Genomic DNA, 144179 nt, shown 5'->3' with positions numbered 1-144179 from the left:
AAGGTTATTTAATGTATGTATGACTCATGGTGAGGTGCCTGAGGATTGGCGGAATGCGTGCATAGTGCCATTGTACAAAGGCAAAGGGGATAAGAGTGAGTGCTCAAATTACAGAGGTATAAGTTTGTTGAGTATTCCTGGTAAATTATATGGGAGGGTATTGATTGAGAGGGTGAAGGCAGGTACAGAGCATCAGACTGGGGAAGAGCAGTGTGGTTTCAGAAGTGGTAGAGGATGTGTGGATCAGGTGTTTGCTTTGAAGAATGTATGTGAGAAATACTTAGAAAAGCAAATGGATTTGTATGTAGCATTTATGGATCTGGAGAAGGCATATGATAGAGTTGATAGAGATGCTCTGTGGAAGGTATTAAGAATATATGGTGTGGGAGGCAAGTTGTTAGAAGCAGTGAAAAGTTTTTATCGAGGATGTAAGGCATGTGTACGTGTAGGAAGAGAGGAAAGTGATTGGTTCTCAGTGAATGTAGGTTTGCGGCAGGGGTGTGTGATGTCTCCATGGTTGTTTAATTTGTTTATGGATGGGGTTGTTAGGGAGGTGAATGCAAGAGTTTTGGAAAGAGGGGCAAGTATGAAGTCTGTTGGGGATGAGAGAGCTTGGGAAGTGAGTCAGTTGTTGTTCGCTGATGATACAGCGCTGGTGGCTGATTCATGTGAGAAACTGCAGAAGCTGGTGACTGAGTTTGGTAAAGTGTGTGAAAGAAGAAAGTTAAGAGTAAATGTGAATAAGAGCAAGGTTATTAGGTACAGTAGGGTTGAGGGTCAAGTCAATTGGGAGGTGAGTTTGAATGGAGAAAAACTGGAGGAAGTAAGTGTTTTAGATATCTGGGAGTGGATCTGGCAGCGGATGGAACCATGGAAGCGGAAGTGGATCATAGGGATGGGGGAGGGGGCGAAAATTTTGGGAGCCTTGAAGAATGTGTGGAAGTCGAGAACATTATCTCGGAAAGCAAAAATGGGTATGTTTGAAGGAATAGTGGTTCCAACAATGTTGTATGGTTGCGAGCGTGGGCTATGGATAGAGTGGTGCGCAGGAGGATGGATATGCTGGAAATGAGATGTTTGAGGACAATGTGTGGTGTGAGGTGGTTTGATCGAGTAAGTAACGTAAGGGTAAGAGAGATGTGTGGAAATAAAAAGAGCGTGGTTGAGAGAGCAGAAGAGGGTGTTTTGAAATGGTTTGGGCAGCATGGAGAGAATGAGTGAGGAAAGATTGACCAAGAGGATATATGTGTCGGAGGTGGAGGGAACGAGGAGAAGAGGGAGACCAAATTGGAGGTGGAAGGATGGAGTGAAAAAGATTTTGTGTGATCGGGGCCTGAACATGCAGGAGGGTGAAAGAGGGCAAGGAATAGAGTGAATTGGAGCGATGTGGTATACCGGGGTTGACGTGCTGTCAGTGGATTGAATCAGGGCATGTGAAGCGTCTGGGGTAAACCATGGAAAGGCGACTAGAGGGAGGGGAAAGGGGGGGGCCAAAATCCCCCTCCTTGTTTTTTTTAAAATTTTCAAAAATGGGAAACGAAGAAGGAGTCCCCGGGGGGATTGCTACCCTCCTCAAAGGGTTCAAAGGGGGTGTCAAAATGTTGGGGATGTAACCAAGATGGGGAAAAAAGGAGAGAAAGGAAATATGTTTGGGGAATGGAACCTGGATGTTTTGGGCTCTAAATAAAACGAAGCCAAGGTAAAGGGGAAAATTTTTTTGGGGGAAAATCCCCTTTGGGATAAAGCCCGGGTTTAGGGGAGGGGAAACAAGAGAAAGGGGAAGGGAAATAGCATACTCCTGAAACGGGGTTTTTGGGATTTGGGTAAATAAAAGTAAAAAAAGAAAATTTTCCTCGTTTAAAAGGGGAAAAAACTGAAAGTGGGGAGAAAGATGGGGATTATTGGTGAAAAGGCACCGGGGCATGAGAAAAAAGATCATAGGGGAAAAATTTTTTTGGGAGCAGTGAATGATGGGGTTAGTGGTTTTGATGCACGAGCCCGGGGTTATAGGGGATGGGGGGATTTGAATGCAAAGGGAAATGTGGCAGTTGAGGAAAAATTTGGGGAAACAAGGGGTTCGGGGTTTGAAAAAGGGAAAGGGGTTTAAGACTTGTAGTTTTAAATGTCCCTAAAAAAACGGGAGTTTGGGGAATACCTGTTTAAAAAGCGAAAAATACATAAGTTATACTTATTTAAGAAAGGAAAAATGGCCAGGGGCCGTTTTGGATTCGTGTTAATTGAAGCGCGCGAAAGAAATTTTTTTGGGTTTTTAAATGCGGATTTTCAACTAAGGGAGGGTCGATCATTATCTTGTGGGGGCACGGTTTAAATTTTGAAAGGGTTTTTCAAAAAAGAAGTTTAAATTTTTTGGGGGTGAAGGGGTGGTGAGAGAAAGTGAGTTTGGGGAAAGGGCCCTTAAAAGGGGGAAAGAAACCAGGAAAAGACTGAGTACAGAAGGGAAAAAGGTGGGGAACAAGGGAAGAAAGGGGAGTGGGGAGGAATAAAAATTATTTAGGGGAAAACAGTGATTGGGTTTTCGCAAAAGAGTTTGGGGGCATGAGAAAAAGGGGGTGGGTTGATTAGAAAGGGTAGTGAGTGGTGGGGGGAAGAAATAAGATATTATGAAAGAGAAGAGAGAGGCATTTGGAAAGATTTTTTTCAAAGGGGGAAAAACAATTGGGGTGGGAGATGTAAAAAGAAAAAAGACAGGGGGTCAAAAGAAAGGGTGCAAAAGTGAAAAAAAGGGAAATGAGAGTTGGGGTGGAGAGTAAACAAATTAAAATTTTTGGGAAAAAAAAAGATTTCCCCGGGGGGGGGTAAAAAAAGTGGTAAGACAAGGGAGAAATGGGGAAATTCAATCCAAAGGGGGAAAAAATTTTGGTGTTGGAAAGGAGATGGGGGTGAGTATTTTGAAGGTTTGTTGAAGTGTTTTTTATGATAGGGGTTGCAGATATAAGGGGGTTTTTTGGCCAGGGGGGTGTGCAAAAAGGGGGGGGGGGGGGGGGGGGGGGGGGGGGGGGGGGAAGGGTTAGGGAAAATGTTTTGGGTAAACAAGAAAGGAAAAAAGCTTGCGGAAGATAAAGCCGAAAGGCAGAGGTTTGGGATGGTTTTGCAGGGAATTTTTTAAAAAAAGGGGGTGACGTATTTGACTGGTTGGTAAGTATTTAATGATGATGACTCTGGGGGGGCCCTGGGGATTGGCGGAATGCTGCATAGTGCCTTTGTACAAAGGAAAAGGGGGATAAGAGTGAGTGCCAAATTACGGGGGGGTATAATTTGTTGAGTATTCCTGAAATTTATGGGAGGGATTGATGATGGTGAAGGCGTACAGAGCCAATGGGGAAAAGCATTTGGGGTTTAGAAGTGGTAGAGGTGTGGACGGGGTTTTTTGTTTGAAGAATTTAGGAGAAATCCTTAGAAAAGCAAATGGATTTGTATGTAGCATTATGGATCTGGAGAAGGCATATGATAGAGTTGATAGAGATGCTCTTTGGAAGGTATCAAGAATATATGGTGTGTGAGGTAGGTTGTTAGAAGCAGTGAAAAGTTTTTATCGAGGATGTAAGGCATGTGTACGTGTAGGAAGAGAGGAAAGTGATTGGTTGTCAGTGAATGTAGGTTTGCATCAGGGTGTGTGATGTCTCCATGGTTGTTTAATTTGTTTATGGATGGGGTTGTTAGGGAGGAGAATAAAAGAGTTTTGGAAAGAGGGGCAAGTATGAAGTCTGTTGTGGATGAGAGAGCTTGGGATGTGAGTCAGTTGTTGTTCGCTGATGATACAGCGCTGGTGGCTGATTCGTGTGTGAAACTGCAGAAGCTGGTGACTGAGTTTGGTAAAGTGTGTGAAAGAAGAAATCTTAGAGTAATGTGAATAAGGGCAAGGTTATTAGGTACAGTAAGGTTGAGGGATAAGTCAATTGGGAGTTAAGTTTGAATTGAGAAAAACTGGAGGATGTGAAGTGTTTTAGATATCTGGGAGTGGATTTGGCAGCAGATGGAACCATGGAAGCGGAAGTGAATCATAGGGTGAGGGAGGGGGCGAAAGTTCTGGAAGCGTTGAAGAATGCGTGGAAGTTGAGAACATTATCTCAGAAAGCAAAAATGGCTATGTTTGAAGGAATAGTGGTTCCAACTGTGTTATATGGTTGTGAGGCGTTGGCTGTGGATAGAGTTGTGCGAAGGAGGGTGGATGTGTTGGAAATGAGATGTGTTAGGACAATATGTGGTGTGAGGTGGTTTGATCGAGTAAGTAATGATAAGGTAAGAGAGATGTGCGGTAATAAAAGAGTGTGGTTGAGAGAGCAGAAGAGGGTGTTTTGAAATGGTTTGGTCACATGGAGAGAATGAGTGAGGAAAGATTAACCAAGAGGATATATGTGTCAGAGGTGGAGGGAACAAGGAGAAGTGGGAGATCAAATTGGAGGTGGAAAGATGGAAATGAAAAATGTTGAGCGATCGGGGCCTGAACATGCAGGAGGGTGAAATGCGTGCAAGGAAGAGAGTGAATTGGAATGATGTGGTATACTGGGGTCGATGTGCTGTCAGTGGATTGAACCAGGGCATGTGAAGCGTCTGGGGTAAACCATGGAAAGTTTTGAGGGGCCTGGATGTGGAAAGGGAGGTGTGGTTTCGGTGCATTATTACATGACAGCTAGAGACTAAGTGTGAACAAATGTGGCCTTTGTTGTCTTTTCCTAGCGCTACCTCACACACATGCGGGGGAGGGGGTTTTTATTTCATGTGTGGTGGGGTGGCGATGGGAATGAATAAAGGCAGACTATGAATTATGTAGTGTATATGTGTATATGTCTGTGTGTGTATATATATGTATACGTTGAGATATATAGGTATGTATAGGTGCGTGTGTGGATGTGTATGTATATACATGTGTTTGTGGGTGGGTTGGGCTATCCTTTCATCTGCTACCTCGCTAACTCGGGAGACAGCGATAGAATAAATAAATAAGAAAATAATATATATATATATATATATATATATATATATATATATATATATATATATATATATATATATATATATATATATATTTATTTATTTATTTTTATTTAGCTTTGTCGCTGTCTCCGCGTTTGCGAGGTAGAGCAAGGAAATGGACGAAAGAAATGGCACAACCCACCCCCATACACAATGTACACACACACATGCCCACACATGCAAATATACATACCTATACATCTCAATGTACACATATATATACACACACAGACACATACATATATACCAATGCACACAATTCACACTGCCTGCCCCTATTCATTCCCATCGCCACCTCGCCACACATGGAATACCATCCCCCTCCCCCCTCATGTGTGCGAGGTAGCACTAGGAAAAGACAACAAAGGCCCCATTCGTTCACACTCTGTCTCCAGCTGTCACGCAATAATGCCCGAAACCACAGCTCCCTTTCCACATCCAGGCCCCACACAACTTTCCATGGTTTACCACAGACGCTTCACATGCCCTGATTCAATCCACTGACAGCACGTCACCCCGGTATACCACATCGATCCAATTCACTCTATTCCTTGCCCTCCTTTCACCCTCCTGCATGTTCAGGCCCCGATCACTCAAAATCTTTTTCACTCCATCTTTCCACCTCCAATTTGGTCTCCCACTTCTCGTTCCCTCCACCTCCGACACATATATCCTCTTGGTCAATCTTTCCTCACTCATTCTCTCCATGTGCCCAAACCATTTCAAAACACCCTCTTCTGCTCTCTCAACCATGCTCTTTTTATTTCCACACATCTCTCTTACCCTTACATTACTTACTCGATCAACCCACCTCACACCACACATTGTCCTCAAACATCTCATTTCCAGCACATCCACCCTCCTGCGCACAACTCTATCCATAGCCCACGCCTCGCCACCATACAACATTGTTGGAACCACTATTCCTTCAAACATAGCCATTTTTGCTTTCCGAGATAATGTTCTCGACTTCCACACATTCTTCAAGGCTCCCAGGATTCTCGCCCCCTCCCCCACCCTATGACACTTCCGCTTCCATGGTTCCATCCGCTGCCAGATCCACTCCCAGATATCTAAAACACTTTACTTCCTCCAGTTTTTCTCCATTCAAACTTACCTCCCAATTGACTTGACCCTCAACCCTACTGTACCTAATAACCTTGCTCTTATTCACATTTACTCTTAACTTTCTTCTTTCACACACTTTACCTAACTCAGTCACCAGCTTCTGCAGTTTCTCACATGAATCAGCCACCAGCGCTGTATCATCAGCAAACAACAACTGACTCACTTCCCAAGCTCTCTCATCCACAACAGACTTCATACTTTCCAAAACTCTTGCATTCACCTCCCTAACAACCCCATCCATAAACAAATTAAACAACCATGGAGACATCACACACCCCTGCCGCAAACCTACATTCACTGAAAACCAATCACTTTCCTCTCTTCCTACACGTACACATGCCTTACACACACACACATATATATATATATATATATATATATATATATATATATATATATATATATATATATATATTCCTATGAGTCCATGGGGAAAATGAAACACGATAAGTTCCTAAGTGCACTTTCATGTAATAATCATATCATCAGGGGAGACACAACAGAGAAATATAAGTCAGGTGATATACATCGAAGAGACGAAGCTAGGACGCCATTTGGTAAACATGCATGTTTACCAAATGGCATCCTAGCTTCGTCTCTTCGATGTATATCAACTGACTGTTATATTTCTCTCGTGTCTTCCCTGATGATGTGATTATTACATGAAGGCGACTAGAGGGGACGGGAGCGGGGGGCCAGAAATCCTCCCCTCCTTGTATTTTTTAACTTTCTAAAATGGGAAACAGAAGAAGGAGTCACGCGGGGAGTGCTCATCCTCCTCGAAGGTTCAGAATGGGGTGTCTAAATGTGTGTGGATGTAACCAAGATGTGAAAAAAGGAGAGATAGGTAGTATGTTTGAGGAAAGGAACCTGGATGTTTTGGCTCTGAATGAAACGAAGCTCAAGGGTAAAGGGGAAGAGTGTTTTGGGAATGCCTTGGGAGTAAAGTCAGGTGTTAGTGAGAGGACAAGAGCAAGGGAAGGAATAGCAGTACTCCTGAAACAGAAGTTGTGGGAGTATGTGATAGAATGTAAGAAAGTAAATTCTCGATTAAAATGGTTAAAACTGAAAGTTGTTGGAGAGAGATGGGTGATTATTGGTGCATATGCACCTGGGCATGAGAAGAAAGATCATGAGAGGCAAGTGTTTTGGGAGCAGCTGAATGAGTGTGTTAGTGGTTTTGATGCACGAGACCGGGTTATAGTGATGGGTGATTTGAATGCAAAGGTGAGTAATGTGGCAGTTGAGGGAATAATTGGTATACATGGGGTGTTCAGTGTTGTAAATGGAAATGGTGAAGAGCTTGTAGATTTATGTGCAGAAAAAGGACTGATGATTGGGAATACCTGGTTTAAAAAGCGAGATATACATAAGTATACTTATGTAAGTAGGAGAGATGGCCAGAGAGCGTTATTGGATTACGTGTTAATTGACAGGCGCGCGAAAGAGAGACTTTTGGATGTTAATGTGCTGAGAGGTGCAACTAGAGGGATGTCTGATCATTATCTTGTGGAGGCTAAGGTGAAGATTTGTATGGGTTTTCAGAAAAGAAGATTGAATGTTGGGGTGAAGAGGGTGGTGAGAGTAAGTGAGCTTGGGAAGGAGACTTGTGTGAGGAAGTACCAGGAGAGACTGAGTACAGAATGGAAAAAGGTGAGAACAATGGAAGTAAGGGGAGTGGGGGAGGAATGGGATGTATTTAGGGAATCAGTGATGGATTGCGCAAAAGATGCTTGTGGCATGAGAAGAGTGGGAGATGGGTTGATTAGAAAGGGTAGTGAGTGGTGGGATGAAGAAGTAAGAGTATTAGTGAAAGAGAAGAGAGAGGCATTTGGACGATTTTTGCAGGGAAAAAATGCAATTGAGTGGGAGATGTATAAAAGAAAGAGACAGGAGGTCAAGAGAAAGGTGCAAGAGGTGAAAAAAAGGGCAAATGAGAGTTGGGGTGAGAGAGTATCATTAAATTTTAGGGAGAATAAAAAGATGCTCTGGAAGGAGGTAAATAAAGTGCGTAAGACAAGGGAGCAAATGGGAACTTCAGTGAAGGGCGCAAATGGGGAGGAGATAACAAGTAGTGGTGATGTGAGAAGGAGATGGAGTGAGTATTTTGAAGGTTTGTTGAACGTGTTTGATGATAGAGTGTCAGATATAGGGTGTTTTGGTCGAGGTGGTGTGCAAAGTGAGAGGGTTAGGGAAAATGATTTGGTAAACAGAGAAGAGGTAGTGAAAGCTTTGCGGAAGATGAAAGCCGGCAAGGCAGCAGGTTTGGATGGTATTGCAGTGGAATTTATTAAAAAAGGGGGTGACTGTACTGTTGACTGGTTGGTAAGGTTATTTAATGTATGTATGACTCATGGTGAGGTGCCTGAGGATTGGCGGAATGCGTGCATAGTGCCATTGTACAAAGGCAAAGGGGATAAGAGTGAGTGCTCAAATTACAGAGGTATAAGTTTGTTGAGTATTCCTGGTAAATTATATGGGAGGGTATTGATTGAGAGGGTGAAGGCAGGTACAGAGCATCAGACTGGGGAAGAGCAGTGTGGTTTCAGAAGTGGTAGAGGATGTCTGGATCAGGTGTTTGCTTTGAAGAATGTATGTGAGAAATACTTAGAAAAGCAAATGGATTTGTATGTAGCATTTATGGATCTGGAGAAGGCATATGATAGAGTTGATAGAGATGCTCTGTGGAAGGTATTAAGAATATATGGTGTGGGAGGCAAGTTGTTAGAAGCAGTGAAAAGTTTTTATCGAGGATGTAAGGCTTGTGTACGTGTAGGAAGAGAGGAAAGTGATTGGTTCTCAGTGAATGTAGGTTTGCGGAAGGGGTGTGTGATGTCTCCATGATTGTTTAATTTGTTTATGGATGGGGTTGTTAGGGAGGTGAATGCAAGAGTTTTGGAAAGAGGGGCAAGTATTAAGTCTGTTGGGGATGAGAGAGCTTGGGAAGTGAGTCAGTTGTTGTTCGCTGATGATACAGCGCTGGTGGCTGATTCATGTGAGAAACTGCAGAAGCTGGTGACTGAGTTTGGTAAAGTGTGTGAAAGAAAAAAGTTAAGAGTAAATGTGAATAAGAGCAAGGTTATTAGGTACAGTAGGGTTGAGGGTCAAGTCAATTGGGAGGTGAGTTTGAATGGAGAAAAACTGGAGGAAGTAAAGTGTTTTAGATATCTGGGAGTGGATCTGGCAGCGGATGGAACCATGGAAGCGGAAGTGGATCATAGGATGGGGGAGGGGGCGAAAATTTTGGGAGCCTTGAAGAATGTGTGGAAGTCGAGAACATTATCTCGGAAAGCAAAAATGGGTATGTTTGAAGGAATAGTGGTTCCAACAATGTTGTATGGTTGCGAAGCGTGGGCTATGGATAGAGTGGTGCGCAGGAGGATGGATATGCTGGAAATGAGATGTTTGAGGACAATGTGTGGTGTGAGGTGGTTTGATCGAGTAAGTAACGTAAGGGTAAGAGAGATGTGTGGAAATAAAAAGAGCGTGGTTGAGAGAGCAGAAGAGGGTGTTTTGAAATGGTTTGGGCGCATGGAGAGAATGAGTGAGGAAAGATTGACCAAGAGGATATATGTGTCGGAGGTGGAGGGAACGAGGAGAAGAGGGAAACCAAATTGGAGGTGGAAGGATGGAGTGAAAAAGATTTTGTGTGATCGGGGCCTGAACATGCAGGAGGGTGAAAGAAGGGCAAGGAATAGAGTGAATTGGAGCGATGTGGTATACCGGGGTTGACGTGCTGTCAGTGGATTGAATCAGGGCATGTGAAGCGTCTGGGGTAAACCATGGAAAGCTGTATAGGTATGTATATTTGCGTGTGTGGACGTATGTATATACATGTGTATGGGGGTGTGTTGGGCCATTTCTTTCGTCTGTTTCCTTGTGCTACCTCGCAAACGCGGGAGACAGGGACAAAGCAAAAAAAAAAAGAAAAAAAATATATATATATATTTTTTTTCTTTTAAACTATTCGCCATTTCCCACGTTAGCGAGGTAGCGTTAGGAACAGAGGACTGGGCCTTTTTTGGAATATCCTCACCTGGCCACCTCTGTTCCTTCTTTTGGAAAATTTAAAAAAAAAAGAGAGGGGAGGATATCATATATATATATATATATGTAAGTAAGATTATTAGTGAAAGAGAAGAGAGAGGCATTTGGACGATTTTTGCAGGGGAAAAATGCAATTGAGTGGGAGATGTATGAAAGAAAGAGATAGGAGGTCAAGAGAAAGGTGCAAGAGGTGAAAAAGAAGGCAAATGAGAGTTGGGGTGAGAGAGTATCATTAAATTTTAGGGAGAATAAAAAGATGTTCTGGAAGGAGGTAAATAAAGTTCGTAATTTGTGAACTTTGGGAACTTCAGTGAAGGGCGCAAATGGGGAGGTGATAACAAGTAGTGGTGATGTGAGAAGGAAATGGAGTGAGTATTTTGAAGGTTTGTTGAATGTGTTTGATGATAGAGTGGCAGATATAGGGTGTTTTGGTCGAGGTGGTGTGCAAAGTGAGAGGGTTAGGGAAAATGATTTGGTAAACTGAGAAGAGGTAGTGAAAGCTTTGCGGAAGATGAAAGCCGGCAAGGCAGCAGGTTTGGATGGTATTGCAGTGGAATTTATCAAAAAGGGGGTGACTGTATTATTGACTGGTTGGTAAGGTTATTTAATGTATGTATGACTCATGGTGAGGTGCCTGAGGATTGGCGGAATGCGTGCATAGTGCCATTGTAAAAGGCAAAAGGGATAAGAGTGAGTGCTCAAATTACAGAGGTATAAGTTTGTTGAGTATTCCTGGTAAATTATATGGGAGGGTATTGATTGAGAGGGTGAAGGCATGTACAGAGCATCAGATTGGGGAAGAGCAGTGTGGTTTCAGAAGTGGTAGAGGATGTGTGGATCAGGTGTTTGCTTTGAAGAATGTATGTGAGAAATACTTAGAAAAGCAAATGGATTTGTATGTAGCATTTATGGATCTGGAGAAGGCATATTATAGAGTTGATAGAGATGCTCTGTGGAAGGTATTAAGAATATATGGTGTGGGAGGCAAGTTGTTAGAAGCAGTGAAAAGTTTTTATCGAGGATGTAAGGCATGTGTACGTGTAGGAAGAGAGGAAAGTGATTGGTTCTCAGTGAATGTAGGTTTGCGGCAGGGGTGTGCGATGTCTCCATGGTTGTTTAATTTGTTTATGGATGGGGTTGTTAGGGAGGTGAATGCAAGAGTTTTGGAAAGAGGAGCAAGCATGAAGTCTGTTGTGGATGAGAGAGCTTGGGAAGTGAGTCAGTTGTTTTTCGCTGATGATACAGCGCTGGTGGCTGATTCATGTGAGAAACTGCAGAAGCTGGTGACTGAGTTTTGGTAAAGTGTGTGAAAGAAGAAAGTTAAGAGTAAATGTGAATAAGTGCAAGTAGTTAGGTACAGTAGGGTTGAGGGTCAAGTCAATTGGGAGGTAAGTTTGAATAGAGAAAAACTGGAGGAAGTAAAGTGTTTTAAATATCTGGGAGTGGATCTGGCAGCGGATGGAACCATGGAAGCGGAAGTGGATCATAGGGTGGGGGAGGGGGCGAAAATCCTGGGAGCCTTGAAGAATGTGTGGAAGTCGAGAACATTATCTCGGAAAGCCAAAATGGGTATGTTTGAAGGAATAGTGGTTCCAACAATGTTGTATGGTTGCGAGGCGTGGGCTATGGATAGAGTTGTGCGCAGGAGGGTGGATGTGCTGGAAATGAGATGTTTGAGGACCATGTGTGGTGTGAGGTGGTTTGATTAAGTAACGTAAGGGTAAGAGAGATGTGTGGAAATAAAAAAGAGCGTGGTTGAGAGAGCAGAAGAGGGTGTTTTGAAATGGTTTGGTCACATGGAGAGAATGAGTGAGGAAAGATTGGCCAAGAGGATATATGTGTCGGAGGTGGAGGGAACGAGGAGAAGTGGGAGACCAAATTGGAGGTGGAAAGATGGAGTGAAAAAGATTTTGTGTGATCGGGGCCTGAACATGCAGGAGGGTGAAAGGAGGGCAAGGAATAGAGTGAATTGGATCGATGTGGTATACCGGGTTGACGTGCTGTCAGTGGATTGAATCAGGGCATGTGAAGCGTCTGGGGTAAACCATGGAAAGTTGTGTGGGGCCTGGATGTGGAAAGGGAGCTGTGGTTTCGGGCATTATTTCATGACAGCTAGAGACTGAGTGTGAACAAATGGGGACTTTGTTGTCTTTTCCTAGTGCTACCTCGCACACATGAGGGGGGGAGGGGGATGGTATTCCATGTGTGGCGAGGTGGCGATGGGAATGAATAAAGGCAGACAATGTGAATTGTGTGCATGGGTATATATGTATGTGCCTGTGTGTGTATATATATGTGTACATTGAGATGTATAGGTATATATATTTGCGTGTGTGGACCTGTATGTATATACATTGTGTATGGGGGTGGGTTGGGACATTTCTTCCGTCTGTTTCCTTGCGCTACCTCGCAAACGCGAGAGACAGCGACAAAGCAAAATATATATAAATAAATAAATATTTACATATATATATATTTACATATATATATAGTTATATATATATATATATATATATATATATATATATATATATATATATATATATATATACATATATATATATATATATATATATATATATATTATTTTTTTTATTTTATTATACTTTGTCGCTGTCTCCCGCGTTTCCGAGGTAGCGCAAGGAAACAGACGAAAGAAATGGCCCAACCCCCCCCCCCCCCCATACACATGCATATACATACGTCCACACACGCAAATATACATACCTACACAGCTTTCCATGGTTTACCCCATACGCTTCACATGCCTTGATTCAATCCACTGACAGCACGTCAACCCCGGTATACCACATCGCTCCAATTCACTCTATTCCTTGCCCTCCTTTCACCCTCCTGCATGTTCAGGCCCCGATCACACAAAATCTTTTTCACTCCATCTTTCCACCTCCAATTTGGTCTCCCTCTTCTCCTTGTTCCCTCCACCTCCGACACATATATCCTCTTGGTCAATCTTTCCTCACTCATCCTCTCCATGTGCCCATACCACTTCAAAACACCCTCTTCTGCTCTCTCAACCACGCTCTTTTTATTTCTACACATCTCTCTTACCCTTACGTTACTCACTCGATCAAACCACCTCACACCACACATTGTCCTCAAACATCTCATTTCCAGCACATCCATCCTCCTGCACACAACTCTATCCATAGCCCACGCCTCGCAACCATACAACATTTTTGGAACCACTATTCCTTCAAACATACCCATTTTTGCTTTCCGAGATAATGTTCTCGACTTCCACACATTCTTCAAGGCCCCCAGGATTTTCGCCCCCTCCCCCACCCTATGATCCACTTCCGCTTCCATGGTTCCATCCGCTGCCAGATCCACTCCCAGATATCTAAAACACTTCACTTCCTCCAGTTTTTCTCCATTCAAACTCACCTCCCAATTGACTTGACCCTCAACCCTACTGTACCTAATAACCTTGCTCTTATTCACATTTACTCTTAACTTTCTTCTTCCACACACTTTTCCAAACTCAGTCACCAGCTTCTGCAGTTTCTCACATGAATCAGCCACCAGCGCTGTATCATCAGCGAACAACAACTGACTCACTTCCCAAGCTCTCTCATCCCCAACAGACTTCATACTTGCCCCTCTTTCCAAAACTCTTGCATTTACCTCCCTAACAACCCCATCCATAAACAAATTAAACAACCATGGAGACATCACACACCCCTGCCGCAAACCTACATTCACTGAGAACCAATCACTTTCCTCTCTTCCTACACGTACACATGCCTTACATCCTCGATAAAAACTTTTCACTGCTTCTAACAACTTTCCTCCCACACCATGTATTCTTAATACCTTCCACAGAGCATCTCTATCAACTCTATCATATGCCTTCTCCAGGTCCTTAAATGCTACATACAAATCCATTTGCTTTTCTAAGTATTTCTCACATACATTCTTCAAAGCAAACACCTGATCCACACATCCTCTACCACTTCTGAAACCACACTGCTCATCCCCAATCTGATGCTCTGTACATGCCTTCACCCTCTCAATCAATACCCTCCCATATAATTTACCAGGAATACTCAACAAACTTATACCTCTGTAATTTGAGCACTCACTCTTATCCCCTTTGCCTTTGTACAATGGCACTATGCACGCATTCCGCCAATCCTCAGGCACCTCACCATGAGTCATACATACATTAAATAACCTTACCAACCAGTCAACAATACAGTCACTCCCTTTTTTAATAAATTCCACTGCAATACTATCCAAACCTGCTGCCTTGCCGGCAGCGGGGGGCTGGAAATCCTCCCCTATCGTTTTTTTTTTTTAATTTTCCAAAAGAAGGAACAGAGAATTGGGCCAGGTGAGGGTATTCCCTCAAAGGCCCAGTCCTCTGATCTTAACGCTACCTCGCTAATGAGGGAAATGGCGAATAGTTTGAAAAAAAAAAAAGTTTGAATATATATATATATATATATATATATATATATATATATATATATATATATATATATATATATATATATGTACATACACACGTCCACACACGCAAATATACATACCTACACAGCTTTCCATGGTTTACCCCGGACGCTTCACATGCCTTGATTCAATCCACTGACAGCACGTCAACCCCTGTATACCACATCGCTCCAATTCACTCTATTCCTTGCCCTCCTTTCACCCTCCTGCATGTTCAGGCCCCGATCACACAAAATCCTTTTCACTCCATCTTTCCACCTCCAATTTGGTCTCCCTCTTCTCCTCGTTCCCTCCACCTCCGACACATATATCATCTTGGTCAATCTTTCCTCACTCATTCTCTCCATGTGCCCAAACCATTTCAAAACACCCTCTTCTGCTCTCTCAACCACGCTCTTTTTATTTCCACACATCTCTCTTACCCTTACGTTACTTACTCGATCAAACCACCTCACACCACACATTGTCCTCAAACATCTCATTTCCAGCACATCCATCCTCCTGCGAACAACTCTATCCATAGCCCACGCCTCGCAACCATACAACATTGTTGGAACCACTATTCCTTCAAACATACCCATTTTTGCTTTCCGGGATAATGTTCTCGACTTCCACACATTTTTCAAGGCTCCCAAAATTTTCGCCCCCTCCCCCACCCTATGATCCACTTCCGCTTCCATGGTTCCATCCGCTGACAGATCCACTCCCAGATATCTAAAACACTTCACTTCCTCCAGTTTTTCTCTATTCAAACTCACCTCCCAATTGACTTGACCCTCAACCCTACTGTACCTAATATATATATATATATATATATATATATATATATATATATATATATATATATATATATATATATATATATATATATAAAGGGGACGAGAGCGGGGGGCCAGAAACCCTCCCCTCCTTGTATTTTAACTTTCTAAAAGGGGAAACAGAAGGAGTCACGCGGGGAGTGCTCATCCTCCTTGAAGGCTCAGATTGGGGTGTCTAAATGTGTGTGGATGTAACCAAGATGAGAAAAAAGGAGAGATAGGTAGTATGTTTGAGGAAAGGAACCTGGATGTTTTGGCTCTGAGTGAAACGAAGCTCAAGGGCAAAGGGGAAGAGTGGTTTGGGAATGTCTTGGGAGTAAAGTCAGGGGTTAGTGAGAGGATAAGTGGAAGGGAAGGAGTAGCACTACTCCTGAAAAAGGAGTGGTGGGAGTATGTGATAGAGTGTAAGAAAGTAAATTCTAGATTGATATGGGTAAAACTGAAAGTTGATGGAGAGAGATGGGTGATTATTGGTGCTTATGCACCTGAGCATGAGAAGAAAGATCATGAGAGGCAAGTGTTTTGGGAGCAGCTAAATAAGTGTGTTAGTGGTTTTGATGCACAAGACCTGGTTATAGTGATGGGTGATTTGAATGCAAAGGTGAGTAATGTGGCAGTTGAGGGAATAATTGGTATACATGGGGTGTTCAGTGTTGTAGAAATGGTGAAGAGCTTGTGGATTTTTGTGCTGAGAAAGGACTGGTGATTGGGAATACCTGGTTTAAAAAGCGAGATATAAATAAGTATACGAATGTAAGTAGGAGAGATGGCCAGAGAACGTTATTGGATTATGTGTTAATTGATAGGCGCGCGAAAGAGAGACTTTTGGATGTTAAGGTGCTGAGAGATGCAACTGGAAGGATGTGTGATCATTATCTTGTGGAGACGAAAGTGAAGATTTGTAGGGGCTTTCAGAAAAGAAGAGAGAATGTTGGGGTGAAGAGAGTGGTCAGAGTAAGTGAGCTTGGGAAGGAGACTTGTGTGAGGAAGTACCAGGAGAGACTGAGTACAGAATGGGAAAAGGTGAGAACAAAGGAGGTAAGGGGAGTATTTAGGGAAGCAGTGATTTGCCTGCACAAAAGATGCTTGTGGCATGAGAAGCGTGGAAGGTGGGTTGATTAGAAAGGTTGATTATTAGTGAAAGAGAAGAGAGAGGCATTTGGACGATTTGTGCAGGGAAAAAATGCAAATGAGTTGGAGATGTATAAAAGAAAGAGGCAGGAGGTTAAGAGAAAGGTGCAAGAGGTGAAAAAGAGGGCAAATGAGAGTTGGGGTGAGAGAGTATCATTGAATTTTAGGGAGAATAAAAAGATGTTTTGGAAGGAGGTAAATAAAGTGTGTAAGACAAGGGAGCAAATGGGAACTTCAGTGAAGGGGGATAATGTGGAGGTGATAACAAGTAGTGGTGATGTGAGAAGGAGATGGAGTGAGTATTTTGAAGGTTTGTTGAATGTGTTTGATGATAGAGTGGCAGATATAGGGTGTTTTAGTCGAGGTGGTGTGCAAAGTGAGAGGGTTAGGGAAAATGATTTGGTAAACAGAGAAGAGGTACTAAAAGCTTTGCGGAAGATGAAAGCTGGCAAGGCAGCAGGTTTGGATGGTATTGCAGTGGAATTTATTAAAAAAGGGGGTGACTGTATTGTTGACTGGTACTGGTAAGGTTATTTAATGTATGTATGATTCATGGTGAGGTGCCTGAGGATTGGCGGAATGCGTGCATAGTGCCATTGTACAAAGGCAAAGGGGATAAGAGTGAGTGCTCAAATTACAAAGGTATAAGTTTGCTGAGTATTCCTGGTAAATTATATGGGAGGGTATTGATTGAGAGGGTGGAGGCATGTACAGAGCATCAGATTGGGGAAGAGCAGTGTGGTTTCAGAAGTGGTAGAGGATGTGTGGATCAGGTGTTTGCTTTGAAGAATGTATGTGAGAAATACTTAGAAAAGCAAATGAATTTGTATGTAGCATTTATGGATCTGGAGAAGGCATATGATAGAGTTGATAGAGATGCTCTGTGGAAGGTATTAAGAATATATGGTGTGTGAGGCAAGTTGTTAGAAGCAGTGAAATGTTTTTATCGAGGATGTAAGGCATGTGTACGTGTAGGAAGAGAGGAAAGTGATTGGTTTTCAGTGAATGTAGGTTTGCGGCAGGGGTGTGTGATGTCTCCATGGTTGTTTAATTTGTTTATGGATGGGGTTGTTAGGGAGGTGAATGCAAGAGTTTTGGAAAGAGGGGCAAGTATGAAGTCTGTTGTGGATGAGAGAGCTTGGGAAGTGAGTCAGTTGTTGTTCGCTGATGATACAGCGCTGGTGGCTGATTCATGTGAGAAACTGTAGAAGCTGGTGACTGAGTTTGGTAAAGTGTGTGAAAGAAGAAAGTTAAGAGTAAACGTAAACAAGAGCAAGGTTATTAGGTACAGTAGGGTTGAGGGTCAAGTTAATTGGGAGGTAAGTTTGAATGGAGAAAAACTGGAGGAAGTAAAGTGTTTTAGATATCTGGGAGTGGATTTGGCAGCGGATGGAACCATGGAAGTGGAATGGAATCATAGGGTGGGGGAGGGGGCGAAAATTCTGGGAGACTTGAAGAATGTTTGGAAGTCGAGAACATTATCTCGGAAAGCAAAAATGTGTATGTTTGAAGGAATAGTGGTTCCAACAATGTTGTATGGTTGCGAGGCTTGGGCTATGGATAGAGTTGTGCGCAGGCGGGTGGATATGCTGGAAATGAGATGTTTGAGGACAATATGTGGTGTGAGGTGGTTTGATCGAGTAAGTAATGTGTGGAAATAAAAAGATTATGGTTGTGAGAGCAGAAGAGGGTGTTTTGAAATGGTTTGGTCACATGGAGAGAATGAGTGAGGAAAGATTGACCAAGAGGATATATATGTCATTGGTGGAGGGAACGAGGAGGAGTGGGAGACCAAATTGGAGGTGGAAAGATGGAGTGAAAAAGATTTTGAGTGATCGGGGCCTGAACATGCAGGAGGGTGAAAGGAGGGCAAGGAATAGAGTGAATTAGAAGGATGTGGTATACCGGGGTCGACATGCTGTCAATGGATTGAACCAGGGTATGTGAAGCGTCTGGGGTAAACCAAGGAAAGTTGTGTGGGGCCTGGATGTGGAAAGGGAGCTGTGGTTTCGGTGCATTATTACGTGACAGCTAGAGACTGAGTGTGAACGAATGTGGCCTTTGTTGTCTTTTCCTAGCGCTACCCCGCACACTTGAGGGGGGAGGGAGTTGTTATTCCATGTATGGCGAGGTGGCGATGGGAATAAATAAAGGCAGACAGTATGAATTATGTACATGTGTATATATGTATATGTCTGTGTGTGTATATATATGTGTACATTGAGATGTATAGATATGTATATTTGCGTGTGTGGACGTGTATGTATATATATGTGTATGTGGGTGGGTTGGGCCATTTCTTGTATATATGTGTGGGTTGGGCCATTTCTTTCGTGTGTTTTCTTGCGCTACCTCGCTAACGCGGGAGACAGCGACAAAGCAAATTAAATATATATATATATATATATATATATATATATATATATATATATATATATATATATATATATATATGGGAAAATGAATATTTCCCACGCATTCCCTACGTGTCATACAAGGCGACTAAAGGGGACGGGAGCAGGGGCCTAGAAATCTTTCCCTACTTGTGTTTTAACTTTCTAAAAGGGGAAACAGAAGAAGGGGTTATGCGTTGAGTGCTCATCCTCCTCGAAGGCTTAGATTGGGGTGTCTAAATGTTTGTGGATGTAACCAAGATGAGAAAAAATGAGAGATAGCTCGTATATTTGAGGAAAGGAATCTGGATGTTTTGGCTCTGAGTGAAACGAAGTCCAAGGGTAAAGGGGAAGAGTGGTTTGGGAATGTCTTGGGAGTAGTCAGGGGTTGGTGAGAGGAGAAGAGCAAAGGAAGGAGTAACACTACTTCTGAAGCAGGAGTTTTAGGAGAATATGATGGAGTGTAAGAAAGTAAAATCTAGATTGATATGAGTAAAGCTGAAATGGATGGAGAGAGAGATGGATGATTATTGGTGCCTGTGCACCTGGTCATGAAAGATCATAAGAGGCAAGTGTTTTGGGAGCAGCCGAGTTAGTGTGTTAGCAGATTTGATGCAGGAGACAGGGTTATAGTGATGGGTGATTTGAATGCAAAGGTGAGTAATGTGGCAGTTGAGGGTATAATTGGTGTACATGGGATGTTCAGTGTTGTAAATGGAAGTGGTGAAGAGCTTGTAGATTTGTGTGCTGAAAAAGGACTGGTGATAAGGAATACCTGGTTTAAAAAGAGAGATATACATAAGTATATATATATATATATATATATATATATATATATATATATATATATATATATATATATATATATATATATATATAAGTAGGAGAGATGGCCAGAGAGCGTTATTGGATTACGTGTTAATTGATAGGTGTGCGAAAAAGAGACTTTTGGATGATGTGCTGAGAGGTGCAATTGGAGGAATGTCTGATCATTATCTTGTGGAGGCGAAGGTGAAGATATGTAGAGGTTTTCAGAAAAGAAGAGAGAATGTTGGGGTGAGGAGAGTGGTGAGAGTAAGTGAGCTTGGAAAGGAGAATTGTGTGAGAAAGTACCAGGAGGGATTGAGTGCAGAATGGAAAAAGGTGAGAGCAAATGACGTAAGGGGAGTGGGGGAGGAATGGGATGTATTTAGGGAAGCAGTGATGGCTTTCGCAAAATATACCTGTTGCATGAAAAAGGTGGGAGGTGGGCAGATTAGAAAGGGTGGTGAATAGTGGGATGAAGAAGTAAGATTTTTAGCAAAAGAGAAGAGAGAGGCTTTTGGACGATTTTACAGGGAAATAGTGGAAATGACTGGGAGATGTATAAAAGAAAGAGGCAGGAGGTCAAGAGAAAGGTGCAAGAGGTGAAAAAGAGGGCAAATGAGAGTTGGGGTGAGAGAGTATCATTAAATTTTAGGGAAAATGAAAATGATGTTTTGGAAGGAGGTAAATAAAATGCGTAAGACAAGATAACAAATGGGAACATAGTTGAAGGGCGTAAATGGGGAGGTAATAACAAGTAGTAGTGAAGTGAGAGGGAGATGGAGTGAGTTTTTTGAAGGTTTATTGAATGTATTGGATGATAGAGTGACAGATATAGGTTGTTTTGGCCGAGGTGGTGTGCGAAGTGAGAGGGTCAGGGAGAATGATTTGGTGAACAGGGAAGAGGTAGTGAAACCTTTGCAGAAGATGAAAGCCGGCAAGGCGGCGGGTTTGGATGGTATTGTCGTGGAATTTATGGAAAAAGGGGGTGATTGTGTTGTTGACTGGTTGTTGAGGATATTCACTGTATGTATGGTTCATGATGAGGTGTCTGAGGATTGGCAGAATGCATGTATAGTGCTATTGTACAAAGGAAAGGGATAAAGGTTAGTGTTCAAATTACAGAGGTATAATTTTCTTGAGTATTCTTGGGAAATGATGTGGGAGGGTACTGATCGAGAGGGTCAAGGCATATACAGAGCATCAGATTGGGGAAGAGCTGTGTGGTCTCAGAAATGTTAGAGTGTGTGCGGATCTAAGTGTTTGCTTTGAAGAAAGTGTGTGAGAAATACTTAGAAAAGCAGATAGATTTGTATGTAGCGTTTATGGTTCTGGAGAAGGCATGTGATAGAGTTGATAGAGATGCTCTGTGGAAGGTATTAAGAGTATATGGTGTGGGAGGTAAGTTGCTAGAAGCAGTGAAAAGTTTTTATCGAGGATATAAAGCATGCGTATGAGTAGGAAGAGAGGAAAGTGAGTGGTTCCCAGTGAATGTTGGTTTGCGGCAGGGGTGCGTGATGTCTCCAAGGTTGTTTAATTTGTGTATGGATAGTGTTGTTAGGGAGGTGAATGCAAGAGTTTTGGAAAGATCGGCAAGTATGCAGTCTGTTGGGGATGAGAGGACTTGGGAAGCGAGTCAGTTGTTGTTCGCTGATGATACATCGCTGGTGGCTGATTCGGGTGAGAAACTGCAGAAGTTGGTGACTGAGTTTGGTAAAGTGTGTGAAAGAAGAAAGCTGAGAGTAAATGTGAATATGAGCAAGGTTATTAGTTTTAGTAGGATTGTGGGACAAGTCAATTGAGAGGTAAGTTTGAATGGAGAAAAACTAGAGGAAGTGAAGTGTTTTAGATACCTGGGAGTGGATTTGGCAGCGCATTGGAACCATGGAAGCAGAAGTGAGTCACAAGGTGGTGGAGGGGCCAAAGGTTCTGGGAGCGTTGAAGAATGTGTGGAAGGCGAGAACGTTATCTCTGAGAGCAAAAATGGGTATGTTTGAGGGAATAGTGGTTAACAATGTTACATGGTTGTGAGGCATGGGCGATAGATAGGGTTGTGCGGAGGAGGGTAGATGTGTTGGAAATGAGATGTTTGAGGACAATATGTGTTGTGAGGTGGTTTGATCGAGTAAGTAATGAAAGGGTAAGAGAGGTGTTTGGGAATAAAAAGTGTGGTTGAAATTGCGGAAGAGGGTGTATTGAAATGGTTTGGTCATATGGAGAGAATGAGCGAGGAAAGATTGACAAAGAGGATATATGTGTCAGAGGTGGAGGGAACGAGGAGAAGTGGGAGACCAAATTGGAGGTAGAAGGATGGAGTGAGAAAGATTTTGAACGATCGGTGCCTGAACATACAGAAGGGTCAAAGGCGTGCAAGGAATAGAGTCAATTGGAACGATGTGGCATACCGGGGTCGACGTGCTGTCAATGGATTGAACTAGGGCTTGTGAAGCGTCTGGAAAGTTTTGTTGGGCATGGATGCGGGAAGGGAGCTGTGGTTTCAGTGCATTACACATGACAGCTAGAGACTGTGTGTTAACGAATACATGTACATCTGTACATATTCATACATGCTTGCCCTTATCCATTTCTGGCGCCACCCTGCCCCACAGGAAACAGCATCGCCACCCCCGTTTCAGCGAGGTAGCGGAAGGAAAACAGACAAAAAAAAAAAAGGCCACATTCGTTCACAGTCTCTCGCTGTCATGTGTAATGCACCGAAACGCAGCATCCGATCCACATCCAGGCCTCAATATTTTTCCATGGTTTACCCCAGATGGTTCACATGCCCTGGTTCAGTCCATTGACAACATGTCGACCCTGGTACACCACATCGTTCCAATTCACACTATTTCTTGCAAATCTCTCATCCTCCTGCATGTTCAGGCCCCAGTTGCTCAAAATCTTTTTCTCTCCATCCTTCCACCTCCAATTTAGTCTCCCACTTGTCCTGTGACACACATATCCTCTTTTTCAACATTTCCTTACATTCCCTCTATGTCCAAACCATATCAACACTTCCGCTTTTTTAACAACATTCTTTTTATTACCACACATCTTTCTTACCCTTTCATTACTTAATCGATCAAACCACCTCACACCACATATTGTCCTCAAACATTTCATTTCCAACACATCCACCCTCCTCCATACAACCCTGTCTGTAGCCCATGCCTCTCAATCATATAATATTGTTGGAACTACTATTCCTTCAAACATACCTGTTTTTGCTCTCCGAGATAACGTTCTCTCTTTCCACTCATTCATCATCGCTAGCAGAACCTTCGCCCCCTCCCCTACTCTATGACTGGTGTAGACCACGTTGCTCATGGATGTTAGACAAATGGTATTCGATTACTATTCAATTGCAAGTATTGGAAGTCATTTCCTTTTGAGGGATAATCATAACTTAGCTTTTAGGGTTCCCAACTACCACGCAAAAGGTCCTGGGTTGGAATCCTGGCTGTTGGAGAGCACTGTGTGTTCTAAGGAAGTGCGCGTTCATATGCACTATATTCGTGCATTAGGGACGATCACAGCCTAGCGGTTAGCGTTCCCAACTTTCACACAAAGGTCCCAGGTTCCATTCCTAGCTGTTGGATGGCATTACGTGACACACACACACACACACACACACACACACATATATATATGTATATATATATATATATATATATATATATATATATATATATATATATATATATATATATGTATATATATATATATATATATATATATTATCCCTGGGGATAGGGGAGAAAGAATACTTCCCACGTATTCCCTGCGTGTCGTAGAAGGCGACTAAAAGGGGAGGGAGCGGGGGGCTGGAAATCCTCCCCTCTCATTATTTTTTTTTTAATTTTCCAAAAGAAGGAACAGAGAAGGGGGCCAGGTGAGGATATTCCCTCAAAGCCCCAGTTCTCTGTTCTTAAGGCTACCTCGCTAACGCGGGAAATGGCGAATAGTTTGAAAGAAAAAAAAATATATATATATTATTCCTGGGGATAGGGGAGAAAGAATACTTCCCACGTATTCCCTGCGTGTCGTAGAAGGCGACTAAAAGGGTAGGGAGTGGGGGGCTGGAAATCCTCCCCCCTCATTAATTTTTTTCTTTTAATTTTCCAAAAGAAGGAACAGAGAAAGGGGCCAGGTGAGGATATTCCCTCAAAGGCCCAGTTCTCTGGTCTTAACGCTACCTCGCTAACGCAGGAAATGGCGAATAGTTTGAAAGAAAGATATATATATATATATATATATATATATATATATATATATATATATATATATATATATATATATATATATATATATTCTTTTTTTCTTTCAAACTATTCGCCATTTCCCGCATTAGCGAGGTAGCGTTAAGAACAGAGGACTGGGCCTTTGAGGGAATACCCTCACGTGGCCCAATTCTCTGTTCCTTCTTTTGAAAAAAAAAAAAAAAAAAAAAAAAAAAAAAACGAGAGGGGAGGATTTCCAGCCCCCCGCTCCCTCCCCTTTTAGTCGCCTTCTACGACACGCAGGGAATACGTGGGAAGTATTCTTAATCCCCTATCCCCAGGGATAATATATATATATATATATATATATATATATATATATATATATATATATATATATATATATATATATATATATATATATATATATCCTTTTTTTACGCTCTCTCCCGTGTCAGCGAGGTAGCGCAAGGAAACAGACGAAAGAATGGCCCAACCCACCCACATACACGTGTATATACATACATGTCCACACACGCACATATACATACCTATATATTTCAACGTATACATATATAAACATACACAGACATATACATATATACACATGTACATAATTCATACTTGCTGCCTTTATTCATTCCTGTCGCCACCCTGCCACACATGAAATAACAACCCCCTCCCCCCCCTCACACCTGCGAGGTACCGCTAGGAAAAGACAGCAAAAGCCACATTTGTTCACACTCAGTCTTTAGTTGTCATGTATAATGCACCGAAACTACAGCTCCCTTTCTACATCCAGGCCCCACAAAATTTTCCAAGGTTTACCCCAGATGCTCCACATACCCTGTTTCAATCCATTGAGATCACGTCGACCCTGGTATACCACATTGTTCCAATTTACTGTATTCCTTGCACGCTTTTCACCTTCGATCTCTCAAAATCTCTTTCACTCCACCCTTCCTTCTTCAATTTGGTCTCCCACTTCTCCTACACCCTCTTCTGCTCTCTTAACCACACTCTTTCTATTGCCACACATCTCTCTTACCCTTTCATTACTTACTCAATCAAACCAACTCACACCACATATTGTCCTCAAACATCTCATTTCCAACACATCCACCCTCCTCCGCACAACCCTATTTATAGCCCACGCCTCGCAACCATATAACATTGTTGGAACCACTGTTCCTTCAAACATACCCATTTTTGCTTTCCGAGATAATGTTCTCGCCTTCCACACATTTTTCAGCTCTCCCAAAAATTTCGCCTCCTCCCCCACCCTGTGACTTACTTCCGCTTCCATGGTTCCATCCTCTGCCAAATCCACTCCCAGATATCTAAAACACTTCACTTTCTCCAGTTTTTCTCCATTCAAACTTACCTCTCATTTGACTTGTCCCTCAACCTTACTGTACCTAATAACCTTACTCTTATTCACATTTACTCTCAGCTTTCTTCTTTCACACACTTTACCAAACTCAGTCACAAGCTTCTTCAATTTCTCACCCGAATCAGCCACCAGCGCTGTATCGTCAGCGAACAACAACTGACTCACTTCCCAAGCCCTCTCATTCACAACAGACTGCATACTTGCCCCTCTCTCCAAAACTCTTGCATTCACCTCCCTAACAACCCCATCCATAAACAAATTACACAACCATAGAGACATCACACACCCCTGCCGCAAACCTACATTCACTGAGAACCAATCACTTTCCTCTCTTCCTACTCGTACACATGCCTTACACTGCTTTTAGTAACTTCCTTCCCACACCATATACTCTTATTACCTTCCACATAGCATCTCTATCAACTCTTATCATATGATTTCTCCAGATCCATAAATGGTACATACAGATCCATTTGTTTTTCTAAGTATTTCTCGCATACATTCTTCAAAGCAAACACCTGATCCACACATCCTCTTCCACTTCTGAGACCACACTGCTCTTCCCCAATCTGATGCTCTGTACATGTATTCACCCTCTCAAACAATACCCTCACATATAATTTCCCAAGAATACTCAACAAACTTGTACCTCTGTAATTTGAACACTCACCATTATCCCTTTGCCTTTGTACAGTGGCACTATGCATGCATTCTGCCAATCCTTAGGCACTTCACCATGAGCCATACCTACATTGGATATCCTCACTTAGTCGCTGTCTCCAGCGTTAGCGAGATAGCGCTAGGAAACAGATGAAAGAATGGCTCAACCCACCCACATACACATGTATATACATAAACGCCCACACACGTACATATACATACCTATGCATTTCAACATATACATACATTTACCTACACAGACATACACACATGTACACATGTACATATTCATACTTGCTGCCTCCATCCATTCCCACCGCCACCCCGCCACACATGAAATGGCACTCCCCTTCCCCCCGCGAGCGCGAGAGGTAGCGCAAGGAAAAGACAACAAAGGCCACATTCGTTCACACTCAGACTCTATCTGTCATGTGTAATGCACAGAAACCACAGCTCCCTTTCCAATCCAGGCCCTACAAAACTTTCCATGGTTTACCCCAAACGCTTCACATTCCCTTGTTCAATTGATTGACAGCACGTCGACCCCGTTATACCACATCCTTCCAATTCACTCTGTTCCTTGCATGCGTTTCACTCTCCTGTATGTTCAGGCCCCAGTTGCTCAAAATCTTTTTCACTCCTTCCTTCCACCTCCTATATGGTCTCCCACTTCTCGTTCCATCCACCTCTGACATTTATTTCTTCTTTGTCAATCTTTCTCACTCGTTCTCTCCATGTCACTAAACCACTTCAATACACCGTCTTCTGCTCTCTCAACCACACTCTTTTTATTACCACACATCTCGCTTACCCTTTCATTACTTACTCAATCAAACCACCGCATACCACATATTGTCCTCAAACATTTTATTTCCAACACATCCACCCTCCTCCGTACAATCCTATGTATAACCCATGCCTCGCAACCATATAACATTGTTGGAACCACTAGTCATTTAAACATACCTATATTTGCTTTCCGAGATAACATTCTCGCCTTCCACACATTCTTCAATGCTCCCAGAATCTTTGCCCCCTCCCCCACCGCTTTCATGGTTCCATCCGCTGGTAAATCCTCTCCCAGATATCTAAAACACTTCACTTCCTCCAGTTTTTCTCAATTCAAACTTACCTCCCGATTTATTTGTCCCTCAACCCTACTGATCCTAATAACCTTGCTCTTATTCACATTTACTCTCAGTGTCTTCTTTCAAACATTTTACTAAACTCAGTCACCAGCTTCTGCAGTTTCTCACATGAATCAGCCACCAGCGAACAACAACTGACTCTCTCACCAAGCCCTCTCATCCACAACAGGCTGCATACTTGCCCCTCTCTCCAAACCTCTTGCAGTCACCTCCTTAACAACCCCATCCATAAACAAATTAAACAACCTTGGGGACATCACGCACCCCTGCCGCAAACCGACATTCACTGGGAACCACTCGCTTTCCTCTCTTCCTACTCGTACGCATGCCTTACATCCTCGATAAAAACTTTTCACTGCTTGTAGCAACTTGCCTCCCACACCATATATTCTTAATACCTTACACAAAGCATCTCCATCAACTCTGTCATATGCCTTCTCCAGAGCCATAAATGCTACATACAGATTCATTTGTTTTTCTAAGTATTTCTCACATACATTTTTCAAAGCAAACACCAGATCCACACATCATCTACCACTTCTGAAACCACACTGCTCTTCCCCAATCTGATGCTGTGTACATGCCTTCACTCTCTCAGTCAATACCCTCCCATATAGTTTCCCAAGAATACTCGACAAACTTATACCTCTGTAATTTGAACACTCACCTTTATCCCCTTTGCCTTTGTACAGTGGCACTATGCATGCATTCCGCCAATCATCAGGCACTTCACCATGAGCCATACATATATTAGATATCCTTACCAACCAGTCAACAACACAGTCACCCCCTTTTTTAATACATTCCACTGCAATACCATCCAAACCCTCCTCTTTGCCGGCTTTCCTCTTCTGCAAAACTTTCACTACCTCTTCTCTATTTACCAAATCATTCTCCCTTACCCTCTCACTTCGCACATCACCTCGACCAAAACACCCTATATCTGCCACTCTGTCATGTAACACATTCAAAATACTCACTCTATGAAGGTGCGCGTTCCTATGCACTTTGCTCGTGTGTGTGTGTGTGTGTATATATATATATATATATATATATATATATATATATATATATATATATATATATATATATATATATATATATATATATCCCTGGGGATAGGGGAGAAAGAATACTTCCCACGTATTCCCTGCGTGTCGTAGAAGGCGACTAAAAGGGGAGGGAGCGGGGGGGCTGGAAATCTTCCCCTCTCGTTTTTTTTTTTTTTTTAATTTTCCAAAACAAGGAACAGAGAAGGGGGCCAGGTGAGGATATTCCCTCCAAGGCCCAGTCCTCTGTTCTTAACGCTACCTCGCTAACGCGGGAAATGGCGAATAGTTTGAAAGAAAAGATATATATATATATATATATATATATATATATATATATATATATATATATATATATATATATATATATATATATATCCTCCTCGAAGGCTCACACTGGGGTGTCTAAATGTGTGTGGATGTAACCAAGATGTGAAAAAAGGAGAGATAGGTAGTATGTTTGAGGAAAGGAACCTGGATGTTTTGGCTCTGAGTGAAACGAAGCTCAAGGGTAAAGGGGAAGAGTGGTTTGGGAGTGTCTTGGGAGTAAAGTCAGGGGTTAGTGAGAGGACAAGAGCAAGGGAAGGAGTAGCAGTACTCCTGAAACAGGAGTTGTGGGAGTATGTGATAGAATGTAAGAAAGTAAATTCTCGATTAATATGGGTAAAACTGAAAGTTGATGGAGAGAGATAGGTGATTATTGGTGCATATGCACCTGGGCATGAGAAGAAAGATCATGAGAGGCAAGTGTTTTGGGAGCAGCTGAATGAGTGTGTTAGTGGTTTTGATGCACGAGACCGGGTTATAGTGATGGGTGATTTGAATGCAAAGGTGAGTAATGTGGCAGTTGAGGGAATAATTGGTATACATGGGGTGTTCAGTGTTGTAAATGGAAATGGTGAAGAGCTTGTAGATTTATGTGCTGAAAAAGGACTGGTGATTGGGAATACCTGGTTTAAAAAGCGAGATATACATAAGTATACGTATGTAAGTAGGAGAGATGGCCAGAGAGCGTTGTTGGATTACGTGTTAATTGACAGTCGCGCGAAAGAGAGACTTTTGGATGTTAATGTGCTGAGAGGTGCAACTGGAGGGATGTCTGATCATTATCTTGTGGAGGCTAAGGTGAAGATTTGTATGGGTTTTAAGAAAAGAAGAGTGAATGTTGGGGTGAAGAGGGTTGTGAGAGTAAGTGAGCTTGGGAAGGAGACTTGTGTGAGGAAGTACCAGGAGAGACTGAGTACAGAATGGAAAAAGGTGAGAACAATGGAAGTAAGGGGAGTGGGGGAGGAATGGGATGTATTTAGGGAATCAGTGATGGATTGCGCAAAAGATGCTTGTGGCATGATAAGAGTGGGAGGTGGGTTGATTAGAAAGGGTAGTGAGTGGTGGGTGGAATGAAGAAGTAAGATTATTAGTGAAAGAGAAGAGAGAGGCATTTGGACGATTTTTGCAGGGAAAAATGCAATTGAGTGGGAGATGTATAAAAGAAAGAGGCAGGAGGTCAAGAGAAAGGTGCAAGAGGTGAAAAAGAGGGCAAATGAGAGTTGGGGTGAGAGAGTATCATTAGATTTTAGGGAGAATAAAAAGATGTTCTGAAGGAGGTAAATAAAGTGCGTAAGACAAGGGAGCAAATGGGAACTTCAGTGAAGGGCGCAAATGGGGAGGTGATAACAAGTAGTGGTGATGTGAGAAAGAGATGGAGTGAGTATTTTGAAGGTTTATTGAATGTGTTTGATGATAGAGTGGCAGATATAGGGTGTTTTGGTCGAGGTGGTGTGCAAAGTGAGAGGGTTAGGGAAAATGATTTGGTAAACAGAGAAGAGGTAGTAAAAGCTTTGCGGAAGATGAAAGCCGGCAAGGCAGCAGGTTTGGATGGTATTGCTGTGGAATTTATTAAAAAAGGAGGTGACTGTATTATTGACTGGTTGCTAAGGTTATTTAATGTATGTATGACTCATGGTGAGGTGCCTCAGGATTGGCGGAATGCATGCATAGTGCCATTGTACAAAGGCAAAGGGGATAAGAGTGAGTGCTCAAATTACAGGGTATAAGTTTGTTGAGTATTCCTGGTAAATTATATGGGAGGGTATTGATTGAGAGGGTGAAGGCATGTACAGAGCATCAGATTGGGGAAGAGCAGTGTGGTTTCAGAAGTGGTAGAGGATGTGTGGATCAGGTGTTTGCTTTGAAGAATGTATGTGAGAATTACTTAGAAAAGCAAATGGATTTGTATGTAGCATTTATGGATCTGGAGAAGGCATATGATAGAGTTGATAGAGAGCCTGTGGAAGGTATTAAGAATATATGGTGTGGGAGGCAAGTTGTTAAAAGCAGTGAAAAGTTTTTATCGAGGATGTAAGGCATGTGTACGTGTAGGAAGAGAGGAAAGTGATTGGTTCTCAGCGAATGTAGGTTTGCGGCAGGGGTGTGTGATGTTTCCATGGTTGTTTAATTTGTTTATGGATGGGGTTGTTAGGGAGGTGAATGCAAGAGTTTTGGAAAGAGGGGCAAGTATGAAGTCTGTTGTGGATGAGAGAGCTTTGGAAGTGAGTCAGTTGTTGTTTGCTGATGATACAGCGCTGGTGGCTGATTCATGTAAGAAACTGCAGAAGCTGGTGACTGAGTTTGGTAAAGTGTGTGAAAGAAGAAAGTTAAGAGTAAATGTGAATAAGAGCAAGGTTATAAGGTACAGTAGGGTTGAGGGTCAAGTCAATTGGGAGGTAAGTTTGAATGGAGAAAAACTGGAGGAAGTGAAGTGTTTTAGATATCTGGGAGTGGATCTGGCAGCGGATGGAGCCATGGAAGCGGAAGTGAATCATAGGGTGGGGGAGGGGGCGAAAATTCTGGGAGTATTGAAGAATGTTTGGAAGTCGAGAACATTATCTCGGAAAGCAAAAATGGGTATGTTTGAAGGAATAGTGGTTTCCAACAATGTTTTATGGTTGCGAGGCGTGGGCTATGGATAAAGTTGTGCGCAGGAGGGTGGATGTGCTGGAAATGAGATGTTTGAGGACAATATGTGGTGTGAGGTGGTTTGATCGAGTAAGTAATGTAAGGGTAAGAGAGATGTGTGGAAATAAAAAAAGTGTGGTTGAGAGAGCAGAAGAGGGTGTTTTGAAATGGTTTGGTCACATGGAGAGAATGAGTGAGGAAAGATTGACAAAGAGGATATATTTGTCTGAGGTGGAGGGAACGAGGAGAAGTGTGAGACCAAATTTTAGGTGGAAAGATGGAGTGAAAAAGATTTTGAGTGATCGGGGCCTGAACATGCAGGAGGGTGAAAGGAGGGCAAGGAATAGAGTGAATTGGATCGATGTGGTATACCGGGGTTGACGTGCTGTCAGTGGATTGAATCAGGGCATGTGAAGCGTCTGGGGTAAACCATGGAAAGCTGTAGGTATGTATATTTGCTTGTGTGGACGTATATATATACATGTGTATGGGGGTGGGTTGGGCCATTTCTTTCGTCTGTTTCCTTGCGCTACCTCGCAAACGCGGGAGACAGCGACAAAGCAAAAAAAAAGAAAAAAAAAGAAATATATATATATATATATATATATATATATATATATATATATATATATATATATATATATATATATATGGAAAGGATCATAATTTTGCGCGTGATCAAGATATTCCTATGAGTCCACGGGGAAAATGAAACTCGTTAAGTTCCCAAGTGCACTTTGCATCATCAGGGGAGATAGAAATATAAGTCAGCTGATGTACAATGAAGAGACGTAAGTAGGACGCCATTTGTTAAACACGTGATTGTCCAAGACAGACAACGAGCGTATCATAAACTTATCATGTGGACGAGGAGGGGTATTGTTCACAGATTTTATCAACAATAGAGCTATCTAATTTGTGTAGACCTTCATTAAGGTTATAATTCTTTGTGTATTTGATAATAGAAGATTCATTGATATTTCTTGTGGTACAATGATCGCAGTTTTTAAAGTGATTTAACAAGGCATTTGATTCTTGTCCTATTCTTATACTATATTTATGTTGCTTAAGCCTAACAGAAAGATCTTTACCAGTCTGACCAACATAAAACTTATCAGAATTTCTACATGACACTTTATAGATGCATCCAGGAGAATTTTCTGGTGAGTTCCTGATTAAGATATTCTTTATAGTATTATTGTTGCTGAAGGCAACATTTACTTTAAAGGATTTAAGCAGTCTGGGAAGTAAAGCAAAACTAGTATTAAAAGGAAGATATTAAAGATTCTTGGTGTCAAAGGGAGGTTTGGGTTCAACTCTATTAAATGATTTCTTTGCTAACTTAAAGGGATTTTTCAATGAAAGATTTAGGGTACTTTAACTTAGATCCAATAGAATATATCTTCTCAAACTCATCATCAATAAACTCTGGACTGCAAATACGTAATGCCCTTAGAAACATAGATTGAAATGATGATAATTTAACTCTGTCATGTTGAGATGAGTAAGAATGGATATATGAGCAGGTTTTCTGTATATGCTAAACTTAAACTTGTTTCCTTGCCTATGGATCATGCAGTCTAAAAATTCCATGGTAATCTTTATATGGAATTCTTTGAAACAAAATAAGTAAAGGATATCTTACCCTCTAATGCAATTTGATTTAGGTATGTAGACGATGTTTTTTTTTGTGTTTGGCCAACAAATTAAGATTTGCAAACATTTCTCTTATTTAACATTTTAGTACCTTCCATCAAATTTACTGTAGAAAATGAAAGTAACTTCACATTTGTTATACCAAAAAGGGCCTCAAACGGCTTTATATCCTGGGGCAAGATTAGTGTTTTTCGCTTGAGTACTGTGGGAAAGGGATGGCGTACTGGGGGAATTACCCTACTCTTAGGTATGTTACAGGATTTCCTGGGTTCGTCAGTTCCTCCTCTTCCTGCAAGAGGAACATGATAGTCATAAGTCATCTCAGCCACACATTTCTCAGTTTCTTCGCTGGATATGTTAAAATGTGGTTGGAAGCAGAAGCGTCTTAATGAACCCTAGGTCAGCTGAACCTTAAGCTCCATTGTGGTGTTTCTTAACCTACATACATCCGGTATAGTAGACATCTTGTCCAATGAGTAAGGCCTAGAGACGTTAGATTTTCATTCTGATGCAAAGAGAGGCGAAGTTGTACACTCAAGCCTAGCCTGAGGGTGACGACATGAAAGTGGATTGAGTGTGAAGTCGAGAGCCGGGCCTCCACGACTGAGTTATATACCAAGTTACATTGATTATTAACTGTAGGTAGGTCAGCATACTTATCAAGTTTATGAGCTAAAACATCATTACGTATGAAATACTTGACCTTCGCGTGTCTTGTATCGTAGAACGTATTTTCTTTTTAACGAGTACATAGTGTTACCGGGTGTGAGTAAATCTGACGGCATAGTTTACAGCTTGTCTGTCCAGCCTTAACACGAGGAGCGAACTCCCATGGGTATCTATGACCCTGCCAGAGTGGGGTTAGCACAACACCAGGACCTTAACGTCGACCATACCTGCGGTTGATTCGGTGTTAGATAATAACAATAATAATAATAATGATAATAATAACTGATAATCTGTTTATTAGATTTAGTCGGCTATTCGGCCGAAAATACAGTTATTACAGAACTAGGAGGCCGTAAGAGTAATTAGTGAAACTAATCATTGGATAAACTAATAAAAAAAACTGCTTAAGATCAAGGTAGGGCTGGGTACTTTTAGTCTTTAAATAAGCACATGAGAGAGGTACATCTACATAGTCAGAGTGGTAGGTATAGCGGGTTTACAGAGTAAATACTATGGTTTATACATTATGTATTTGATGGTGATTAGCTGAACATTAAGTGATGAATATTGATGCGTTGATTGAATTACGTTGGTGCAGTAACTGACATACCTCATAACTAAAAGAAAACTGGGATAGCTATTTGTTCATTGATCGTTATGGACGCTGTCACTGGTAAGAAGCGGACTGTTTTTATATCTTGTGTGTACGAGCTTAAGAGTCAGGACACTCAAACAGTACTTAAATTTCGTTGAATATTAAAAGGACTTTTGCTTGGCTTCCATACTTGATTGTTTCTCCTGATTCCGAAGCGCTGTGCTATCCGAGATTGACCTTAATTTTGCCAATTCTGTTCCGTATCCTCATAAGTAGTTGTTAGAAGCACTGTATTTATTTTCATTCATCAAACCAGATGGGATTGCCTTGATCTATTGTTTGTATGTTTAAGGGATGGTTCCCTGTGCAGTCTGGAGATTACAGACAAATGAGACATTAATAAATATGCTTAGGGACTGATAGTTGGTAACAATAATACACATAGAAATAAATTGATCAATTGAAATCCGGAAAATTTCACTGATTTGGTCCATCATGAATAATACCGCGGGAGTGTTGTTCTTAAGTTGTTTCTTCCAGTTTTCCTCTGTAGTTTGTTTCTCGTCTGTCTCCCGTCGATTACTGCCTCAGACTTTCCTTTAATGGCTATTTTGTCGTTTAAATCCGTGAAGTCCGCGTGGTTAGCGTAGGTATAGTGGTTACAGGGTCTGTTTATTCGTCTGCGGCCTGGGTCAGCTGGGCCGCCGGCTCTGTTTATGTTAGCGCGCTGGCGGGTAGGCTCTTACATCTCTTGTTTTGTTTGCTCCTTCAAACGTTAACCTTGACTAACTTATCCTGCGTATGTTATGCATTTGCGAGGGACATTGGTTTTCTTTTTTCTACCGCGTCCGCATAATTTCCACCGAGGATGGTTTTAAGAATCATAATTTGCATGCTTAATTGGTTTATTCTTTTCTTTTTTTTTTTTTTTTACATTGACAACGCTGAAGCCTTCCTACAAACGCAGCAGGATCTACAGTTTACGAAGACAAGCCCCACTCAAGCCAGTGCATTTATACGGGCTCAGTAGGACTCCTCAAACAATAGATGACAACCAAATAAACTCTATTCCATTTCCACCATGGTATCTCTTCAGCTCAAGCGAAAACGTAAAAGAATGTACATTTAGCTCTTTGGAGCTACTCCGTTACCATCACTTGAACGAATACAGTTTCTCATTTCAGTAAATTCCAGGACAGTGTGGAATAACTGATCGGAGACACCAGTGATGGTTTAGTGAAGAGTAACCACGGCTTTTTTCTAATCTCCCTTTTCTAAAAAGAAAAACAAGCCTATTGGAAATTGAAGATGTAAACATATACTTCAATCAACAATACTTAACAAGAAATGATAAACCTTTACTTATCTCAAAACTCATTCCACTACAAAAGATAGTTATGGTAATAAGATTATGTGAACCTGCAGTATAAAACTGGCCCCAGTGACATACAATGATACAAATGTGTTTACAGGAAAGTAGCAACGGTCAGTTGGCCGCGCTGATGGATCTGTCCTTTCGTGGATCAGGAAATTAAAATCTCGTGCTGCATATTTAAACCTGTGTTGAACTTTTTATTTCTGCTTTTTGTAGGGAAATTACTATAAAGATCAGAAGGTTACTGTACTAGGAGAGACGAAATTTGATATCCTATTGCCAGTGCCGGTTTTATCCACTTACGACTGGTGTAGCGAATGAATATCAGCTGATGTATATTGCAAAGAAAAGAACAACCAGTTTTACCTTCGAAAAGGTACAGGGACTGAGACTATCAGTTTTCAGCATCGCCTTCTGATACTGTGATGCTTTCCAGTGAGGGGATACAGCTCACGACCGACATTACCTCTTACAGGTCTAGGCAGATGCATCTTCGTATTTGGTCATTAGAGTTAGAAATTCTCCCTGAAGAAAAGGCCAGTCTCAAGTAAGTATGAGATCAGAACGCATCGTACTTGACTACCGCACATATCCCATAACACTTGGATTATGAATGTTCTCGAGTCGTTAGTGTGCATAAATTTGAGTATATGTTCGGGTTGAGGTGGGTGTGCGGAGCGAGAGATTTCCGGAGAATGGTTTGGCGAAAAGAAAAGAGGTGGTGAAACACCTGCACAAGGTGAGTTATGATTTTCAGCAGGTCAGTAGTTTTTAGGTGTGGAGAACAGTTTTCAGAAGTCGGGATGTATGTATTGGCTGGGAGGAAGGGAGGAACAAGAGGGATAACAGAATAGTTTGTGTGTCCTAAGCAGAGCCATTACACTCAAGGTCTGTGTTTGTTTGAGTTTCGTCCATGATCGTGTTGGTTGATGAGTGCGAAGGTTTTTGTGTGTGTAACAGCAAACAAACTGGGAAGACTTTATCAACAGGCTATACCCATGGCTAGGATTTGGTTGGTACATTTGGTTTAGTATGATTCTGGCCATCTGACTGGTGTCATTAAGGTTAGTTTGCTTGGCAAGCAAGAGAAGTATACGTTGGCAAATGCTTCTCACTGGTCTAGGTAGATGATCATGTGAGCTTTTTGCTCATGGGTGAGAGTAGTGGGACAGAAACTTGGGGGACTGGGTGCTTCTCCCCTTTGCCAGCCTCCAGGGTTAGAGTTGATCTGCTCAACGTGAACAGAGATAATGGAAACAAATTGGTAAATCTAGGGATTGTCTGGATTTTTAGCGCTTTTGGATATCCTTTAGAAGTCTATCTGATTTAAGGATTTTGGGAGTACTTCCGATTAACACTATTGATGTACAGTTGCAATATATATATATATATATATATATATATATATATATATATATATATATATATATATATATATATATATATATATATATATATTATTTATATATATCTTTTTAACTTTCTAAAAGGGGAAACAGAAGAAGGGGTCACGCGGGGAGTGGTCATCCTCCTCGAAGGCTCATATTGGGGTGTCTAAATGTGCGTGGATGTAAACAAGATGAGAAAAAAGGAGAGATATGTAGTATGTTTGAGGAAAGGAACCTGGATGTTTTGGCTCTGAGTGAAACGAAGCTCAAGGGTAAAGGGGAAGAGTGGTTTGGGAATGTCTTGGGGTAAAGTCAGGGGTTAGTGAGAGGACAACAGCAAGGGGAGGAGTAGCACTACACCTGAAACAGGAGTTGTGGGAGTATGTGATAGAGTGTAAGAAAGTACACTCTAGATTGATATGGGTAAAACTGAAAGTGGATGGAGTGAGATGGGTGATTATTGGTGCTTATGCACCTGGGCGTGAGAAGAAAGATCATGAGAGGTAAGTGTTTTGGGAGTTGCTGAGTGAATGTGTTAGTAGTTTTGATGCACGAGATCGGGTTATAGTGATGGATGATTTGAATGCAAAGGTGAGTAATGTGGCAGTTAAGGGAATACTTGGTGTACATGGGGTGTTCAGTGTTGTAAATGGAAATGGTGAAGAGCTTGTACATTAATGTGCTGAAATGGACTGGTGATTGGGAATACCTGGTTTAAAAAGCGAGATATACATAAGTATACGCATGTAAGTAGGAGAGATGGCCAGAGAGCGTTATTGGATTACGTGTTGATTGATAGGCGCGCGAAAGAGAGACTTTTGGATGTTAATGTGCTGAGAGGTGCAACTGGAGGGATGTCTGATCATTATCTTGTGGAGACGAAGGTGAAGATTTGTAGAGGTTTTCAGAAAAGAAGAGAGAATGTTAGGGTGAAGAAAGTGGTGAGAGTAAGTGAGCTTAGGAAGGAGACTTGTGTGAGGAAGTACCAGGAGAGATTGAGTACAGAATGGAAAAAGGTGAGAACAAAGGACGGAAGGGAAGTGAAGAAGGAATGGGATGTATTTAGGGGAGCAGTGATTGCGTGCGCAAAAGATGCTTGTGGCATGAGAAGCGTGGGAGGTGGGCAGATTAGAAAGGGTAGTGAGTGGTGGGATGAAGAAGTAAGATTATTAGTGAAAGAGAAGAGAGAGGCATTTGGACGATTTTTGCAGGGAAATAGTGCAAATGACTGGGAGATGTATAAAAGAAAGAGGCAAGAGGTCAAGAGAAAGGTGCAAGAGGTGAAAAAGAGGTCAAATGAGAGCTGGGGTGAAAGAGTATCATTAAATTTTAGGGAGAATAAAGAGATGTTTTGGAAGGAGGTAAATAAAGTGCGTAAGACAAGAGAACAAATGGGAACATCAATGAAGGGGGCTAATGGGGAGGTGATAACAAGTAGTGGTGATGTGAGAAGGAGATGGAGTGAGTATTTTGAAGGTATGTTGAATGTGTTTGATGATAGAGTGGCAGATATAGGGTGTTTTGGTCGAGGTGGTGTGTAAATTGAGAGGGTTAGGGAGAATGATATGGTAAACAGAGAAGAGGTAGTAAAAGCTTTGCGGAAGATGAAAGCCGGTATTGCAGTGGAATTCATTAAAAAAATTGGGGTGACTGTATTGTTGACTGGTTGGTAAGGTTATTTGATGTATGTATGACTCATGGTGAGGTGCCTGAGGATTGGCGAAATTCTTGCATAGTGCCATTGTACAGAGGCAAAGGGGATAAAAGTGAGTGCTCAAATTACAGAGGTATAAGTCTGTTGAGTATTCCTGGGAGGGTATTGATTGAGAGGGTGAAGGCATGTACAGAGCATCAGATTGGGGAAGAGCAGTGTGGTTTCAGAAGTGGTAGAGGATGTGTGGATCAGGTGTTTGCTCTGAAAAATGTATGTGAGAAATACTTAGAAAAGTAAATGGAGTTGTATGTAGCATTTATGGATGTGGAGAAGGCATATGATAGAGTTGATAGAGATGCTTTGTGGAAGGTATTAAGAATATATGGTGTGGGAGGCAAGTTGTTAGAAACAGTGAAAAGTTTTTATCGAGGATGTAAGGCATGTAGACGTGTAGGAAGAGAGGAAAGTGATTGGTTCTCAGTGAATGTCGGTTTGCGGCAGGAGTGTGTGATGTCTCCATGGTTGTTTAATTTGTTTATGGATGGGGTTGCTAGGGAGGTGAATGCAAGAGTTTTGGAAAGAGGGGCAAGTATGCAGTTTGTTGTGGATGACAGAGCTCGGGAAGTGAGTTAGTTGTTGTTCGCTAATGATTCAGCGCTGGTGGCTGATTCGGTGAGAAATTACAGAAGCTTGTGACTGAGTTTGGTAAAGTGTGTGAAAGAAGAAAGCTGAGCATAAATGTGAATAAGAGCAAGGTTATTAGGTACAGTAGGGTTGAGGGACAAGTTAATTGGGAGGTAAGTTTGAATGGAGAAAAATTGGAGGAAGTGAAGTGTTTTAGATATCTGTTAGTGGATTTGGCAGCGGATGGAACCATGGAAGCGGAAGTGAATCATAGGGTGAGGGAGGGGACGAAAGTTATGGGAGCGTTGAAAAATGTGTGGAAGTCGAGAGCGTTATCTTGGAAAGCAAAAATGAGTATGTTTGAAGGAATAGTGGTTCCAACAATGTTATATGGTTGCGAGGCGTGGGCTATACATAGAGTTGTGCGTAGGAGGGTGGATGTGCTGGAAATGAGATATTTGAGGACAATATGTTGTGTGAGGTGGTTTGATCGAGTAAGCAATGAAAGGGTATGAGAGATGTGTGGAAATAAAAAGAGTGTGGTTGAGAGAGCAGAAGAGGGTGTTTTGAAATGGTTTGGTTACATGGAGAAAATGAGTGAGGAAAGATTGACAAAGAGGATATATGTGTCAGAGGTGGAGGGAACGAGGAGAAGTGGGAGACCAAATTGGAGGTGGAAAGATGGAGTGAAAAATATTTTGAGTGATCGGGGCCTGAACATGCAGGAGGGTGAAAGGCGTGCAAGAAATAGAGTGAATTGGAACGATGTGGTATACCGGGGTCCATGTGCTGTCAATGGATTGAACCAGGGCATGTGAAGCGTCTGAGGTAAACCATGGAAAGTTTTGAGGGGCCTGGATGTGGAAAGGGAGCAGCGGTTTCGGTGCATTATACATGACAGCTAGAGACTGAGTGTGAACGAATGTGGCCTTTGTTTTCTTTTCCTAGCGCTATCTCGCGCACATGCGGGGGGATGGGGACGTCATTTCATGTGTGGTGGGGTGGCGACGGGAATGAATGAGGGCAGACAGTATGAATTATGTACATGTGTATATATGTATATGTCTGTGTGTGTATATATATATATATATGTTTACGTTGAGATGTATTGGTATGTATATGTGCGTGTGTGGACGTGTATGTATATACATGTGTATGTGGGTGGGTTGAGCCATTCTTTCGTCTGTTTCCTTGCGCTACCTCGCTAACACGGGAGACAGCGACAAAGTATGATAAAAAAATAAATTTTTTTTTCATACTATTCGCCATTTCCCGCTTTAGCAAATTAGAGTTAAGAACAGAGGACTGAGCCTTTGAGGAAATATCCTCACTTGGCCCCCTTCTCTGTTCCTTCTTTTGGAAAATTAAAAACGAATGGGGAGAGTTTCCAGCCCCCGCTCCCTCCCCTTTTAGTCGCCTTGTATGCACGCAGGAATTACGTGGGAAGCATTCTTTCTCCCCTATCCCTGGGAAAATATATATATATATATATATATATATATATATATATATATATATATATATATAGAGAGAGAGAGAGAGAGAGAGAGAGAGAGAGAGAGAGAGAGAGAGAGAGAGAGAGAGATTAGTATTTTGAATATGTTCGATGATAGCGGGCAGATGTGGGATGTTTGGGTTAAGGTGGGTGTGCGGAGCGAGACATTCACAGAGAATTGTTTGGCGAAAAGAAAAGAGGTGGTGAAACCCCCGCACAAGATGAGAAAGCTGCTAGAGTTGATGTGACTGCAATCGAATTTATCAAGAAAGAGGGTGACACTGTTGCTGATTCGTTAGTCACGATTTTCACTGTGCGAATGACTCCAGGTGAAGTGCTATAGAACTGTATGGTACCATTATGTAATGGCGAAGGGAACAAAAGTCGATGCTCGAAGTACCGAGGTACGAATTTTTTGAGTATAGATGGTGAGTTGAATGGGAGGGTGGTTTCTGAGAGGTCTGGTAGCAGAACAGAGCTAAGGTGGGGAACAACAACGTTGACGTAGGAAAGGTAAAGGATGTGTGGAACGGGTGAGGCAAATTGGTGTGAGAAATACTCAGAGAAAGAGAAAGATTTGTATGCAGTGTTAATGTATCTGGAGGCAAATTTATTCGAGAAATAGTCAGAGAAAGAGAAAGATTTGTATGCAGCGTTAATGGATATGGAGAAAGCATACGATAAGGATGATAGAGATGTGGAAGGTGCTACGATTACGCGATGTGGCTGGAGAGGTACCACAAGAATTTCTATCAATAGTAAGGCGCGTGTGCTAGTAGGAAGAGAAGAAGGTGAGTGGTTCCAGGTGGGTCTGCGTCAAGGGCATGCATTATCACCATATCCATTTGATCTGTTGATTGATAGAGTGGTGAGTGAGAGAAGGGCAGGTCTACTGTATGCAGGGTGGGATAATGGGGCCGAGGAGGTGAGTTAACTTCTGTGTGTGAATTACATTTGCACTGACGGGAGCCTCATGTGAAAAACTGTAGCAGCTGATGTCTTACTTTGGAAGAGTATGCGAAAGGAGGAAGTTGAGAGTTAATGTGATTAAAAGTTAGGACGGAGGGAGAAAGACAGGTTTATTTTGAATTTAGAGAACCTGTAGGAAGTGGGTGTTTTATATACCTGTGTGTGGATGTGATAGGTAACGTGTACCATAGGGTGGGTCGGGGAGCAAACGTCTTCAGTGCATTGGGAAGAGAGTTAATGCTTGATGGGTACGTTTAATAGCAAAGTAGTCCCAGCGGTGCTGTGTGGATGCGTGTCTTGGATCGTAAATACTTATCTGGGTGTCATTTCTGCATTCTTTACTGTTCCTTAACTTACATTAGTGTGAAGTTGGCATCATTTGCAAGGATGTTGATGTATGGTTAGAGTATCTCTGGAGAGTGGTTAACAGACGATCAATAGTGACTATGATGCTGAGCCCAGTACGACTTCACATGTTATTTTCGCCTGATCTGATGTAGCGTTGTTCACGTACTTTTCTCTTTCCCAGCTAGATATAAAGCTGTACCAGTTAAGGAGTTCTTTTTTTTAATACCGAGGTGATATTCTGATATGGCCTATTGTTTTTATGAGGTAAAGTGTCGACCCCCTTTTGACAAGCCAGAAGTACACAGTCTCCCCTCACGTCCATATCTTTTTCTCGATAAGTTGAGTGCATTTGCGGCTGCTAACCTTAGCCATCTGCATCCATGTTGCTCGTCATTTGAAAGGTTCCTGCTGATCAAGAATTCATCCACAGTCGTTCATGAATTTCCTTCCTCCAGTCTTATATACTGGTACAGCATTTGGTCTGTTGCCCTCCATACTTATAGTCGTCTTGGTGAACGAAATCCTTACATAACATCTTTAGTGATCTGTATAGGGTGTCTGTACGCCATCAAATACGTATTGTGAGGTGATCACGAAGCCCATCGCTCTTGCATAGCGTTGATTCCTTCATAAACTTTCCTCGTGTCTTGTATTATGATATGTCGGGGTTTTCCAGTGTCACGCTGTCGACATAGTCCGGTAGGCTGCTCGAGTTGTGAGTTTATTCATCGTAAATATGATAACTTTCTCTTGTGCGTCAGTAACCAAGCCACCCGAGTAAGATCATGTAATTTTTGACTGGTGGGGCACATTATGGTGTTGGACTTGTCCACAGTGTATGTTTCATTATTCGTAATGGTGACGAGTATCAAGTCTCACTCCAGGGAGCTGGACGCCCTGGAACCTTTTTTTTACCGGACCTAGCGGGGTCGGAGACCACGATCCTGGAAAATTACATTCCAGGAAACGTGCGTCGGCTGTATGCACGTGAGCCACCCCATGCAAATGGGAGCAGCAGGATCAATGATACTAGTTTGGTAAGTATAATTTATTTAATCTGTTATTTCATCGTATTCATACCTTGTATTCTGGCTTCCTTGTACCCTTCAGACGCCTTTTGGAAATCATGCTTCCTCTGCACTTTCCCTAGTATATCTCTTCTTCCCTTCGTCCACTTACATTCTTCACAGGGCCATTACCCCCTCCACTCACTCATCCTCACCCTCACTCCATCTACAGAGAGCCGCTGCCCGTCCACCGACTCTTCTGTTGTGGGCCGCAAAATCTTACGGAACATTGCCTTTTTTCTTAAGCTTTTGCACGTCACTCTCACAGTGTGTGTGTGTGTGTGTGTGTGTGTGTGTGTGTGTGTGTGTGTGTGTGTGTGCTTCTTTGAAAGGATCTCTTTTCTTATGAATATGATGATATCACCATATTATAATTCGGAATCAGCGCTACCCTTTGTTTATTGCTTATCAGTTTGTTTTATTCATAATGTTTTCGAGGTAAGCGAGGCAGCATCGCGCTGCCGACAGGTAACGGCCAGATAAGGGTTTCCCTGTGGAGGCTTCACACACACACACACACACACACACACACACACACACACACACAGAGCTCCCCTGGTTATAGCGCCTGGAGGTCCTGCACCGCCGTAATTCGTAGTAGCTGTGCCTTTGAGATACTGTCATTTTAAGCTGATGGTCTTCGTCTTTGATTATCTCAAGTAAACATTTAAGACGCTGGTGAAATAGTTCTCGATAATGATAAGAAAACCTTGTGTTTCGCTTATGATCCGAGTTGTGCTATGTGGTCGGTGCAACACAAGATAAACACTTGACACAATTAATTGAGGTGTTGTTTTCTGAATGTTCATCATATTTCTTCAGCACACAGAGTTCGATCGCGCGCGACGTTCGTCGGTCATTCATTTTCCAACCCGTGCTGTAAAAGACGCATGGAACAATACCCATTACCTTTTCGAAATGTTGCAGACTATTAATGGTAATGAAATTACTGGAGGTAATGGTTTAGTCTACGGTGAAAGTACTTTCCAAGAAAATAATCATCGAAGGTATAACTTAAGTCGCTGTCACGAGGGGTAGCCAGTGTAGCAGAGGGAGGCAAGAGTTTAAAGTCATGACCGATCAGACAGGAATGACGTTTTGTGAGGCATGGAAATGATAAGTTCGTTTCCTCGAGTAGTCTATGCCACAGAAATAAAGATATACCATATGTATTCAGTGTTGCGCCCTGATGTATGTGTGTGTGTGTGTGTGTGTGTGTGTGTGTGTGTGTGTGTGTGTGTGGACTACTTGTATAATGTACGAGTGTTTCCATGGGAAGAGTCATGATTATTTGCATGCAGTATGTATTGATCTACAATTATGTTTTTGTATGCATACAATTATGTGTTTCTGTAAATATATGCATAAATATTTATGTTTATAGGTGTTTTCAACCTGATTGTGTATTTTGTATTAGTGTAACAGTGATCAGGCTGTGTTTACGTACTTTTCATAAATGAGAGATCACACACGTATATGCGTATAAGTTTTATCACGTCTCGCATATCTGAGTAACTTCTCGTTATCATTTATCAGTGTTCAAGAGGAGGGGTGAGTTTGACGCTGTTTGGCTTCATATCGACACTGTGATGTCGTCTGAGGAACTTCAAATTATTGATCCTGATTCTTTCCTTACCATCTCCTTTGGCTGTTTCAGGTACATTATTTCATACCCTTTATGAATCTTCTCTCTCTCCATGGATCTTCTCTGTCTTATACACTAGTTACGTATACTTTGATCCAGGTATAACCTAAGTTGTGGAGATTTTCTTCAGCATTTCATCCACGTACTTCAGTGGAGGGAGTTTTGACAGCTGCCGACGTTTGCCTTACCTCTTTATCTTTACAAAGGGAATACAAAGGAATTCAAACATCAGCAGACTTGCTTGGTCCCTTCGAGGTTGTTTGTGAGAATGTTTGATTGGTGGTAGGCTAGGTATTGACTGTGTCAACCTCTCAGTCCCCTTTCATATGCAAATCGTGTGTTTGGATATGTTCTTAAGTGGGTTTGTGTGTATTTATTTACGTATTTGTGCAGTACAGGGAGTGTATGTCCTTATAATTGTTTCTTTGACTAATAACCTATTTTTCTGTATCTGGACCTACGAGAGAGGGAGTTTCATAGTTCCTAGGCCCCCATTTCTTGTCGTCACATTTCTTATCACACATTTTTTCTATAAGCTTCCAGTCTTCACTGCCCTTACGAGTAAAAGTGTTCCGTCTGTGTATCCTTCTTCCGTCACTGTGATGGTGTGTATTCTCACACATCTTTCCTGACTCCTCTTTGGCTCACTTTCCTGCTCCTGTTGTGATCTGTGGTTTGCTGGCTACTCTCCGCATCGTGGAAGTGATCGATGTTCACATCATCATAAGAACCAGTGAGAAAAGTTTAAAGATGTCTTTCAGACGTATGATGTTGGTAGGTTCAAAAGTTTAAAGATATCTTCCAGAAGTATCATGTTGGTAGGTTCAAAAGTTTAAAGATGTCTTCCAGACGTATGATGTTGGTATGTTCAAAAGTTTAAAGATGTCTTCCAGACGTATGATGTTGGTAGGTTCAAAAGTTTAAAGATGTCTTCCAGACGTATGATGTTGGTAGGTTCAAAAGCTTAAAGATGTCTTCCAGACGTATGATGTTGGTAGGTTCAAAAGTTTAAAGATGTCTTCCAGACGTATGATGTTGGTAGGTTCAAAAGTTTGAAGATGTCTTCCAGACGTATGATGTTGGTAGGTTCAAAAGTTTGAAGATGTCTTCCAGACGTATGATGTTGGTAGGTTCAAAGCTCCAGCCGTTGTGTGTGTGTGTTTGTGTTATAACTGTTTGTGTGTTATGTGGAGAGATGTTTTCGCCTATGTTGCCCACGACTCTTCTTCGTCTTGCCTATACGTATGTATCGTGTCTTAAACCTGCCTTGACCGTTTGCATGCACAAATGTATGCTGCCCTGTCCGAGATTCGAACACAAACCGGGTAGTTTGGTGTGTTGCATCACTAACGATTGCACTACAAAGGAGGAGAGAGAGAGAGAGAGAGAGAGAGAGAGAGAGAGAGAGAGAGAGAGAGAGAGAGAGAGAGAGAGAGAGAGTTTAACCCACACTCTCCTTTTCCGGGCATACGTGCGTTTGTCTAAGAGCCACAGAAGAGCTATCAATTCTGATTCTTAGTGTTCGCGTCTTTTTTGTGCAGGGAATATTTCACCAGAAATACGGATTGCGTTTTCGTGCTTGAAATTCTAATACGCTCACTACAGTAGGTTCATAAATCATTCTGAAGGGGATAGGGGAGAAAGAATACTTCTCACGTATTCCCCGTGTGTCGTAGAAGGCGACTAAAGGGGGTAGGGGTGCCTGGAAATCCTCCCCCTTCTTGTATTTCCATTTCTAAAAGAGGAAAAAGAAGCTTACGTATGACAGCTAGAGACTGAGTGTGAACGAATGTGGCCTTTTATGGTCTGTTTTCATGGTGCTACTTCGCTGAAGCAGGGGGTAGCGATGCACTTTCCTGTGGGGCGGGGTAGCGTCAGGAATGGATGAAGGCAAGCAGGTAAGATGTTGCATCACGATCTTAACCATCAATATCGGAAGCCAATCCCTGCGTTGCGTGTCTTGTGGTCGTGTTCTAAGACATCTGGTCAAAGGTATACAGGTTTCCTTGTTAGACAAACCTGTACTTCAGCCAAGTGGCCATGATAATCTATGCTCTTCTGCTCGGGATCATTTAGCATGTTTACGAACAGCCTCAACAGGATCAAGTAGTTTGTTGGTGTTTGAATGCCTCCGTGTTATTCTACGGTAACTTCATCTTTAGAGCGCAAGCTCCTTTGGCTTGTCTGCCTAGGGCAGGAATGTTGGCACGATCCATGAGGAAGACGACGCGACCTTTGAGCGCGACGGTACGACGCTTGGGTAGATAGTCAAGCATTTTACCTGGTCGTTTACGATCAGGTCACATCCAAAGGATCGTATCGTCGTGCTCAAAATTCGTACGATTGTGTTCATGGGCTATACGGACGTGCCCAAGAGGTTGATTCGTATAGCCTTTATATTCTTTTTATCTGAGAAAACGACAGAGTATTGAGTTACAGGTTTTTTCAATCGATTTTTTGTATATCAGCGTTTGTATGGTGTTTGATCCTCCCTTGGAGTGTGCAGTTCTTCGACGCGATTGTACACCTTGCTGAAGGTGACTTCACTCGCTGCGTAAACACAGACAGGTGGAGTCCTGCTCATCTGGAGGTGTAACATTTGTTTTGCTTTATTGGTTTAATGTGTATTTTGTGTAACCTGACTTATAATGGATAAAGAGATAATGGTAAACTCTCTCTCTCTCTCTCTCTCTCTCTCTCTCTAACGTATGACACGTACTTTGATCTGTGTATACTGTTAGCATGACTGAAGACCGAACGATTTTGATAAGTACACCGTAAGTTGTCAGTATTGATCTGATATTTATTCTGGCGCAGATCCGTAACGTCACCTCTGGGAGGATGTCAGGGCTGGACAGTGGCTGGAAGCGCCTCGGAAGAAAGTCATCGTGGCTCTACGAACACCTCAACACCTCCAGGTTAGTGACTACTTCCTCCTGCACTTTTTGCCAGTACTGAGAAGCACCGAGGTAAGAACACAAGGTTAATGACCCTCCCTCCTGAACCTTCTGCCAGTATTAAGAATCATCCATGTAACATCACAAGGTCAAATGACCCTCCCTGTTTCACCTTCTCTCCGTAGCAAAATTAGTCGCATTTCTTCTTTGCACAGTAGTTTATCGGGCTAACACCCGTGTCCTTTAAACCTAGAGCTCAGGCGCTCTTTTGACTCCTTAGCCACAATATGTGGATACGTGTAGTCGGCATAGCCAATGCATTAGGATTGTTTAACATACGTTGTGTGTGATCGAAAAAGTTACGTGTGAGATTCGTATTCTTCTTAACTTCGTTGTGACGAAGTTTTACTTTCTTTTGTCAAAAGTGATTTTTTTTCTTTTTTTTTTGAGGGGGGAAGATGATGGATACGATGCTGGCGAGGATGTGCGTATCTTTTAGAAGTGTTACAACTGGACCAAAAGTTTACCTGTGGTTGGTCTTGAAGCTGATGGTACGCTGAAGTATTATCGGGCGGGACAAATAACTTAAAGATTAGCTGGAGTCCTGTTCTGTATTCATGCGCGTTTATCGTGAATTAAAGATTTCTCGAAAACCACTGTAAACAGAACGGTACGATTCCCAGGCAAGACGATACCTGTCTTGCGTATCGTAGTTCGGCCTTTGCGTATCGTAGTTTGGCTTTTGCGTATCGTAGTTCGGCCTTTGCGTATCGTAGTTTGGCTTTTGCGTATCGTAGTTCGGCCTTTGCGTATCGTAGTTTGGCTTTTGCGTATCGTAGTTCGGCCTTTGCGTATCGTAGTTCGGCCTTTGCGTATCGTAGTTTGGCCTTTGCGTATCGTAGTTCGGCCTTTGCGTATCGTAGTTTGGCTTTTGCGTATCGTAGTTCGGCCTTTGCTCATCGTAGTTTGGCCTTTGACCAAAACCTTAACCATCAGGTCTAGGATCACGCCATCGTACCCATGGGCCGTACCGCCGTGCTTAAGGTCGTACTGACGTGCTTAAGGTCGTACTGACGTGCTTAGTGGGACTTACACTTCTCGATGGCTTTTGTTTGGCCCACAGGCAACCAGGAGTAGAAAAGCCATTTACCTTTGTATTTCTATATTGGATGGTGGATGGGGCACGTATGGTGTGGAAAAGTGGCTCCCGCTCCCTCCTCCACACCCGTGAAAAAACGAATGCAGTAGATATGAAGACCAACAGAATAGATGAGTGTTGTGTCTCCGGAGCAAGCTTTACTGAAAGCCTTTTTTCTGCATTGAAAATTGCTCGTGCAGCTATTCAAATTATGTAATAAACCATCATGATTACGTTGCTGAATTTTGTTTGTATGGTTTCTTAGCCAACAGATACGTAAAGCGCTTGAAATGGATGTATGTAGCATGCATGACGACCAGGTGATTACGGGCAATGCTAAATGCTGAATGGGAGTTGGAGGAAGGAGAGTTTTTCTAAGCCCGGTATGCCTGATCCCTTGCCTGAATGGCCTCTGAACAAGAACGGTTGAACCTTGGACTGGAAGAAGAGGTTCGTCTTGGAGGAAGAGGAGATACGGACTTCCATTCCTGCAACAGTAGCCTCTGCAGTGCTTTTAGCGGAGACAGAAGCATCGCCATGAGAGAGAGAGAGAGAGAGAGAGAGAGAGAGAGAGAGAGAGAGAGAGAGAGAGAGAGAGAGAGAGAGAGAGAGAGAGAGAGAGAGAGAGAGAGAGAGAGAGAGAGAGAGAGAGAGAGAGACCTTTTCAAAGAATGTCAAAAAATAATTTTCGTAACTTATTCCAGTCAGCTCTGTTGAGGTTCCGATACTTATGTTTAGATGGGGCTGCTGGAGAGGGAGGTGCTGTTAAAAGATGATCCGATTGGGGATGAGATTATGTAGCTACAGAACGAAGGATTACACTTGAAAAAAAAACAAAAAACATCCAGAATATTATTAAGAGAGTGATCACAGCCGTCAAGAACAAGGGCGGGTGATAATTTGCTCGAGATCCTTAAGAAATTTCGAGTGACATTTTTTCCCATCCCTTTGTTAGGGTAGTCTTGCAGTCAGCTAGTCTTCGTTTAAGGTGTACAGTAAAAGCATGTCTGGTAATTGTGTCTCGATTTGATATCAGGAATTTATCTGAACTTCAGAAGGACCAGTTCTGTTTGCTTCAGTTAAAGATGAACGTTTTACTTTGTGAATCTTATGTTCATTTTCATGACGATGACTTTGTAAGTTGTAATTTACTTTCGTTTTGCGATGGACACCGGCATTCTTATTACATTGCATGTAAACTGGAGTAATTATATCTTGCATATAGACCGTCTTCCTGGCAAGAATGAAAAATGTAACCTAACCTGTTTGTTCGTGAGTGATATAAGTTTACATTGGACCATAATGGCCACATATCTCGTCACGTCTTATCCCTGTTACCAACAACATTATTAAAATGTTGAAGATAATTTAAAGTTATCATCATCACTGCCTCCGTCCTTCAGACCACAGATATATCCTTTAAGACTGACTACATTCAGCGGAGAGCACATTCATCTCTCATAGAATCAAAAATCTTCAAAATTCCGAAGTGGAACTTTTGTTCATCTCTCAAATGTGTAAAAATTCACCCACGTACAATATCTTCTACTGACGTATTTACATTAACTCTACTAACTTTCTTGTACATTACAGCTCCCTCCCTCCTCTGTAAACACTCAAAGATCACATTCTATACCAGAATGACACTCCTGTATTAACGTACATAAGTCCTGTCTCCTATAGTATTTTCTCCAGTATATCTACGATGTCCTCACTTCTACAAATAAGCAATTGTACTCATACACTGACGACTCAACGCTGCATTCTTCCACATCCTTCACTTCTGCGCCTTCTTTTCTCTCTCGATCTGCATCTCATCTCGACACAACTTCCTAAAGAAACTCAGGCTTAGAATTTTCCAGTGGGGTAGAAAAGTCGGGGTAGGTTCAACGCCTCCAAGACCCAGTTTTGCTCATCATTCTATTGTAAATACCTCACAACTTATTGTAAATACCTCACAACGTATTGTAAATACCTCACAACTTATTGTAAATACCTCACAACTTATTGTAAATACCTCACAACGTATTGTAAATACCTCACAACTTATTGTAAATACCTCACAACTTATTGTAAATACCTCACAACGTATTGTAAATACCTCACAACTTATTGTAAATACCTCACAACTTATTGTAAATACCTCACAACTTATTGTAAATACCTCACAACTTATTGTAAATACCTCACATCTTATTGTAAATACCACACAACTTATTTTCGACGGTTTTGTAATTCGGCCACTTGACTCAGTTAAAATACTTGGTGTTCTTGTCACCGCTCTATCCTAGAAGCTCCACATTACAGAAATAGTTAAGTTTGCCTCTAAGAAACTGGAAGCCCAGTTCAGATGTCGGAATTTCTTTCCTTCTAAACAGTTGGTCCGTTTTATACGAAGGATTGATTCGTCCTTGTATGGAGTACTGCTCTCACATCTTGTGTGGTTCTAGCTCTGCATCCTTACTTGACAGAGTTGAGTCGAAAGCGATCCGACTTATCAACTTGGCAAGTTGCAGCGTCACATGATTACTGTGTGGCCATCGGCAACTCAAGGGTGGGCCGTTTTGATAATTGTTTCTTTCCCTACACCTCGAAGCTTTGGAACTCTCTCCCTTCATATGTCTTTCCCAGTAACTATGATCTGGCACGTGTTAAAAGACGATATTTGCACTTCCTCCAAAATCCATAAATGCTCTCCATTGCTTCTTCTTTTTCTGTTTCTTTAACCTCTTTACATTTCAACTGAGGCCTTATCTTGATGTGGACCTATGTCTGTAAATGTAGCTTCCAAAGCTCTTTTTTTTTTTTTCCAAAAGAAAGAACAGAGAAGGGGGCCACGTGAGGATATTCCCTCAAAGGCCCAGGCCTCTGTTCTTAATGCTACCTCGCTAACGCGGGAAATGGCGAAGTGTGAAAAATATATATATATATATATATATATATATATATATATATATATATTGGAAAGGATCACAATTTTCGCGTGATCAAGATATTCCTATGAGTCCACGGGGAAAATGAAACACGAAAAGTTCCCAAGTGCACTTTCGTGATGTGATTATTACACGAAAGTGCACTTGGGAACTTTTCGTGTTTCATTTTCCCCGTGGACTCATAGGAATATATATATATATATATATATATATATATATATATATATATATATATATATATATATATATATATATATATATATATATATATATCCCTGGGGATAGGGGAGAAAGAATACTTTCCACGTATTCCCTGCGGGTCGTAGAAGGCGACTAAAAGGGGAGGGAGCGGGTGGCTGGAAATCCTCCCCTCTCGTTTTTTTTTAATTTTCCAAAAGAAGGAACAGAGAAGGGGGCCAGGTGAGGATTTTCCCTCTAAGGCCCAGTCCTCTGTTCTTAACGCTACCTCGCAAATGCGGGAAATGGCGAATCGTATGAAAAAAAAAAAAAAAAATATATATATATATATATATATATATATATATATATATATATATATATATATATATATTTATTTATTTATTTATTTATTTATTTTGCTTTGTCGCTGTCTCCCGCGTTTGCGAGGTAGCGCAAGGAAACAGACGAAAGAAATGGCCCAACCCACCCCCATACACATGTATGTACATACACGTCCACACACGCAAATATACATACCCATACATCTCAATGTACACATATATATACACACACAGACACATACATATATACACATGCACACAATTCACGCTGTCTGCCTTTATTGATTCCCATCGCCACCTCGCCACACATGGAATAACATCCCCCTCGCCCCTCATGTGTGCGAGGTAGCGCTCGGAAAAGACAACAAAGGCCCCATTCGTTCACACTTAGTCTCTAGCTGTCATGCAATAATGCCCGAAACCACAGCTCCCTTTCCACATCCAGGCCCCACAGAACTTTCCATGGTTTACCCCAGACGCTTCACATGCCCTGAAAGGATATCGAAGGAGGGAACAGTCAAGACCTAAGATTGGTACTTGAGGTGACGGGAGTGTGCAACAGAATCATTAGATGCAGTGAATCGATCAACCAAGAATTCCACATACAAGTGTGAAGTTCTACCACGTGCAGAAGATATATATATATATCTTCTTTTCTTTCATACTATTCGCCATTTCCCGCGTTAGCAAGGTAGCGTTAAGAACAGAGGACTGGGCCTCTGAGGGAATGTCCTCACCTGGCCTCGTTCTCTGTTCCTTCTTTTGGAAAATCAAAAAAAAACGAGACGGGAGGATTTCCAGCCCCCCGCTCCCTCCCCTTTTAGTCGCCTTCTACGACACGCAGGGAATACGTGGGAAGTATTCTTTCTCCCCTATCCCTATATATATATATATATATATATATATATATATATATATATATATATATATATATATTTTATTTTTTTCTTTCATACTATTCGCCCATCTCCCGCATTAGCGAGGTTGCGTTAAGAACAGAGGACTGGACCTTTGAGGGAATATCCGCACCTTGCCCCTTCTCTGTTCCTTCTTTTGGAAAATTAAAAAAAAACGAGAGGGGAGGATTTCCAGCCCCCCGCTCCCTCCCCTTTTAGTCGCCTTCTACGACACGCAGGGAATACGTGGCAAGTATTCTTTCTCCCCTATCCCCAGGGATATATATGTATATATATATATATATATATATATATATATATATATATATATATATATATATATATATATATATATATTTATTTATTTTGCTTTGTCGCTGTCTCCCGCGTTAGCGAGGTAGCGCAAGGAAACAGAAGAAAGAATGGCCCAACCCACCCACATACACATGTATATGCATACACGTCCACACACGCAAATATACATACCTATACATCTCAAAGTATACATATATATACACACACAGACATATACATATATACACATGTACATATTTCATGCTGTCTGCCTTTATTAATTCCCATCGCGACCTCGCCACACATTGTATAACAACCCCCTCCCCCCTCATGTGTGCGAGGTAGCGCTAGGAAAAGACAACATATATATATATATATATATATATATATATATATATATATATATATATATATATATATATATATATATATACATGGATGACTGTGTATGTTATTTATAGATATTGTATACGTCACATGAAAGCGGTTAAGGACTTTGCATGGATTGATATACGGCACTACCACAATTCGAATTAGTTCTCATATTTTTTTTTCTTTATTTCATCGCAGCTTCCCGCTTTAACGTGGTAGCGAACGGAAACAGACGAAGAAAGATACATCCGCTCACACACACACACACACACACACACTGACCTTTATTCCCTTTGCCTCTATACAGTGGCATGTGCCTGCATTCTTCCAGTCCTCTGGCACTTCGCCATGATCCATACATACAATGAATATCCTTACCAGTGAATCATCAGCACAGTCACCTCCTTTCTCAATAAATTCAACTGCATTACCATCCAATTTCGCCGCCTTGCCTCATTTCATCTTCCGCAAGGCTTTCACCAAACAACTCTCCATGACTTTCTCATTTCACACACCAGTCTGACCACAACACCCTACATCTGCCAGTCTGTCTTCGAACAAATTTAACACTTCTTCCATCTCCTCCTCACTTCGCTCGCTACCTGTTATCACTTCCCCATTTGCCTTCTTCACTCATGTTCCCATTTGTTCTCTTGTCTTTTGCGCATTATTTACTTTCTTTCCAAACATCTTTATATTCCCCCTAAAGTTTAACGATGCTCTCTCACCCCAGTTCCCATTTGCCCTCTTTTTGAATTCCTGCACCTTCCTTTTGACCTCCTGCCGCGCTCTCTTATACATCTCCCAGTCATTTGCACTCCTTCCTTGTAAGTACCGACCAAACGCTTCCCTTTCCCTCTTTCAGTAGCAACTTTACTTCTTCATCCTACCACTCACAACCATTCTAATCTGCCTACCTCCCACCTTTCACATGCAACATGCATCGCTAGCACAAGCAGTCACTTTCTCCCTAAATACCTGCCATTCCTCACTCACTCCCCTCACTTCATTTGCTCTCATCTTTTACCATTATACACTCAATTTCTCCTGGTATTCCTGGTATTCCTTCACACAAGTCTCCTTTCCAAGCTCACTTACTCTCTTCATTCTCTTCTCCCCGACATTGTCTCCTCTTTTCGAAAACCTCTTTAAGTATTCATCCTCGCCTCTACAAGATAGTGATCAGACATCCCACCAGCTACCCCTCTCAGCACAATTACATCCAAAAGTCTCTCTTTTATACGCCTATGAATTAATACGTAATCTAATAATGCACGTCGACCATCTCTTCTACTCACATACGTATGCTTATGCATGTTTCTCTTTTTGAATCAGGTATTTCCAATAACCAGTCTTTTACAGCACACAACTCCACAAGCTCTTCACCATTTCCATTAATAACACTGAATACATCATGCGCACCAATTATACTCTCAACTGCCACGTACTTAGCTTCGCATTTAACTCAACCATCGCTGATACCCGGTCTCGTACACCAAAATTGCTGACACAGTTACTCAGCTAATTTCAAAACACTTGCATCTCATGATCTTTCTTTTCTTGATTAGATGCATAAGTACCAATAATCATCCATCTCTCACCATCCACTTTCAGTTTTACCTACGTCAATTTAGAATTTACTTCCTTACACTCCGTAACACACTCCCATGGCTTCTGTTTCAGGAATAGTGCTACTCCTTCCTTATATCTTGTCCTCTCACCAACCCCAGACTTTACTGCCATGTCCAAATCATTCTTTTCCTTTACCCTTGTGCTTCGTTTAATTCAGAGCCAGCACATCCAGGTTTCTTACCTCAAACATACAACCTATCTCTCCTTTCTCCTTATCTTGGTTACACCCACACACACTCAGCCACCCCAGTCTGAGCCTTCGAGGAGGATGAGCACTCCTCGCTTGACTCCTTCTGTTTCAGTATACGTGGCCTCAACTTGCCCAAAATTGTATTCTGAGCTCATGTAACAAAAAGAAATAAACTGCGGGTAGATAACGGAGCTGGAGTGAGGATCGTCACGTGAACTCGCTAGTTGCTGATCCCACTGAGGGTGGGACTGGTCGCCTGGCTTCGAACGCGGGTGTGACGCAGCTGTCATCCAGCGAGTCTTCAGGGTTCAGTTTAAATGTCATGGTGGCTGTCACCTTTTCATTTAAATCATGTCATATTAAACGCTCATTGCTTTTGTCTTTAATCTTTACAAAACAGAGTTGTCCAGGACTTTTAATCCAACGATATTAATGAACAGTTGAGCACTCTCATTTGACTGTAATTACACTCTATTCTTTACACACACACACACACACACACACACACGCACACACACACACACGCACACACACACCCACACACACACACACCCACACATTTTTCTTTTTTTCATTATTGGTTTACTTCTTTAAATGAAACGTACGATCTTTGTTCTCGATGAGATATTTTCAGTTTTTATGTAAGAGGGGCGCGAGGGAAGGGGGAAATTTCCGAGACGTTTTTTATTTTTACCTTGGGTATTGTGATTATTGTCATAAGTTAACCCAAAGGAAGTAAAGGCTTCATATTCATGACTTCGATGCATATTCATAATTGATTTTTTTCCCCCACAAAATTTAGACGATGTCATTAGCATATAAAGGGCAGAGCTGGCAGCATAAATGTTTCGTATAATGAACCTATTCATTACGGACATAATGTATGCTTGTATAAGAAAACGGGAGGAAGTGATAAAATGTTAAAAATGAAAATGGAAAAAATACAGGAACGACCAGTTAGAGAGATCACCGAGGTAAAGAGATACTTAAATGATAACATACTTCTCATAATTCCACGATACATTAGTGAGAGCAGCCAGCGTGGGATTACTAAGAGTACAGCTGGCTCTGAACGGCCATGCGCTGCTGAACTGATTGTATGGCCAGGAAGGAAAACGGATTTTTAACACAATTTTAAGATTTTTTTTTTCCAGTTTGACTTGTGAGAAACTATCATATTTGGCCAGGCTAGTCCAGGGAAAGATAACTTTATGGATATGTGCGTGTATGGGCCATTCTTTCGTCTGTTTCCTGGCGCAACCTCATATATGACGCGAGAAACAGCAATTAAGTATACTATATATATATATATATATATATATATATATATATATATATATATATATATATATATATATATATATTTATATATATATATATATATATATATATATATATATATATATATTTTTTTTTTTTTTTTTTTTTTTTTTTTTTTTTTTTTATACTTTGTCGCTGTCTCCCGCGTTTGCGAGGTAGCGCAAGGAAACAGACGAAAGAAATGGCCCAACCCCCATACACACGTACATACACACGTCCACACACGCAAATATACATACCTACACAGCTTTCCATGGTTTACCCCAGACGCTTCACATGCCTTGATTCAATCCACTGACAGCACGTCAACCCCTGTATACCACATCGCTCCAATTCACTCTATTTCTTGCCCTCCTTCCACCCTCCTGCATGTTCAGGCCCCGATCACACAAAATCTTTTTCACTCCATCTTTCCACCTCCAATTTGGTCTCCCTCTTCTCCTCGTTCCCTCCACCTCCGACACATATATTCTTTTGGTCAATCTTTCCTCACTCATTCTCTCCATGTGCCCGAACCATTTCAAAACACCCTCTTCTGCTCTCTCAACCACGCTCTTTTTATTTCCACACATCTCTCTTACCCTTACGTTACTTACTCGATCAAACCACCTCACACCACACATTGTCCTCAAACATCTCATTTCCAGCACATCCATCCTCCTGCGCACAACTCTATCCATAGCCCACGCCTCGCAACCATACAACATTGTTGGAACCACTATTCCTTCAAACATACCCATTTTTGCTTTCCGAGATAATGTTCTCGACTTCCACACATTTTTCAAGGCTCCCAAAATTTTCGCCCCCTCCCCCACCCTATGATCCACTTCCGCTTCCATGGTTCCATCCGCTGACAGATCCACTCCCAGATATCTAAAAACACTTCACTTCCTCCAGTTTTTCTCCATTCAAACTCACCTCCCAATTGACTTGACCCTCAACCCTACTGTACCTAATAACCTTGCTCTTATTCACATTTACTCTTAACTTTCTTCTTCCACACACTTTACCAAACTCAGTCACCAGCTTCTGCAGTTTCTCACATGAATCAGCCACCAGCGCTGTATCATCAGCGAACAACAACTGACTCACTTCCCAAGCTCTCTCATCCCCAACAGACTTCATACTTGCCCCTCTTTCCAGGACTCTTGCATTTACCTCCCTAACAACCCCATCCATAAACAAATTAAACAACCATGGAGACATCACACACCCCTGCCGCAAACCTACATTCACTGAGAACCAATCACTTTCCTCTCTTCCTACACGTACACATGCCTTACATCCTCGATAAAAACTTTTCACTGCTTCTAACAACTTGCCTCCCACACCATATATTCTTAATACCTTCCACAGAGCATCTCTATCAACTCTATCATATGCCTTCTCCAGATCCATAAATGCTACATACAAATCCATTTGCTTTTCTAAGTATTTCTCACATACATTCTTCAAAGCAAACACCTGATCCACACATCCTCTACCACTTCTGAAACCGCACTGCTCTTCCCCAATCTGATGCTCTGTACATGCCTTCACCCTCTCAATCAATACCCTCCCATATAATTTACCAGGAATACTCAACAAACTTATACCTCTGTAATTTGAGCACTCACTCTTATCCCCTTTGCCTTTGTACAATGGCACTATGCACGCATTCCGCCATATATATATATATATATATATATATATATATATATATATATATATATATATATATATATATATATATATATATTAGGTACAGTAGGGTTGAGGGTCAAGTCAATTGGGAGGTAAGTTTGAATGGAGAAAAACTGGAGGAAGTAAAGTGTTTTAGATATCTCGGAGTGGATCTGGCAGCGGATGGAACCATGGAAGCGGAAGTGGATCATAGGGTGGGGGAGGGGGCGAAAATCCTGGGAGCCTTGAAGAATGTGTGGAAGTCGAGAACATTATCTCGGAAAGCAAAAATGGGTATGTTTGAAGGAATAGTGGTTCCAACAATGTTCTATGGTTGCGAGGCGTGGGCTATGGATAGAGTTGTGCGCAGGAGGATGGATGTGCTGGAAATGAGATGTTTGAGGACAATGTGTGGTGTGAGGTGGTTTGATCGAGTAAGTAACGTAAGGGTAAGAGAGATGTGTGAAAATAAAAAGAGCGTGGTTGAGAGAGCAGAAGAGGGTGTTTTGAAGTGGTTTGGGCACATGGAGAGAATGAGTGAGGAAAGATTGACCAAGAGGATATATGTGTCGGAGGTGGAGGGAACGAGGAGAAGTGGGAGACCAAATTGGAGGTGGAAAGATGGAGTGAAAAAGATTTTGTGTGATCGGGGCCTGAACATGCAGGAGGGTGAAAGGAGGGCAAAGAATAGAGTGAATTGGATCGATGTGGTATAACGGGGTTGACGTGCTGTCAGTGGATTGAATCAGGGCATGTGAAGCTTCTGGGGTAAACCATGGAAAGCTGTGTAGGTATGTATATTTGCGTGTGTGGACGTATGTATATACATGTGTATGGGGGTGGGTTGGGCCATTTCTTTCGTCTGTTTCCTTGCGGTACCTCGCAAACGCTGGAGACAGCGACAAAGCAAAATAAAATAAATAATAAACAAATATATATATATATATATATATATATATATATATATTTTTTTTTTTTATACTTTGTCGCTGTCTCCCGCGTTTGCGAGGTAGCGCAAGGAAACAGACGAAAGAAATGGCCCAACCCCCCCCCCATACACATGTATATACATACGTCCACACACGCAAATATACATACCTACAGAGCTTTCCATGGTTTACCCCAGACGCTTCACATGCCTTGATTCAATCCACTGACAGCACGTCAACCCCGGTATACCACATCGCTCCAATTCACTCTATTCCTTGCCCTCCTTTCACCCTCCTGCATGTTCAGGCCCCGATCACACAAAATCTTTTTCACTCCATCTTTCCACCTCCAATTTGGTCTCCCTCTTCTCCTTGCTCCCTCCACCTCCGACATATATATCCTCTTGGTCAATCTTTCCTCACTCATCCTCTCCATGTGCCCAAACCACTTCAAAACACCCTCTTCTGCTCTCTCAACCACGCTCTTTTTATTTCCACACATCTCTCTTACCCTTACGTTACTCACTCGATCAAACCACCTCACACCACACATTGTCCTCAAACATCTCATTTACAGCACATCCATCCTCCTGCGCACAACTCTATCCATAGCCCACGCCTCGCAACCATACAACATTGTTGGAACCACTATTCCTTCAAACATACCCATTTTTGCTTTCCGAGATAATGTTCTCGACTTCCACACATTCTTCAAGGCCCCCAGAATTTTCGCCCCCTCCCCCACCCTATGATCCACTTCCGCTTTCATGGTTCCATCCGCTGCCAGATCCACTCCCAGATATCTAAAACACTTCACTTCCTCCAGTTTTTCTCCATTCAAACTCACCTCCCAATTGACTTGACCCTCAACCCTACTGTACCTAATAACCTTGCTCTTATTCACATTTACTCTTAACTTTCTTCTTCCACACACTTTACCAAACTCAGTCACCAGCTTCTGCAGTTTCTCACATGAATCAGCCACCAGCGCTGTATCATCAGCGAACAACAACTGACTCACTTCCCAAGCTCTCTCATCCCCAACAGACTTCATACTTACCCCTCTTTCCAAAACTCTTGCATTTACCTCCCTAACAACCCCATCCATAAACAAATTAAACAACCATGGAGACATCACACACCCCTGCCGCAAACCTACATTCACTGAGAACCAATCACTTTCCTCTCTTCCTACACATACACATGCCTTACATCCTCGATAAAAACTTTTCACTGCTTCTAACAACTTTCCTCCCACACCATATATTCTTAATACCTTCCACAGAGCATCTCTATCAACTCTATCATATGCCTTCTCCAGATCCATAGATGCTACATACAAATCCATTTGCTTTTCTAAGTATTTCTCACATACACATTCTTCAAAGCAAACACCTGATCCACACATCCTCTACCACTTCTGAAACCACACTGCTCTTCCCCAATCTGATGCTCTGTACATGCCCTCACCCTCTCAATCAATACCCTCCCATATGATTTACCAGGAATACTCAACAAACTTATACCTCTGTAATTTGATTACTCACTCTTATCCCCTTTGCCTTTGTACAATGGCACTATGCACGCATTCCGCCAATCCTCAGGCACCTCACCATGAGTCATACATACATTAAATAACCTTACCAACCAGTCAACAATACAGTCACCCCCTTTTTTAATAAATTCCACTGCAATACCATCCAAACCTGCTGCCTTGCCGGCTTTCATCTTCCGCAAAGCTTTCACTACCTCTTCTCTGTTTACCAAATCATTTTCCCTAACCCTCTCACTTTGCACACCACCTCGACCAAAACACCCTATATCTGCCACTCTATCATCAAACACATTCAACAAACCTTCAAAATACTCACTCCATCTCCTTCTCACATCACCACTACTTGTTATCACCTCCCCATTTGCGCCCTTCACTGAAGTGGGAGATGTATAAAAGAAAGAGACAGGAGGTCAAGAGAAAGGTGCAAGAGGTGAAAAAAAGGGCAAATGAGAGTTGGGGTGAGAGAGTATCATTAAATTTTAGGGAGAATAAAAAGATGTTCTGGAAGGAGGTAAATAAAGTGCGTAAGACAAGGGAGCAAATGGGAACTTCAGTGAAGGGCGCAAATGGGGAGGTGATAACAATATATATATATATATATATATATATATATATATATATATATTTTTTTTTTTTTTTTTTTTCTTTTCTTTTCATACTATTCGCCATTTCCCGCGTTAGCGAGGTAGCGTTAAGAACAGAGGACTGAGCCTTTGAGGGAATATCCTCACTTGGCCCCCTTCTCTGTTCCTTCTTTTGAAAATGAAAAATGAGAGAGTGGAGGATTTCCAGCCCCCCGCTCCCTTCCTTTGTAGTCGCCTTCTACGACACGCAGGGAATACGTGGGAAGTATTCTTTCTCCCCTATCCCCAGGGATACGGGAAAAAAGAATACTGCCCACGTGTTCCCTGCGTGTAGTAGAAGGCGACTAAAAGGGGTGGAAGAGGGAGACTGGAAATCCTCCCCTCCTGTTTCACATTTCCAAAAGAAGGAACAGGGAAGGGAGTCAAGTGTGGATTTTTTTCTCTAAGACTCAGTCATATGTTTTAACGTCACCTTGCTGATCCGTGAAATGGCGAATATATATATATATATATATATATATATATATATATATATATATATATATATATATATATATATATATATATATATAGGCCGTCCTAGCTTCGTCTCTTCGATGTATATCAACTGACTGTTATATTCCTCTCTTGTGTCTCCCCTGATGATGTGATTATTACACGAAAGTGCACTTGGGAACTTTTCGTGTTTCATTTTCCCCGTGGAATCATAGGAATATCTTGATCACTCGCAAAATTGTGATCCTTTCCAACATATATATATATATATATATATATATATATATGTATATATATATATATATATATATATATATATATATATATATATATATATATATATATATATATATATATATATATATATATATAAATTTTTTTTTTTTTTATACTTTGTCGCTGTCTCCCGCGTTTGCGAGGTAGCGCAAGGAAACAGACGAAAGAAATGGCCCAACCCCCCCCCACCATACACATGTATATACATACGTCCACACACGCAAATATACATACCTACACAGCTTTCCATGGTTTACCCCAGACGCTTCACATGCCTTGATTCAATCCACTGACAGCACGTCAACCCCGGTATACCACATCGATACAATTCACTCTATTCCTTGCCCTCCTTTCACCCTCCTGCATGTTCAGGCCCCGATCACACAAAATCTTTTTCACTCCATCTTTCCACCTCCAGTTTGGTCTCCCTCTTCTCCTCGTTCCCTCCACCTCCGACACATATATCCTCTTGGTCAATCTTTCCTCACTCATTCTCTCCATGTGCCCAAACCACTTCAAAACACCCTCTTCTGCTCTCTCAACCACGCTCTTTTTACTTCCACACATCTCTCTTACCCTTACGTTACTCACTCGATCAAACCACCTCACACCACACATTGTCCTCAAACATCTCATTTCCAGCACATCCATCCTCCTGCGCACAACTCTATCCATAGCCCACGCCTCGCAACCATACAACATTGTTGGAACCACTATTCCTTCAAACATACCCATTTTTGCTTTCCGAGATAATGTTCTCGACTTCCACACATTCTTCAAGGCCCCAAAATTTTCGCCCCCTCCCCCACCCTATGATCCACTTCCGCTTCCATGGTTCCATCCGCTGCCAGATCCACTCCCAGATATCTAAAACACTTCACTTCCTCCAGTTTTTCTCCATTCAAACTCACCTCCCAATTGACTTGACCCTCAACCCTACTGTACCTAATAACCTTGCTCTTATTCACATTTACTCTTAACTTTCTTCTTCCACACACTTTACCAAACTCAGTCACCAGCTTCTGCAGTTTCTCACATGAATCAGCCACCAGCGCTGTATCATCAGCGAACAACAACTGACTCACTTCCCAAGCTCTCTCATCCCCAACAGACTTCATACTTGCCCCTCTTTCCAACACTCTTGCATTTACCTCCCTAACAACCATATCCATAAACAAATTAAACAACCATGGAGACATCACACACCCCTGCCGCAAACCTACATTCACTGAGAACCAATCACTTTCCTCTCTTCCTACACGTACACATGCCTTACATCCTCGATAAAAACTTTTCACTGCTTCTAACAACTTTCCTCCCACACCATATATTCTTAATACCTTCCACAGAGCATCTCTATCAACTCTATCATATGCCTTCTCCAGATCCATAAATGCTACATACAAATCCATTTGCTTTTCTAAGTATTTCTCACATACATTCTTCAAAGCAAACACCTGATCCACACATCCTCTACCACTTCTGAAACCACACCGCTCTTCCCCAATCTGATGCTCTGTACATGCCTTCACCCTCTCAATCAATACCCTCCCATATAATTTACCAGGAATACTCAACAAACTTATACCTCTGTAATTTGAGCACTCACTCTTATCCCCTTTGCCTTTGTACAATGGCACTATGCACGCATTCCGCCAATCCTCAGGCACCTCACCATGAGTCATACATACATTGAATAACCTTACCAACCAGTGAACAATACAGTCACCCCCTTTTTTAATAAATTCCACTGCAATACCATCCAAACCTGCTGCCTTGCCGGCTTTCATCTTCCGCAAAGCTTTCACTACCTCTTCTCTGTTTACCAAATCATTTTATATATATATATTATATATATATATATATATATATATATATATATATATATATATATATATATAATACAAATGACGGGGAGATGTATAAAAGAAAGAGGCAGGATGTCAAGAGAAAGGTGCAAGAGACGAAAAAGAGAGCAAATGAAAGTTGGGTGAGAGAGTATCATTAAATTTTGGGAAGAATAAAAAGATGTTTTGGAAGGAGGTAAATAAAGTGCGTAAGACAAGGGAACAAATGGGAACTTCTTTGAAAGGGACTAATGGGGAGATGATAACAAGTAGTGGTGATGTGAGAAGGAGATGGTGTGAGTATTTTGAAGGTTTCTTCAATGTGTTTGATGATAAAGTGGCAGATATAGGGTGTTTTGGCCAAGGTGGTGTGCAAAGTGAGAGGGTTAGGGAGAATGATTTGATAAACAGAGAAGAGGTAGTAAAAGCTTTGCGGAAGATGAAAGCCGGCAAGGCAGCGGGTTTGGATGGTATTACAGTGGAATTTATTAAAAAGGGGATGATTTGTGTTGTTGACTGGTTGGTAAGGTTATTTAATGTATGTATGACTCATGGTGAGGTGCCTGAAGACTGTCGGAATGCTTGCATAGTGCCATTGTACAAAGGCAAAGGCGATAAAAGCGAGTGCTCAAATTAGAGGTATAAGTTTGCTGAGTTTTCCTGGTAAATTATATGGGAGGGTATTGATTGAGAGGGTGAAGGCATGTGCAGAGCATCAGACTGGGGAAGAGCAGTGTGGTTTCAGAAGTAGTAGAGGATGTGTGGATCAGGTGTTTGCTTTGAAGACTGTGTGAGAAATACTTAGAAAAGCAAATGGATTTGTATGTAGCATTTATGGATCTGGAGAAGGCATATGATAGAGTTGAAAGAGATGCTCTGTGGAAGGTCTTAAGAATATATAGTGTGGGAGGAAAGTTGTTAGAAGCAGTGAAAAGTTTTTATCGAGGATGTAAGGCATGTGTACGTGTAGAAAGAGAGGAAAGTGATTGGTTCTCAGTGAATGTAGGTTTGCGGCAGGGGTGTGTGATGTCTCCATGGTTGTTTAATTTGTTTATGGATGGGGTTGTTAGGGAGGTGAATGCAAGAGTTTTGGAAAGAGGGGCAAGTATGCAGCCTGTTGTGGATGAGAGAGCTTGGGAAGTGAGTCAGTTGTTGTTCGCTGATGATAAAGCGCTGGTGGCTGATTCGTGTGAGAAACTGCAGAAGCTGGTGACTGAGTTTGGTAAAGTGTGTGAAAGAAGAAAGCTGAGAGTGAATAATAGCAAGGTTATGAGGTACAGTAGGGTTGAAGGACAAGTCAGTTGGGAGGTAAGTATGAGTAGAGAAAAACTGGAGGAAGTGAAGTGTTTTAGATATCTGGGAGTGGATTTGGCAGCGGATGGAACCATGGAAGCGGAAGTGACTCATAGGATGGGGGAGGGGGCGAAAGTTCTGGGAGCGTTGAAGAATGTGTGGAAGTCGAGAACATTATCTCGGAAAGCAAAAATGGGCATGTTTGAAGGAATAGTGGTTCCAACAATATTATATGGTTGCGAGGCGTAGGATATTGATAGAGTTGTGCGGAGGAGGGTGGATGTGCTGGAAATGAGATGTTTGAGGACAATATGTGGTGTGAGGTGGTTTGATCGAGTAAATAATAATAGGGTAAGAGAGATGTGTGGTAATAAAAAGAGTGTCGTTGAGAGAGCAGAAGAGGGTGTTTTGAAATGGTTTGGTCACTTGGGGAGAATGAGGAAACATTGACCAAGAGGATACATGTGTCAGAGGTGGAAGGAATGAGGAGAAGAGGGAGACCAAATTGGAGGGGGAGATAAGAGGTGAAAATGATTTTGAGTGATCGGGGCCTGAACATGAAGGAGGGTGAAAGACGTGCAAGGAATAGAGTGAATTGGAACGATGTGGTATACCGGCGTTGATGTGCTGTCAGTGGATTGAACCAGGGCATGTGAAGCGTCTGGGGTAAACCATGGAAAGTTCTGTTGGGCCTGGATGTGGAAAGGGAGCTGTGGTTTCGGTGCATTATTACATGACAGCTAGAGACTGAGTGTGAACGAATGTGGCCTTTGTCTTTTCCTAGCGCTGCCTCGTGCACATACGGAGGGAGGGGAATGTTATTTCATGTGTAGCGGGGTGGCGATGGGAATGAGGGAGGGCAGACAGTATGAATTATGTACGTACATGTGTATATATGTATATGTCTGTGTGTGTATATATATGTATACGTTGAGATGTATAGGTATGTATATTTGCGTGTGTGGACGTGTATGTATATACATGTGTAGGTGGGTGGGTTGGGCCATTTCTTTCGTCTGTTTCCTTGCGCTGCCTCGCTAACGCGGGAGACAGCGACAAAGTGAAAAAGAGAAAAACATATATATATATATATATATATATATATATATATATATATATATATATATATATATATATATATATATATATATATATATATATATATATATATATATATTTTTTTTTTTTTTTTTTTTTTTTTTTTTATACTTTGTCGCTGTCTCCCGCGTTTGCGAGGTAGCGCAAGGAAACAGACGAAAGAAATGGCCCAACCCCCCCCCCCCCATACACATGTATATACATACGTTCACACACGCAAATATACATACCTACACAGCTTTCCATGGTTTACCCCAGACGCTTCACATGTCTTGATTCAATCCACTGACAGCACGTCAACCCCGGTATACCACATCGCTCCAATTCACTCTATTCCTTGCCCTCCTTTCACCCTCCTGCATGTTCAGGCCCCGATCACACAAAATCTTTTTCACTCCATCTTTCCACCTCCAATTTGGTCTCCCTCTTCTCCTCGTTCCCTCCACCTCCGACACATATATCCTCTTAGTCAACCTTTCCTCACTCATTCTCTCCATGTGCCCAAACCATTTCAAAACACCCTCTTCTGCTCTCTCAACCACGCTCTTTTTATTTCCACACATCTCTCTTACCCTTACGTTACTTACTCGATCAAACCACCTCACACCACACATTGTCCTCAGACATCTCATTTCCAGCACATCCATCCTCCTGCGCACAACTCTATCCATAGCCCACGCCTCGCAACCATACAACATTGTTGGAACCACTATTCCTTCAAACATACCCATTTTAGCTTTCCGAGATAATGTTCTCGACTTCCACACATTCTTCAAGGCTCCCAGAATTTTCGCCCCCTCCCCCACCCTATGGTCCACTTCCGCTTCCATGGTTCCATCCGCTGCCAGATCCACTCCCAGATATCTAAAACACTTCACTTCCTCCAGTTTTTCTCCATTCAAACTCACCTCCCAATTGACTTGACCCTCAACCCTACTGTACCTAATAACCTTGCTCTTATTCACATTTACTCTTAACTTTCTTCTTCCACACACTTTACCAAACTCAGTCACCAGCTTCTGCAGTTTCTCACATGAATCAGCCACCAGCGCTGTATCATCAGCGAACAACAACTGACTCACTTCCCAAGCTCTCTCATCCCCAACAGACTTCATACTTGCCCCTCTTTCCAAAACTCTTGCATTTACCTCCCTAACAACCCCATCCATAAACAAATTAAACAACCATGGAGACATCACACACCCCTGCCGCAAACCTACATTCACTGAGAACCAATCACTTTCCTCTCTTCCTACACGTACACATGCCTTACATCCTCGATAAAAACTTTTCACTGCTTCCAACAACTTGCCTCCCACACCATATATTCTTAATACCTTCCACAGAGCATCTCTATCAACTCTATCATATGCCTTCTCCAGATCCATAAATGCTACATACAAATCCATTTGCTTTTCTAAGTATTTCTCACATACATTCTTCAAAGCAAACACCTGATCCACACATCCTCTACCACTTCTGAAACCACACTGCTCTTCCCCAATCTGATGCTCTGTACATGCCTTCACCCTCTCAATCAATACCCTCCCATATAATTTACCAGGAATACTCAACAAACTTATACCTCTGTAATTTGAGCACTCACTCTTATCCCCTTTGCCTTTGTACAATGGCACTATGCACGCATTCCGCCAATCCTCAGGCACCTCACCATGAGTCATACATACATTAAATAACCTTACCAACCAGTCAACAATACAGTCACCCCCTTTTTTAATAAATTCCACTGCAATACCATCCAAACCTGCTGCCTTGCCGGCTTTCATCTTCCGCAAAGCTTTTACTACCTCTTCTCTGTTTACCAAATCATTTTCCCTAACCCTCTCACTTTGCACACCACCTCGACCAAAACACCCTATATCTGCCACTCTATCATCAGACACATTCAACAAACCTTCAAAATACTCACTCCATCTCCTTCTCACATCACCACTACTTGTTATCACCTCCCCATTTGCGCCCTTCACTGAAGTTCCCATTTGCTCCCTTATCTTACGCACTTTATTTACCTCCTTCCAGAACATCTTTTTATTCTCCCTAAAATTTAATGATACTCTCTCACCCCAACTCTCATTTGCCCTTTTTTTCACCTCTTGCACCTTTCTCTTGACCTCCTGTCTCATTCTTTTATACATCTCCCACTCAATTTCATTTTTTCCCTGCAAAAATCGTCCAAATGCCTCTCTCTTCTGTTTCACTAATAATCTTACTTCTTCATCCCACCACTCACTACCCTTTCTAATCAACCCACCTCCCACTCTTCTCATGCCACAAGCATCTTTTGCGCAATCCATCACTGATTCCTTAAATACATCCCATTCCTCCCCCACTCCCCTTACTTCCATTGTTCTCTCCTTTTTCCATTCTGTACACAGTCTCTCCTGGTACTTCCTCACACAGGTCTCCTTCCCAAGCTCACCCACTCTCACCACCCTCTTCACCCCAACATTCACTCTTCTTTTCTGAAAACCCATACAAATCTTCACCTTAGCCTCCACAAGATAATGATCAGACATCCCTCCAGTTGCACCTCTCAGCACATTAACATCCAAAAGTCTCTCTTTCGCACGCCTGTCAATTAACACGTAATCCAATAACGCTCTCTGGCCATCTCTCCTACTTACATAAGTATACTTATGTATATCTCGCTTTTTAAACCAGGTATTCCCAATCATCAATCCTTTTTCAGCACATAAATCTACAAGCTCTTCACCATTTCCATTTACAACACTGAACACCCCATGTATACCAATTATTCCCTCAACTGCCACATTACTCACCTTTGCATTCAAATCACCCATCACTATAACCCGGTCTCGTGCATCAAAACCACTAACACACTCATTCAGCTGCTCCCAAAACACTTGCCTCTCATGATCTTTCTTCTCATGCCCAGGTGCATATGCACCAATAATCACCCACCTCTCTCCATCAACTTTCAGTTTTACCCATATTAATCGAGAATTTACTTTCTTACACTCTATCACATACTCCCACAACTCCTGTTTCAGGAGTATTGCTACTCCTTCCCTTGCTCTTGTCCTCTCACTAACCCCTGACTTTACTCCCCAGACATTCCCAAACCACTCTTCCCCTTTACCCTTGAGCTTCGTTTCACTCAGAGCCAAAACATCCAGGTTCCTTTCCTCAAACATACTACCTATCTCTCCTTTTTTCACATCTTGGTTACATCCACACACATTTAGGCACCCCACTCTGAGCCTTCGAGGAGGATGAGCACTCCCCGCGTGACTCCTTCTTCTGTTTCCCATTTTAGAAAGTTAATACAAGGAGGGGAGGATTTCTGGCCCCCCGCTCCCGTCCCCTCTAGTCGCTTTCTACGACACGCGAGGAATACGTGGGAAGTATTCTTTCACCCCTATCCCCAGGGATAATATACATATATATACACACATACACATACACACACACACACACACGCACACACACACACACACACACACACACACACACACACACACACACACATACACACATATACACATGAAAAATGTAAGAAACAACCCAGAAAACTGAAACTTCCTGCCTGAAACGAATGAAAAAATGAATGTCACACAATGGTTCAACCTCCGGCTATGGAAAAAGGAAATGTATAATTTATTTACACAAACGTCAATAGCAGTTATCATCAATTTAACCACTGTATCAATAAGCTTCAATGTCTAAGCTACATTTTTCTCCAATTTCACTATTTTCTTGTCAAAACACCATGTATGAAAACTGTCACTCCAGTAACACAACTATAAACATTTATATATATATATATATATATATATATATATATATATATATATATATATATATATATATATATATATATATATATATATTCCTGTGAGTCCACGGGGAAAATGAAACACGACAAGTTCCCAAGTATTCGAATAGTTTTTGCTATTAGCCTAGCAGTAACTCTCCTGCGTGTTGCACAGGTGTCCCGGGTTCGTTCCTGGCTGTTGGAGGTTTGTGCGTTCTATGAAGGTGCACATTCATATGCACTATGTTCGTGTATATATATATATATATATATATATATATATATATATATATATATATATATATATATATATATATATATATATATATATATATATATATATATATATTTAAGGTTATTTGTTTATCTTAGCTCAAATTGAAAATCATTTAACCCTCTTAAAAAAAATCCACTAGTTATTTTGTAAGGAAAAATCAACGCGCTGGTGGGTTTCGCAAATAAACAAGGCTTAACATTTACGTTCCCTTTATCGGTAGTATTAAATATGCAAATTATCTGTAATTACGTGATATTTATCCTCGTTAATTACGGGTTTCATTACCGTGAGATTTACTCAGACAGGAGGTGACAAAAGTACCTCACATGTGTTTAGATTTAAAAACAAAATGGGTATGGCTGAAGCAGTGATTAGAATTAATGTATTGTAAAGAAAGGTGGTGTTGCATTTTGGCTCAGCACTATACGAACTATATGGTGAGAGTCACCACGGGTAGGTGTGAGGTCGGGCCCACACAGGATCGAATCCTGGGCGCGGCAGTCGACCCACACCCAAACCAGGTGTTCTTCCTCACCACGGAGCTGGTCGATAAGTGGGTAACTGGCTTAGGCAAGGTGATGTGCGTGCGCGCGCGCGCGCGTGTGTGTGTGTGTGTGTGTGTGTGTGTGTGTGTGTGTGTGTGTGTTTACATATACACTTTAGAGTAAAGACTGAATAGAGTTCTGACGCTTTATGAATTGCACAGAATCCTCAAGCTATACAGTAGAGTGCCCTAGGGAGCAGTAGTTTCTTCAACTCTCCTACATTTTTTTCCTGCGTTACCTCCCTTCACCCCTTTCAAACTACAGCACCCTGACACTACCCAACATATTATATATTACTACATGACGCAATCAGAGCAACGGCTTCCTCAAAACATGGTATCCACAAAGGGGTTCCTCCTGTTTTCTCTTCAAGAAAGCTGGGGCTGGTAAGTGCTTCGAGGGTGTTCAGTTTGTGTAAGACATTCGTGCTGATGTTTGAGGTGTGAGGAGATAATTCCGCACGTGTTGTGCGTCCCCTCCACACAGAAATTCACTGTCACATTTTTAACTCTTGCCAGATATAAATCCATCGTACATCCTCCCTTAATCCTGAGTGATCATCACTCCCGCTGGGAAATCTCTAGCCAAAATATGTTACATGTGACGCACGCATGAGATTCACTCTTCTCACCACATCAACACAGCGACGGTAAAGTAAACGCCTTCTGAACACTGCCTAGCACCACATTTAGACGCGAAAGAGAATTTCCTAATGCCATTTATACAAATGTAATTTACTCTACCTCTAAATTTACGCTTTACCTGGCTTTCAAAAGCAAACAAATACAGCAGAACTGCAGGGTACAAAAAATAGAGCATTCGGAGCAATCATTAAATACTCAGCCACTGTAGATATAAATCACTTGCACAACGAAAGATAAAACTCGCAAACAATCCCACCTGACCATGCTCAGCACTGCTCAGCACCCAGGTCTTTGCAACAGCACTAGACCATCCTCCAGCCAGGCCATTATTCTCACCAAAACATCAACCCAATCCAGAAACGAAGAGCTTTCACTTGCCTCACACTTCGCATATTCCTCAACTTCTTCTATAGAACATAGTAATGCCAGAACACGTCCATACTGCAGTGGTACGATAAGCACCGAACAACAGGCCATCCCCTATCCATTCTTAAAACCCAGTCCACCTGATCTGCATGCATCTGAAACCACGCAACCCAGACATGTACGAGCCACACTTTCTCATCTTTAAATACCACCCATCCCTCCAACATTACGGACAATGGTTAACCATTATCACAAGACCACTCTTGCCCAAGATTTAACTCCCACACTAAACACATACTCCTCAGTTGGCTTACATTCATGATCACATGACAACACTTCTTGAACTGAATGGCTCCGCGTTGTGGGAACCTCACACATATCTTGCGTCACCTTCCAATCCTAAAAGTCCCTCCTGTCTTTTCTGGGACTCCTGCGACGTTCAGGAGGCCGACCGACTGTGTCTACTGAGCGGGACCACAGGTCATAAAGAGTAATGATGTTTTGTGTGTGTGTGTGTGTGTGTGTGTGTGTGTTTCTATGTAGCGAGAGTGCAGGATAATTGACCAAGTTGTTCAGAGTCTTCATTGTGATGGTTGTATCATTAGCGTGAAAGTTTTTCAAATATGTAGATTCGGTGTTTGTAATGTTGTAGGAATGAGTGGTGTCCAGAGAGTAGATGAGAGAGTGTAACCCCTGCATGTCTGGGGAGTTTGGTTTCAGATGGGTGTGTGTTTGGTGGGCTGGAGTTTCAGACGACGTCGGTGAGGGGGGTCGTTTTGTGGTTATTGGGTCATTTCGGTGTGTGTATGTTTTGTCAGTGTTGTGTGTCCTGGTGGGTGGGGGAAATCTCTGAGGCTGTATCACTGGGAGTATAGTCTCGTCAAAGCACTCCTCACTCCAAAGGAGTGAACATTTCCTTCCTACGGGAAGTAGCAGCGCAGCTTTGGGCTGCAGGGGCCTTTGAAAAGGTCCTGTATAACACCACGAGTCTTTCATAGAAATTGGTCCTGAGGGAATTATAAATAGATATATTCTGTGGTAATTTTTCATTTTGAACTTCGTTGTTTTGATGACCTTGGCCTTCATCCTGTTACTGAGAAAACACTGGTGTCTGTTTTTCTAAGATTCCCAGTGAGATATTTTGACAAAAGTGTTATCGTAACGAGTCTTCCATAAAATTGCGTAAACGTTCACACTGCCATGAATATATTACGTGCAATCTGTCGTGATTTTTATCCCCTCTACAAACTGATAAGACGTATTATAAAGACTGTCAGAGTTTAGTGTCCATCCTGCCGTCATTACAGTCACCGTCTTCAAACTTTACCTGAGCTTCGGGTCATTACATAGCCCATTTCTTAACACTGTCTGATGCCGGTGGCAAATCCTTCACGACAAATGGCAAGTGTAGTCCCTTCCTCTGCCTATACACTGATGGTAAGAGAGGATTTATATATGGGACACATGGATTTAGCAGCGAACACTAGCCTGATAGCATGCTCGAATACCATAGCCATGATGTCGTTTCAAGCATTTCTCTCCGTGTTAGGCTTGAACTATTTATGTAGACATTTACTTTCAGAGCAGAAAGATTTCTTCGGTGTTGTGATTGCGTCATAACTTGACGATGACGCAATGAATGATCTTGACGGTTGATTGGCCCAAAGTCTTGGTAACCCACCAAACGGAGTTGGTAAAGCCGCCACGGCTTTTATTAGGTATCTTCCTCCCTGATTGTCTGGCATGTGACTCAAAAAAGCCTGACCCGATGCTGTCTCCTGTGAGGCTGTGAAACGCAGGAGGATCTGCATCCGTCTTGGGTAGATTTCGATGCTACCATACGTCCCTGGGCGAGGAACAATGGAGACAGAGAGCATCAGGGAAACATGTGTGTCTGGTGACGTGATGTATATTGTGCTGCAGTTAATGGCTAGAGTGTCATAACTGGGTTGGTCTTGGCTACTGTAGTGAGTGCTGGCAGTTACTAGCCCACTGCAGTAGTGCTAGATGTCCTATCGACTTTGGCACATTCTAGAATCAATCTTCTTTTTCTTCCTACGTTAGTTAGCCGTCGGGCAGGCCTTTGTGTGTGTGGGAGCTGAGTGAAAGTACTTTTCATTGAGTTTTTGAGCGGCGTTCACAATACACAGCAGTTGTTTTTATCATACTTCCCAGTCCCTTTATATCTTGGTCTTGTATCCTGTTTGAGAGACACAATGCCACTGTAATCATTAGACTCTAAAGGTATTATGTTCAGGTGCGTTTTCAATTTTTCCTCTGACATTGTAATTCTCGACTTGATATGTCAGTTTGTATGATCTTCCGGGACTAGAGCCGTGTTTGTAAGTACGGTTAATACATTATCATGGTTGATGGCTTCAGATACACTCTCCTGCAGCAACAGTACGATACTCCGGACCAGTAGGAAGCACACTCACTCCATCCTTATTCCTGGATACCGCGTCCAGAGTTTGTGCTGGACTGATATCATCACATAACCATCTGTACGTAATGCCTGCTGCCTGGGCTGTCCCCGTGTGCGGCGGTGGGAGCAGGTGTTCCCGCCTCGCAAATGGAGAACATTCTACCAGTCACCCTCACCTGGTTCAGCTCGTTAACCCTGCGGTTTAACTGGGTGTGGTCGTTGGTGCACACACACACACACACACACACACACACACACACACACACACACACACACACACAGGTGCTTAATGCCTCTGGCGAAGGCTGGGCTGTGGGGTGAGGAACAGAGCTGCTGCCACACATCCTGCAAGGGAGGCAGGCATCCAGCCCACCTAGCACCGGTGTTCTTACGGCTCTCAGCATTAACAGGAACACGTGGAACGTATCATCCCCAACGGGTCAGGTCACTCAGCATGTCTGGATGAACGGACGCGCCCACCGGTGTGGAATAAAAGGTAAAATGGTTTGATAATGTTTGAAGAATATTTTTTTTTTTCGGACGGATCGTCAGAAACAGAGCTTGAGCTTCCTTCTCGCACCTGATCTTCATAACCGGATAAGCCAGGTATCTTCCTGCCTCTGTGTAACACACGTGGAATACTACATAATTTTTTACTTTATTCTTTTCGTTGTAATCTACTCCATTCGTCGAAACTGATCACTGATTGTAGATGTTTCGTAAAATCCTCTGGTGTTATACATTGTTTCACCGCCTGATCTTCTCAAATCACCATCTATATTATTCACACTCTTCCGTCACAGTTCCCGTACGGGGCAGATGACAAGGGCAACATGTGTAGCGCCCTCCATCACCAAGTGAGTGTGTTGCCGTTGTGGAACGGCGCCCGCTGGGTGGTTGGTATATGGTTTCTTCTTGTCCTTGAAACTGGAAATGATTGTCACGTATTGGCATACAACTGAAACGAAGGTCATCTGTTCGGTGTGAAATCTGACATCCGTAAAATGTGGAGCATTGTTACTTAGCACATATATATATATATATATATTTTTTTTTTTTTTTTTTTTCATACTATTCGCCATTTCCCGCGATAGCGAGGTAGCGTTAAGAACAGAGGACTGGGCCTTTGAGGGAATACCCTCACCTGGCCCCCTTCTCTGTTCCATCTTTTGGAAAATTAAAAAAAAAAAAAAAAAAAAAAAAAAAACGAGAGGGGAGGATTTCCAGCCCCCCGCTCCCTTCCCTTTTAGTCGCCTTCTACGACACGCAGGGAATACGTGGGAAGTATTCTTTCTCCCCTATCCCCAGGGATATATATATATATATATATATATATATATATATATATATATATATATATATATATATATATATATATATATATATATATATATATATGTGTGTGTGTGTGTGTGTGTGTGTGTGGCCAGAGAGCGTTATTGGATTACGTGTTAATTGATAGGCGCGCGAAAGAGAGATTTTTTAATGTTAATGTGCTGAGAGGCGCAACTGGAGGAATGTCTGATCATTATCTTGTGGAGGCGAAGATTTGTAGAGGTTTTCAGAAAAGAAGAGAGAATGTTGGGGTGAAAAGAGTGGTGAGAGTAAGTGAGCTTGGGAAGGAGACTTGTGTGAGGAAGTACCAGGAGAGACTGAGTGCAGAATGGAAAAAAGTGAGAACAAAGGACGTAAGGGGAGTGGGGGAGGAATAGGATGTATTTAGGGAAGCAGTGATGGCTTGCGCAAAAGATGCTTGTGGCATAAGAAGCGTGGGAGGTGGCAGATTAGAAAGGGTAGTGAGTGGTGGGATGAAGAAGTAAGATTATTAGTGATAGAGAAGAGAAAGGCATTTGGACGATTTTTGCAGGGAAATAATGCAAATGAGTGGGAGATGTATAAAAGAAAGAGGCAAGAGGTCAAGAGAAAGGTGCAAGAGGTGAAAAATAGGGCAAATGAGAGTTGGGGTGAGAGAGTATCATTAAATTTTAGGGAGAATAAAAAGATGTTTTGGAGGGAGGTAAATAAAGTGCGTAAGACAAGGGAACAAATTGGAACTTCAGCGAAGGGGGCTAATGGGGAGGTGTTAACAAGTAGTGGTGATGTGATAAGTAGATGGAGTGAGTATTTTGAGGGTTTGTTGAATGTGTTTGATGATAGAGTGGCAGATATAGGATGTTTTGGTCGAGGTGGTGTGCAAAGTGAGAGGGTTAGGGGAAATGATTTGGTAAACAGAGGAGAGGTAGTAAAAGCTTTGCGGAAGATGAAAGCCGGCAAGGCAGCGGGTTTGGATGGTATTGCAGTGGAATTCATTAAAAAAGGGGGTGACTTTATTGTTAACTGATTGGTAAGGTTATTTAATGTATGTATGACTCATGGTGAGGTCCCTGAGGATTGGTGGAATGCTTGCATAGTGCCATTTTACAAAGGCAAAGGGGATAATAGTGAGTGCTCAAATTACAGAGGTATAAGTTTGTTGAGTATTCCTGGGAAATTATATGGGAGGGAATTGGTTGAGAGGATGAAGGCATGTACAGAGCATCAGATTGGGGAAGGGCAGTGTGGTTTCAGAAGAGGTACAGGATGTGTGGATCAGGTGTTTGCTTTGAAGAATGTGTGTGAGAAATACTTAGAAAAGCAAATGGATTTGTATGTAGCATTTATGGATCTGGAGAAGGCATATGATAGAGTTGATCGAGATGCTCTGTGGAAGGTCTTAAGAATATATGGTGTGGAAGGTAAGTTGTTAGAAGCAGTGAAAAGTTTTTATCGAGGATGTAAGGCAAGTGTACATGTAGGAAGAGAGGAAAGTGATTGGTTCTCAGTGAATTTAGGTTTGCGGCAGGGATGTGTGATGTCTCCATGGTTGTTTAATTTGTTTATGGATGGGGTTGTTAGGGAGGTGAATGCAAGAGTCTTGGAAAGAGGGACAAGTATGCAGTCTGTTATGGATGAGAGAGCTTGGGAAGTGAGTCAGTTGTTGTTCTCTGATGATACAGCGCTGGTGGCTGATTCGTGTGAGAAACTGCAGAAGCTAGTGACTGAGTTTGGTAAAGTGTGTGAAAGAAGAAAGTTGAGAGTAAATGTGAATAAGAGCAAGGTTATTAGTTACAGCAGGGTTGAGGGACAAGTCAATTGGGAGGTAAGTTTGAATGGAGAAAAACTGGAGGAAGTGAAGTGTTTTAGATATCTGGGAGTGGATTTGGCAGCGGATGGAACCATGGAAGCGGAAGTGAAAAGTTCTGGGAGCGTTGGAGAATGTGTGGAAGTCGAGAACATTATCTCGGAAAGCAAAAATGGGTATGTTTGAAGGAATAGTGGTTGCGAGGCGTGGGCATTGGATAGAGTTGTGCGCAGGAGGGTGGATGTGCTGGAAATGAGATGTTTGAGGACAATATTTGGTGTGAGGTGGTTTGATCGAGTAAGTAATGTAAGGGTAAGAGAGATGTGTGGTAATAAAAAGAGTGTGGCTGAGAGAGCAGAAGAGTGTGTTTGGAAATGGTATCGTAACATGGAGAGAATGAGTAAGGAAAGATTGACCAAGAGGATATATGTGTCAGAGGTGGAGGGAACGAGGAGAAGTGGGAGACCAAATTGGAGGTGGAAAGATGGAGTGAAAAAGATTTTTGAGTGATCGGGGCCTGAACATGCAGGAAGGTGAAAGACGTGCAAGGAATAGAGTGAATTGGAACGGTGTGGTATTCCGGGGTCGACGTGCTGTCAATGGATTGAACCAGGGCATTTGAAGCGTCTAGGGTAAACCATGGAAAGTTGTGTGGGGCCTGGATGTGGAAAGGGAACTATGGTTTCGGTGCATTATTACAAGACAGCTAGAGACCGAGTGGCCTTTGTTGTCTTTTCCTAGCGCTACCTCGCGCACATTTGGGGGGAGGGGGTTGTTATTTCATGTGTGGCGAGGTGGCGATGGGAATGAATAGAGGCAGACAGTATGAATTATGTACATGTGTATATATGTATGTGTCTCTGTGTGTATATTTATGTATACGTTGAGAGGTATAGGTATGTATTTTTGCGTGTGTGGACGTGTATGTATGTACATGCGTATGTGGGTGGGTTGGGCCATTCTTTCGTCTGTTTCCTTGCGCTACCTCGGTACCGCGGGAGACAGCGACAAAGCAAAATGAATGAAATAAATAAATGAATAAATAAATATATATATATATATATATATATATATATATATATATATATTTCTTTCTTTTAAACTATTCGCCATTTCCCGCGTTAGCGAGGTAGCATTAAGAACAGAGGACTGGGCCTTTGAGGGAATACCCTCACCTGGCCCAATTCTCTGTTCCTTCTTTTGGAAAATTAAAAAAAAAACGAGAGGGGAGGATTTCCAGCCCCCCGCTCCCTCCCCTTTTAGTCGCCTTCTACGACACGCAGGGAATACGTGGGAAGTATTCTTAATCCCCTATCCCCAGGGATATATATATATATATATATACATATATACATATATATATATATATATATATATATATATATATATATATTTTCTTTTCTTTCTTTTAAACTATTCGCCATTTCCCGCGTTAGCGAGGTAGCATTAAGAACAGAGGACTGGGCCTTTGAGGGAATACCCTCACCTGGCCCAATTCTCTGTTCCTTCTTTTGGAAAAAAAAAAAAAAAAAAAAAAAAAAAAAAAAAAAAAACGAGAGGGGAGGATTTCCAGCCCCCCGCTCCCTCCCCTTTTAGTCGCCTTCTACGACACGCAGGGAATACGTGGGAAGTATTCTTAATCCCCTATCCCCAGGGATAATATATATATATATATATATATATATATATATATATTCCTATGAGTCCATAGGGAAAATGAAACACGATAAGTTCCCAAGTGCACTTTCATGTAATAATCACATCATCAGGGGAGACACAAGAGAGAAATATAAGTCAGTTGATATGCATCGAACAGACGAAGCTAGGTCGCCATTTGGTAAACATGTGATTGTCCAAAACATCTCAGGTTGTTTGTTTCATTTTCCCCGTGGACTCATAGGAATATCTCGATCACGCGCAAAATTGTGATCTTTTCCAATATATATATATATATATATATATATATATATATATATATATATATATATATATATATATATATATATATATATATATTTATATGTATATATGTATATTTATACATATACATACATATATATATTCGTATGAGTCCACGGGGAAATGAGACACGACAAGTTCCCAAGTGGACTTTCGTGTACTAATCACATCATCAGTGGAGATACAAGAAAGAGATTTAACAGTCAGTTGATATATAACGAAGAGACTTGGCTAGGATGCCATTTTATAAACAAGTGACTACGTTAGAGGCTCCAGCCACGGACAGAAGCTCACATCTTGGCCAGGAGTTTATTGAAATATAGAGAGAGCAATGAAAGGGAAAACGAAGAGATAAGGGAAAATAGTGACGAATTTTGGAGGAAGTGGGAAACCTGTCTTATAAGACGTGCCAGGTCATAGTTATTGGGAAAGACATGAGAGGGTAGAGAGTTCCAAAGCTTCGGATTGTAGGGAAATAAACAGTTATCCTAACGACCCACCCTTGAGTTGCCATTGCCACACAGTAATCATGTGACGTAGCAGCTTGCTAAGTATTGCGTGGTCTAGCTAGCGGTGGGGGCACACAAGCAGCCAGCTCTCGGGAGCAAAAACCAAAGTAATACCCATAGACGAGAGAAAGTGAACCAATACTGCTGCGTAGGGCCAGCGGGTCAAGTTGTGAAGTTTTCTTGGAAAAGTTAACAGGTTTTCAACTCAGCTTTGTCAGGTAAGGATGCAAAGGTAGAACTACCTCAGATGTAGCAGCCCTGCATACAAGGACGGATGAATCTTTTGCATTAACGGAATAAGTGTTCGAAAGAATAGAATTTTCGACATCCAAACGGGACTCTCAATTTCTTAGAGGCAGACTTAGATATTCCCGTAAAGTGGAATACAGTAATACCAAGTATGTTGATTGAGTCAAGAGGTGGAATTACATAACCGTCAAAGAAGAGAAGAAAGTTCATGTGTGTATATATATATATATATATATATATATATATATATATATATATATATATATATATATATATATACATATATATATATATATATATTTTTTTTTTTTTTTTTTTTTTTTATACTTTGTCGCTGTCTCCCGCGTTTGCGAGGTAGCGCAAGGAAACAGACGAAAGAAATGGCCCAACCCCCCCCATACACATGTACATACACACGTCCACACACACAAATATACATACCTACACAGCTTTCCATGGTTTACCCCGGACGCTTCACATGCCTTGATTCAATCCACTGACAGCACGTCAACCCCTGTATACCACATCGCTCCAATTCACTCTATTCCTTGCCCTCCTTTCACCCTCCTGCATGTTCAGGCCCCGATCACACAAAATCTTTTTCACTCCATCTTTCCACCTCCAATTTGGTCTCCCTCTTCTCCTCGTTCCCTCCACCTCCGACACATATATCCTCTTGGTCAATCTTTCCTCACTCATTCTCTCCATGTGCCCAAACCATTTTAAAACACCCTCTTCTGCTCTCTCAACCACGCTCTTTTTATTTCCACACATCTCTCTTACCCTTACGTTACTTACTCGATCAAACCACCTCACACCACACATTGTCCTCAAACATCTCATTTCCAGCACATCCATCCTCCTGCGCACAACTCTATCCATAGCCCACGCCTCGCAACCATACAACATTGTTGGAACTACTATTCCTTCAAACATACCCATTTTTGCTTTCCGGGATAATGTTCTCGACTTCCACACATTTTTCAAGGCTCCCAAAATTTTCGCCCCCTCCCCCACCCTATGATCCACTTCCGCTTCCATGGTTCCATCCGCTGACAGATCCACTCCCAGATATCTAAAACACTTCACTTCCTCCAGTTTTTCACCATTCAAACTCACCTCCCAATTGACTTGACCCTCAACCCTACTGTACCTAATAACCTTGCTCTTATTCACATTTACTCTTAACTTTCTTCTTCCACACACTTTACCAAACTCCGTCACCAGCTTCTGCAGTTTCTCACATGAATCAGCCACCAGCGCTGTATCATCAGCGAACAACAACTGACTCACTTCCCAAGCTCTCTCATCCCCAACAGACTTCATACTTGCCCCTGTTTCCAAGACTCTTGCATTTACCTCCCTAACAACCCCATCCATAAACAAATTAAACAACCATGGAGACATCACCCACCCCTGCCGCAAACCTACATTCACTGAGAACCAATCACTTTCCTCTCTTCCTACACGTACACATGCCTTACATCCTCGATAAAAACTTTTCACTGCTTCTAACAACTTGCCTCCCACACCATATATTCTTAATACCTTCCACAGAGCATCTCTATCAACTCTATCATATGCCTTCTCCAGATCCATAAATGCTACATACAAATCCATTTGCTTTTCTAAGTATTTCTCACATACATTCTTCAAAGCAAACACCTGATCCACACATCCTCTACCACTTCTGAAACCACACTGCTCTTCCCCAATCTGATGCTCTGTACATGCCTTCACCCTCTCAATCAATACCCTCCCATATAATTTACCAGGAATACTCAACAAACTTATACCTCTGTAATTTGAGCACTCACTCTTATCCCCTTTGCCTTTGTACAATGGCACTATGCACGCATTCCGCCAATCCTCAGGCACCTCACCATGAGTCATACATACATTAAATAACCTTACCAACCAGTCAACAATACAGTCACCCCCTTTTTTAATAAATTCCACAGCAATACCATCCAAACCTGCTGCCTTGCCGGCTTTCATCTTCCGCAAAGCTTTTACTACCTCTTCTCTGTTTACCAAATCATTTTCCCTAACCCTCTCACTTTGCACACCACCTCGACCAAAACACCCTATATCTGCCACTCTATCATCAAACACATTCAACAAACCTTCAAAATACTCATTCCATCTCCTTCTCACATCACCACTACTTGTTATCACCTCCCCATTTGCGCCCTTCACTGAAGTTCCCATTTGCTCCCTTGTCTTACGCACCCTATTTACCTCCTTCCAGAACATCTTTTTATTCTCCCTAAAATTTACTGATAGTCTCTCACCCCAACTCTCATTTGCCCTTTTTTTCACCTCTTGCACCTTTCTCTTGACCTCCTGTCTCTTTCTTTTATACTTCTCCCACTCAATTGCATTTTTTCCCTGCAAAAATCGTCCAAATGCCTCTCTCTTCTCTTTCACTAATACTCTTACTTCTTCATCCCACCACTCACTACCCTTTCTAAACAGCCCACCTCCCACTCTTCTCATGCCACAAGCATCTTTTGCGCAATCCATCACTGATTCCCTAAATACATCCCATTCCTCCCCCACTCCCCTTTTTTTTTTTTTTTTTATACCTCGTCGCTGTCTCCCGCGTTTGCGAGGTAGCGCAAGGAAACAGACGAAAGAAATGGCCCAACCCCCCCCATACACATGTACATACACACGTCCACACACGCAAATATACATACCTACACAGCTTTCCATGGTTTACCCCGGACGCTTCACATGCCTTGATTCAATCCACTGACAGCACGTCAACCCCTGTATACCACATCGCTCCAATTCACTCTATTCCTTGCCCTCCTTTCACCCTCCTGCATGTTCAGGCCCTGATCACACAAAATCCTTTTCACTCCATCTTTCCACCTCCAATTTGGTCTCCCTCTTCTCCTCGTTCCCTCCACCTCCGACACATATATCCTCTTGGTCAATCTTTCCTCACTCATTCTCTCCATGTGCCCAAACCATTTCAAAACACCCTCCTCTGCTCTATCAACCACGCTCTTTTTATTTCCACACATCTCTCTTACCCTTACGTTACTTACTCGATCAAACCACCTCACACCACACATTGTCCTCAAACATCTCATTTCCAGCACATCCATCCTCCTGCGCACAACTCTATCCATAGCCCACGCCTCGCAACCATACAACATTGTTGGAACCACTATTCCTTCAAACATACCCATTTTTGCTTTCCGAGATAATGTTCTCGACTTCCACACATTTTTCAAGGCTCCCAAAATTTTCGCCCCCTCCCCCACCCTATGATCCACTTCCGCTTCCATGGTTCCATCCGCTGCCAGATCCACTCCCAGATATCTAAAACACTTCACTTCCTCCAGTTTTTCTCCATTCAAACTCACCTCCCAATTGACTTGACCCTCAACCCTACTGTACCTAATATATATATATATATATATATATATATATATATATATATATATATATATATATATATATATATATATATATATATATATATATATTTATTTATATTCATATATTACATTATATAATTCCAGGATCCCCTTTACGGAGCTCCTGCAGCTTTGTGGTTGCGCTACTGTCATGAGCAAGGAAAAGGAAGACTTTATCAGAGTGAGATCAGTAGAACTGTATGTACTCCTTTTCGTGTGTCTGTGTGTGTGTCTGTGTGTTTGTATGTATGTATGTATGTATGTATGTATGTATGTATGTATGTATGTACGCATGTGAGGTAGATGGTGGGTAGGCTTTACTGGATTATGTATTGATCGTTCGACGTTCTGATGAAATGCTTTTGGATGTAAATTTTTGGAGACAAGCAGCTGGCGGGATGCTTCATCGTGAGTAAAAGCTTGTGGAGGCTTAAGGAAAATATCTGGGTGGGAAGAGGGCAGTGAAAGAGAGTAAAGCTTGGAAAAGAAGCTTGTGTGAGGAGATTCTGGGAGAGACTGGGTGAAGGCTTGCAGAAGCTGAAAGCGAACCAAACTAGGGGAAGTGAGCTAGGAATTAGAGGTATTTGAGACCGCAGTGCTCACAAGTGCGAGAGAATCATGAGACACACGGAAGGTGGGGTGTGGGTGTGTGGCGAAGGGTTGTGAGTGGTAGGAAGAGGAAGAAGGAGAAGAGCGGACGTTACTTATAGGGAAGGAGTTTGGACGATTGGGAAATGTACAAAAGGAAGCAGCTAGAGATCAAGAGTAAGATGTAACTGAAAAAAGGGGCGAAAGATAACCGGCAAACATCAGGAGGAGTAAGGCTGTGTTTTAGAAGGAGCTGAATAATGTAAGGAGATATAGAAAACTAGTGCATGAACGTCAGTGACGTAAGCGGCTGAGGAAGTGTAAACAGGCAAGAAAAACGTGAAGGAGATAGAGTATTATGAACTGTAAGGAGATAGAGTATTATGAACTGTTGATGACTGTATAGCAAATGAGGGGGTATTTAGGTCGTGGAGGTATTCCAAGAGAGAGAGTCATTTGAAGTGCTTTGTTGACAAGAGATGTTTTGAAAGACTTGCGTAAGCTCTTGTGAGGCCAGGCGGCTGGAGTGGTTAGTAGGTGTTGCCAGTCGAAGCTCCTTGGCCAAAGAATGAATATTCTTTTACTTCTCCGACATATTTTTTCGTTTTGTTTCATGCTGTATCTTGGATTTACATACTTCCTCCGCTTCAAAAGAACTGTTGGTTTTTAGTCACTGAATCCAGAGAAAGATAAGAATTCCGCTGATTCTTTCTCCTTCTCGAGATTGTCATGCAATGTGGTTAAGCACCAGTTTTCGTGAGACTTTCCTGTCTCGTACTAGTATGATCTCGGGCTCGTCATATCTCCGTAATGTGTGTGTGTGTGTGTGTGTGTAAGGTGAGGATAATGCGTGTCTTTATCATGTTCATATCATGTTCATTCAGTAAGTGTACGATACTGTTTGAGTGAACATGATCCTTGCAGGCTCCTATCCGGCCTAAAATTAAATTGTAATTTACACTCCTCCTCTCCCATCATAACTGGTAAATATGAGGGGAAAGAAAGGGAACATTAGGGAAAACGTAAATGAATGTTATTTCATTCATATTTTTCCCCTCCCAAGATATGTATATCCGGGATCCATAAATGACACAGTAAAGGTGATAACACCATGAAGGCGCGGGCAGCAGTGTAGTGGCTTCGTAATTCGGTGAAATGTAGTCATCTCTGATATGCGTTATCAGTGCAGATAAAGAAGCTCTAAAATTAGCATCATGTGCTTGTTATAAGCGTCCAGGTGGCGTGTCGAGGGGTACTCATGGACAGTTGTCTCCACACACACACACACACATACACACACACACACACACACACACACACACACACACACACACACACACACACACACACACACACACTGTACGAAAGAATTCTATGGTGGTGTTGATATAATATAATGCCGAAGTAATTCTAACGATGCTTAATAAACATAATGATAGTTAAGGAAAGATCAGGGTGGGACATGAATCAGGACAACATGCACGTCTCAGAGATGATAAAGGAGTGATAATGAGAAAGTTCATTTATTAAAAAAAAAAAAAAAGGAGGAGGAGTCTTTGGGATTTTGGATACTCATGGTAATAGGGATATATTACACTTTTTTCAAACTTGATCTACGTTTCCCTTATTAGTGAGGTAGCGCCAGGAACAGGCGAAGAAAAGCCGTTTTCACTCGCATCCATTCTGCAGCGGTCATGTGCAAAGCATCAAAATCACAACCTCTTATCCTCAACCAGGCCCTATAGACCTCCTCTGTACATCATCATCTATAACCCATGCCTCGCATCCATACTGCTATACCTTCAAACATACCCATTTTCGCCCTTCCAGATAACGACCTCTCCCCACTTTCTTCAATATTTCGCTCCCTTACCCACCCTATGGCTCACTTCCGCTCATGCCATGCTTCCATTCACTGCCATGTACACTCCCAGGTATCTAAAACACTTCGCTTCCTCCAGATTTTCTCCATTCAAACTCACATCCCAACTAACTTGTCTCTTTACCCTGCTAAACCTAATAGACTTCCTTTCATTCACATACACTCTCAACTTCCTCCTTTCACACACTCTCCCAGGCTCACTCAACATCTGCAGCAGTTTCTCACTCGAAATCTGCCTCCACTGCTATGTCATCGGCGAGAAACTGACTCACTTCCCAGGCCCCCTCGTACCCTACAGACTCCAAAATCGCCTTCTCTCCAAAACTCTTGCATTGACCTCCTTCTCCACCCCATCTGTGAACAAATTAAACAGCTATGGTGACATCATATACCTCAGCCGCTTACTATCTTTCAGTCTGAACCATTCACTCTCCTTTTTTTCACTCGTATTAACACGTCTCAGACCCTTGATAAAAGCTGCTCCGAGCAGCTTTCATCTCACACCACATTTTCTCAAGACCTACCATAAGGGATCTCTATCAACCCTGTCAAACGCTTTCTTCAGATCCATAAGTGACACAGTCGAATCCATCGCTTTCTCAGAGGATTTCACACACACACACACACACACACGCACACACACACACACACACACACACATACACACACACACACACACACACACACACACACACACACACACACACACACATTCTTTAAAGGAAATATCTTATCCACACATCTTCTACCACTTCTGAAACTACATTGTTGCTCCCTAACATGCTGCTCAGTACATGTCTTGACCCTCTATTACTTACCAGGTACACTCAAAAAAACTGTTCATGCATTCCACCAGTCCTCAAGGTGCTCACAGTGTATATATATATATATAAATATATATATATGCAAGAGTTTTGGAAAGAGGGGCAAGTATGAAGTCTGTTGGGGATGAGAGAGCTTGGGAAGTGAGTCAGTTGTTGTTCCCTGATGATACAGCGCTGGTGGCTGATTCATGTGAGAAACTGCAGAAGCTGGTGACTGAGTTTGGTAAAGTGTGTGGAAGAAGAAAGTTAAGAGTAAATGTGAATAAGAGCAAGGTTATTAGGTACAGTAGGGTTGAGGGTCAAGTCAATTGGGAGGTGAGTTTGAATGGAGAAAAACTGGAGGAAGTGAAGTGTTTTAGATATCTGGGAGTGGATCTGGCAGCGGATGGAACCATGGAAGCGGAAGTGGATCATAGGGTGGGGGAGGGGGCGAAAATTCTGGGGGCTTTGAAGAATGTGTGGAAGTCGAGAACATTATCTCGGAAAGCAAAAATGGGTATGTTTGAAGGAATAGTGGTTCCAACAATGTTGTATGGTTGCGAGGCGTGGGCTATGGATAGAGTTTTGCGCAGGAGGATGGATGTGCTGGAAATGAGATGTTTGAGGACAATGTGTGGTGTGAGGTGGTTTGATCGAGTGAGTAACGTAAGGGTAAGAGAGATGTGTGGAAATAAAAAGAGCGTGGTTGAGAGAGCAGAAGAGGGTGTTTTGAAGTGGTTTGGGCACATGGAGAGGATGAGTGAGGAAAGATTGACCAAGAGGATATATGTGTCGGAGGTGGAGGGAGCAAGGAGAAGAGGGAGACCAAATTGGAGGTGGAAAGATGGAGTGAAAAAGATTTTGTGTGATCGGGGCCTGAACATGCAGGAGGGTGAAAGGAGGGCAAGGAATAGAGTGAATTGGAGCGATGTGGTATACCGTGGTTGACGTGCTGTCAGTGGATTGAATCAAGGCATGTGAAGCGTCTGGGGTAAACCATGGAAAGCTGTGTAGGTATGTATATTTGCGTGTGTGGACGTATGTATATACATGTGTATGGGGGGGGTGGGCCATTTCTTTCGTCTGTTTCCTTGCGCTACCTCGCAAACGCGAGAGACAGCGACAAAGTATAAAAAAAAAAGTATATATATATATATATATATATATATATATATATATATATATATATATATTTTATTTTGCTTTGTCGCTGTCTCCTGCGTTTGCGAGGTAGCGCAAGGAAACAGACGAAAGAAATGGCCCAACCCACCCCCATACACATGTATATACATACACGTCCACACACGCAAATATACATACCTATACATCTCAATGTACACATATATATACACACACACAGACACATACATATATACCCATGCACACAATTCACAGTCAGCCTTTATTCATTTCCATCGCCACCTCGCCACACATGGAATACCATCCCCCTCCCCCCTCATGTGTGCGAGGTAGCGCTAGGAAAAGACAACAAAGGCCCCGTTCGTTCACACTCAGTCTCTAGCTGTCATGCAATAATGCCCGAAACCACAGCTCCCCTTCCACATCCAGGCCCCACACAACATTCCATGGTTTACCCCAGACGCTTCACATGCCCTGATTCAATCCACTGACAGCACGTCAACCCCGGTATACCACATCGATCCAATTCACTCTATTCCTTGCCCGCCTTTCACCCTCCTGCATGTTCAGGCCCCGATCACTCAAAATCTTTTTCACTCCATCTTTCCACCTCCAATTTGGTCTCCCACTTCTCCTCGTTCCCTCCACCTCCGACACATATATCCTCTTGGTCAATCTTTCCTCACTCATTCTCTCCATGTGCCCAAACCATTTCAAAACACCCTCTTCTGCTCTCTCAACCACGCTCTTTTTATTTCCACACATCTCTCTTACCCTTACATTACTTACTCGATCAAACCACCTCACACCACACATTGTCCTCAAACATCTCATTTCCAGCACATCCACCCTCCTGCGCATAACTCTATCCATAGCCCACGCCTCGCAACCATACAACATTGTTGGAACCACTATTCCTTCAAACATACCCATTTTTGCTTTCCGAGATAATGCTCTCGACTTCCACACATTCTTCAATGCTCCCAGGATTTTCGCCCCCTCCCCAACCCTATGATTCAATTCCGCTTCCATGGTTCCATCCGCTGCCAGATCCACTCCCTGATATCTAAAACACTTTACTTCCTCCAGTTTCTCTCCATTCAAACTTACCTTCCCAATTGACTTGACCCTCAACCCTACTGTACCTAATAACCTTGCTCTTATTCACATTTACTCTTAACTTTCTTTTTTCACACACTTTACCAAACTCAGTCACCAGCTTCTGCAGTTTCTCACATGAATCAGCCACCAGCGCTGTATCATCAGCGAACAACAACTGACTCACTTCCCAAGCTCTCTCATCCACAACAGACTTCATACTTGCCCCTCTTTCCAAAACTCTTGCATTCACCTCCCTAACAACCCCATCCATAAACAAATTAAACAACCATGGAGACATCACACGCCCCTGCCGCAAACCTACATTCACTGAGAACCAATCACTTTCCTCTCTTCCTACACCTACACATGCCTTACATCCTCGATAAAAACTTTTCACTGCTTCTAACAACTTGCCTCCCACACCATATATTCTTAAAACCTTCCACAGAGCATCTCTATCAACTCTATCATATGCCTTCTCCAGATCCATAAATGCTACATACAAATCCATTTGTTTTTCTAAGTATTTCTCACATGCATTCTTCAAAGCAAACACCTGATCCACACATCTCTACCAACTCTGAAACCACACTGCACTTCCCCAATCTGGTGCTCTGTACACGCCTTCACCCTCTCAATCAATACCCTCCCATATAATTTACCAGGAATACTCAACAAACTTATACCTCTGTAATTTGAGCACTCACTCTTATCCCCTTTGCCTTTGTACAATAGCACTATGCACGCATTCCGCCAATCCTCAGGCACCTCACCATGAATCATACATACATTAAATAACCTTACCAACCAGTCAACAATACAGTCACCCCTTTTTTTAAAAAATTCCACTGCAATGCCATCCAAACCTGCTGTTTTGCCGGCTTTCATCTTCCGTAAAGCTTTTACTACCTCTTCTCTATTTACCAAATCATTTTCCCCAACCCTCTCACTTTGCAAACCACCTCGACCAAAACACCCTATATCTGCCACTCTATCATCAAACACATTCAACAAACCTTCAAAATACTCACTCCATCTCCTTCTCACATCACCACTACTTGTTATCACCTCCCCATTAGCCCCCTTCACTGAAGTCCCCATTTGCTCCCTTGTCTTACGCACTTTATTTACCTCCTTCCAAAACATCTTTTTATTCTCCCTGAAATTTAATGATACTCTCTCACCCCAACTCTCATTTGCCCTCTTTTTCACCTCTTGCACCTTTCTCTTGACCTCCTGCCTCTTTCTTTTATACCTCTCCCACTCATTTGCATTTTTTCCCTGAAAAATTGTTCATATTCCTCTCTCTTCTCTTTCACTAATAATCTTACTTCTTCATCCCACCACTCACTGCCCTTTCTAATCAACCCACCTCCCACGCTTCTCATGCCACAAGCATCTTTTGCGCAAGCCATCACTGCTTCCCTAAATACATCCCATTCCTCCCCCACTCCCCTTACCTCCTTTGTTCTCACCTTTTTCCATTCTGTACTCAGTCTCTCCTGGTACTTCCTCACACAAATGTTCCCAAGCTCACTTACTTTCACCACTCTCTTCACCCCAACATTCTCTCTTCTTTTCTGAAAACCCCCACAAATCTTCACCTTCGCCTCCACAAGATAATGATCAGACATCCCTCCAGTTGCACCTCTCAGCACATTACCATCCAAAAGTCTCTCTTTCGTGCGTCTATCAGTTAACACGTAATCCAATAACGCTCTCTGGCCATCTCTCCTACTTATATACGTATACTTATGTATATCTCGCTTTTCAAACCAGGTATTCCCAATCACCAGTCCTTTTTCAGCACGTAAATCTACAAGCTCTTCACCATTTCCATTTACAACACTGAACACTCCATGTATACCAATTATTCCCTCAACTGCCACATTACTCACCTTTGCATTCAAATCACCCATCACTATAACCCTTTCTTGTACATCAAAACCACTAACACACTCATTAAGCTGCTCCCAAAACACTTGCCTCTCATGATCTTCCTTCTCATGCCCAGGTGCATATGCACCAATAATCATCCATCTCTCTCCATCAACTTTCAGTTTTACCCATATTAATCTAGAATTTACTCTCTTACACTCTATCACATACTCCCACAACTCCTGATTCAGGAGTAGTGCTACTGCTTCTCTTGCTCTTGTTCTCTCACTAACCCCTGACTTTACTCCCAAGACATTCCCAAACCACTCTTCCCCTTTACCCTTTAGCTTCGTTTCACTCAGAGCCCAAACATCCAGGTACCTTTCCTCAAACATACTACCTATCTCTCCTTTTTTCTCATCTTGGTTACATCCACACACATTTAGACACCCCAATCTGAGACTTCGAGGAGGGTGAGCACTCCTCGCGTGACTCCTTCTTCTGTTTCCCCTTTTAGAAAGTTAAAATACAAGGAGGGGAGGGCCCCCCGCTCCCATCCCCTTAGGTCGCCTTCTAGGACACGTGAGGAACGCGTGGGAAGTATTCTTTCTCCCCTATCCCCAGGGATAATATATATATATATATATATATATATATATATATATATATATATATATATATATATATATATATATATATATATATGTTATTTTATATTATTTTGCTTTGGGCTGTCTCCCGCGTTAGCGAGGTAGCGCAAGGAAACAGACGAAAGAATGGCCCAACCCACCCACATACACATGTATATACATACACGTCCACACACGCAAATATACATACCTATAAATCTCAATGTACACATATATATACACACACAGACATATACATATATACACATTAAATAATTCATACTGTCTGCCTTTATTTATTCCCATCACCACCTCGCCATACATGGAATAACAACCCCCTCTCCACTCATGTGTGCGAGGTAGCGCTAGGAAAAGACAACAAAGGCCCCATTTGTTCACACTCAAGTCTCTAGCTGTCATGTAATAATGCACCGAAACCACAGCTCCCTTTCCACATCCAGGCCCCACAGAACTTTCCATGGTTTACCCCAGACGCTTCACATGCCCTGGTTCAATCCATTGACAGCACATCGACCCAGGTATACCACATCGTTCCAATTCACTCTATTCCTTGCACGCCTTTCACCCTCCTGCATGTTCAGTCCCTGTCCACTCAAAATCTTTTTCACTCCATCTTTCCACCTCCAATTTGGTTTCCCATTCTCCTCGTTCCCTCCACCTCCGACACATATATCCTCTTGCTTAATCTTTCCTCACTCATTCTCTCCATGTGACCAAACCATTTCAAAACACCCTCTTCTGCTCTCTCAACCACACTTTTTTTATTTCCACACATCTCTCTTACCCTTGCATTACTTACTCGATCAAACCACCTCACACCACATATTGTCCTCAAACATCTCATTTCCAGCACATCCACCCTCCTGCTCACAACTCTATCCATAGCCCACGCCTCGCAACTATACAACATTGTTGGAACCCCGATTCCTTCAAACATACCCATTTTTGCTTTCCGAGAAAATGTTTTCAACTTCCACACATTTTTTAACGCTCTCAGAATTTTCGCCCCCTCCCCGACCCTATGATTCACTTCCGCTTCCATGGTTCCATCCGCTGCCAGATCCACTCCCAGATATCTAAAACCCTTTACTTCCTCCAGTTTTTCTCCATTCAAACTTACCTCCCAATTGACTTGACCCTCAACCCTACTGTACGAATAACCTTGCTCTTATTCACATTTACTCTTAACTTTCTTCTTTCACACACTTTACCAGACTCAGTCACCAGCTTCTGCAGTTTCTCACATGAATCGGCCACCAGCGCTGTATCATCAGCGAACAACAACTGACACTTCCCAAACTCTCTCATCCACAACAGACTGCATACTTGCCCCTCTTTCCAAAACTCTTGCATTCACCTCCCTAACAACCCCATCCATAAACAAATTAAACAACCATAGAGACATCACACACCCCTGCCGGAAACCTACATTCACTGAGAACCAATCACTTTCCTCTCTTCCTACTCGTACACATGCCTTACATCGTCGATAAAAACTTTTCCCTGCTTCTAACAACTTGCCTCCCACACCATATATTCTTAATACCTTTCACAGACCATCTCTATCAATTCTATCATATGCCTTTTCCAGATCCATAAATGCTACATACAAATCCATTTGCTTTTCTAAGTATTTCTCACATACATTCTTCAAAGCAAACACCTGATCCACACATCCTCTACCACTTCTGAAACCACACTGCTCTTCCCCAATCTGATGCTCTGTACATGGCTTCACCCTCTCAGTCACTACCCTCCCATATAATTTACCAGGAATACTCAACAAACTTATACCTCTGTAATTTGAGCATTTACTCTTATCCCCTTTGCCTTTGTGCAATGGCACTATACACGCATTCCGCCAATCCTCAGGCACCTCACCATAAATCATACATACATTAAATAACCTTACCGACCAGACAACAATACAGTCACTCCCTTTTTTTAATAAATTCCACTGAAATACCATCCAAACCTGCTGCCTTGCAGGCTTTCATCTTCCGTAAAGCTTTTACTACCTCTTCTCTGTTTACCAAATCATTTTCCCTAACCCTCTCACTTTGCACACCACCTCAACCAAAACACCCTATATCTACCACTCTATCATCATACATATTCAACAAAGCTTCAAAATACTCACTCGATCTCCTTCTCACATCACCACTACTTATTATCACCTCCCCATTAGCCCCCTTCACTGAAGTTACCATTTGCTCCCTTGTCTTACGCACTTTATTTACCCCCTTCCAAAACATTTTTTTATTCTCCCTAAAATTTAATGATACTCTCTCTCCCCAATTCTCATTTGCCCTCTTTTTCACCTCTTGCACCTTTCTCTTGACCTCCTGTCTCTTTCTTTTATACATCTCCCACTCATTTGCATTTTTTCCCTGCAAAAGTCGTCCAAATGCCTCTCTCTTCTCTTTCACTAATAATCTTACTTCTTCATCCCACCACTCACTACCTTTCTAATCTGCCCACCTCCCACGCTTCTCATGCCACAAGCATCTTTTGCGCAAGCTATCACTGCTTCCCTAAATACATCCCATTCCTTCCTCACTCCCCTTACCTCCTTTGTTCTCACCTTTTTCCATTCTGTACTCAGTCTCTCCTGGTACTTCCTCACATAAGTCTCCTTCCCAAGCTCACTAACTCTCACAACTCTCTTCACCCCAACATTCTCTCTTCTTTTCTGAGAACCCCTACAAGTCTTCACCTTCGCCTCCACAAGATAATGATCAGACATCCCTCCAGTTGCACCTCTCAGCACATTAACATCCAAAAGTCTCTCTTTTGCGCGCCTATGAATTAACACGTAATCCAATAACGCTTTCTGGCCATCTCTCCTACTTACATACGTATACTTATGTATATTTCGCTTTTCAAACCAGGTATTCCCAGTCACCAGTCCTTTTTCAGCACATAAATCTACAAGCTCTTCACCATTTCCATTTACAACACTGAACTCCTCATTTATACCAATTATTCCCTCAACTGCCACATTACTCACCTTTGCATTCAAATCACCCATCACTATAACCCTTTCTTGTGCATCAAAACCACTAACACACTCATTCAGCTGCTCCCAAAACACTTGCCTCATGATCTTTCTTCTCATGCCCAGGTGCATATGCACCAATAATCACCCATCTCTCTCCACCAACTTTCAGTTTTACCCATATTAATCTAGAATTTACTTTCTTACACTCTATCACATACTCCCACAACTCCTGTTTCAGGAGTAGTGCTACTCCTGCCCTTGATCTTGTCCTTTCACTAACCCCTGACTTTACTCCCAAGACATTCCCAAACCACTCTTCCCCTTTACCTTTGAGCTTGGTTTCACAAAGAGCCCAAACATCCAGGTTCCTTTCCTCAAATATACTACCTATCTCTCCTTTTTTCTCATCTTGGTTACATCCACACACATTTAGACACCCTAATTTAATCCTTCGAGGAGGATGAGCACTCCTCACGTGACTCCTTCTTCTGTTTCCCCTTTTAGAAAGTCAAAATACAAGGAGGGGAGGGTCTCTGGCCCCCCCGTCCCGTCCCCTTTAGTCGCGTTCTACGACACGTATGGAATATATATATATATATATATATATATATATATATATATATATATATATATATATATATATATATTTTTTTTTTTTCTTTTATACTTTGTCGCTGTCTCCCGCGTTTGCGAGGTAGCGCAAGGAAACAGACGAAAGAAATGGCCCAACCCACCCCCATACACATGTATATACATACGTCCACACACGCAAATATACATACCTACACAGCTTTCCATGGTTTACCCCAGACGCTTCACATGCCCTGATTCAATCCACTGACAGCACGTCAACCCCGGTATACCACATCGCTCCAATTCACTCTATTCCTTGCCCTCCTTTCACCCTCCTGCATGTTCAGGCCCCGATCACACAAAATCTTTTTCACTCCATCTTTCCACCTCCAATTTGGTCTCCCTCTTCTCCTTGCTCCCTCCACCTCCGACACATATATCCTCTTGGTCAATCTTTCCTCACTCATCCTCTCCATGTGCCCAAACCACTTCAAAACACCCTCTTCTGCTCTCTCAACCACGCTCTTTTTATTTCCACACATCTCTCTTACCCTTACGTTACTCACTCGATCAAACCACCTCACACCACACATTGTCCTCAAACATCTCATTTCCAGCACATCCATCCTCCTGCGCACAACTCTATCCATAGCCCACGCCTCGCAACCATACAACATTGTTGGAACCACTATTCCTTCAAACATACCCATTTTTGCTTTCCGAGATAATGTTCTCGACTTCCACACATTCTTCAAGGCCCCCAGAATTTTCGCCCCCTCCCCCACCCTATGATCCACTTCCGCTTCCATGGTTCCATCCGCTGCCAGGTCCACTCCCAGATATCTAAAACACTTCACTTCCTCCAGTTTTTCTCCATTCAAACTCACCTCCCAATTGACTTGACCCTCAATCCTACTGTACCTAATAACCTTGCTCTTATTCACATTTACTCTTAACTTTCTTCTTCCACACACTTTACCAAACTCCGTCACCAGCTTCTGCAGTTTCTCACATGAATCAGCCACCAGCGCTGTATCATCAGAGAACAACAACTGACTCACTTCCCAAGCTCTCTCATCCCCAACAGACTTCATACTTGCCCCTCTTTCCAAAACTCTTGCATTTACCTCCCTAACAACCCCATCCATAAACAAATTAAACAACCATGGAGACATCACACACCCCTGCCGTAAACCTACATTCACTGAGAACCAATCACTTTCCTCTCTTCCTACACGTACACATGCCTTACATCCTCGATAAAAACTTTTCACTGCTTCTAACAACTTTCCTCCCACACCATATATTCTTAATACCTTCCACAGAGCATCTCTATCAACTCTATCATATGCCTTCTCCAGATCCATAAATGCTACATACAAATCCATTTGCTTTTCTAAGTATTTCTCACATACATTCTTCAAAGCAAACACCTGATCCACACATCCTCTACCACTTCTGAAACCACACTGCTCTTCCCCAATCTGATGCTCTGTACATGCCTTCACCCTCTCAATCAATACCCTCCCATATAATTTACCAGGAATACTCAACAAACTTATACCTCTGTAATTTGAGCACTCACTCTTATCCCCTTTGCCTTTGTACAATGGCACTATGCACGCATTCCGCCAATCCTCAGGCACCTCACCATGAGTCACACATACATTAAATAACCTTACCAACCAGTCAACAATACAGTCACCCCCTTTTTTAATAAATTCCACTGCAATACCATCCAAACCCGCTGCCTTGCCGGCTTTCATCTTCCGCAAAGCTTTCACTACCTCTTCTCTGTTTACCAAATCATTTTCCCTAACCCTCTCACTTTGCACACCACCTCGACCAAAACACCCTATATCTGCCACTCTATCATCAAACACATTCAACAAACCTTCAAAATACTCACTCCATCTCCTCACATCACCACTACTTGTTATCACCTCCCTATTTGCGCCCTTCACTGAAGTTCCCATTTGCTCCCTTGTCTTACGCACTTTATTTACCTCCTTCCAGAACATCTTTTTATTCTCCCTAAAATTTAATGATACTCTCTCACTCCAACTCTCATTTGCCCTTTTTTTCACCTCTTGCACCTTTCTCTTGACCTCCTGTCTCTTTTTTTTATACATCTCCCACTCAATTGCATTTTTTCCCTGCAAAAATCGTCCAAATGCCTCTCTCTTCTCTTTCACTAATACTCTTACTTCTTCATCCCACCATTCACTACCCTTTCTAATCAACCCACCTCCCACTCTTCTCATGCCACAAGCATCTTTTTCGCAATCCATCACTGATTCCCTAAATACATCCCATATATATATATATATATATATATATATATATATATATATATATATATATATATATATATATATATATATATATATATATATATATACACATATATATATATATACACATATATATATCCCTGGGGATAGGGGAGAAAGAATACTTCCCACGTATTCCCTGCGTGTCGTAGAAGGCGACTAAAAGGGAAGGGAGCGGGAGGCTGGAAATCCTCCCCTTATTTTTTTTTTTTTCCAAAAGAAGAAACAGAGAAAGGGGCCAGGTGAGGATATTCCCTCAAAGGCCCAGTTCTCATCCTCTGTTCTTAACGCTACCTCGCTAATGCGGGAAATGGCGATTAGTATAAAAAAAAAAAATATATGTCAATTAATGTTGACATATATTGACTTTTGGATGTTAATGTGCTGAGAGGTGCAACTGGAGGGATGTCTGATCATTATCTTGTGGAGGCTAAGGTGAAGATTTATATGGGTTTTCAGAAAAGAAGAGTGAATGTTTTGGTGAAGAGGGTGGTGAGAGTAAGTGAGCTTGGGAAGGAGACTTGTGTGAGGAAGTACCAGGAGAGACTGAGTACAGAATGGAAAAAGGTGAGAACAATGGAAGTAAGGGGAGTGGGGGAGGAATGGGATGTATTTAGGGAATCAGTGATGGATTGCGCAAAAGATGCTTGTGGCATGAGAAGAGTGGGAGGTGGGTTGATTAGAAATTGTAGTGAGTGGTGGGATGAAGAAGTAAGATTATTAGTGAAAGAGAAGAGAGAGGCATTTGGACGATTTTTGCAGGGAAAAAATGCAATTGAGTGGGAGATGTATAAAAGAAAGAGACAGGAGGTCAAGAGATAGGTGCAAGAGGTGAAAAAGAGGGCAAATGAGAGTTGGGGTGAGAGAGTATCATTAGATTTTATTGAGAATAAAAAGATGTTCTGGAAGGAGGTAAATAAAGTGCGTAAGACAAGGGAGCAAATGGGAACTTCAGTGAAGGGCGCAAATGGGGAGGTGATAACAAGTAGTGGTGATGTGAGAAGGAGATGGAGTGAGTATTTTGAAGGTTTGTTGAATGTGTTTGATGATAGAGTGGCAGATATAGGGTGTTTTGATCGAGGTGGTGTGCAAAGTGAGAGGGTTAGGGAAAATGATTTGGTAAACAGAGAAGAGGTAGTAAAAGCTTTGCGGAAGATGAAAGCCGGCAAGGCAGCAGGTTTGGATGGTATTGCAGTGGAATTTATTATAAAAGGGGGTGACTGTATTATTGACTGGTTGGTAAGGTTATTAATGTATGTATGACTCATTGTGAGGTGCCTGAGGATTGGCGGAATGCGTGCATAGTGCCGTTGTACAAAGGCAAAGGGGATAAGACTGAGTGCTCAAATTACAGAGGTATAAGTTTGTTGAGTATTCCTGGTAAATTATATGGGAGGGTATTGATTGAGAGGGTGAAGGCATGTACAGAGCATCAGACTGGGGAAGAGCAGTGTGGTTTCAGAAGTGGTAGAGGATGTTTGGATCAGGTGTTTGCTTTGAAGAATGTATGTGAGAAATACTTAGAAAAGCAAATGGATTTGTATGTAGCATTTATGGATCTGGAGAAGGCATATGATAGAGTTGATAGAGATGCTCTGTGGAAGGTATTAAGAATATATGGTGTGGGAGGCAAGTTGTTAGAAGCAGTGAAAAGTTTTTATCGAGGATGTAAGGCATGTGTACGTGTAGGAAGAGAGGAAAGTGATTGGTTCTCAGTGAATGTAGGTTTCCGGCAGGGGTGTGTGATGTCTCCATGGTTGTTTAATTTGTTTATGGATGGGGTTGTTAGGGAGGTGAATGCAAGAGTTTTGGAAAGAGGGGCAAGTATGAAGTCTGTTGTTGATGAGAGAGCTTGGGAAGTGAGTCAGTTGTTGTTCGCTGATGATACTGCGCTGGTGGCTGATTCATGTGAGAAATTGCAGAAGCTGGTGACTGAGTTTGGTAAAGTGTGTGAAAAAAGAAAGTTAAAAGTAAATGTGAATAAGAGCAAGGTTATTAGGTGCAGTAGGGTTGAGGGTCAAGTCAATTGGGAGGTAAGTTTGAATGGAGAAAAACTGGAGGAAGTAAAGTTTTTTAAATATTTGGGAGTGGATCTGGCAGCGGATGGAACCATGGAACCGGAAGTGGATCATAGGGTGGGGGAGGGGGCGAAAATTCTGGGAGCCTTGAAGAAGGTGTGGAAGTCGAGAACATTATCTCGGAAAGCAAAAATGGGTATGTTTGAAGGAATAGTGGTTCCAACAATGTTGTATGGTTGCGAGGCGTGGGCTATGGATAGAGTTGTGCGCAGGAGGATGGATGTGCTGGAAATGAGATGTTTTAGGACAATGTGTGGTGTGAGGTGGTTTGATCGAGTAAGTAACGTAAGGGTAAGAGAGATGTGTGGAAATAAAAAGAGCGTGGTTGAGAGAGCAGAAGAGGGTGTTTTGAAATGGTTTGGGCACATGGAGAGAATGAGTGAGGAAAGATTGACCAAGAGGATATATGTGTCGGAGGTGGAGGGAACGAGGAGAAGTGGGAGACTAAATTGGAGTTGGAAATATGGAGTGAAAAAGATTTTGTGTGATCGGGGCCTGAACATGCAGGAGGGTGAAAGGAGGGCAAGGAATAGAGTGAATTGGATCGATGTGGTATACCCTGTTGACGTGCTGTCAGTGGATTGAATCAGGGCATGTGAAGCGTCTGGGGTAAACCATGGAAAGTTGTGTTGGGCCTGGATGTGGAAAGGGCGCTGTGGTTTCGGGCATTATTGCATGACAGCTAGAGAGTGAGTGTGAACAAATGGGGCCTTTGTTGTCTTTTCCTAGTGCTACCTCGCACACATGAGGGGGGAGGGGGATGGTATTTCATGTGTGGCGAGGTGGCGATGGGAATGAATAAAGGCAGACAGTGTGAATTTTGTGCATGGGTATATATATGTATGTGTCTCTGTGTGTATATATATGTGTACATTGAGATGTATAGGTATGTATATTTGCGTGTGTGGACGTGTATGTATATACATTGTGTATGGGGGTGGGTTGGGCCATTTCTTTCGTCTGTTTCCTTGCGCTACCTCGCAAACGCGGGAGACAGCGACAAAGCAAAATAAATAAATATATATATATATATATATATATATATATATATATATATATATATATATATATTGCTCACACCATATTCAGCAATAAGGAGAGTCACAGTTATGTGTTGAGTACTTGTGTGGGAGACAGAAAATTCATACTTCGAAGTACATTATATCCTAACCGTTCACGGTAGTTAAGCTTTATAATTGTTATGTAATTTTTCGGTAACTTTATCCCGTCTTCAGGCGTAAAGATGCCAGCTTCTGGTCCTGTATGTCTGGTAGTTCTATTTATTTGTGTGTGTGTGTCGGGCGAACGCAAAAGCACCAGACATCGGGGAATGACTTGTGAATAATAGCTGCCAGGGCATGTCGTATGCACACAGTGAGAAGTCCTCTCCAGCTCAAGTTCCAGCTACAGTAAGCGCTCTCCAGCTCCAGTACTTTTCTCAAGTGAAGCAGGCTTACCTGACCTTTTTCTAGACCATTTAGGCCGAGATGCCGTCGACCTAGATACCTTTAGATACGTCTGAGGAAGCAGGGGTAGGGTTGATATACAAAGACTCTTCCACAGCAGTAGGACCTCCCGTTGGAACCCCTTCTGTTGTTGAGGTTCTTGGCCATTCACGTCTGTTTCTGTGGAACTTTAGTCCAACTCCTTCTCTCTCATTATTTATCTCTTCCGCTGTCGTGTAGGGGCCTACTGGGCCCAATGGTGGGAATAGGGTCCTGTATTCGCTCCGAAGCGCCAGGAGTGACGTGCACCTCACCTAGAGTGGGTTCATGTGCTCAGAAAGGGTCAGCAGCCGCCTACCAAGTCACCGTGCTGAAGCACCCACGGTGGAGGGTCGTAGGAATTCAAGGCTGTTAGGGGAGGCTCTTCATAAAGCCTCCGAAGTAGGATCTCTTCTCTTCCTTCGTCCGGTACGAAGGGCTTACGCTCTCCAAACCGGGACCCCCGCCTGCGACGTCAAGAAAGTGGACGAGACCGTGATTCCCGCCTACAGCATGAGGACGACGACTGCATAGAGACGAAGATGGCTGAAAACTTCAAGCTCCCCAACGAGGCTGCCGCCCCCGCTCCGAACCACCGCCAACGCCTCAACCACCGACGCTGCCCGTGATTGCGCCTCCATCACCGCCACCAGACAAGCCACCGCCACCGTCGACGAAGAGGGATGGATCCCCCCCGAGCTCCGGCCGCCACAACCACAACCAACACCGCCGACACCACGAGCTCAACTCCGCCGCTTCCCAAATTTCCGGATTGCGAGCAGAGGCGAAGTAGACGTATGCCATCATTACAGACATAGAGTAGAAGCTACCCAATTCCAGTATCACATTCCGACCAAACCTCAAGGAGGAGATGATTCTCCACCCCAAAGACACTTCCTCCGTCAGTGCTCTAAATGTCCTTGTAAATATTATCCACGAAACTAACCCGGCCATGAAAGAGGAGAAATCCGTGGTGCTAAAGTACCCCAAGGAACTGCCCCTGGATTCCCTGGAAATCCACCGAAAGGTTCTGAAGGCAGAGCGCTGCACTTGCAGGTGCTTATAACTCACTGTGCACTTAAACCGAGTCACATACACCTGAAAACCTGGGAAAAATCGTTGTGAGGCCATGCATGCCGGAACTCCTCAGATGCTACCGCTGTCGGAGGTGCAGGCACCACCAGTTAAGACGCTCAAACCAAGAGATGTATATGTGCCATATTCGCACAAGACAGAACTGTGCGTCAACACGCTAAAGAGGAGCGAGAAAGTAACGCTTAAATGTGCCAACTGAGGAAATAAACACCACGCGTGGGACCTGGGCTTCCTCGAGGGCACAGAGGGTACACGCCAGCAAGCTCGTAATGAACAATATAGTTGGTCGCTCTGGAAGTTTGAGTCGTACCAATGTGGTCTATGAGTACCGATGCAATATTGGCTACTGTCAGCCCCGACTACATAAACTACATCGGACATAACAACCTGCACCCTGAGCCGCTGCCTCTCGCTCCACCTATAAGAAGGTGAAATCAAACATCATGATGATCAAAAGCATATAACGAGACTAACGAGGGAGATTATAGTGAACAACACCAAAATCATTACTAGTTGCAGTGATCAGAGGAGACTACAGATATTAGAAGCCATTCACATTAGAGAGAAATCACCTGTCATCAACATTCAGACAAACATGACCACCGCCATACAGCTCTTTGACGGCCCGCCAATAGGACTTAGACCTAATGCCATTTTAAGACAGGTGGAACACGTCACTGACCCGCCACAAGCTACCGAGTCGACTCTTTCAGGACAAGAGGAATGTGTCGCTGGGTTTCCAAGGTCAGAGAGAATCAGACGAGCCCTCCCTGACCTCAGCCCTACCTGACCTCAATTACGGTCTCGCTCGGCCCAACTTAGTGTATGAGAGATGGACTATCTATATTCCTACCTCGTTACTATTGTTCTTCTGTGTTTCCTCAACTTTACGTTTTTCTATATTTCTGTTTCCATATTTTGCATTTAGGTTGTAAATCATACTACCCTTCGTGATATTGTTAATTTGTATCGCTCTTAGTGTTTTCCCGTACTTTTTACGTGCTATGTACAATGGGTTTCCCGAGTTTGTTTCTTATGTACATTGTGTTTGCGGTTTACATTTCATATCCAAGTTTTGTGACGCAGTTTTTTTTTCTCTTTTTGTAGATTCCTGATGATGCCTTTGTGAAGGCGAAAGCTTAATTGAAAAAAAAATTGGATAATTTTGGACAGCTGGAGTTTGCGCATCCACCTAATAGTAGAATGATATTCAGAAAATTAGAGAACATAAGAAAGATGATTAATGACTCTTAACTATGCAGTTGTATTAAGTTATATGTGCGTTAGAGAAAACCTGCTTCCAGCTTACACTAAAATATATATATATATATATATATATATATATATATATATATATATATATATATATATATATATATATATATATATATCATACAAAGCTCCATCAGCCAGGATGTTCTATGAAGGTGCGCGTTCATATACACTTTATTCGTATATATATATATATATATATATATATATATATATATATATATATATATATATATATATATATATATATATATATATATAAATATGTGTGTGTGTGTGTGTGTGTGTGGACAGATGTACCAGACTAGTTGTTTGATGTCATCCCACTTCCCATGTGAAACAGGGTAAGGTTTGTAAACACGATACACTGAATCAAAGTGTTGTAATACCTGAGGTAAATAGTCAGTGCAGGATCAAACAGCTCCTCGCTGGCCTTCAACGTGTATACAGAATGTTTTCATTAATAACATCGCTGGTTGCAGTGCAAAATGTTTATATATATATTTCTTTTTATCTTGGATTATCTTGTTTGATAAAGAATGCCGCGACACACAAATGCTAAACAAGTTATTACACGGGTTTGAAGGCGTCAGCTTCGCGAAGATTGAACCCAACCCGCTTCACCCAGCGAACCCAACCCGCCTCCCCCAGCGAACCCATCCTCCCACACCCAGCGAACCCAACCCGCCTCACCCAGCGAACCCAACCCGCCTCACCTAGGGAACCCAACCCGCCTCACCTAGGGAACCGAACCCGTCTCACCCAGCGAACCCAACTCGCCTCACCCAGCGAACCCAACCCGCCTCACCTAGCGAACCCAACCCGCCTCACCTAGCGAACCCAATCCGTCTCACCTAGCGAACTCAACCCGCCTCACCCAGCGAACCCAACCCGCCTAACCCAGCGAACCCAATCCGTCTCACCTAGCGAACCCAACCCGCCTCACCCAGCGAACCCAATCCGTCTCACCTAGCGAACCCAACCCGCCTCACCCAGCGAACTCAACCCACCTAACCCAGCGAACCCAATCCGCCTCACCCACCGAACCCAACCCCCTTCACCCAGCGAATCCAACCCGCCTCTCCCAGCGAACCCAACCCGCCTCACTCAGCGAACCCAACCCGCCTCACTCAGCGAACCCAACCCGCCTCACCCAGCGAACCCAACCCGCCTCACCCAGCGAACCCAACGTTCATCCCGTCTCCGGTGCGTGCAGTCACAGATTATCTTCAGTCATTTTATCAGCTGATGACCTTAATATACACCATCGAAAACAACCTGTTTATGAAACGATCAAGTGCCCTGATAATGGCGTGCTTGTGGTGATGGCTGTGGTCCAGAACCATAAATGTCGTGCAGGTAAACATTTAAGGTGTACAAACCGTGAACACATTGTGGACTCCTGCGGTGTATCGATTAGCGTTCCTGGACCCCCGTGACGCATTCACGGGCCGCCCCCAGGGTCGAGCGCCTAGGTTCGAATTCTGGCTACGGCAGTCGGTCCACAGACAACCCAGATGCTTATCCACCCCAGGGATTCTTCGAAAAAAAATGGGTACCTGGCTCAGGCTACCGCTGTCGGAGGTGCAGGCGCCACCAGTTAAGTTCCCAAGTGCACTTTCGTGTAATAATCACATCATTAATGGGATGGCCTTGGTCAAGGTCTCCGCTGCCCATGCCGTCTCAGCTGACATGAAAAAAATACTGTATATGGCTGCACCTGACGGGAACCGCCTGTCCATCTGTTGCGGGTATGCAAAATTCTTTTATTCCCTTTTGAACTCTCGCCTGAAATTTGCATGAGAAGTTTACGTGAGAAAGACAGACAACAGGAGGTCTCCCTGGCCTACGATTGGGTTGTTTGAAAAGAGGGAAGAAAAAGATATGACGACAAAAAAAAAATCCTCACAGTAGTTCTTTAAGCTATCGCCAGTTCCCCGCTGCTGCACATTAGCCTTTTAGTGTCCCCGTTACCGCTGTCATTTATACAGTTTATTTCTGGGGTTTTCTCAGAGTATACATGAATTTATGAAACATTTGTCTAGATGACTTTTGAAGGTATTTTATAGTTTTAGCATTCACCAGGTGAGGATATTCCCCCAAAGGCCCAGTCCTCTGTTCTTAACGCTACCTCGCTAATGCGGGAAATGGCGAATAGTATGGAAAAAAAAAGCATTCACCTCGTTTAACGGTAACTTATTCCAGTGATCGTCACACCTATAGGATAAGAAGCTTTTTCCCACGTAAATACTACATCCTTTAGCTTTGAGTTTTATTCCATTTGTCCTGGTAACCGCATTTTCTTGTATTTGGAAAAGTTGCCGCGAAGTCTACGCTTTTTAAGGGAGAGGAGACCCAGTCGTTTTAGCCTCTTCGTATGCCAGATTTGTAAGAGATGGGATCAATTTTGTCGCGCGTTTTGGTACTTGATCTAATTTCTCCTCGTCTTTTTTATAGTTTGGGGACCAAAACTGGACTGCATATTGAAGGAGTGGTCTTATTAGAGAAGTATATAGTGTGAGAATTGTTTCTGGTGTCTTGTAATCTATGTTCCTGGCTATGAGATCTAACATTTGGTTACCTTTTTTACTTGCTCCTTGACACTGTATAGTGTATTTCATATTGTTGCTGATGACAATTCCAAGGTCCTTTTCTTCATTAACTGTAATTAGAGAGTTTCCGAATAGTTTGTAGTCGTAACGTATATTCTTGTCTCCAAAGTGCATAACTTTACACTTGTCTACATTAAACTTCATTTGCCACCTGTCTGACCACTCTGCTAGTGAGTTAAGATCTCTCTGAATAATTTCGCAGTCCCGCCTGTTTACAGCTCTGCCTCCTAGTTTGGTATCGTTAGCAAATTTGGAGATCATAGATATGAGACCGAGTTCTAGGTCAGTAATGTATATTATGATGATATGAAAAGAATGGGACCTAGGACAGACCCCAGTGGCACACCACTCGTTACGTCTGGCCCATCTGAGGCTTCGCCGTTTAATACTACGCGCTGCTGTCTTCCGGTAAGCCAGGCTTTTTTAAAGAAAAGGACTTATCTTTAGTCAGTGACTCCTTATTATCACTAATGAAACATTAGTATCATTAGCTGTATGAACATTGTGCTAGCGAAGGACAGGCTCTTGTAAACTTTAGATTAATGTACTCGGGCTGCTAAGTGTATCATCAGATCCATCGCTCACGGGAGAGGCACTCATGAGACTCGTCAGCCAGGGACAGTATGTCATCAGACTCGTCAGCCAGGGACAGTATGTCATTAGACTCGTCAGCCAGGGACAGTATGTCATTACACTCGTCAGCCAGGAATAGTATTTCATCAGACTCGTCAGCCAGGGACAGTATGTCATCAGACTCATCAACCAGGGACGGTGGATCATCAGACTCATCTGCCAGGGACGGTGTATAGTTACTCATCAGCCAGGGACTCATCCTTGTCATCAGATTCTCACCAGGTTCTAAGTGTTGGTAGTCAGGTGTCGTGCGTCATCATTCTGACGGCTACTAGAACTCAAGGCAGGCCTTAATACACGTTGCTCAGGTGCTGATATAGGCCACGTTCTCTCGGGTCATTATTAACACAGACTGACAGGTAACACCCACACGGTAGATACACTGATGCTTTGCCTTTTTATTAAATTACTTGAATGGACGGAGGCAGTGGCCGGTGGCGCTATGACGTCCAGAATGTCCTTCAAGGATGTTGCTACACTAACAGACTCACGGAGGACCCGGGCAGGAGGCCGGCTGGCCGGACGACCAGACCAGACGGCCTTCAGAATATCGCTTGGGACTATTGTGACGTTAATGTCCTGACATTAACAATGTAATTGATCTAGAACACACACACACACACACACACACACACACACACACACACGCTACACAATCATAATCTCTTATTAATCATTTTTCTGTGGTAAGGTCACCATTGAATTAGGGTTTTATGAACGTTCGCTCCTTCCGTTAGGGCGGATCACCTCCGCCAAACCCCCAGTCTATATGATGATGCCCGGTTTACACTCACACCCTCACGTGACCTCCTATATCAGATTAGTCACCTAAATGTACCTGGTTCTCCTCACTTATACTACAGGACTGTAGCAGTGGGAGACGCATGAACCACCTCTCTCCCATGTCCTGAGGGAAGAAGTCGATTATCGTGACTCTGTAAACAGATAGATTGTAAACCCGATTCCTATCATTTCACTGATCACCGATACTCTCCTCCTGACGACGACCTTGGCGATGTAAGTTATTATATGAAACGTTGATTAAGAAATGTGTTCCGGGTCACCCATACTGTATCTGTCAGGGACTCACGCGGGGAAACTGACACAAGCTACACAGGAAATGGGCCAAGGCCACACTCGTGCCAACATAGCCAATGCCGTAAGGGAACTAGAAGCTATAATATATATATTTCATAGTATATGTGGAAGTTATGATATGGGGGAGGTACCTAACTACTTCGCCCACTTTGTGAAGAGCGCGTGAGCAAAGACTCTGTGCATGAGTGAGTCTTTATCTTCTCTGCTCTCATTAACCTGGTGTGGATCAGCGGGACAGGGCTTGACGAGTGACTCCCACACATTGTGAACTTATATCCAGTGTACCACAGTAGAGCAGTGGCTTCCACACCAGTGTACACCACTGCATCAAAAGTTTTCTCCTCGTATGGTGAAGTGATTCGGCTCCAGCCCAACGTCCGCCCGAGATAGGACACGCCTCTGTGGCAAAATAGATTGAAAAAGCATGAGATCGTCTTGCATCTTCTTTTGAAATACTTCTTATCGCTCAGCACTTCACCTTTTGAACCTCTCCATCATGTTCATAAACAAATTCTTTCCTCGACTCCGCCATTGATTGCCAACATCCTCCAACTGCAGACACCATCAGAAGCGACCTACTATTCCATACTGTTTGATCCCGTCAAGATAACGGCGTCATCTTCCTACAGCAACTGTGGAAGCTTCCAGTCTCTTCCACGGCTCACTTTAAGGATTAAAACCCTCGCAGTTTTGGGGTTTGGCTGCTTCTGTAGACTTACAGCTGAGCAATGGATCATTCATCCACGAGTCCAGAGAAATGAATTGAGAAAAGTAGTCGAAGTCTCATGATGATTTCATTTGATTCCTTCCAATAGCGTTGGTTCCTCTACATCATTGCCGACAGTTAAGCGTGATCAGACTGGAGATCTCCATTTTGGTTCCAGTTCTTCGTAAACGCTTCCAGATAATGCGTCATTTATGAACACCATTATTATATGGTTAGGTTCGTGTGGATTTAGCCTAGATTTGGTGATGACGTTCGATGACCAAGAACTCGTCTGATATGCGCAGTCGTACGGCTGGTACGCCTTCAAGGACATTATATCTACAGTCAGACTAGGGAGTTGAAGCTGCCGTGTCACCTCAGGATGAAAAAAGAGTCGGACGTTTCAATCAACAGACAATAGGTTCAGGGACACTTACGTCGGACTGAAAGACCAGAGTTGATAGTAGGGGGATAAAAAAACACTTCGACAAAACATGAGTTGGATACGAAGGGATTTTAAAGTTCAGACCATTTACAAGATAGAAGAGTTCAGAGAATTTGAAAAATACGTAAAAAAAAGAAAGGTCCACCGTAAAAGAGACTACTGGAAGTTGCAACATGTTGATGTCGGGATACACGTACATACACACACACACACACATACACACACACACCAGAGATGGGGTGTCCCACGATTGTAAAACTCCCTCCGCGTACAGTTCAATTAGGCAATTGCACACACACACACACACACACACACACACACACACACACACACACACGAGAGATGGGGGTCCCACGATTGTAAAACTCCCTCCGCGTACAGTTCAAATAGGCAATTGCACACACACACACACACACACACACACACACACACACACACACACACACACACACACCCACAGAACACCTTAGTTTTCCTGTAAGACACTGGAAGTTCTGTTTAGATTTCGAATTTCCCCTCTGAAGTCCTGCTGTAGTATCAGTGGGGATTCTACCTTTGTATCTGTACTAGAGAGATTGAGTTGAAAGCATTGCGACTTGTCTGCTCTACCAGGCTAACCTCATAACTTGACCCGACTGCAGTACGACGCAACATTGGTTCACTTTCCCACTTCTATAGGTATTTGTTTTTTTTGCTCCCGAGAGTTGGCTGCTTGTGTGCCCCCACAACTAGCTAGACCACGCAGTACTCGGCAAGCTGCTGCTGTCAGATGATTACTGTGTGGCCGTTGGCCACTCAAGGATGGGCCATTTTGATAACTTTTTTCTCCCCAAACCTTGAAGCTTTGGAACTCTCTACCCACTCATGTCTCTCTTAACAACTATGACTGAGCACTTTTCGAAATATAAGTTTTCACGTCCTCTAAAAATGATTAAGACACAGTTCCCCATCTCTTTTTTCTTCCTCGCATTAACCATTTTGTATTTCAATTAAAACACGGGTTTGATGTGGAAATTTGTCTCTGAATGGAGCTTCCAACATACAGAATATATATATATATATATATATATATATATATATATATATATATATATATATATATATATATATATATATATATGTGTGTGTGTGTGTGTGTGTGTGTATGTGTGTGTGTGTATGTGTGTGTATGTGTGTGTGTATGTGTGTGTGTGTATGTGTGTGTGTGTGTATGTGTGTGTGTGTGTGTGTGTGTGTGTGTGTGTGTGTGTGTGTGAACATTTAACTCGTATACATAAAAGTTGTGACAGTTCTTGTCTGAACATGAGAAACTTTCATTGCCTTTGGAACTCCTTGTTAGCGAATTCCCTATGTGCTGCTCCCTTCATTTTCCGGGATCAGAGAACATAACCAGTTGTATGTGCGTGAGATGTGGGAGGGAAGGTAAAGAGATTATAAACGATAACACGTTACAAGATTTCATGTTCCTTTTGGGTTTTTTCCCGGGCGCTTTTGCGTCACCCAAGGTCCCACCCGCTTGACTCTTACCCTGGTCAAAGGTTTGAGTCAACTCGCCCTTATCATAGCCTTGGGTCAACTCGCCTAGGTCATACATAGCCTCGGGTCAACACGCCTGGTCATAGCTTTGGGTCAACTCGCCTTGGTCATACATAGCCTCGGGTCAACTCGCCCGTGTCATAGCCTTGGGTCAACTCGCCCTTGTCATAGCCTTGGGTCAACTCGCCCTTGTTATAGCCTTGGGTCAACTCGCCCTTGTCATACATAGCCTTGGGTCAACTCGCCCTTGTCATAGCCTTGGTACAAGGTTGGACTTTTATTCCCTGTTCTCCTACCAGGCATGTTGGCACCTCACTCTGCCTGGTAAGGCTCGAGAGCAGCACACCCGCACCATCCCTGACACCCGCACCGTCCCTGACACCCGCACCATCCCTGACACCCGCACCGTCCCTGACACCTGCACCATCCCTGACACCCGCACCGTCCCTGACACCCGCACCATCCCTGACACCCGCACCATCCCTGACACCCGCACCGTCCCTGACACCCGCACCATCCCTGACACCCGCACCATCCCAGCTCCCCCAACCACAACCTCAACCTAGGCCCTGGAACATCCCGGTCGCTGGACATGTAAAATCCTCCATAACTTCTCTAGAAGAAACCCCAAGATGAGAACTAAAACACGAAGCATCACGAAGCGTCTCCATAAATATAATATTATTTGTCCATAACATTTGACAGGAATCGTATGGATACATCTTGTAAGTCAAGACACGGCTATAATCTTCCCGTATAACAAAACTTTGAACTAAAAACTTAACTATAACTCGGTCGACAGTCTTGCTCACAAACTGTACTGATAAGTTGAGTTAAAGATCACAGTAGGTCGAGAAAGGATGAGAACTGATGCCTATAGTTAACAGCGCGCTTCAGGCAGACTTGCTGCTAAACCGGTCTATCAGTAACTGTAACTCCTACATTCTCTCTCTCTCTCTCTCTCTCTCTCTCTCTCTCTCTCTCTCTCTCTCTCTCTCTCTCTCTCTCTCTCTCTCTCTCTCTCTCTGTATATATATATATATATATATATATATATATATATATATACATACAGAGTTATTGGTAGGTTATGAATTTTAAAAACGTCACTAGGGTTAGACACTGCTGCTGGGCTCTGCAAACTGATCCCATGTGAATTATCTACATATCACTGCACGGTGGTTATGAGAATATATACTGGACGTGCAATAAACACCGATTTTTATGAAGGAAAAATCCTTTTATGCCTATTTTTTACGAAGTATCATCACATAGTAATTCATTTTGTCCGTAACTGTGCTTAAAAGTAGTTCAGTACCATCTCTCTTCACATGACAACCATCAGTGGTGAATGGGATCATGTGTTTAAAGTACCAAGCCATTTTAGTTATAGTAATTACATGGGTGTCATAACACGTCTGTGTTAGGAACAATACACAGTTGTCAGGCGGCAACACTGATCTGACCATTATGTCTCATCCACTCTCTTAACTGTATTCATTTCTTGTTGTCCTGGCACTCACTGGAGAGGGAGTCGTGTTAATCATTGTCTTTTCCAGGCCACTTGTCCTCTCCCCTCCATGTTGTGTATGAGAGTCAGTTTCCCTTCTCGTGGGCGAGACATGACCAGCACTCCAACAAACTCGAGTGCATCGTTACACACACGTAGGCTGTGGGGACCTGATGAATGTGGACAGTAAATATACGTGGCAAGTTACAGAGGTGGGATGAGGGCCGTTGGTCTTCGGTACGTAGACACACACACACACACACACACACACACACACACACACACACACACACACATGCACAGCAGTACAGCTTGGGTCAGCATCCACGTGTATGGAGAGTGGAGGGACGTACGAAGCCTGCCTTCCCTCCCTCACCATCATGCACACGTCCCTCACTCCACCAGCACAACAAGTACGGTGGTCCTTGGGCGTGTGCTTGGGTCTCCCTGGCCAGATGATACATGTTTTACTGCCTCGTAAACCCCGCCTGGTTAATGGGGCTCCCATAAAAAACAAAATGGGGAGGGGGGGTGTCTCTCGCACCCTCCTTGCTGCCTATCACATCCTCCTCCTCCATCATATATCAGAGTTGACTAGGCTGAAACTTAATGAATTTTTTTTTTTTTTTTTGGCATCGTTAGAAGTGTTCGAAAAGTAGACTAATCTAATGTTAACTTTCGTGTTAATCTGAACGATGAAATGATCCACTTGCGTTACTGTAGTTAATACCACACTGTTCTATAGCAGTGTCTTCGTCTGTCAAACTAACTTTGCGTTCGTGATGATAGTTGCGTACCACCAGACGCACACCCACACCGGTCACTCTGTGTGTGTGTGTGTGTGTGGTGGAGGGAGAGACATGGTTGCTCACACGGTCTGCAGGTCGCGACAGTGTTAGTAACTCGCTTGTATGTGACTCCCTCATACTTAATGTGTGTGGTTCTATTGGGGTGCACATGCCTCCAACCACACCAACTGCAACATAGCGAATGTTTTACACACACACACACACACACACACACACACACACACACACACACACACACACACACACACACCTAAGCCACATATATATCCATTTATCGACTGGGTCTTCGGGGAAGATGAACAGCTGAGTTGACTGTGGGCCGATCGCCTGGCCCAGGATTCGAAACCTGACGAACCCCTGCATGAATCATAGGTAGTTTGTTTGTGTGTGCGTGTGTGTGTGTATGTATGTGTGTGTGTGTGTGTGTGTGTGTGTGTGTGTGTGTGTGTGTGTGTTCACAGGGCTTGGCAGCAACTCAACCACGTACAACACAGTTGTTCATCAGTCCGTGAGCAAACTGCCTTGTTCCACAAAGTCTCGTTGGACTTCGTGCACATAGAGGCTCATAACCTTCCTTCCGCCCCAAGCGTGTACTAGCACACCACAGCCCGAGGCATCAGTGTATACGAAACACGTTGTTGACACGTATGGATCAGGAAAGCTGGCTGGGATATTTTCATCACCTACTGCTGTGACGTCATGGCCTCGCCTGACCTACTTCCTGAAGTCTGGGGTCTGAACTCGTACGGATGGTCAATACTGGGATCGAGTTTTCACAGCAAGAAGTAAAACTTTGTAAATCATTAGACGCACCAATGACTTGAAAAGGAAAATGCAAATTTTGTCTCGAAAACATGCAAGGCCTTTGGATGATGACAGATGGTGCATGTGAAGAGAGAAAAAAAAAAGAGATATACAGAGTTTTTCAGTCTGGCTGTACAGGAAACCCAATATATATATATATATATATATATATATATATATATATATATATATATATATATATATCATACATATTCGCCATTTCCCGCGTCAGTGGGATAGCGTTAAGAACAGAGGACGAGCCTTTGAGGGAATATCCTCACTTGGCCCCCTTCTCTGTTCCTTCTTTTGGAAAATTAAAAACGAGAGGGGAGGATTTCCAGCCCCCCGCTCCCTCCCCTTTTAGCCGCTTTCTACGACACGCAGGGAATACGTGCGAAGTATTCTTTCTCCCCTATATACACATATACATGAACTCCCATACCCGCACAAATACATACTTATACATATTAACATATATATACACATACATATACATATATACACATGTATGCATTGATATTTGCTTGCCTCATCCATTTCTGGCGCTACCCCGCCCCACAGGAAACAGCATCGCTGCCTCCTTCAGCGAGGTAGCGCCGGGAAAACAGACAAAAAAGGCCACATTTGTTGACGCTCAGTCTCTAGCTGTCATGTGTAATGCACCGAAACCACAGCTCCCTATCCAGGCCCCACAGACCTTTCCATGGATTACTCCAGACGTTCCACATGTCCTGGTTCAGTTCATTGACAGCACGTCGACCCCGGTATACCACATCGATCCAATTCATTCTATTCCTTGCACGCCTCTCCCCCTCCTGTACTTTCAGGTCCTGATCGCTCAAAATCTTTTTCACACCTTCCTTCCACCTCCAATTTGGTCTCCCGCTTCTCCTTGTTCCCTCCACCTCTGACACATTCTCTTTGTCAGTCTTTGCTCACTCATTCTCTCCATATGTCCAAACCAGTTCAACACACCCTCTATATTTGTTGGAATATATATATATATATATATATATATATATATATATATATATATTTTTTTTTTTTATACTTTGTCGCTGTCTCCCGCGTTTGCGAGGTAGCGCAAGGAAACAGACGAAAGAAATGGCCCAACCCCCCCCCCCCCCCATACACATGTACATACACACGTCCACACACGCAAATATACATACCTACACAGCTTTCCATGGTTTACCCCAGACGCTTCACATGCCTTGATTCAATCCACTGACAGCACGTCAACCCCTGTATACCACATCGCTCCAATTCACTCTATTCCTTGCCCTCCTTTCACCCTCCTGCATGTTCAGGCCCCGATCACACAAAATCTTTTTCACTCCATCTTTCCACCTCCAATTTGGTCTCCCTCTTCTCCTCGTTCCCTCCACCTCCGACACATATATCCTCTTGGTCAATCTTTCCTCACTCATTCTCTCCATGTGCCCAAACCATTTCAAAACACCCTCTTCTGCTCTCTCAACCACGCTCTTTTTATTTCCACACATCTCTCTTACCCTTACGTTACTTACTCGATCAAACCACCTCACACCACACATTGTCCTCAAACATCTCATTTCCAGCACATCCATCCTACTGCGCACAACTCTATCCATAGCCCACGCCTCGCAACCATACAACATTGTTGGAACCACTATTCCTTCAAACATACCCATTTTTGCTTTCCGAGATAATGTTCTCGACTTCCACACATTTTTCAAGGCTCCCAAAATTTTCGCCCCCTCCCCCACCCTGTGATCCACTTCCGCTTCCATGGTTCCATCCGCTGACAGATCCACTCCCAGATATCTAAAACACTTCACTTCCTCCAGTTTTTCTCCATTCAAACTCACCTCCCAATTGACTTGACCCTCAACCCTACTGTACCTAATAACCTTGCTCTTATTCACATTTACTCTTAACTTTCTTCTTCCACACACTTTACCAAACTCAGTCACCAGCTTCTGCAGTTTCTCACATGAATCAGCCACCAGCGCTGTATCATCAGCGAACAACAACTGACTCACTTCCCAAGCTCTCTCATCCCCAACAGACTTCATACTTGCCCCTCTTTCCAGGACTCTTGCATTTACCTCCCTAACAACCCCATCCATAAACAAATTAAACAACCATGGAGACATCACACACCCCTGCCGCAAACCTACATTCACTGAGAACCAATCACTTTCCTCTCTTCCTACACGTACACATGCCTTACATCCTCGATATATATATATATATATATATATATATATATATATATATATATATATATATATATATATATATATATGTATATATATATTACAACAATCACTGGCTGAGTGGTATTCAGAAACATTCAGCACCTGCATGATGAGATAAAGTCTTGTCAGTGCCATCTCACTTCAGTATGTCGGGCGATCCTTTTCTTTTTTTGTACAGCATTTGATCCTTCTTGTCCAAACCACTTCATAACCAACCACCCAGTAGAAATATAAAGCCTACCCCTGCCTCGCACTTCAACAACCTATATTCACAGATTCCCCCTCCCCCTCCTCCTCCTCCTCCTCCACACAAACATGACAATGGCAGAACAAATATACGCTTAAATGGCCCGACAAGCTTTAAATAACTACCCTTCCATCCCACCCTTAAACATCTGTCCCACAACACATACACCCATCTAAAACAAAAGTTCCCAGACAAGTACGAGTTACTCTTTCTCTTCTGTGTTTTGGACACCACCCATCACTTTGGCCAAGATTACGTTCACTGATTCAACGTGACACGAGACATCTCATGCCCAAGATGCAGCGTCTGTCTTGAAGACATTCCCTCCAGTGTATTTTGCGCTCACTCCACAAACACACACAACACACACATCACCACATGCTTGTTGACGTGTGGTTACCCCCGCTGGTCTTGGCTCACTTCCTGAGCTCTGCGAGAGCGTCATAGAAGAGGCTCCATGGGTAGTAAGGTAAAGTTTTATATATGTTTGGTAAAGTGTGTGAAAGAAGAAAGTTAAGAGTAAATGTGAATAAGAGCAAGGTTATTAGGTACAGTAGGGTTGAGGGTCAAGTCAATTGGGAGGTAAGTTTGAATGGAGAAAAACTGGAGGAAGTAAAGTGTTTTAGATATCTGGGAGTGGATCTGGCAGCGGATGGAACCATGGAAGCGGAAGTGGATCATAGGGTGGGGGAGGGGGCGAAAATTCTGGGAGCCTTGAAGAATGTGTGGAAGTCGAGAACATGATCTCGGAAAGCAAAAATGGGTATGTTTGAAGGAATAGTGGTTCCAACAATGTTGTATGGTTGCGAGGCGTGGGCTATGGATAGAGTTGTGCGCAGTAGGATGGATGTGCTGGAAATGAGATGTTTGAGGACAATGTGTGGTGTGAGGTGGTTTGATCGAGTAAGTAACGTAAGGGTAAGAGAGATGTGTGGAAATAAAAGAGCGTGGTTGAGAGAGCAGAAGAGGGTGTTTTGAAATGGTTTGGGCACATGGAGAGAATGAATGAGGAAAGATTGACCAAGAGGATATATGTGTCGGAGGTGGAGGGAACGAGGAGAAGTGGGAGACCAAATTGGAGGTGGAAAGATGGAGTGAAAAAGATTTTGTGTGATCGGGGCCTGAACATGCAGGAGGGTGAAAGGAGGGCAAGGAATAGAGTGAATTGGATCGATGTGGTATACCGGGTTGACGTGCTGTCAGTGGATTGAATCAGGGCATGTGAAGCGTCTGGGGTAAACCATGGAAAGCTGTGTAGGTATGTATATTTGCGTGTGTGGACGTATGTATATACATGTGTATGTGGGTGGGTTGGGCCATTTCTTTCGTGTTTCTTTGCGCTACCTCGCAAACGCGGGAGACAGCGACAAAGCAAAAAAAAAAAAAAAAAAAAAAAGAAAATATATATATATATATATATATATATATATATATATATATATATATATATATATATATATATATATATATATATATATATATATGTGTGTGTGTGTGTGTGTGTGTGTGTGTGTGTGTGTGGTACCTTGCATCGCCCACATAAGGTCACACCACAAATGAAAGGTCACTTTTGGCGAGGTTGTGTCATCGGGAGCAGTCCCGTACGAGAACTTACTTCAAAGAGTTCACGTTTCCTTCCTACAGGAAGCAGCGCTCTTTTCGGCTGCTAGAGTCTCTGGAAAGAGAATTTAGGATACACCAGGATTCTTTCAGAGAAATAGACCCCGGAATAACTCTGAATAGGATAATATATACATAGAATTGGTTGCCTTTCGATTTACCCACGGTATTGCTCATATCAAAATGGTCGCCCTTTATGAACTGATAGCGTATCTGATATCAAATTACGGGATAAACAGCTTAAAGAATTGGACGAGGTTAATCCTGTAAAATTTGGGAGACGTTTGTTTTGCTATTTTGCTTTAATGATCCATAACTATGAAAAACTGCCTCAGGGTCAAGGTTGACACGAATTGATCTGCTCGTAAAGCAGGCAAGCAAAATCCAGTTTCTTTTTATAACTTGGCTGCCATGGAAACGTAATTTTATTTCTGTTGTGAATATAAATGTGCATTTCATTCCTTCGTGGTCGTTAAGTCATTTAGAAAATGTGTAATGATTTCTTAGATTTGCGTAGGAAATAAGTATTCTTGGCAGGTACAATTTGCCTGACATCTGTGGTGTTTTGTTAACTGTAAACATATGCGTGGAGGTCTGCTTGTGTTGATGCAGGTGTTTCTTAAGTTGTGATGTGGTTGTGTTTTGTGTGATTACTATTTTTGTGTTACGAGACAGAGTTTTGTGAGGGCTTTCGTGATATTTCATATCTTCAGGAATATACGTAGATGATTAACATACATACAAATGTATATATATATTGGAAAGTATCACAGTTTTGCGCGTGATCAAGATATTCCTATGAGTCCACGGGGAAAATGAAACACGAAAAGTTCCCAAGTGCACTTTCGTGTAATAATCACATCATCAGGGGAGACACAATAGAGAAATATAACAGTCAGTTGATATACATCGAAGAGACGAAGCTTGGACGCCATTTGGTAAACATGTGATTCATAAACTTATCATTTTACAAATCTTATCAACAATAAAGTTATCTAATTTGTACAGACCATCACTAATACTAAGATTATAATTCTTTGTGTATTTAATAATAGAAGATTCAATGATATTTCTCTTGGTAATAGAGTTAGAGTTAACAACTGAGATGGCGTTACTCCAGTCAATACAATGATCATAGTTTTTAACATGATTAAACAAGGCATTTGATTCTTGTCCCGTTCTTATACTATATTTATGTTGCTTAAGTCTAACAGAAAGATCCTTACCTGTCTGACCAACATAAAACTTATCACAGTTTCCACAAGGAACTTTATAGATGCAATTATGTGATTATTAGATGTGATTATTACACGAAAGTGCACTTGGGAACTTTTCGTGTTTCATTTTCCCCGTGGACTCATAGGAATATATATATATATATATATATATATATATATATATATATATATATATATATATATATATATATATATATATATATATATATGTATATATATATCCCTGGGGATAGGGGAGAAAGAATACTTCCCACGTATTCCATGCGTGTCGTAGAAGGCGACTAAAAGGGAAGGGAGCGGGGGGCTGGAAATCCTCCCCTCTCGTTTTTTTTTTTTTCCAAAAGAAGGAACAGAGAAGGGGGTCAGGTGAGGATACTCCCTCAAAGGCCCAGTCCTTTGTTCTTAACGCTACCTCGCTATCGCGGGAAATGGCGAATAGTATGAAAAAAAAAAAAAAAAAAAAAAATATATATATATATATATATATATATATATATATATATATATATATATATATACACATATATATATATATATATCACTTAGGCACACACCCTAGCCTAAGCCATGTGTTCATTCATCAGCCAACCTAGACGAGAGATGAACACTGGGATTGGATGTTGGCCTACTGCCACGCCCATGATTCGAACCCATGTCTCCGGCAGCTGGAATCGATGTTAGGTGTAAGAATACATAAGGGAAATTAAATTTTCATTTTTTGCTGGTTGTGAAGCGAGTCTAGAACGTGTTTCTTAAAAGTATGGAGAAAACTCTTGTGTTTGCGATGGTTTTAAGATTTTATAGAAACATTCTCGACTCTGTTGTGTGATTTTTAGAATTATCAGTCGTGATCTGTTTTTTTATCCATGTTGTATGGTATATAACGTATCTCGTGTCTTCATATACATCAGTCTAGTGGAAATATGATCTACACTTTGTCTCGTTCCTCCTCTCATCTGAGTCATTTTCTAAGTTTTCTTTTTCTCTCTTCTTACTTTTCTGTCTCTTTGAGCTATTTTTTTTTTCATTTCGTTCATTGCCGGACCTCGATGAAGACTTTCGTCAGTGACTGGAGTCTTCAACGTCAATTAAAAAGACTTGAGTCTTGATAAGTGAACGTCGCCTGCCATAACTTTTCCACCCTCTGTTGGCGGTGGCAACAGTCAGACATGCCATCGCCACTGACGCATGCTGGAGCTACCGTCTGAATGTCCTCATTTGGGTGACACAGTTTCTGTTCCACGTCTTTCCGGTATGGGTTGGTGCGGGACGGGTGATGGTAGGGGTGAGGGGTGAGGGGGATTTTATACCATCCCTTATGAAGTGAGGTGTGGGATGGGTGGGTGATTCTTTACTTTCAGCTGTGGGGGTCAGGTGTGAGGGGTAGGACGGATGGGGGACTCTATACCACTCTTTTAGGTGTAGGGGTCAGGTGTGAGGTTTGGGAAGAGTGGATGATTCTGTGCCACTCTTTTAGGTGTAGGGCTCAGGTGTGAGGTTTGGGAAGAGTGGAGGATTCTGTGCCACTCTTTTAGGTGTGGGGGTCAGGTGTGAGGCGTGGGACGGGTGGGGGACTCCATACCACTCTTTTAGGTGTGGGGGTCAGGTGTGAGGTTTGGGAAGAGTGGAGGATTCTGTGCCCCTCTTTTAGGTGTGGGGGTCAGGTGTGAGGTTTGGGAAGAGTGGAGGATTCTGTGCCACTCTTTTAGGTGTGGGGATCAGGTGTGAGGTTTGGGAAGAGTGGAGGATTCTGTGCCACTCTTTCAGCTGTGGGGGTCAGGTGTGAGGCGTGGGACGGGTGGGGGACTCCATACCACTCTTTTAGGTGTGGGGGTCAGGTGTGAGGTTTGGGAAGAGTGGAGGATTCTGTACCCCCCTTTCAGATGTGACGTGTCAGGTGTGGGGTGCGAGATGCATAAAGTAGACTAGACAGGGACTGACGAGAGGAGAACAACATTCTGTTGCTACTTATTAACAGACACCAATACAGTCAAGTTACTGGAAATAAAAATATTGTAGCTTAGGCTATACTCTGGAGTTTCGAATAACAAATATATATATATATATATATATATATATATATATATATATATATATATATATGATAGAGTTGATAGAGATGCTCTGTGGAAGGTATTAAGAATATATGGTGTGGGAGGCAAGTTGTTAGAAGCAGTGAAAAGTTTTTATCGAGGATGTAAGGCATGTGTACGTGTAGGAAGAGAGGAAAGTGATTGGTTCTCAGTGAATGTAGGTTTGCGGCAGGGGTGTGTGATGTCTCCATGGTTGTTTAATTTGTTTATGGATGGGGTTGTAAAGGAGGTAAATGCAAGAGTCCTGGAAAGAGGGGCAAGTATGAAGTCTGTTGGGGATGAGAGAGCTTGGGAAGTGAGTCAATTGTTGTTCGCTGATGATACAGCGCTGGTGGCTGATTCATGTGAGAAACTGCAGAAGCTGGTGACTGAGTTTGGTAAAGTGTGTGGAAGAAGAAAGTTGAGAGTAAATGTGAATAAGAGCAAGGTTATTAGGTACAGTAGGGGTGAGGGTCAAGTCAATTGGGAGGTGAGTTTGAATGGAGAAAAACTGGAGGAAGTGAAGTGTTTTAGATATCTGGGAGTGGATCTGTCAGCGGATGGAACCATGGAAGCGGAAGTGGATCATAGGGTGGGGGAGGGGGCGAAAATTTTGGGAGCCTTGAAAAATGTGTGGAAGTCGAGAACATTATCTCGGAAAGCAAAAATGGGTATGTTTGAGGGAATAGTGGTTCCAACAATGCTGTATGGTTGCGAGGCGTGGGCTATGGATAGAGTTGTGCGCAGGAGGATGGATGTGCTGGAAATGAGATGTTTGAGGACAATGTGTGGTGTGAGGTGGTTTGATCGAGTAAGTAACGTAAGGGTGAGAGAGATGTGTGGAAATAAAAAGAGCGTGGTCGAGAGAGCAGAAGAGGGTGTTTTGAAATGGTTTGGGCACATGGAGAGAATGAGTGAGGAGAGATTGACCAAGAGGATATATGTGTCGGAGGTGGAGGGAACGAGGAGAAGAGGGAGACCAAATTGGAGGTGGAAAGATGGAGTGAAAAAGATTTTGTGTGATCGGGGCCTGAACATGCAGGAGGGTGAAAGGAGGGCAAGAAATAGAGTGAATTGGAGTCATGTGGTATACAGGGGTTGACGTGCTGTCAGTGGATTGAAGCAAGGCATGTGAAGCGTCTGGGGTAAACCATGGAAAGCTGTGTAGGTATGTATATTTGCGTGTCTGGACGTGTGTATGTACATGTGTATGGGGGGGGGGGGGTTGGGCCATTTCTTTCGTCTGTTTCCTTGCGCTACCTCGCAAACGCGGGAGACAGCGACAAAGTATAAAAAAAAAAAAAAAAAATATATATATATATATATATATATATATATATATATATATATATATGTAAAGAATTTAGTTAGATTCGTAGTCGAACTGTGTATCTTTGCTGTGGGTGAGTGTGTGTTGATCAGAGCATAATATTCTCAGTAGGAGCGCACGCGATCTCGGAGTTAGAAATATATTTCACTCTTCTCATTTTCGGCATAAAAACATATATCGAACAGAAAGTTTTTCGCGATGATTTACACCACTATGTAGAAGTTTTGTGGGTGGTGACTACACTAGATAGACTTAGCATTTACAAACTAGATCCTTGTTCCCAAGAGTAGAGAATAGAACAACATATGATCATCCATGAATGACATGCATACTTCCTGAAGACATTGGTCTAACAGAACATGTGTGGAGTAATCTTCCTCTTGAACAATAGTCGGTGGAGTTATTGAGCAATAGTCGGTGGAGTTATTGAACAATAGTCGGTGTAGTTATTGAACAGTAGTCAGTGGAGTTCATCAGAAAATGTTTCTACATCGATCATGTCGTTTTCTGTGTATCTCAGAGTTGTCTGTTGTGTTCGCCCCAGACTCGCAGGTGCCCTCACAGACCGCGTGCCGGCTGTTCCTGCACACCCACCCTCATGTTATTCTTTGGAAATCAAGTTGGTTGCAGACGACAGTAATTGTGTGTGTACCCCTGGCGTGTTTATGTTTGTGTGTGTGTGTGTGTGTGTGTGTGTGTGTGTGTGTGTGTGTGTGTGTGTGTGTGTGTGTGTGTGTGTAATGGCTTTTTATCACCTCTCTGCCTCTCATATATCTTGCCATAAATTCTTTATTGTTAGTCGACTGTCAGTCAATTTGTTCCGTCACTGTAGAAGTTTTTGCTTTCCTCTTCTTTTGTTTAGCAGTTGGAGCCTGGTATCATCGGTTCCAGGCTTCTTATGTGTATCTAGATCCTCCACGGAGGCCAGACCTGTCTCACGTCTGCCCATCATGGTTTGTGCAGCCATCCTCTCTAGCTAGTATTGAGGGTAAAGTGTTCTCCCCCGTGAATTCATTTTGGAAATTGCAATTCAGCTGATCACGTATTTATGTCCTGCTTCAGCAGTTTACATCGAAGTCCTTCATTCGATTTTATTTGTTCTTTTACATAACAGTTTCGATACCTGCTCAGAGCAGCTGAGGAGTATTACGTTTTGTACCCGATATTTTGGCGGTGAAATTTCCAAATTGCTTTCCTTGTTTTCGTGTACTTATTGTTTGAATCTATATACACCATTTGGATGCTGCCGACCTGCGTGTTGGCCAATATCTTCTCAAATATATATATATATATATATATATATATATATATATATATATATATATATATATATATATATATATATATATATATATATATATATATTTCTACTTGTCGTTGTCCTTGTATTTGTTCATATTTGTTAATCAAGACTTCTCTTACTTCTTTGTCTTTCCCCCTAGTGGCATCTGTGTACCAGTTACCTCATCCCAAGCTTCACAGAAACGCGTTATTTACACAGTGGAATTGTGTGACCCTCCTTCCCAAGTGATGTTCTTAAAGAGGTTGTTTAGATCTGTAGAAGTTTCCACCCTCTTGTACTCCCTCAAACGGTCTGGTGATCCTCCCTCATGCCTTTTGTTATTCCCTCACTAAACACACACTTACAGTCGAGCAGTGCGTGATCACGTTCCTCATTTGAGATACAATAGATGCTGCCTCCACCTGTAGGTTGGTGTTAGAGAGAGTTAGATCCACTGTTGATGGTGTTTATCACTTCCTTAAGTCATTTGACGTGTTTCGTGCCTCTACAGTGGGACATAGTTTTTTCTGCGCACACTAAAGATTTATGATTTCAGAATTCGGGTGTCACACTTGATACTTCTACGGTAAAAATCTCCATTATTATGAAAACCTTTTCCCTTCTACACTATCCTATCCTGACCATCATCACATCTTCACACAGGGCCTCTCTTACAGCCTTCTACATTGCCCTGTCTTGACCATCATCATTTTGATTGAATCAAAGATATGGTCCGCTTGATCAAAACTTTTTGTTGCATCGTAAAATATCAAAACATTTAGACTTGGTTTATTTTACAGTCGCCTTCCCTCTTGTATGTTGTCATCAAGGAGACTCGTCTGTTGGTAGTTCTTGAAACTCTAGGTTGTGTCTTCTTGCAAGAAGCAAACCTCTTTCTCTTATTCTTCCTCCTCCTCCTCCTCCTGCTCCTCCTCCTCCTCCTCCTCCTCCTCCTCCTCCTGCATTGCCATTTTCCGGCCTTATTTACATCTCTGCATTCTCACGGGGTGACTGAATGTGACTGTCATTTGGGTTAAGTTTTGTTTCAAAAGATCTAGTAATATTAAGTGTCCTTACCCATGTGTGATCTTTGAAATGTAGACCGTCACCGAGTTAATGCAGATCCGTCTGCATTAATGTATAAGACTTTAAGAACAAGATTCCCTTTGTTAGCTTTAGTCTCCCTTTGCTTCCTCCTCATACTATGAATATTGATATCAATTGTGTTATCATTTTCTTTACTTTAATTTTTTCATGTGTGACTTTACCATTTTCTCAACATTTTCTCCTCAAGTACATCCTACCTCAGGCCCTCTGGTGTTGGTGAGCTTCATCTTTTCCATTCGGGTTTGAATCAGTCAGTAGCACAGACTTTGCCGCAGACATTCTGCTCTTCTTTTCTACTTTCGTTTTTACTGTGCCTTCTTTGAAGTCACATCATTTTGTATGTACTCTTCAAGTTTCTGTCTTTTCATTCGAATACCCTGGTCATAGACAGAAGTCTTCATCGAGGGCAGGCTTCAAGTGAAATAAGTGTTGAAAAGGGTAGGAAAGAAAGGAGAGAAGAAAAATAAGGTAAGAGTTTTCGAGGAAAGGTAAAAAACTGCTATACATGAAGGGGTACGTCATAGATAGTGGGAAATACATCAGAGGGATAAAGATATCCAAAGCTTAGTGATATAGGGAAAGAAACAGGTATCAAAACGGCCCACCCTTGAGTTGCCAACGGCCAATCGTGTGACGCAGCAGTTTGCCGAGTGTTACGTGGTCTAGTTGATAGCGGAGGTCACACAAGCAACCACATTTTTCGTGCAGGAGCGTGGGGAGTATATGAAGGAGGGGGGAGAGAGAACCAGTTATTCGCTCAGGGTAAGTAGGTCAAGTTTTGAGGTGAGACTAGGAAAGCTGACAAGTCGGATTGCAGTGGACTCGACTTGGTCAAGTAAGTGTGTAGAGCGAGCCCCTCCTCAGATGTGAAGGCTGTACTTCATACAAGGACGTATTAGCCCTTTGTGTAATCGGAGCAACTTTTTAGAAGAGAAAACTTCTAAGGTTCCTAAGCAGGACGCCCATTTTCTTTGAGGCAGACTTTGCTATATGTGTGATATGGAGTTTCTGCGAGATAGGTTGATACGGTAGTATCAGGTATGCTTATAGAGTTCAATAGTTGAATCACAGACTCATCAGAGGAGACGGGGAAGTTATGAGAAGTTTTAGAAAGAGAAATAAGAAGTAGATGGGTTTTAGACATCTAAAGTTTACGTAGGCTACGTTTACGTGTCATAGAAATAAATATTTGAGTTCGAAAGGCCGTCATTTGACAGCCTCTGTATGTGGCTTTTTTTGCTAGATATCATAATGCTAAGTTTCATCAACATTGGTTGAAATGAACGGATTAACGGCCGAAGAGAAAGATTAAGAAATGAAATTTTGGATAACCTTTTAAACCATGAAAAAATAAAAAGGCAGAAAGTGGACGTCATATCTTCATCAGTATCGCTGTGCAGGGTGTAGGGAAAGACATGATTTGTGTACGATTTCATGAACAGCGGCGGTAATATGGCCACGTAATGGCAAAAAGAAAAAAAAAATGCTTATTTAGTGACCTTTCATCCGAAATAAAAAGTCGAGGGATGATTTTTACAAATCCAGATTGACATTTGACCGACTAATGACGAAAAAAATTGACCCCACAGAACAGTATTTTTCCAATATGCTGATTGAGGGCTTGTGAAAAGGCGTCTGTGAGCAGTGTTTGATTTCACGTAATTAAGACTGTAAAGAATATCATCCCGAAGTATTCATTGTATTTTTTAGTTGTTGTGATCTATAACCCTATACATTCTTGTCAGAGATGTAAATCAAGAAACGAACGAAATATATATGTGCACGTATTGGACAAAGGTACAATGAATCCAGTTCAGTCGGTCCCAGAATGAAGGAATAGCGCGAAACATTGTTTGTTGGGAAGAAAAGAAGAAGAAGAAGAAAAGGAAGAAGAAGGAAAAGAAGAAGAAGAAGAAGATGAAGATGAAGAAGAAGAAGAAGAAGAAGAAGATGATGAAGAAGAAGAAGAAGAAGAAGAAGAAGAAGAAGAAGAAGAAGAAGAAGAAGAAGAAGAGGAGGAGGAGGAGGAGGAAGAGGAGGAGGAAGGAGAAGCGGGAGACGTTGAAGAAGAAGAAGAGGAAGAAGAAAAAGAAGAGGAGGAGGAAGAGCAAGAAGAAGAAAAAGAAGAAGAGGAGGATAAAGAAGAAGAAGAAGAAGAAGAAAAAGAAGATAAAATTATAATGAAGGAAGGAAGGAAGAAAGAGTAAAAACAAGAAACACAAGGAAGGTTGATGCCGCTGACCAGAAACAATGTGCCACACCGTGAGACATAATAATGTGGAGGGAGATCGCTGCCCCAAGCAGTTTATGTGTTGGCGAGTTAATTAGCCAGAGAGGAAAAACGTGTATTTTCTCCCTTCGCCTTCGCTAACATTATGTTATAACTTTGATTTATTTTCTCGTATTTTATTTTCCTGCAGCAAGATTTGCTGTCTAGGATGAACGATTCAACACCGAAAGCCCTTTGGCTGTTCATTTTAGCATACGTAACTGGACATCATATTTGTTTCATCTTCAGTTCGATACACCGTATTTGGGTTATCTACTCTTCAGTTCACATGTCGGATAATTTCTGTAAGGCATTCTCGAAAAAAAAAGAAAGATAGATTTTGGTTACAGGTTGCTATACACTCATCGCTCGACAGGAAACTCATAGGCGGGACTAGGCTACACTGGGCACGGTACTCTGAGTGATTACCTCTTTGTGCCAGTGGGAACGGAACATTTCACGCACAAGTCTTTATTTCTAACTCACAGAACCTCAGCCACATTGATGGTTTATTTTTTTTCTCCCTTTTTATCCCTGGTGCTCGCCATATTGAGTGCATCTTTACATAGCTTCTCTCTACATGTCCAGTGCTCTGTTGCTGTATTTTTTTCTCACGTCTTTAGGACTTCCCCTGTCTAGAGTCTATTTATTCTTTTTCTTCTTGAAACCATTTTACACCAGAAAAAAAGACTTGTTTACTTTGAGTGTAGCCTTGAAGGTATGGCAAAGAATATTTTGTCTCCCAGCTCCTCCTGTCTTCCAATGTGAGGTAAATTATAGGACTTTCCTTTCACAGGCACCATCCTCGTTGCATCCCATTCCAGAAATTGTGTGTTTCCTTGTGGACGAACCAAGCTACAGAAACATATTCAGGTTGGATTTCAAAAACATGACGGTTTAGTTTGTAAAGTAATTTTACAGTTACCAACCCAGAGTGAGGGATGATATGATACGTCCTAATCCAGTGAACCTAACCTAACCTAATTTAGGGAATGAGTGTTCCTAGCCGGGGGAAATTAAAAGAGATAGATCAAATGATTGGAAATAACGGAAATTTCGTAACTTCTGTGAAACTTGAAATGTAGAAATACCGTTTCTGAAAAACCTCACTGAACATGTCACTTGCAGGCAATTTGGACATCAACCACAATATAATTTGCTCCTTTCATGATCACCTGTAGCTTGATATTCTGGCGACAAGCTTTGGGTGATGTCAGCTTCGAGGCTCCTTTCAAAGATTAATTCTTTTACATTGCCTCTCTCAATATTGGCTATCACAATCTTGTCTGTTTTCAGTTGATATCCTCCATCCCTTTCCTTTGTTAAGCTTGAGTTTCATGATCATTATTCAGACCATTGTTGTTGTATTTGGTCTAGGTTTACGCCACATATTGCACTTCCTGTAACCGTGTACATCATCCTTGATTTTGACATCATCAGCACATATATTCACGTATGATATGATTCCATGTAGTAATTCCTTTTCAGTAGGTCAGAAATAGTAGTAGTTCCCCACTCCGAGCCCCGAGGAACCACGGTTGTTACCATCGCCTAGCTGGAAGAGGTTCTGTAGACGTGTCTCCCTATCTTTATCTTAAGTAGGTGTCAGTCAGTACAAGTGGACAGCTTCCCCTCCCCCGCCTCTGACATAAGCTTCCTGCAGTCTGATAATACACAGGATGATACACAGGATACACACACACACACACACACACACACACACACACGCACGCAATACTCCCTCTTCTTTAGCTTTATTCAAACTGTTATGTTATGGCTGACCGGTGCCTGCCATCCCACGTAGTGCCTAGAATTCGGGTGCGGCTCGCTTAAAGGTCTTCTTTGATCTGTAATCTCCAGGACAACCAAACATCTGGGACTGAACGTCGGTTATTGGTTCCATAATACGCCATTATGGACGGCTATAATAAACGTGGGTGACGTAGAAACTGGATAGGGAAAATGCGGCGTTTATGATGCTAATACAGCAACGAGACTTAGCCTTGTGCTGCAACAGACGCTACAAGACCTTCCGTAACAATGTAGTTCGCTACACAGTTCGCGAGACACACGCAGCAGAGGAATTCTTATTACCCCACCAGTTAAGCAACAGTTGATTGTGTGGGGAGCCGAAAGAGTTGAGCAGTTTGAACAAGCAGATTCCCTCCTCCTCCTCCTCCTTCTCCTCCTCCTCCTCCTCCTCCTCCTCCTCCTCCTCCTCCTCCTCCTCCTGTGGTAATCACTCTTCCAGTGAGGAGGTAGATTCACTCACTAGGAGTCAACTCGCCGCCATCTGCTTGTGCAACTCCTTCATCTTGACATCACCTGCTTCTCAGCCTTCCCTCCAGGTGTAGAGCATTTAGCCGACACACTGTTACACAGCCTCACGGTTAAGCGCTCCACGGCGCCCCATTCACCTACTTAAGAACGTCTGCAAGGCTGCGGAGAAGTATCGCTCCTTGACTTACAGACTTTCTTAAATGAGCGACATCTGGCTGTACGCTTCCAAGGGGCCATGTCCACCTTCCAGTTCCTCATCCACTGTGTCTTCTACCACACGTAAACGTGACCCTTGTTTCCCCTCATCCATAAAAATGATGCGCTGAAGAATGCACTAACGATGGAAGCGCGTCAGTGTCTGTACCATTGATGTCAGCATTGAAAACGGTTTTCCCGCCTACATGGTCCCTCGGAACACCCTTTACAGACTCCAGAACGGGACCACAGCTAACCACGTCACCAGCTACCAAAACAAGACCGTTGTTGTGCACATCAGACTCACTCACAACCACGTCAAACTTGGCCCCAGCCCTCTCCACGTTACTCCCTCCACCAAGCCTCTGGGAGTTACGAAGGAAGGAAGGAAGGAACACCGAAGTACCAATATTGCATCATGCATCCATCTCTACATTCTTCGTTGATGCGAGTCACTTGGACCAAGTGACCCTAAACCTAAGGACATCTGCACGGTTTTCAACCTTCCCAAACCCACCTTTGCCTCCCTCGCCTCCACTTCCTCGTAAACACCTTCTACTAAGAGTCGGTGAACATAATGGTTCCCTCGATACCCTCCAACGTCATACAGACTTAATTCAGTAATTCAGGATGAAGCTACTGCATTATACCCGCCACCATCACTTGCTACCTGAGATCCCTCGTCCCTGAGTTGCCGTTCGGTATCACAACCGCGTTGAACCCATGAGATCTTATACAGATTACTACAAGAACAGGTCCAACCCAACCACATCGTCAGTAATCAGTACACCGTATGTTAGCATCTGCCCAACATTTATGTAAGCCTCATTGCTCATGCGTTGACTCCTCATTATGTATGTGTTTCACATGTGTTAACCCTATAGCTGCGGTTGATTCGAGAAGTTATTATGTACTTTACTGGCTTTTTCGGTCGCGGCCTTGAATCTAGCTTCGAAGCTTCGATTATTTTGTGCGCTTTGGCGCCAGCTGAAAATGCACATAAACACTTCTGCCTTTATAGGATCCCCCCCACCCCCTGCACAGCCCTCCCGCTCCAGATCCCCCCCCCACCCCCGCACAACAACAACAACCGCCTCCACTTCCATGCCCTTTCCCGATCCCTACCCCCCCCCCCTCTCCCTCCAAGGGCCCTTCCCTCACGTAGATAGACAGACAGATGGCCACGCCATTGCTCTGTTATTATTATTATTATTATTATTATTATTATTATTATTATTATTATCATTATTATTATTATTATTATCATTATTATTATTATTATTATTATTATTATTATTATTATTATTATGACTAGACGAGCATTACTTGAGTACTTGACGATGACGACCCACCCTCGAGGAGAGGCGAGACACGGGTGTGCCGGGAGTTAGAACCGACGTTCATTACTGGAGACCTGAAGTGAACAACAGTAGATGTCCTCGGGTGGTGAGGGGGAGGCGAGAGACTCACCTGCAGCAGCCGTGGTCCGTGGCAGTGATAGATTTCTGTTTCCAGATCCGAGAAAAAAAAGAAAAGATGAGGAAGCAGCAGCAGCAGGAGCAGCAGAGTGGGTGAGGGAGGACCTCGTATTTATTTTACCGTGTTTATCGCCAGAGCGAACGTCATGGACAAGTTTAGAGCTGGATTTAAAGCCGTGTTGCCTATCGCTGTACATTATTTTCCCCCCAGTATCGTACGATGTACCTGTGATGGATTACCAGGCAGGTTGAATGAGATGGAGGGGCCCGCGAATTCAGGGATTGGAAAAACAGCACGCATTTCTAGCATCCGGTATACCGTCTATAGCTTTCTTAAATTTCGTGATTAACTGTAGATTCTCCAGTTCCGTGACCGAGAGTGGTGACAGCTATTTCGCCCTCCACTGGATTTCCAGCGAACATTATCGAGAAAAAAGAAGGGTGTGATAAACCCTGTGTATCATGATAACATATATAGGTATATATATATATATATATATATATATATATATATATATATATATATATATATATATATATATATATATATATTTCTCGCTAATGCGGGAAATGGCGAATAGTTTAAAAGAAAGAAAGAAGATATATATATATATATATATATATATATATATATATATATATATATATATATATATATATATATTCTTTTTTTTTTTTTTTTTCTTTCTTTCGTACTATTCGCCATTTCCCGCATTAGCGAGGTAGCGTTAAGAACAGAGGACTGGGCCTTTGAGGGAATATCCCCACCTGGCCCCCTTCTCTGTTCCTTCTTTTGGAAAATTGAAAAAAACGAGAGGGGAGGATTTCCAGCCACCCGCTCCCTCCCCTTTTAGTCGCCTTCTACGACACGCAGGGAATACGTGGGAAGTATTCTTTCTCCCCTATCCTCAGGGATAATATATATATATATATATATATATATATATATATATATATATATATATATATATATATATATATATATATATATATATATATACTAGTTTAAACTATGGATGTCACAGATTTCATTTCCACTTTTTATACATTATGAATATTATAGTGTGATATTGTATGATAATAGGATATAGTATAATGGTATGACCTTCATTTCGTACCGTCCCATTTCCTGTGCTGTCGCGTTTCATAAATTGCTCCAGGTGTGGCACACGACGACTGTGGCAGGTCGTCACTCGTATGTTGTTGCTGCTGTTATCATATTGTACGTTAGGGTCAGGCTTCAGTAGGTCGGTCGCCTGGGTGTCGTCCAGATCACCCAACCACATGTGACTTATGGCTCTCTTACCCCGACACTGCTTCTTGCCAGCTCTGTGTGATACACTCTCTCTCTCTCTCTCTCTCTCTCTCTCTCTCTCTCTCTCTCTCTCTCTCTCTCTCTCTCTCTCTTTCTCACTTCAGTTAACGACAGCTGAACAGTGATCTAGCACTTCAGTGGCTGTCAAGTTTCATTACTTTATCTGAGGTTGTTGTAAATTTTTTTTCTCTCTTTTCTTCGTCGTCCACGTGTGGGCTGCCGGAATTCAGTCCACAAAACATGATAATCTCTCCTTCTCACACATAACACGTGACGACACGTAACTCTCACACATAACACGTGACAACACGTAACTCTCACACATACCACGTGACAACACGTAACTCACGCGACTCGTTCCTCGTAACTGCGGTTATCCCTGCGGTGAGCGGTGCCTGCAAGGCTTTCGCTTTTGGCAGAATCTCATCGTGAATAGTCTTAAGTAGTCGTAAGTGCTTTCTTTCCCCATCTCTCTCTCTCTCTCTCTCTCTCTCTCTCTCTCTCTCTCTCTCTCTCTCTCTCTCTCTCTCTCTCTCCTTTAAACCCCTCATCAGCTCCCCTTTTGATGGACCACATTCCAGCGTAATGAGAACTTTTGTTCTTTTTAGAATCACACACCAGCTGCGGAGGATCCCTTGGTGTACACTAATGGTACATTCACAGACTGTGGCATGCGATTCTGTGAGACCTTACAGCGCTAGGTGGACGCTGAAAATTATCTATTTACGTTAATTTCTACCACAAGGTGGGAGGGGCTCACAGTCGCATAACAGCTTTCCAGGACTTATCTAAGACAATTACCTTTCAGAACGATGTGGAACAGTTACCTTCCAATGCAAATCCAGGACAGTCACCTTCCAGAATGGATCCAAGACGGTTCCAGAGAAGATACCATGGAACTTGACCAAGACTGCTACCTTCCAGAGCAGATCCAAGACAGGTACTTTTAGTACAGATCCAAACCTTTGAGAAGAGACCCAGAACAATTATCCTGGAACAGACCCAGAACAGGGACTTTCCAGAACAGATCCAGGACAGTTGCCTTCCAGAACAGATCCAGGACTTACCCTCCAGAACAGATCCAGGACAGTTACCTTCCAGAACAGATCCAGGAGAGTTGCTCTTCAGAACAGATCCAGGACAGTTGCCCTCCAGAACAGATCCAGGACAGTTGCCTTCCAGAACAGATCCAGGACAGTTACCTTCCAGAACAGATCCAGGAGAGTTGCTCTTCAGAACAGATCCAGGACAGTTGCCCTCCAGAACAGATCCAGGACAGTTGCCTTCCAGAACAGATCCAGGACAGTTACCTTCCAGAACAGATCCAGGACAGTTGCCTTCCAGAACAGATCCAGGACAGTTGCCTTCCAGAACAGATCCAGGACAGTTACCTTCCAGAACAGATCCAGGACAGTTGTCTTCCAGAACAGATCCAGGACAGTCACCTTCCGGAACATATCGGGAACAGTTAAACTGGAACATATCCAGGCAAATTATCTCCTTAAACAAATCCAGGTCGGGCACCTTCCAGGATGGTAACCCTTCAGAACAGATCAAGAATGGTCACCTTCCAAAATAGACCCAGAACAGTTGCCTACCACACCAGATCCAGATCAGTAACCTTCTGCAACAGATCCAGATCAGTAACCTTCTGCAACAGATCCAGTACAGTAACCGGCGAGAACAGATCCAGTACAGTCACCTTCCCCAATTGATCCAGAACCTCTTGTAGCCGATCCAGAACAGTTGCCTACCAGAACAAATCTAGAACAGTTATCTCTCAACACACAGAACAGTAACCCTCTGGAACAGATCTAGAACAGTTATCTCTCAACACCCAGAACAACAACCCTCTGGAACAGATCTAGAACAGTTACCTCTCAACACCCAGAACAACAACACTCTGGAACAGATCTAGAACAGTTATCTCTCAACACACAGGACAGTAACACTCTGGAACAGATCTAGAACAGTTATCTCTCAACACCCAGAACAACAACACTCTGGAACAGATCTAGAACAGTTATCTCTCAACACACAGGACAGTAACACTCTGGAACAGATCTAGAACAGTTATCTCTCAACACCCAGAACAACAACACTCTGGAACAGATCTAGAACAGTTATCTCTCAACACCCAGAACAACAACACTCTGGAACAGATCTAGAACAGTTATCTCTCAACACACAGAACAGTAACCCTCTGGAACAGATCTAGAACAGTTATCTCTCAACACACAGGACAGTAACACTCTGGAACAGATCTAGAACAGTTATCTCTCAACACCCAGAACAACAACACTCTGGAACAGATCTAGAACAGTTATCTCTCAACACACAGGACAGTAACACTCTGGAACAGATCTAGAACAGTTATCTCTCAACACCCAGAACAACAACACTCTGGAACAGATCTAGAACAGTTATCTCTCAACACCCAGAACAACAACACTCTGGAACAGATCTAGAACAGTTATCTCTCAACACACAGAACAACAACACTCTGGAACAGATCTAGAACAGTTACCTCTCAACACCCAGAACAACAACACTCTGGAACAGATCTAGAACAGTTATCTCTCAACACACAGAACAACAACACTCTGGAACAGATCTAGAACAGTTATCTCTCAACACACAGAACAACAACACTCTGGAACAGATCCAAGACTGAGCTACCTTACAGACCACATCCAGGACGCTTCCCATCCAGAACTGATCCGGGACAGTCACTTTCCAGAACACATCTAGGACAGTCAGCTTCTAGAACAGATCTAGAACAGTAACCTTCCACCACACATCCAGAAACGTAAATATTGTAGTCCAAATCCAGAACCATTACCTTCTAGAAAAGATATAAGATTCCAGAACAGATCCAGAACATATACCTTGGAATTCTTGCATGTATGAATGGGCGGGAACAACGTGCACGCTGGTGCTTTCGTTCTCTGTACCAAGAAGTAACGGGTTCTGGCGCGCTCCTGACCCCCATGTAATATCAGCGACGTTAGTCCGCGGACTTGTAGATGTCAGGCTTTGCACTTGAATGCGCCGTGAGCACGTAGGTCCGGATGTGACGTGGCGAATAGAGGACCTCCTCTTGTTGCGAGGCAGCCATGGTTCTATTTGGTTCGCCCGACAGTGGAAACCGGTGGGACGAGACTGCTGAAGTGAAGCCCTTAAGCACAACATTAAGGCCCCTGAAAAGAGGTGTGCGTTCTCTGAACACAACGGTAGCACCCTTGATAACAACGGTAACTCGCTTGAGGACGAAGGTGCTGATCTGGTCCAAGGCCAGGCCATCGTACTTGAGGGTCATACCGTCGTGGTCGAGGGCTGTACCGTTGGGTTGTGCTCGTGGGTTGTACCGTCGTGGTCGAGGGCTGTACCGTTAGGTTGTGCTCCTGGGTTGTACCGTCGTGGTCGAGGGCTGTACCGTTGGGTTGTGCTCATGGGTTGTACCGTCGTGGTCGAGGGCTGTACCGCTGGGTTGCGCTCATGGGTTCGTAAAGCCTGAGTTCAAGGGGTTAAATGGCGTGTATACTTAATTAAATGGTAAACAGTGTCCCAGTTCTCATTTGTCTGTGGTCATATATATATATATATATATATATATATATATATATATATATATATATATATATATATATATATATATAGCATCACAATCATTAAGTGAGAGAGAGAGAGAGAGAGAGAGAGAGAGAGAGAGAGAGAGAGAGAGAGAGAGAGAGTGGAGGGAGGTGCTGATTAACGAGTCCGTGTGAGGAGAGTTTTCCAAGAGGCTGGGCTGGCCACGTACCTCTTGCCCCAGGAGGTTACAGTTATGAAAAACGGCTCGTGTGAGTTACGTGCTGTCGGGTGTTGTGTGAGATGGAGAGATTATCAGTATGTGGACTGAAAGCCACCAGCCCACGTGTGGGTGAGGCAGAAAGAAAAGGACAGCCACCTGGGCCCAAGGAGTGACACTTGACGGCTAATGAAGTGCTGGCTCATTGCGCATCCGTCGCTAATCCTCTTGATATAATCGGGAGGGGGAGGGGGGGGTGCCGGTAACATACCCCCCCACCCCCCACCCCCCTCGGTCGCTGGCTGCCCACTGTCCCTCACCTGAGAGAGAGAGAGAGAGAGAGAGAGAGAGAGAGAGAGAGAGAGAGAGAGAGAGAGAGAGAGAGAGAGAGAGAGAGGGAGGGAGGGAGGGAGAGAGGGAGGGAGGGAGAGAGAGAGAGAGAGAGAGAGAGAGAGAGAGAGAGGAAGGGAGGGAGGGAGAGAGAGAGAGAGAGAGAGAGAGAGAGAGAGAGAGAGAGAGAGAGAGAGAGAGAGAGAGAGAGAGAGAGAGAGAGGGAGGGAGAGAGGGAGAGGGAGGGAGAGAGAGAGAGGGAGGGAGGGAGGGAGGGAGAGAGAGAGAGAGAGAGAGGGAGAGAGAGAGAGAGAGAGAGAGAGAGAGAGAGAGAGAGAGAGAGAGAGAGAGGGGGGGAGGGAGGGAGGGAGAGAGAGAGAGAGAGAGGGGGGGGAGAGAGAGAGAGAGAGAGAGAGAGAGAGAGAGAGAGAGAGAGAGAGAGTCTGCCAGACATCAGGGAGCAACGCATTGATGACACGATGACCCACAGGACAAAGAAGGGGATATTTCCTGGACACGCCACCTGCACTTGTCTTTGATCCTCGAATCCTGTGTACAGCGTAGCTTGCCTCCCTCCACTGCTGTGTACAGCTTAGCTTACCTCCCGTCACTGTTATGTACAGCTTAACTTGCCTCCCGTCACTGCTGTTTACAGCTTAGCTTACCTCCCGTCACTACTGTGTACAGCTTAACTTGCCTCCCGTCACTACTGTGTACAGCTTAGCTTGCCTCCCATCACTGCTATGTACAGCTTAATTTGCCTCCCGTCACTGCTGTGTACAGCTTAGCTTGCCTCCCGTCACTGCTGTGTACAGCTTAGCTTGCCTCCCATCACTGCTGCGAACAGCTTAGCTTGCCTCCCATCACTGCTATGTACAGCTTAACTTGCCTCCCGTCACTGCTGTGTCCAGCTTAGCTTGCCTCCCATCACTGCTATGTACAGCTTAACTTGCCTCCCGTCACTGCTGTGTCCAGCTTAGCTTGCCTCCCATCACTGCTATGTACAGCTTAACTTGCCTCCCGTCACTGCTGTGTCCAGCTTAGCTTGCCTCCCATCACTGTTACGTACAGCATAGCTTGCCTCCCATCACTGCTGTGTACAGCTTGGCTTGCCTCCCATCACTGATGTGTACAGCTTAGCTTGCCTCCCATCACTGCTGTGTACAGCGTAGCTTGCCTACCATCACTTCTTTGTACAGCTTAGCTTGCCTCCCATCACTGCTGTGTACAGCGTAGCTTACCTCCCGACACTGCTGTGTACAGCTTAGCTTGCCTCCCATCACTGCTGTGTACAGCTTAGCTTGCCTCCCAGCACTGTTGCAGTGAGACCAGTTTACCTCCATATTCCAGTGTACTGAGCTCAGCTTACGCAAAGCTACTTTAGTGAGCATAATTTGCCTCCCGACACTATTCTATAAAGCTCAGCTTACTCCCCATTACCACTGTACTGATCTCAGCTTGTTTCCCAAAGCTGCTGTAGTGAGCTTAACTTTTCATCCAACATTGCCCTATTGAGATCAGCTTACTTCCCAACGTTTGCTCTATTACGCTCAGATTGCATCCAGCACTGCCGCAGTGAGCTTAGCTCCTGTTCTTCTCTTTTGAAGAAGTTCACTTATGATGCTAGCCCCTCCTTCTCTCCTGTTTTTCTGTTAGTGAACAGGGGTCACCCACAGGCGTCTGTTATGATGTCGGCCTTTCGGTCTTTCATGTTCTTCTGTTGGTGAACAAGGCCACCAACAGGCGTCTGTTATGGTGTCGGCATCTGCTCCTCCCTCAGTTCGTCTGTTAGTGAACGGATCTTACCAACGGACGACAGTTATGATGTCCGTCTCTCGTCCTGTCCTCGTTCATTTGTGAGTGAACGGGTCCACCATCAGGGGTCTGTCATCCCTGATCTCCTTGTTATTCTATTTGATCCCACTGATGGTATCGTAATCGTACCCAGCGCGACGTTCAGGGTGATCTGAATATATCTTCAGTGATGCTTATGTCTTCCGGGAGTCTGGAATTGTCAAGGGATTGAAATCGTTATGTGAAATTGTTTCTATCGGTCCTACGATTGCTATTTGATTATTGTTTGTAAGTTACACTCGTGTGGTCGCTCTGTTTACCTTGTATAAGTGTTCCATGGCTGTATTCCTACACACACACACACACACACACACACACACACACACACACACACACACACACACCCTAGCGTATGCCAAATGTGGGTATCATGTTCATTGCACAAAGCGAGTTGCAAAGAGTTATTGCAACTGCTTATGATCAAGAATATTGTGTATTGGCCGAGTCTGTAATCGCATTCTAAAGAAGTATATTCTTCACTCTCTTGTGTTCTGAACCGCTTGATATGATTTGATGTTCTCTTGGATGTACACATAGTGAAACTGAAGGTGGAATGGATTCTCTTTGTCGATGAACTGTCGCATCCTGATTGGTCTGGACTTTGTCCGTAATATAACCCATGTCTTGTGTGTTGATGTTGGGTCGAAATTTGGCTGACATGACTGCACAAAATGTTGACTGGTTGGTAAGGTTATTCACTGTATGTATGACTCATGGTGAGGTGCCTGAGGATTGGCGGAATGCTTGCATAGTGCCATTGTACAAAGGCAAAGGGGATAATAGTGAGTGCTCAAATTACAGAGGTATAAGTTTGTTGAGTATTCCTGGGAAATTATATGGGAGGGTATTGATTGAGAGGGTGAAGGCATGTACAGAGCATCAGATTGGGGAAGAGCAGTGTGGTTTCAGAAGAGGTAGAGGATGTGTGGATTAGGTGTTTGCTTTGAAGAATGTATGTGAGAAATACTTAGAAAAGCAAATGGATTTGTATGTAGCATTTATGGATCTGGATCTGGAGAAGGCATATGATAGAGTTGATAGAATATATGGTGCGAGAGGCAAGTTGTTAGAAGCAGTGAAAAGTTTTTATCGAGGATGTAAGGCATGTGCACGTGTAGGAAGAGAGGAAAGTGATTGGTTCTCAGTGAATGTAGGTTTGCGGCAGGGGTGTGTGATGTCTCCATGGTTGTTTAATTTGTTTATGGATGGGGTTGTTAGGGAGGTGAATGCTAGAGTTTTGGAAAGAGGGGCAAGTATGCAGTCCGTTGTGGATGAGAGAGCTTGGGAAGTAAGTCAGTTGTTGTTCGCTGATGATACAGCGCTGGTGGCTGATTCGTGTGAGAAACTGCAGAAGCTGGTGACTGAGTTTGGTAAAGTGTGTGAAAGAAGAAAGCTGAGAGTAGATTTGAATAAGAGCAAGGTTATTAGGTACATTAGGGTTGAGGGTCAAGTCAATTGGAAGGTAAGTTTGAATGGAGAAATACTGGAGGAAGTGAAGTGTTTTAGATATCTGGAAGTGGATTTGGCAGCGGATGGAACCATGGAAGCAGAAGTGAATTATAGGGTGGGGGAGGGGGCAAAAATCCTGGGAGCCTTGAAGAATGTGTGGAAGTCGAGAACATTATCTCGGAAAACAAAAATGGGTATGTTTGAAGGAACAATGGTTCCAACAATGTTATATAGTTGCGAGACGTGGGCTATGGATAGAGGTGTGCGCAGGAGGGTGGATGTGCTGGAAATGAGATGTTTTAGGACAGTATGTGGTGTGAGGTGGTTTGATCGAATAAGTTATAATAGGGTAAGAGAGATGTGTGGTAATAAAAAGAGTGTGGCTGAGAGAGCAGAAGAGGGTGTTTTGAAATGGTTTGGTCACATTGAGAGAATGAGTGAGGAAAGATTGACCAAGAGGATATATGTGTCAGAGGTGGAGGGAACGAGGAGAAGTGGGAGACCAAATTGGAGGTGGAAAGATGGAGTGAGAAAGAATGCAGGAGGGTGCAAGGCGTGCAAGGAATAGAGTGAATTGGAACGATGTGGTATACCGGGGTCGACGTGCTGTCAATGGATTGAACCAGGGCATGTGAAGCGTCTGGGGTAAATCATGGAAAGTTGTGTGGGGCCTGGATGTGGAAAGGGAGCTGTGGTTTCGGTGCATTATTACATGACAGCTAGAGAGTGAGTGTGAACGAATGTGGCCTTTGTTGTCTTTTCCTAGCGCTACCTCGCACACATGAGGGGGGAGGGGGTTGTTATTTCATTGTGGCGAGGTGGCGATGGGAATGAATAGAGGCAGACAGTATGAATTATGTTTTTTTTTTTTTTTTTTTTTTTGCTTTGTCGCTGTCTCCCACGTTTGTGAGGTAGCGCAAGGAAAAAGACGAAAGAATGGCCCAACCCACCCCCATACACATGCATATACATACGTCCACACACGCAAAAATACATACCTACACAGCTTTCCATGGTTTACCCCAGACGCTTCACATGCCTTGATTCAATCCACTGACAGCACGTCAACCCCGGTATACCACATCGCTCCAATTCACTCTATTCCTTGCCCTCCTTTCACCCTCCTGCATGTTCAGGCCCCGATCACACAAAATCTTTTTCACTCCATCTTTCCACCTCCAATTTGGTCTCCCTCTTCTCCTCGTTCCCTCCACCTCCGACACATATATCCTCTTGGTCAATCTTTCCTCACTCATTCTCTCCATGTGCCCAGACCATTTCAAAACACCCTCTTCTGCTCTCTCAACCACGCTCTTTTTATTTCCACACATCTCTCTTACCCTTACGTTACTTACTCGATCAAACCACCTCACACCACACATTGTCCTCAAACATCTCATTTCCAGCACATCCATCCTCCTGCGCACAACTCTATCCATAGCCCACGCCTCGCAACCATACAACATTGTTGGAACCACTATTCCTTCAAACATAGCCATTTTTGCTTTCGGAGATAATGTTCTCGACTTCCACACATTCTTCAAGGCTCCCAGAATTTTCGCCCCCTTCCCCACCCTAGGTACATGTGTATATATGTATATGTCTGTGTATGTATATATATATATGTATACGTTGAGATGTATAGGTATGTATATTTGCGTGTGTGGACGTGTATGTATATACAAGTATATGTTGGTGGGTTGGGCCATTCTTTCGTCTTTTTCCTTGCGCTACTTCGCTAACGCGGGAGACAGCGACAAAGCAAAATGAATATATAAATATTATATATATATATATATATATATATATATATATATATATATATATATATATATATATATATATATATATATATTATCCCTGGGGATAGGGGATTAAGAATACTTCCCACGTATTCCCTGCGTGTCGTACAAGGCGACTAAAAGGGGAGGGAGCGGGGGGCTTGAAATCCTCCCCTCTCGTTTTTTTTTAATTTTCCAAAAGAAGGAGCAGAGAAGGGGGCCAGGTGAGGATATTCCCTCAATGGCCCAGTCCTCAGTTCTTAACGCTACCTCGTTAACGCGGGAAATGGCGAATAGTTTAAAAGAAAGAAAAGAAAAGATATATATATATATATATATATATATATATATATATATATATATATATAGAGAGAGAGAGAGAGAGAGAGAGAGAGAGAGAGAGAGAGAGAGAGAGAGATAGATAGATAGATAGATAGATATGCTGTGGTTTCGGTGCATCATACATGACAGCTAGAGACTGAGTGTGAACGAATGTGGCCTTTGTTGTCTTTTCCTAGCGCTACCTCGCGCGCATGCGGGGGGAGTAGGGTGCCATTTCATGTGTGGCGGGGTGGCGACAGGAATGAATAAAGACAGCAAGTAGGAATTATGTACATGTGTACATATGTATATGTCTGTGTATGTATATGTATGTATTCGTTGAAGTGGATAGGTATGTATATGTGTGTGTGGGGACGTGTATGTATATACATGCGTATGTGGGTGGCCTGGGCCATTTGTCTGTTTCCTTGCGCTACCTCGCTGACGCGGGAGACAGCGACAAAATATAATAAATACATATAGATAAAGATATTTATATACATATTCGCCGCTTACCGTGTTAGCAAGGTAGCGTTAAGAACAGATGACTGAGCCTTAGATGGGAAAATCCTCACTTGGCTGCCATCACTGTTCCTTCTTATAATTTCCAGCCCCCTGCACCCTCCCCTTTTAGTCGCCTTCTACGACACGCAGGGAATACGTGGGCAGTATTCTGTCTTTTCGTTTTCCACTATCCCCACACCATCACGGAAGCTCTCTGTCATTGTATAGTTAAGGAAATAAAGCATTTTAGGAAGTACTAAAACTTTGACTGGTTAATCACGTAGCATGATTGTCCAACGACAATAAGGTTTGCATTAGGGCATAACTCCGTAAGAAAGTATTTTCATTAAGGTTTATTAAATATTCACGTCGAACGAGACACGCCAGACTTGCTCTTTCATATCATCAACTTGCAGTCCAAAGAACCGCTTTCTGCTCAGCCAATCGCCTCCTCAACGTGTATCCCCCTCCCGTTCCTCACTGTGGAACTGTTGATATAAAAACTAAGTAATTAGCCTCAGTAAAATACTCTCTTCGGATCTGGCCAACCCCAGTACCTCTGCAGCTTGACCGTCGGGTCCTCTGCAGCTTGACCGTCGGGTTCACTGCAGCTTGACCGTTGGGTCCTTTGTAGCTTGACCGTTGGGTCCTATGCAGCTTAACCGTTGGGTCCTTTGTAGCTTGACCGTCGGGTCCTATGCAGCTTAACCGTCGGGTCCTATAGCTTAACCGTCGGGTCCTCTGCAGCTTGACCGTCGGGTTCTCTGCAGCTTAACCGTCGGGTCCTATAGCTTGACCGTCGGGTCCTCTGCAGCTTGACCGTCGGGTTCTCTGCAGCTTAACCGTCGGGTCCTATAGCTTGACCGTCGGGTCCTCTGCAGCTTGACCGTCGGGTCCTCTGCAGCTTGACCGTCGGGTCCTCTGCAGCTCGACCGTTGGGTCCTCTGCAGCTTAACCGTCGGGTCCTCTGCAGCTTGACCGTCTGGTCCTCTGCAGCTTGACCGTCGGGTCCTCTGCAGCTTGACCGTCGGGTCCTCTGCAGCTCGACCGTTGGGTCCTCTGCAGCTTAACCGTCGGGTCCTCTGCAGCTTAACCGTCGGGTCCTCTGCAGCTTGACCGTCGGGTCGTCTGCAGCTCGACCGTTGGGTCGTCTGCAGCTTAACCGTTGGGTCCTCTGCAGCTTGACCGTTGGGTCGTCTGCAGCTTGACCGTTGGGTCCTCTGCAGCTTAACCGTTGGGTCCTCTGCAGCTTAACCGTTGGGTCCTCTGCAGCTTAACCGTCGGGTTCTCTGCAGCTTAACCGTTGGGTCGTTGATATGTGATGGGATGTGTGCCGACCGTCTGTCGACTGTCCCTGGCATATGCCACTGGAGTCTTGTTACCTTCGTCGTTTCTGATGCTCAGTTGCTTGTTCTTCTTCAGTCAGTACTCCGCTTCCTGGTATCATCTCTAGCCTCCGACTGCATTCACGTTGGTTGGATTTGGTT

This window comes from Panulirus ornatus, chromosome 68 (assembly GCF_036320965.1).
Source record: "Panulirus ornatus isolate Po-2019 chromosome 68, ASM3632096v1, whole genome shotgun sequence".
Taxonomy (NCBI): domain Eukaryota; kingdom Metazoa; phylum Arthropoda; class Malacostraca; order Decapoda; family Palinuridae; genus Panulirus; species Panulirus ornatus.
Note: the sequence above shows the minus strand (reverse complement) of the source record.